The sequence below is a fragment of the Mustela lutreola genome, chromosome 2 (assembly GCF_030435805.1).
Source record: "Mustela lutreola isolate mMusLut2 chromosome 2, mMusLut2.pri, whole genome shotgun sequence".
NCBI classification, from domain to species: domain Eukaryota; kingdom Metazoa; phylum Chordata; class Mammalia; order Carnivora; family Mustelidae; genus Mustela; species Mustela lutreola.
The window spans coordinates 218357866-218500420 of record NC_081291.1 but is presented as its reverse complement, the minus strand read 5'-3'; the positions used below and the strand labels follow the sequence as shown (position 1 = coordinate 218500420).

The following is a 142555-nucleotide window of genomic DNA, read 5'->3' as shown; positions in this document are numbered from 1 at the left end:
TGTGTGTGTGTTGTGGGCTGCGGTCCCAGAGCTCTGACGCCCTGGAACTACATGTGTGTGTGCGTGTGTGTGTGTGTGTGTGTGTTGTGGGCTGCCGTCCCAGAGCTCTGACGCCCTGGAACTACATGTGTGTGTGCGTGTATGTGTGTGTGTGTGTGTGTGTGTTGTGGGCTGCAGTCCCAGAGCTCTGACGCCCTGGAACTACATGTGTGTGTGCGTGTATGTGTGTGTGTGTGTGTGTGTTGTGGGCTGCAGTCCCAGAGCTCTGACGCCCTGGAACTATCTTCTCAGTTTAGATTGATGGGGAGAATTTGGAGCAGGTCTCTCTGCGGTAGAGAAGAGCCAGCGCTGGGAGCTTTGGGTCAGCCGACTCCCGATGGCCCCTGGTGTTTGGGAATATCAGGCATGGGAACCAGGAGCCTCCTGTGGACCTTGCTCTGGCCGTGACTTCAGGACACAGGCGTGGTCCCTTGTGGATCTGCGTGTGAGCTCTGTGTTCTCCTGCATCACGGGGTGGAGGTGTTGGGTGCCAAGAAGAGCCCTGGGTTATCAGCTGAGGGCTGCAGTCATGGTCACGTTTCCCAAGAAAGAACAGAGAAGGGTCTTCCTTGTATATCTTGGGTGAGAATAGGCAGGTGTTGTCCCCTGCTGTAACTGCCCCAGCTGCCCCTCAGGCGCGCATTAGGAATCTGGCACCAGCACACTCCGTGAAGGGTAGTTTTCTCCCCTGTCCCGCAGTCAGATGTCCTTCAGTTTAAAGAACAAGTCCACGTGTGGTGGTTGATGCAACAGGGGGACATGCCTTTGTTGTAAAACATCATGAAATTCAGAGCCAGAATCCCCACCACCCTTGCCAATAACCCGTCCATAGATTCGTGTTGTGAAAGACCCATTTATTATTTCATCTCCTTTTCAGACAGAGTTCGTGAGGACGGCTCAGCTCTCACACGGAAAATGTATGCCCATGTGTTCTTAATGGAGTCAAAAGGAGAGGAGAGTGCTCAGTTGCCCAGTTGCCCTGAAATGTCCTGTTGTTTTAACATAATGACCAGTCCATCTGGCATTCGTTCATTCAAAAACCATTTCTTAAAGGAGATGGAGGAGGAAACCAATGTGAACCAAGCACTTCCTTCCAGGGGACCTGGTGCTCCCTCTGTGCAGGTGTTGGGAGGCTGGAACGATAGGGCAGGCCCTGCCCCGGGGGGCTTCCAGGGGGAACAGCCACTGGAGGCTGTGGACCTCCAGTATCGAAATCACCGAGTCCATGTGTTAACAATGTCCGTGTGTTAACAATATCCGTGTGTTAACCATAAAATTCCCGAGTGTGGCCCTAATCTAATTTTATGGCATGCTCCACAGAAACACTGGACTGGTGGTGACCCAATAAATCGAATGAAATCATGTCCCCTCTTGCTAAGTGCCGCAGGAGAGGACAGCCACTGAAAACCATTGATGGTGTATGCATGCAGCTCTCCATCCACCACGGACCTTCTCTAAGTGGTTTACCTATTAACTCCCCTAATGCTACAACAAGATTTTGGGGGGCTTTCTGCCAGCAGCTTGTTTTCAGGTCAGGAAACGGAGGCACAGAGAGGTTAAGTAACTTGCCCAAGGTCACACAGCAGGAGAGGAACCATGACATAGGCAGCCCGGCAGCCAAGTCCAGGATCCTAACTGCTATGTTCCATGCCCCTGCTAAGATGCAAGAAGGAGAGCCCTTTGGGTTACAGGGCCAACTGTAGTCCTCTTAGAGAGCTAGTCTATGATGCTTTGGACTGAGTTATAACTTTAGAAATCAGGACGGAAACTTGGAGATACTAATTGAAGACCCAGTGAACCTAGAGAGAAGGAAAAGTCTGGCTGGAAGGGAGGGGAACAAAGACCCTTATATAGTTAAGAATGAAGGAGCCCTGGGGTTCTCGGTTGGAAGCGCAGGTGAGAGGCTCAGAGAAAGCAGCAGAACCAAGTCAGTGTGACTCTCCTCCAAGAGATGGCGCTGTGTTTCCTAAAAGGGAGGTTCCCCAGGGCTGCCCCACGTCCAGGCCCGCTGAAGTGCTTAGTCTCCTGTTTACTGCGTGTTGTTGCTTTAGAGCAGGAAAACCTTTCCTGGGATTCCCCTCGGCCCCCCAGAGGGGAAACCCCCTCCTGCAGGTGTCAGCTGGACAGGGGCAGGGGGAGGGCCATCACCAAAACTCTCTCAGCAGAACCAAGGTCTCAGGCCTTGGGGCCAGCCCAGGGTGCGCTTCACCCCCTGCAAAGACAGTGATGTGGGAAACAAAGATAGAAGAAAAATTAAATTTCCTTACTTCCTATAGCCCACTGATAAGTCCTTGGAACAGGCAGAGTGACCTGTGTCTAGGAACTCTGCTGCCTTGATGTTAATACATTGCTAAGGGCAAAAGGCAGTCTTAGCCTGACTTTCAGGATCCTGTAAGTCTACTTTAACATATAAAAATTCCTTTGGAGGGGCACCTGCGTGGCTCAGTCAGTTAAGTGTCTCCTTCGGCTGGGTTATGATGCCAGGGTCCCGGAAGGGAGCCCCGGCACATCAGTCTCCTTGCTCAGCGGGGAGTCTGATTCTCCTTCTTCCTCTACCACCCCCCTTGCTTGTGCTGGCTCTCGCTCTCTCTCAAATAAATAAAATCTTTAAGAAAATATAATTTGTTAAAACAAAACAAAACAAATCCTTTGGAAACATTCGTTGCCTCTTCTCTCCAAGATTCATGTTGGCAATCATCCTCCAAGCATATGACCCACCGATAGACATCTGAAGGTTCCCATAGCTCAAGTTGTCTTAGACAGTAGTAAATGACCTTTTCCCAGCAACAGCCAACCCTCAGGATCCTGGAAACCTTGCTTCCAAAATTCCTCAGGCACTCACGCTCTCCCTGGCCCCTCTCAACTTGAAAGTATATAATCAGTCACTCCTCACGACCCCAGTGCAGCTCTTTCTGCCCACGGGTCCTGTCCCGGTGCTTTACAAAAACCACCCACATGCACCAAAGACATCTCAAGAATTCTTTCTTGGCCATGGGCTCTGAACCCTGACATCTTCGCTACCTCAACAAGTGTACCCAGGAGTTGGGAAGGTACTCGTTCCCATGGAGTGTCTACCAGGTAGCAGCCCCACAAAGCCTTCATCTTCCCAACAATGGCTCTACTGAATAGGTTATTATGTTTTTAATCCCCAGTGCATGGGCCAAGAAATCAAGACTGGGAGGGAAGCAGCTGCCAAGCTGACAGGGCCCGTGTGTGTGTGTGGCCGCTCAGGATGGAAACCCGGACCCTGATGCCAAGTCCTTTCCCGCCACCCCACCCTGCCTCAGAGCACTGGGGTGCAGATGACTGTGCCCCTGCGCCCAGCCCCCAGGGCACTCTGCATGTTACAAAAAGAGGATAAATCCCAGGTGCTAATTTGTTTTCTCAGTGTTTGCTTTTCCCTGAAAGGTGGAAGCCGATCCGATTAATTGAGGGTTTCAGTTAGCCGCGTGCAGACTCACTCTAGGGTCTGATGTACTTCCTGCTCCGCATGGCTGGGTGACGAGTCACCCTAATCCCCACAGCTTCATGTCTCTTACAGGAACGGTGAATAAGGCCTTCCTTTTCAGGGAAGTGGAAGGCAAACACAGAAGAGGTCATTTGCTTCAAATTTCTTTAAATTCCCCACCCTCTGGTCCTAGTTTGCATCATCAAAGCCTATATGGGGGGAAAAGAGAAAGAAGGAGAAACAGTGTGTCATGCGATTTGCACATAAGCCAGGAGGTCTGCACCTCGGGATGGCTCCCTCTCCTCCTGCCTCCAGCCCCGCCCTCCTCCCCGCCCACCAGCTTCCTCCCTCCCTTCCTTCCTCTTTCCTACCCTCCCCCCCCCGCCCCCCGCCCCCCGCCCCGCCCCTGCCCTCCCTCCCTTTACCCTGGGCTAGGGGAGGGTGGGCGAGCGCCATCTACAGCCAGCCCAGGAGGCAAAGACCAGAGCTTCTCCAGTTTCAATGCGCTCACAAATACATCCCTTCAGGTTCTTGTTCAAGTCTGGGGTGAGCCTGAAGTTCTCATCTCCAGCAAGCCCCTAGCCCCTGCGGTTGCTGTGTGATGTTTCGGGCAAAAAGGCAGGAGGAGGCATCAGGGATCAAGTGATGCCCGTGGCCAGCCATCTTGCTCTGGTGAGGGCCCGAACAGGGGCTGTTGACTGACTCTGGTGAAGCCTGGCCAGCTAGGACTGCTGGTGGCACCAGGACAGCTGGCTTCGTGCCCCTCAGGCCAGCTACTCTGAAAGCTACAGCTTTGCATCTTGGCTCTTGGGGATCTTGGGAGCTGAACAGGCTCTCACCAGGTTCTGGAAGAAGGGCTGAGACGAGTGGAAAGGGGGGCAGGAAGGCTGATGTCCATCCGCTGAGAGACCCTCATTAGATGGGGTGTGAGAAGGCGGGAGGTGCCCCTCTCAGGCTGGACACCAACCCGGACCTGCCAGGCTTCAAACTCCTCAGATCTGAGGAGGATGAACAACACTCGGGATGGGCGATGAGGGTTCCACCACGTGTTGTGCAGGGAGAAAGGCAGCCGCAGACTGCACCTAAACCTCCAGGGGTGGGTCCCGGCCGCCCCATCTCTTGTGATTCTGCCCAGGTGATTCGGACCTATGCCTGCCTCTGAGAGCCTCCTCCTCTGAGGTCATGTCCAGCTCTGCAAGTGTCTCTTTCCAAACTAGGCAAGCTATCTTGCGTACAGTGTCTCAGGAAGCTTGCTGAAGGAGCTACTGCTCCTCCCCTAACTTCCCATGGTGCCTTAGATCCTGCCCTGTGGCTGGAAAGCGCTCTGTATCCAGGGTAGGGGTTGGACACACCTTGCCAGGCCCAAAGTCTAGCCCAGCGCCAGGCGTCCTGCGAGTATAGAATGCAGAAAGACTGGCGAATGACTGTGTTAGTGAGGAAGTACCGTGTCGTGAATGAACCATCCTGACCACTGGAGCTTCAAGATCTCCGGAGATTTAGGATTTTCCCCTGATTAGGGAAGAGAGGTAAAATTTTTGAGTCTTTAACCCAAAATATAAAAGCAAATGTACCATGCTGTCTGTTTCCCCCCCGCCCCCTCCAAATTGATAGAAGGAAAGAGACACAGAACATCACACAGGTAACCACAACAATCCACCAGAGGAGGGGGGGGGACAATAAAAACCTAACTCTAATGATCAAGCAACTAACATTATCCACATTTTCCAGTCATTTTGATTACTCCGTGGGTTGATCCAGAGCGACAGAAACCGTTCATGCCTTTATGCTACATGCTGTAGCTACCTAGAACCATCTTCAAGTCTAACAGTCTGGTTGACGTGTAGTAGGTTAACCTTATTAAAAGAGCAGGATATTAGGTCCTCTGAGGTTCATGGTGGGTAGACATCAGAGACCTGAGCTACGTTCTTCTCTAGGGAATGCGGGCAGCAAGTCAGAAGAAGTCGACTGTCTCCTTTCATTTCAAAGTCTAGCCAGGCTCCAGAAACCAGAACCTTCCCACCTCCCACTTAAGAGTAACTAACCACATGCTCCGGCTGCGGAATTACCCTGACCTCTGACACAGAATGATGTTTCCTTGGCTCTGGTCTTCTCACTCGGTTGTTCCCCCTGCCTGCGTTCCCCAGGTAATTTGAAAACACTGTTCCACTTTGCTTCCTGTAACTCAAGCCAGAGACATGCAGGGCAGTGAAGAGAGTCATTATTTCCATCACTGTCCACGAGCAATTTTCTTACTTAAACCACATCTCTGACCCTCCCCTCAGAAAACAACCCAAACGGAGACTATGTTTTCTTAGCAAACCTCAGTCAAATAGCTTGGCCGGTTTGCCATTTTCTTTTAGCAGATTCCAGGAAACAGGGATGCAGGGGTGCCTTGTGAAGCCCCAGCTTGCGAGGTTGCGGACATGAGCCTCCCGTCCTGAGGAGGGGCGCAAGGGGCCGGGTGCGCGGGTCCTGTCTTTGTTCCCCCCGTTTTCCTCTCGTTCGCAGAAAAGTAGACGTTCTGTCTCCCCTCCCCCTTTCCCTTGAGAAAAATCATTGTTTAAAAAAAAAAAAAAGAAAGAAAGAAAGAAACTATTAACAACTGCACTCACATGAGTTCTTGCTCCCTCTTCGGTGCAGATGGTGAGAATCACTGGAAAACTTAGCTGCTTGCTTCTAATGCAGACAGTGGTGGAATCTTGAGGCATCTCAGCAGACATGAGAGGCTTCCCTGCGAGTTGCTGGTGCCGTGGGCTGCAGGGGAGGGGAGGGCCTGCCTGTCTTCCCTTCCCTATGATTTCTTGTCCCCAAATCACACATGGTCGTGCTCCCCATGGTTCCCTAAGCAGGGACATTTTCTCTCCCAGGATCTGGGGTAGCTAGGAATCCCTCTTTCATTCAGACCATTGGACTGTGAAACCAGGGTCCAAGGGTCTGAGCTGTCTCATTTCCTAGCCTACCACCCAAGTGAGAGATCTCCTGTGTCCTGGGTGACAAGAAAATGGGTGACTCACTTGCCTGTTTTGTCATCACCCCCCAATGAGGGGCCACTGCCCATGGGACCCACCACCTTCTCAGAGCAGATATATTTGGGGGCCTCAGCAAAGGAAACTCTGAACAGAAACAAGACAGCATTGCTGCCTCTTTCCCAAGGAAAGACTCATCATGGGTCACAGACAGTACAGCCATCTTCCCCTGGGAGCCTGCTGTGAGGAAAGAGGGAGTCCCTACACAGGGGATTGCTCTACGCATAATTCACGTCAGTTTGGGGATGCTTTTCAAGTAAATTCCGTCCCCCTCTGCCCTAAACTCTCACTGAGCACACGGCCTAGGTGGGGCTTGTGTTCATGCAAGGCAGCAAATGCCACACAGGGCTGTGCCTAAACAGGGACAAACCATCTTTGCAATGATGAGCAGTCCTGGCAGGGAAGATACCTCAGGACTGTCCTCACAGCACACGGTCACTATTAAAAGAATAAGGACAAGAGGTCATTGAAGGGGATTGCTGTGGTCCAGGAATCTAAGCTCTGAAACGCAAAACAATCAGAGAGTGACGTCCGCTAGAGAAAATAATTTCCATCAGTGATTGACTACTGCCTGCCAGGCTCCGGGCTACCTGCGTCTTATGTGTATTATCTCACTGTGTCTTCTCAGTAGCTACACTTACAGATAGAAAAACTGAGATTTAGAAAGATAAATACATTGTACAAGGATGTAATTTCACAAGTCGTAAGTGAGTGGCTTAGAATCTGTTATGGACTGAACTGTGTCCCTCCTCCCAAATTTGTATGTTGAGGTCCAAACCCCCATTGTGATCGTACCCAGACACAGAGACTTTAAGGAGGTAATTAAAATTAAATGAAGCCATAGGGTGGGAAGTGGCCTAATCCAATATGACTGGTATCCTTTCTTACTTAAGACTTTATTTAATTATTTGAGAGAGAGAGAACGTGCGAGTGCACTAGTGAAGGGGAGGGCAGAGGGACCAGCAGACTCCGCACTGAGCTGAGCAGGGAACCTGATGTGGAGCTCTATCGCAGGACCCCCTCAGGACCCCGGGGTCATGACCTGTCCAAAGGCAAATACTTAACTGACCACCCAGGCCACCCAGGCGCCCCAGGACTGGTATCCTTTGATGAGGAAGAGATACCAGGGAACCTTCTCTTTTCCAAACACAAGGGGGAATCCGTGTGAGGACATATTAAGAAGGCAGGCAGCCATCTACAAGCCCCAAAGAGACAGTTACCAGAAATAAACCATGAAGACACTTTGGTCTTGTACTTCCAGGCTTCAGAGCTGTGAGAAAACAAATGCCTCATGTTTAAGCCAACCTGTCTGTGGTATTTGTTACGGCAGCCTGAGCAGACTAGCACAGAGCCTGACTCTCTACTCTTAACCATCCCCGTGTTCAGCTGTCCCCTCGTTGCATCATAGGGACTTTTGTGCTTGATGGGATAACTTAGCTCTGATATCCGATGTCGACAGGAGTTCTCTTGCCCCAAGAATGAAGCTTGAAGGCTGACAGTGAGCACACTAGTTACATTATATTAACAAATGCACGTGCCAGATCAAATGGATCATGAGCTAGCAGAAAGGGCTGGAATCCTGGGAGAGGACAGGACCATGTCTCCTTTGAGAATTCAGTTCTATCAGATACGTCCACAAGGCACCTCAGTGCTCTGCAGGTCCGAGGGGACTCTTGCTGTCCCCTACCTCCTTCCCTTGTGCCAAAACAGCACAACCCTGGTTCTCTCCCCATGCGCCACATCTCAGTGAGTGGCACCGTCCAATTCCACCTTAGCCGTAACCTTGAGACCGTCTTCCTGTCTCTCTGACCCATCTGTAACTGAATTCTGATCTCTTTCTTTTTTTCTCTCTCTTCCTTTAAGTTTTTGTTAAAGTATAAACAACAGACAGTGTTATATTCATTGCAGGTGGATAATATAATGATTTGACAATTCTTATTTTTTTTTAAAGATTTTATTTATTTATTTGACAGAGAAAGAGAGAGCACAAGCAGGCAGAGCAGCAGGCAGAGGGAGAGGGAGACCCAGGCTCCCCTCTGAGCAGAGAGCCTGCTGGGGACTTGATCCCAGGACTCTGGGATCATGACCTGAGCTGAAGGCAGGCACTTAACTGACTGAGCCACCCAGGCATTCCTTTTTTTTTTTTTTTTTTTTTAATTTATTTATTTATTCATGAGAGAGAGAGGCAGAGGGACTGAGCAGGGAGCAGGGAGCCTGATGCAGGACTCGATCTTAGGACACTGGGATCATGACCTGAGCTGAAGGCTGAAGCCACCCAGGCATCCCTGATTTGACAATTCTATACATTGCTCTCTGCTCATCACAAGTATACTCTTAATACCTCTGTGGTTTTTTTTTTTTTCTTTTAATGTCCTACATATCTTCAGAATATATCTACTTCTCCCCAGCTACAATGCTCCACCCAACTTAGATGACTGAAAGCCATCCATCTGGTCTACCCATAGCATAGTGCTGTGTAGTTGTTAAGTGTGTGACTTTGCAGCCAGATAGCCTGGTTGGAATACTGGCTATTTATTCTCTGTGTTTTACTTTCTTCACAACTAAAATAAGGTTCATAATAGTACTGCTTCATCAGGCACCTCATTTAAACACTTATGAGTGTGCCAGATGCGAACTAAATCAATTAGCACTAGTTGTCATTAATACTATCCACTCTGGCCTCTCATCTGTCCTTCCCTGTGTACCCAGAAAACTTACTCGAATGCTCCATGTAAAGCCATTGTATGGCTTCTCTTTGCACTTAGGATACAGATAAAAGTCTTCAACCTACCTACCAGGGGTTGTTCCATGTGGTTCTCACCTACTTCTCGGGTCCTGCCCCACAACTCACTCCCCTACTACTTCTTCTCCAGGCTTCACCCTCCTGCTTCCAGATCTTGGGCTCACTGCTCTCTTCGTCATGGAAATTCCTTTGCACTTGCATTTTCTCAGATTGGGAATCACCTTCCCTCCCTTCTTTGTCAACGTAACTCCTGCCCATCATTTTTTTCTTAGTTCTTCAGGGAGATCTTCTGTGACTTCTGGTACTTGGCTCATTTCCATGCAGGAGGTTTTTATTTGTGTGTTAGATTCTTAATGTCATGACCCCCCATATGCAGAGTATGAGGGACTGGCCTGATGCCTGGTGGGTAGCAGGGACTCAAGCTTACCTTATTGTGTGAGAGTTTAATGAGACAACAATGCCCCCCACTTCCCATCACTTCCAGCCTCCAACTGTTCCTGTAATCACCTTGCCAGCTTAGGAATTGAAGGGCAGAGTAAAAACACTTCCTTTTAGGTGATTGTTTTCAAGTTCCTACTGGCTTTCCAAGCTTTGGCTGGAGGGGAGAGAAGTGATCACTAGTAGGTGGAGCGTGATGGTTCCCTGTACTCATTCTCATCACTACCCTACTAGACCCTCACAAAGACTCAACTGGCAGGTGGGATCATGAGTCTCCCAACTTGCCAGTGGGTAAACAGAGGCCCCAAGAGGTTGATCTGTCCAGGATTATACAGCTAGTGAGTGACAGAGCTAGGGGGATATAGACACCCTAGGAGACCAGACAAGGACAGGTGACAACGGTACAACGGAAGGAGGTCTGTCCCTTGTCCTCCTCATTCTCCTCTTTGTCTTGGAGAAATCTATCCTTTTTATTTCCTAGTTGTCACAAGTTGGGTTACCTGGGGGCACACTCTGAGATGGGGTTTAGGGTAGAAGATGTTTGTGAAAGCATGAACTTGGGATGGACACCTGAGGAAGGGAAAGGAAGGAAATCATGGATGGGCTGGAGGAGAAGCTGAGTGCTGGTGCAGGACAGGCAGCTCCAGCTGACCCTGTGGGGAGCTTGGGAGCTAAAAGAGCCAAATGCTGGGCCTTTATACCCCCTCCTCCATCTGTCATTGGTTGTGGACCATCGCTCTGTGATTGAGGCTATGCAGGGAGGGCTTGTAACCATCCTGGCAGCTGGGGCATATATCTTCCAGTGAAGAGGAACCTGGGCACGACATCATCATGTCTACTTAGCTAGTCCCTACTTCCTGGGTTTTTTTTTTTCTGCTTGATTTGTGGTTTTGCCTGTTCTCCTACTCTTTCCCTACGTTCAGTCAGTCATCAGTCTTGAAGGAATTTTCCTGCATGAGTCTTTAGTGATACGAGCCTACGATCCTGGGGTAGCTATGTGTCTGAGTGTGTGGGATTTTGATCTATGGTACCTGACACTGGAATTATTGCTGAGCCTAAGGAATTAAAACCAAAGAAAGAACAAAAGGAAAAGGAACTTACTTGTCCTTTTCCATTTGAGGCTTTATATTCCAGCCATAATTCATACGCTTACGAGGGTAATTTCCACAAAGCTGAATAATTACATAATGCGTATCCTTGCAAAAAGCCCAGCTGTGAGAGGACCCATGCCCCTTGGACCTTGCTACTATTTGGCCCCTTGCCCTTCTCAGAGGGCTTCCGTGTGTGCTCGATTTCTCATATCAAGGCAAGCGCAGAAAATGTCAAACCCTCCCTGAACTTGAGAGGACATACAGAAGCCGGTACCATGCTCAAGACCATGGCTCCAACTCACAACAGAGACAGGAGGAAAACAGTGGGTTTCTCAACACTCAGAGCTTTTCACTCTTCTGCTTTTTAGGGAGAGCGAGGTCAGTCACAGGGGGAATATCCTTTTGTGTGATAGTCTACTTTTTGTGCGAATATCTAGATTTCTTTTATTGTCCGATTAGATTACTCAGGCTTTAAACTTGCAAGAATTTTTTTTCTTCTGGTGTTCAGAAGGGCCCCGTTTTTGGCACATCGCACCAGTGAATCTCAAGGAAGCCAGAAAATGTAGATACCAGCAGAAGTGAGCAAACAGCTCAGTGGATGTTTATTAATGTATGATCATTAAATCATTATAATAATAACAATAATTATAGTAATACTAGTAATCATGATTTTTTTTTTCTTTTTGCCTTTCTGGAAAGACGGGCTCTAGTTTAGCTGAGTAAAGCATTAAGTTGGCTCTTATTTTCTTATTTTGTCTCACTTACTCTCTACTCTTCTACACTCCCGATCTGAAAAGATGTCTATAAATTCATTCCCTGGTCTATGTTTTCAGACAGTCTGACGATTACTTCAACTGGGCTAAAGACTGATTTTAATTTTCCACAAGTACATACAAGCTCACAACAGCTTAGCAAGCTGGCAGCTCCTGTGACTTGGGACTGCTCTTTTTGTCCCTCCCTGTTCTTTCCTGCCAGCAGGCTCCTAATCTCGCTTGGCATAGGACTCGGTCTCTGGCTAGGGGACCTGCACCCGTGGACACTCAGCTAGAGTGACCCTGAGACGGACTCAGCATAAACACGGCCCCTCCTGAGACAAGTTTCTGGGGTAAGTGAACAAACATGGGCTGGAAACCCGGAACTGGGCATTGTTTAAGGACTATCACCTGCTCCGTGGCTCTCTTTGTACCCTGGGGCTGGCTGGGTTGTGGAGTGCATGCCTCGTCCAGAACCACACAAAGGCCAACATTTTATCAACACTCAACAGCCAAGTAAACACTTGATTCACTTACTTTTTCCTGGCTTTTCTCTACTTGATAACAGAGGAAGTGTCCTGGGGAGAGAGAGTGATGGCAGCGTCAGCAGAAATAACTGTTCTGGGATCACTTATGGCAGGCGTAGATCTCACCAGAGCTTCCACGCACTGTGGAGCCGTTTTCACAGGTGGGAAAGGGCATTTCTCACCCTGGTCAACTCTGGCCTCTTTCACTGTGTACAGCTGTTGCGTTTGAACTCACTGAGGTTGAGGAAGGAGCTATGAAGCGGGAAAGAGTGAACAGGAGGACTGTTTCACAGTCTAAGCTACCAACACTGTCACATTAAAGGGGTTGATTCTTGACTCTTCATACAATTCCAGCCATTCTTGAAAAACCTTCTATAATGGTTTGGGGAGATTTATGAGGTCAGCATCTCTCCAGAAAATGCAAGGCCGGTACTCTATAGTTATAAGTGTGATTATAAATAATGCTGATGACAATGTATCATGGTAGATGGCATGGTGCTTCACAGAGACCTTTTATAGATTTTATTTTTATTTATTTATTTGACAGAGATCAGAGGTAGGCAGAGACACAGGCAGAGAGGAGGAAGTAGGCCCCCTGCCGAGCAGAGAGCCCGATGCGGGGCTCGATCCCAGGACCCTGAGATCATGACCTGAGCCGAAGGCAGAGGATTAACACTGAGCCACCCAGGCACCCCCACAGAGACCTTTTAATCCTAAATTCTATTTCATGATCATTTTGGGGAAATGAGGATTCTGAGGTGGGAGAATGAAAATGAACTTGAGAAGATGGATGTGGAGGGACTGTTCCTTCCCTGCCAGCTCAGGAACTCCTGAGCTAAACCTCTTTATATATTCCTGATGGCATTTGGAGATCAACTGGTTGAGCAAGGTAATGGGAGAGCTTCAACCCATGTCACACCAATGGGTAAGAATTAATGAGGTGGTCGTTGAGTAGCATATTTGGAGACACAACCCTAGTAATAAGGAACTGAAATTTTCTCCCGGGTCCAAGGACTAATATCTGCTTTGAGAGATGTTCTGAGGCTGGCCTTTCAGAAAGCGGAGAGCAAATCAGAGTGAAAAACAGGGTGTATACTACTTCATACTTTCATGATCCTACTAGAATCAAGTCCACCTAAAGAATCTGCAACATTCTTTTCTTTTTAAGATTTTATTTATTTATTTATTTATTTGTCAGAGAGAGACACACAGAGAGAGGGAGGGAGGGAACACAACAGGGGGAATGGGAGTGGGAGAAGCAGGCTTCCTGCCAAGCAGGGAGCCGGATGCGGACCTCCATCCCAGGACCCTGGGATCCTGACCCCAGCTGAAGGCAGATGCTTAACGACTGAGCCACTCAGGCACCCAAGAATCTGGAAATTTCTGATCCTGCTGGTCTACCTGGTTCTGATTAGAAGAGGGTCTTTTGAAGATGCATTGACAAGCCCGGATGCTCAGGATCAAAGGTAACATAGGTGAGTGATTCCCGTATCTTATTGGGGATAGTGATCAAGCTTTTCCAAGAAATCTTTGCAAACTCTGAAGCAATAACCAATGGTCTCCTATGTTTGTTGTAGTTAGGAGCTTGATAAATACCTTTTCAAATCACAGTGGTTCTTCGTTCTGTCAATATTTGCTTAGCACTTAGTGGTGCCAGGCATGATCTAGGCATTAGGGGTAAAGCAGTGGTGAGAGAAATGTCCATGTCCTACCAGGCTTCAAAACTTTTGGTGGAGAATGTAAGAGATCTGAGTGTGAGACTTCTCATGCTTAACTACTTGTACAACATCAAGTGTCAAGATGCAACAATAGAGACTCAACATCAGCTGTGTCCGTTTAAGCCTACTGACCTCTTTAAGGCTAAGACTCTTGACTCAAGGGAATGGGAACTCTTGGTAACTCCAGGGACTCCTCAGGCACTACCATGGTTGTGTTTGGAGCAGCAGTGACTCTTGATGACTTCATGTCTCTATTCTTGGCTGGGGCTTGTTGCTTTTGGCCCTTGGTCTAGGCTCTGCCCACATGCATCCTCTGACTAAAGTTCTGATGATCACATGAGGCACCTTTCCTCAGAGACAAAAACAGAGCTGTTGGTTAGTTAGCAAAGTGGACTGGTGGCCCACTAGCAAAGATGCTGGCTGTGACTTAAAACACCAGGAGTGGGCAAGAAAAATCCTCCCTTATGAAAACCGATGATGATCCTTGGGGAAAAAGAATGGAGACATATGGTAAGGAATCTGCAGCTCTGGGCAAAGGTATACCTGGAAGCAAAACATGGGCTTGGCTGACAGCAGCCAGATCTGCTGGGAATTGCCAGAGAAATGGCCAGCCAGGAGCACCTGGTCAGGAAGCCAAGGACAGGAAGCCTCTGTGTGTCAAGGTTCTGTAAGCTGGAAAGGAAGGAGCATGGCTCCTACAAGGACTGTATGTTCCATACCCCTTTCCCAAAAAGGACAATTTATCTGATTGCTCTGGATGCTCTTCTAAGGGTAATCAATCAAAAAAGTAGAATTTGGGGTGTATCCAGAAAATCTAGAAGACGAGGCTATCATGTTGTGGGTGAGGTGGTGCTTCTTCCCCACACCATGTGGAGGGATGTCTGTTATGTACTTTGGCCCCTCATTTGTCTTCCTCTCTTTTCTTATTTACCAATTGTTTGAAAACATGGCAAGTATTGGTGGTATTATTTTTCCTATTTGTAGTTATACTTCACACTGTTCACATATACCTTAAAAGAAAGATGAAAAATCTATCCACTCCTGTGTATATTTGTAAGTTAGAACCTAAATGTTTTCATCATAAGTCTGAAAAAGTCTTTTTCTTGGCAATAAATGAGACAAGTACACAGTATTCTATAAGGTGAAATAAGGTGATGATTGATGAAATAAGTTTTTAGCTATTTTATTGAAGAAAACCCACTAACTATAGATAAATCTCATATTTTTTTTTCTCTGCCCAGTTTATATAATTTATCTTGAAGAATTTCCTCATTCCATGAAGTATTCTGCTCACATACAAGAACAAATGACAATGACCTGAATTGCTTTGGCTGTTCTACATTCAGAGTATCACAACATAGGTAAACAGGCCATTTCTAATACCAGGCTTCCCCACGAACAGAAATATCTATCTATTAGACAGGGAAGGACTGGAAGCCCTATATATAGCTCAATGGTCTAATGTTTAATCATCAAAATAGTCTTTTTGTATGATGCCATAGCTGTATTGCAGCCAAGGGCAATGAACCACAGTAATATTTGAAGTGGGTGAGGGACACCAACTTTTATAGTGGAAAAGGGCTATCCTGAATGAAGGTTCACTCTCAGATGGATACATCTTAGGTAAGGGTACCATCTTAGCATAGGTCCTTTGAGAACAGACGCAAAGAACTGGATGGAGAAGTTTACTGGGAGGTGTTCTGGGGAGATCTACATCTGAAGAAGTGAGGGACACAAGAGTGAACAGCAGGAGGGGCTAATACTGAACAGCTACAATTGAACTGATGCTTATTGTCCTTCTTATCCACTTCTCAGTCTAGATTCCCTCCTCCTCAGCTATACCTCTGCTGGTGTAGACAGATCACCTGGTAAGATGATCCAGACTCTCTGATGAACCTAAGTCCCTGGGAACCATTTGGGCCATGGCTGCTGTAATTTTAGCGTTGAAACTGAGCATAAGAGTATCAAGAGAAGTTCTAGTTTGTTATCTAAGTGCCCAACACATTTTTTTTTCCCTGTGCCCACTGTGTAGCAGCAGCACTGTCATCTCCTGAAGACCAGGACATACCACTGGCAGTGTGGCATCTCCTTTCTTCACCTGCTATCCCCTTGGCATAAGGAAGTCACTGGATGGCAGCCATAGCCTAAGTTTCAGTGAGGTTCTTCATATCGCCTGGAGGAAGCATTTCAGTGGTTGGAAATAGGTCCTCTAGACCCAGAAATCCTCAAACCACAGGGACATCAAAGCACAAGTTCCTTACATTGGTCATTAGTAGTGATGGTGGGAGCAGGTCCATTCTACTCCCAACCTCTGGTTCTCAGACTCAGATACTGGGCCTGTTCTGGACAGAGGACAATGTGATGGTCATTGGTTAGGGTGTACCATATCCTGCATGATGGCACCCTAGCTCTGAAGCATATCCTCTGTAAGTCTGTGCCTCAATCTCAGGAGACCATTCCATTATCTTTCAGGCCAGTAGCTTCTGGTTGGGTGCTGTATAGGATAGATAGTACTGTCTTTGTTTGAAATCCCTGCTTGATGGATCAAGCATTCTATAAACCCTCAGATAGTGGGGCTGCTGGTGCCATGGGGGCAAGAAAGATGAACCCATACTTACAACATATGTGTATGCCTGAAAATGAAATGATTGCTTATGTGCAAATATCTCCTGAAAAATTTGCCCTCAAGTTGGTTTTACCTTCTATGCACCTTGTTTAAGTTCAAGCCTCTGGCTGCCTGTGGTTTTCCTAAGCATGAGCCAGAGAAGGTTCTGGAATAATCAGTGAGTTAATGTCTTATATTAACTTGCTTTCAAACTGGGGCATTGTTACTCCCAGGGCATATAGGCCTCAGTGAAACAACATGAAACCACAGGGCACAGCTTCTTGGAGCATCAATTTTGGGGGTTTTTGGCAATCACTAATATTATATTTAATATAGAACAGACATTAGTATATGGAGTGGGACATAAAATTATCATGAAATATTAAGGTAAATATAAGACTTCAATGACATCCCATGCTCATTATGGGAAACTCCAAGCTATCCTTCCAGACCCTGGGTGTCTATCCACCCTCCTTTATAGTGGGAGGTACACAGTAGACAATTCTTAGAAATGCTGTCCCATATACACCAAAGCCCTTGCGTAACTTGGCCTACTATCAGTGATCCCTTGTTTACCTAAGTCACAGGAAGCTAAACTTATGATAAAGCAGGCACTTGGGGTACTGTGGAGATTCAGTTCAAAGTGGGCTGCAGAGTCACAGATTTCAGAACTCCTGGGGCTTCCTGGGGGGACTTGGTCTCCAGAACCATCTATGTTACGTGGGAGAGCACTCCAGCCCAAACCCCTGGTATGGACTTGCCTCTGAGGGAGATCTGGGGGATGAGCCTAGTCTCCTGTCTGCCTGGCATCTGCCTGTGGCCATCCACATAGTATGGGCACATGAGTTGGGCCTTCACTTTTGGCACTTGTTATTCTAGCCAAGTCCTGAGCTCAAGCATGTTCTACGCTAAAAACATCACCTAAAACACATTCTCAATTGCATACCTAAAATGCAGGCTTAGGAGATTATACCACACGAGATTTACATACGTAGATATCTCGAAGTGTTAGTCGTGACTCCCTGACGGATGAGTGTTCCCTAATAGGGATATTTGATATCCTGGGCCCATGGAAGGCTGATATTGGCTCATGGATCCTGCAGTGCAAACCCATAGATTGGCAGAGGGAAGGGAGAGGGAGGCTGAGATCAGACATTCAGTAATCCACTCCCCTTTCAATCAGGAACCCCCACTTTCACACAATCTGTCTGCCAGTGAAATTGAGAAGGCAGCAAAGAATCAAGTTTGGGCTGGCATTTCCTGGAGCTCTCTTTCTGGGCTGCTGGCTTCACAGTTTCCTGGCTGTGCAATCTTGGGCAATATTCCCATATTCCCATCACCCACCCTGAGACTTCTTTCCTGCATCTGTAAGGTGGGAAATCATGCATGCAAATAGTAATAACAGCCCCCACCCCAGAATTAAGAAGATGGGTGCATGTAAATCCTTAGCAGCATGCTCAGCACTTTAGAATTGATCAATAAATCTGAGATTTATTGAGATTTATTTATTATCCCACTTTTTATTTGATCACATCACAGCTTCTGGCCGCCGGGATCAGAAGGTTGGCCGACACAAAGAGACGAGTAAGAACAAGTATATCACCTCGGTGTGTGCCTGTGCCTGCTGGCCTCTGAGGTTCTTCGGGTGCCTGGCAAGGCTGTTGGACTGGGTGGGGCTCCAGAAAAGGTTGGGTGGGAGCAAGGATTCAAAGATGAACAGGAGTTCCTGCCCTCAAGGAGCTCAAGTACTGAGAAGTAAGAAACCCGTTCTAAAGGAGGAAAGGCTGTAGCATTGGGCATATTCTAGACTGGAGGCTTGTAGAAGGCATTAAGAGAGGCGGGGGGGAGGGTGTGGGAGGTGGTGGGGAAGAGAGGCAGGGAGAGGAATTCACTGCACAGCCTGGGAGGCAGAAGGTGGACTTGAGTGCGAGGAAAGCAAAAGCTCAGGCTTGAGGAGCGGGTTGGGAGAAGGGCAGGCGAGAGAGGAGGGGAGGAGAGTCACAAGAGATGCCTGACGGGTGAGGCTGCTATCTGAAGGGAATAGAGTCTCAGCAGGCACAAGCCTTCTCCATGGGTAGGACGGATGGGATTGGAGTGGCTGGCCCAGGCAGGAGACAGGTGTACAGGCAGCCTGGTGAGCTGGGTCAGGGCAGGCTTTGAATGGGTGACAGGGCTAGGGCACAGTGCTGGATGGAGTCTGCCCTAGGTGTTGACTTAACATCACAGAGATGATCTAGGACCAAGGTCCTTCTAAAAGGCCCCCAGTGGCTCCAGAAATCCTGGAGTGCATGGATCCTGCTACCCTACTTTGAACTAATCTCCATAGAGCCTACATTGCCTTCAAATACTTCTCTTTTTGTAAGTCAAGCTCCCTGGGGCTTGACTAAAGCCTGAAAGATTGAAGGTGACATTGTGATTGATAATGATAATTCCTGGACCTGGAGAAGCAGAGTATAAGGCATGGGCTTGGTACAGGAGTTGAAGTTTGATGGTAATGCTGCCGGGATGTCAGGACAGTCTGACGCCAGAAATGATAACTCATGAGTACAGTGATGTCTGGGCATGACGTTAGAGAAGATCCACCAGCTAGAAGCCTTAACAAGCAGGGAACAGACCATGAGGGCCTTAGAGCCTCACTCCCCAAAGTGTAGTCTGAGCACCAGTAGTATGAGCATGCCCTGGGAGTTTCCAGAGACGCAGTCTCAGGCCAAGTTGCTGCATAGCATCTCGGAGATTCTCCTCATGGTTGAAAGACACGTTCTTTGGCTTCAAGCATCATGTCTGTTACAGAAATCAGGGAATAGGGGCTGGGGTATAGCGCTATAGGGTTGCCATGGCCAAGTACCACAGACTTGGGGGCTTCAGCAAAAGAAACTTATTGACTCACAGCTCTGGAGGCTGGAGGTTCGAAGTCAAGGGATCAGCAGGCAGGGTGGGTTTCTGCTGAGGCTTCTCTCCTTGGCTCCTAGATGTTCCCTTTTCCATGTGTCCTCATGTCATCTTCTCTCTGTGTGTATCTGAGACCTAATCTCCTCTTTTTTTTAAGAGATTTTATTTATTTGACAGAGAGAGAGAGAGAGATCACAAGTAGGCAGAGAGGCAGGCAGAGAGAGAGGAGGATGCACGCTCCCCACTGAGCAGAGAGCCCAACATGGGGCTTGATCTCAGGACCCTGAGGTCATGACCTGAGCCGAAGGCAGAGGCTTAACCCTCTGAGCTACCCAGATGCCCCTAATCTCCTCTTATTAAAATAGCAGCCCTATTAGCCTAGGGCCACTCTAATGACCTCATTTTAACTTAATTACTTCTTTAAAGACAGTGCCTCCAGGGACGCCTGGGTGGCTCAGTTGGTTAAGCAGCTGCCTTCGGCTCAGGTCATGATTCCAGCGTCCTGGGATCAAGTCCCACATCGGGCTCCTAGCTCGTCAGGGAGCCTGCTTCTCCCTCTGCCTCTGTCTGCCATTCTGTCTGCCTGTGCTCTCTCTCTCTCTCTGATAAACAAATAAAATCTTTAAAAAAAAAAAAAAAAAAGACAGTGCCTCCAGATGCTGTCACATTCCAAATACTAGGGGTTAGGATTTCAGCATCAGAATTTGGGGGTGGTAGAGTTCAGCCCTAGACAGGTGGCCAGGGAACAAAGAACTCTCTTTGTTTGGCTCTTTTCTTCTGTCAGGGAGGAAAAGTCTCTCTCAGATTCTGTCCAGCAGATTTGCTCATGGCCAGTCTGGAACTGAGTCATGCAGTCACTTGAGCTGTGAAGGCCTGTGAAAAAGAGAGCAACTACCTCCTTTGACCTTTCTAGTGTGAGGGCTCACTGAGGGAGCGGGTTGGTGAAAGGTCTAAGAATGGGACTTAAGCAGGTTCTGCCCTAATTAGCTTTGTGACCTTGAGGATATGGCTTAAGCTTAGTTTTGTTTGTTTGTTTGTTTGTTTTGGTTTGGTTTTGTGGTAAAATGAAGGGGTTGGATTGGATGAGATTTAAGGTCTCTTTTAGTGCAGAGGAATTTATTCTAGAAACCCAAGCCCATTGGCATGCCCAACATGCCTGTGCAAAAGGGCAACTAATTCAGGGCAGCCCTTAGCTTGGGGGTTTGAAGTACTTAGGAGCTGGTTGGTCTGCTTGGATGGTTTCTCTTCCCCTGGGACTGTGCAATCAGAAGTGTGTCTGGAGCAGTTGGGCTTGTAGGCATTTCAGGGGCCACTGATTAAAGTACCAGGTTGGACATCTGAAGTAGAACCTGGCTGTTAATGGTCAATGGAGCTGTGTTATTAACCCAGCTGCCTTTGGGAAGGTTGTGTGGGACTGAAAAAGTCGAACGATGGTGGGCAGAGAAAGAGCCTGTGTTTAAATGGAGGTTCATAGGTCCTGGGGGAAGACGGTGTGTGGTGTATTTGCTGTTTTCCTTCCTGTCTTTCTCTTCCCCATCTCAATCCACTTCTGGGGTGAACTGTTACTACTGTTCTAGGGCGAACCCTGGAAGCAATGGTTTATGTGGCCAGGCTCCAGTGTTAACAAACAGATTTGAATATCACCTCAGCCACTTACCAGCTGGCCAAAGTCGGATAGTTTGCTAAGCTCCAGATTTAAGCTTCAGATCCAGCATCTGTAAAACGGTGCAATGATATTTCATACGAGTGTTCATAGATGAAGTTACTTGTGTGTGTGTGTGTGTGTGTGTGTGTGTGTGAGATCAGGCCTAAAACTGAGGCTTAGTATTATGTACTGACTTAAATCTGTTCAAATCAGGGGAGCCTCAAATGATCTAACCTCTAGTCCCTCCCATTCTGTTCCCACAGTTAAGGTCCTCCTGAGAAGCAACACTTCTTATCAAGTGGACCAGGTGCACTTCTTGCCTCCCTCTGAGTAGCGGGTTCATTCAGTTCTCTGCCCCTTCACAGGACTCTTTGAGCCAGGCAGTCATGTCCTGATGCCTATCTACCGATGTCAGTGGGGTATTAAAGTCCCCCACTATTATTGGATTGCTGTCAATTCCTTCCTTTAGGTCTGTTAATACTTGCTTACATGTAAACCTCATGGTAACCACAAAGCCAAAATCTATAGTAAATATAAAAAGATAGAGAAAAAGGAACATAATTATACCACAAACGTATGTCATCAAACCACAAAGGAAGAGAGCAAGAGAAGAAAGGAACAGAGAGGAACTATTAAAAAAAGATCAGAATCTTCTTTATTGTCTTTTTAGTTTCTATTTCATTTTTTCTGCTTTTATCTTTGTTCTTTATTTCTTTCTACTAACCTTAAGCTTTGTTTGTTCTTTTTCTAGTTCCTTGAGGTATAAAATTAGGTTAGTTGGGGTGCCTGGGTGGTTCAGTGGGTTAAAGTCTCTACCTTCAGCTCAGGTTATGATCTCAGGGTCCTGGGATTGAGCCCTGCATCAGGCTCTCTGCTCAGTGGGGAGCCTGCTTCCCCCTCTCTCTCTGCCTGCTTCTCTGCCTACTTGTGATCTCCATCTGTCAAATAAATAGATAAAATCTTAAAAAAAAATCCTCCTGGGATCATCAGCGAGTTCCATGAGAGTGAAGTCAATGGAAACTTTTTGGTCTTCATTTTCTTGGCTTTTCAGTGGCATTTGAGACTGTTAACAGTGACCTTGGCTTCTGTGACATCATGCCTTATATTTTTCTTCTCTTGATATTCGAACAAAGTCCTTTTAAAGCTAAAATAAAACTGTAACTCAAACCATGATGTTTTACTTCATTAGTCTGTTGTCTCAAACTTTAGCAGTGAGGACTGCATATGCCCAGATGAGAAGGATGTCCATTTTTCACTGGCCTCTTATCTGTTTCTGGACAGAGGAGACCAAACTCAGCTATGCTCCCTTGAGGCTGGAAGACTTTACAATCTGGCTATTGGAGGCTCAGAATGAGGGCTTCTGTACTGTTGATATGCCCCTAGAGTTTGATGTTGATGTCCCATCTGGGGTGGAGGCAGAGGAGGCAGATCTAAAGAAATATCCCCCTTTCATGACTACCAGTAGTTCCTAAGGCTTGGCAGGCTAGTGGAACATAGCCAGCTTGACCACACTCAACAGCTGTCTCCAGTGGCTGCTTTCCATGGGTGCTGAGGCAAAGTATGGTACCTGGCTTGCAAAGACACCACCAGCCTGAAAATGTGTGGCTTGACTGAGCTTTCATCTCTGGCCTTTGTCCTGCCTTTCAGAGCAGATCCCACAGTGAGCTTAGCCCAGGATGAGCCATAACAGAATTGGATTAAATCCCAGTGTAATTCCTATATAGGCACACACACAACAATGTCCCCCATCACCAATATGTCCAGGGTGATGACATTTGTGACACCAGCAACCTAATGTAGAACTTGAATCTTACTACCTTCTCCATGAAGAGTGCTATCTCTTTCAATGAATTAAAAAAAAAATCAACACAGTGCTTATGATGTAGAGTATGCTCTCGAAGACACCATATAGGAGGAAAAGATATAGGAGGAAAGAAGGAAAACCCCAATCCTATGGAGCTAGTATGTTCAGTGTTAGTGCTGTTTCCTGCCATTGAGCTTAAGTCAAGACCAGCTTCATCTGCCTGCCATGTTTTATACAAAAGGAAGCATTTCTTTCTATCTATCCTATCCTATTCTATTTCATTTTATCCTATCTTCTCATGCAAACTGCCAGAATCTGTACCTGTAAGCAGCATGTTCTATCACACTGGAGAAACTGGGAAGTTGGGACATTGTGTGTAGAGAGAAGCTGCATCGCCACTTGCCCACACAACCAGAGTCCCTGTTTCATGAGAATCCATGTCCTCAGCATCATGTCAAAGGTAGCTTGTTTCACCGGTAAAGGACCAGCAAGTCTTCTATGCTCCCCATGGCATCTCGGTATGCAGCTTCATGTCAGGGGTTCAGTCTATCTAGTCTCAGTAGAATGGCTTGAACTTCTTTCTTAGCTCACGAGACCAGGGAATGTAATAAGAAAAGAGTAGTCATGTAATTAAACTCCATTAGCCTGATCTATGGTGGATCACTGAACCCCCTCCCCTGCAGCCTTAGGTATGGCCCATTGTTCCATTCTCCTCAGCTACCTACAAACCTGTTCTGAAGTGATAGGATGTGTGTTGTCTAAAATATGGCCACAAATTCTTTGACACTCTCTTGGAAAGGTGGAGCATATTCCCCTCCTCTTGAGCATGGGCTGAACTTAGTGGCTCACTGCTCATAAACAGGGAAACAAAGCACAAGTGACAGAGGACAACATCAGGGGCAGGGCAGTTGAAGGCACGGTGTCTTCTTATTTGCTTTCTCTCTTGGATCACTCTCTCTGGAAGATGTTAGCTTTCATGTCATGGGAATCACTATGCAGAGGCCCATCTGGTGAAGAAGTGAGAACTCTAGCCAATAGCAAGTGAAAACTTGAGTTCTCCCATCAATGACATCTTCTTCAGCCCTCAGATGACTGCAACTCCCACCTAAAAACTCACCAGGTACTTGGAGTCAGAGCCACCTAAGTCACTCCTACATTCTTGACCATCAAAAACATTGAGGTAATAAATGCTTGTTGCTATAAAGCACCACCTTTCAAAGTAATGTGCTATCTAACACAAGGCCCTGTTACATTTTCAAAAACTTTTAAGAATCTAGCATAAAATCACCAGTTTTATTAATGTCAGGGCATCATCATGATGTCTTAAGTCAGAAACTCCAAGTTTACAGCTTGTGTTAGTTAGGCTAGTTGTTACCAGCTACAAGCTGGTATCCCCCAAGCATCCCTTACCCACAAATCCCAGTGACTTACCAGAATAAAGACTGTGTTCTCCTTTGCAAGAAGTCCAACATAGCTAAACCATCTGCACAGACATCTGCAGTCCTAGATCACAGAGTGAAGGGGAGGAAGCAATGGAAGAATTCACTGCCTTGGTCAGAAAAAAATACACGCCATTCATACTGGTGCTCTGTTGGCTAGAACCAATCACATGTTCTCAACCCAGCTACAAAGGAGACTATGAAATGTTGGCAAGTCTAAGAGTATTGATGACTGCTATTTGCTACTGCCACATGGCCCCATTAGGGTCTTCTAATTTCAAAGCTGGAGAAAACGTGGTTTTAAAGAGGTATGTAATCTGAGGTGTGTTCTTTCTACACAGCCTGGGGATTAACATGGGGGATATATTAACCATAATACAGCTCATTATCTTATCCTTTGGATTTTGTCAGTAAATTTTATTGTTCCTGCATAAAGTCCCCACTACAAATTGTTTTTCTGAGACTCCCTGGGCCCTTGAGACAGACTTTATCCGATAACCAAGGAGTCTGACATTTCCTTCCTTTCTCCTGCTGGGCCGCATCCAGCGCGCCATCATCTGCCCATGCCACTTTGAACAGAAATAGATCTGTTAGGGCTTAGTGAATACTGTTTCCAACAGAAGGGAAACAGACTGTTCCATGAAAGGGGAGATAACGGCCTCTCTCCCCTTTGTATATTACCTGGTCTCTTGGAATCTCAAGTTGAGCTTTAGATGAAAACAGCTCTTTAGGACTAGTGCGTCTTTGGTTGGAGCCACATCTCTGAAACAAAGATGGTGCTGGCATTCCCCCAGCCCTCCTCCTCCTCTACAGCCACCACCTGTAACTCATTTCTCCCACCATCTCTGGTCATGCATCACGCCTAAGCAGCCCATAAGCAACTCTTTATTACAGGTCATAAAACAAAGAGATTCCTGGAGACTGGTGAAGATCCATGCTGGTGGGTGATGTTAAGATGTCATAGTTCTGCTCCATCCTATTATGGCTGCTCGGGATACACAGCCGGGCAGATAGAGATGAGGGAATCTGGAGTGATCTGCCACCACACTTTCCAGTCTCTTTCAAGCTTGTCCTTTTCGAACTTATGTGCATGTTTTCCTGCACTTTCCAAGAGGTTTTTGAATATTTTCCTTTAGCACATTATGACTGTGCACCTAATGGGTATGTAGTTCTGGGTCCTAGAACTACCTGAAAGTGTGAACTTTAACCCCAACCCACATTTTCTGGTATGCAATTACCCCCAAACTCCCCCCATTGTTTCCTTTTCCAAAGCTAGGTGTTTGAAAATAAAAGTTATAAAGTATTTCTCAGACTTCCAAGAAATTTTATTAAACATCTTGATAAGTGGAGTATAAAGAAGTTGAAATATGCAGATCAAATTCTCTTTAAAATACGTGAAGTTTCATATAAATGAAGAGATACATGCTTTACAGATCCGTGGTGTTGGTTTTTCTGAACCAAAAGCATTTGAACAAAATAGTTTGAGACATTCAGTAATTCCACACTGTGGCTGGGCTCACCCATCCCTAATTTTAAGGGAAATTAAATCCATGTGTTTCTCATTCATTTACACTCAACTCACCAAAATACTGTTCTGTAAGAGCAACAGGACTACCAGGAAGCTGCCCAGGCTGTTTTCAAGCCATGTCCTCAGCTGGGAAGTAGGTCTGGCCAACGTCCCCTTGGATCAGCTTCTCTGTCGGCTGATATTCCACTTTGTGGAACCCACAAAGTCCTAACAGACTCAAAACTCTCTGAGGTAGACTCATAGAAATGTGAGGGCTTGGAGAGGTCAACAGACCAGGCCCCTGCCTCGGGAAAGATCTATGGTTAGAGCCCTTGTTACTCCAGGTTGGTTCTGTCTTCCTTGCTGATGCATTCTTATCAGCAACAACCTGGCCCTTCAGGAAATTACTCCTTCCCGCTGCCCTGAGAGGTCCCTGTGCTGTACTGGATGCTGTCAGTGCTTCACTCAGATGTCCTTGGACACCTTCCCCAGTACCCAACTTCTATAAGCTTTGCTGCTAGAGGCTCACCCTGGGAACCTGAGGTCTCTTACCCTCAGTCCAGGCAGGAGAGGAACCATGTAGTCTAAGGAATAACCATGTTACTTAAAATGGGTTTCTTTGGTGACTGCTCTGGGGGGACGCAGAATAACACAGCAGAGAGGCACATAAAAGCAAAAAGGATTGATTATACTTGCAGGTCCTGGAGGAGAGAGGCATGGTGTGGCACAGCCTGTAGGGGCCACACGGGGAAAACACCCAGGAAGTGAGCTCAACCAGGCAGGTAGGGATCCCAGAGGGAATGACGCCCATGGACAAGTGCCTTTAGTGCAGTCAGGTGGGGCACCCCAGCAAAAGCTGTGAGGGGGTTTTACTGCTGCGTTTGAATGTCATGGGGTCACAGTCAAGGAGGGCAAAGAAGGGAACTTGGGGCAGGGGCCAGCCTTATCACCCTGGTGCACCTGGTTTCCTGGGTGGGGTTCTCACAGCCTATTTGTGGGTATATTGAGACAACAGGAAAAGAGGAAGTTTTAACAATTTATAATCAGGAGACTTCTTGTAGGATGGATGATGAGCCCAGGGTGTGAGATCTGTCCCTGGGTACTATCTGGATGGACATGTTTGATGGGCCTTTAGGAAGAAAAGCCAGAGTTTTCCCTGACTTCTATCAGGAGACCCAGCAGTCTCTTCCTGATATCTGATCAACAAACACTCCATTCCCTGGATAGCACGGTTCGAAAGGGCAACCCGAGTTCCCAGAAGCTCACATCATGGCTCTCCTACAGCCTGGGCTCTGGTCTGAGGAGACACTGGGGAAAAGTGTGGTGGTGCTGATTCTGCACCGACACAGCACCAGAACTAGGAGAATGGGAAAGGGGCGAGGAATGCCAGTGAGAATTCTGAGCAAACTGCTCAAAAAATAAACTGCCAATGGATGCCATACTTTCAGGGGACCACGCCAGGACCACCACCAACTTGTGCATAAAGCCTGACACATGGCAAGTGCTCAAGAAATACTTGATGTTTATATAGTAAACTCTCCATAAAGAATGGCGAAGTGGGAAGACTCTTGGCACAAATCAGCAGCTCTGACTTTGAGGCCAGAACCTGCCACTCTTGGAAGATGATAATTCTTTTGAGAAGCCATAATACACAATGATTATGTGAGCAGTGCCTGGGGCTGAGTCTGCCTCCTCTGGGTATGAGCAGGGTGATCTTGAACAAGTACTTTAAACTCTGTGTGCTTTGGTCTTGACATTGGTTGTTACAAGATAATAATAGCACCTGCCTTTGTGCGGAGATTAAATGAGTAAATTCCTGTGCAGCTGTGAGAACAGTATCTAACACTTAGTATGTGCTTAGTTAATGTCAGATATGATTGTTATTTCTATTAGAGTCTCACAGATTGATTCGACTATATAGGAGAAGTTGTGGGACATGTGATAGCTCTATAAGAATGGAACAGGTGATGCTAATCACATGGGGAAAGAATTCATAAAATAATCCTTGGTGGTATCTTATGTAGATTTAGTCATGTAGTCTCAGGGTCCCTTAAGTGTAGAATTGGACTACCAGTGTCCGTATCACCTGGAGGCTTGTTACAAATGAGAAACCTCAGGACCCATTCCAAGTCCAGTGAATCAGAATCTTCATTTCAACTAGCTCGCTAGTGGTTAACATGCACACTAATTCTTTAATCCTATTTATTGTGGAAAATTAAGATATAATAACTTCATTCATTTAAATTGTCCTGGGATGCCTGGGTGGCTCAGTTGGTTAAGCAGCTGCCTTCGGCTCAGGTCATGATCCCAGCGTCCTGGGATCGAGTCCCACATCGGGCTCCTTGCTCAGCAGGGAGCCTGCTTCTCCCTCTGCCTCTGCCTCTGCCTGCCATTCTGTCTGCCTGTGCTCGCTCTCCCCCCCCCACCTCTGATAAATAAATAAAATCTTAAAAAAAAAAAAAATTGTCCTGGTTGGGGTATGTGTGTGTGTGTATGTGTGTGTATTTAGTTTATTGAGGTATAATTGACATACAAAACAGCACACATTTAATGCATACATCTTCACGAGTTTGGACATGTGCACACACATGATACCATCACCACAGCAGAAGTTCTAACGAATCCATTATTTCAAAAAGTTTCCTTATGTCCTATTTTATAGAGATTTTTTGTAAGACCACTTAACATGAGATCTATCCTCTTCACCTATTATAAATTTCAGAATAGTGTATTGTTAATTACAGGTACTATGTCATATAGCAGACCTCCAAGACTTAGTTTTGAGGTAAAGACTATGAACCATCATCACAACAAAAATTCCTTAAAAAAAAAAAAAGATTTTATTTATTTATTTGTCAGAGGGAGAGAGCACAAGCAGGGGGAGCAACAGGAAGAAAAGGCAGAACAGGCAGAGGGAGAAGCAGGCTCCCTGCTGAATAAGGAATCTGACATGGGATTTGATCCCAGGACCCTGGGATCATGACCTGAGCCGAAGGCAGACACTGAACCACTGAGCCACCCAGGAGTCCCATACAACAAAAATTCTGAATATTTCCATCACCCCCAAGAGTTTTCTCACGCCCTTTTGCTCTATGTCTCTTTCTCCACTTTCGACCCCAGGCAGCATCTGATTACCTTTCTGTTACTATATTATTTGGGATATTTTAGAATTTTATTGGAATAAACAGTATGTATTCTCTTTATCTGGCTTCTTTTGCTCATCATAACGACTTTGAGATCCATCTGTATTGTTGTCTTCATCAGTAGAGCACTAATTTTTTATTATATTCTGTTGTACAGGTAGATCACATTTTGTTAACACACTCACCTATTGATGAACATTTAAGCTGTTCACAGATTTTGTGGCTATTATAAATAAAGATTCTATGAACAATGATGTATACATCTTTGCATGGATGTAGGTTTTCATTTCACTTAGGTAATGCCTAAATATGGGATGACTGGGTCTCTGCTTGCCTCTACAGTAGGCATTTAACTTAATCCCACAGGTCCCTGGGCTCTGTTACTTTTGAAAAAGTCTGTTGTCTTTCTTTTCTTTAGTTTGGATAATTGTGATATGTCCAAGTTTACCTATCCTTTTTGTTTTCACTTCCATTCTGCTATTCAGGCCATTGTAAATCTGTTATTTTAGATATTTTATTTTTTTTAGTTCCAAAATTTCAGCTTGGTTCTTATTTATATATTCTATGTCACTAGTGAGGTTTCTTATTTTTTTCATTCATCACCATTGTATTTTCTCTACCTCATTGAGCAGTTTTAACATTTTGAGTCATCTCAGGGTCAACCTCTGTTAATTATCTTTTCTCTTGAGTCAGGTCACATTTTTCTGGTTCTTCATATGTCATTTAATTTTGGACTGTATCCTGAACATTGTCAAGGACATGTCGTAGAGACTCTGAATTCTGTTCTTAAAAAGTGTGCTGATGCTCTTCTTTTAACAGGCAACAGCTTGGCTAAGATTACACTTCAAACTTGATCTCACCTGTAGTTATGTGGTGCCTATGTTCTCTGTCTGGACTTTGCTATCTGCCCCATGTGTGAATGGTTCAGTGGTCTTCCACAGACTTTTCTAGATTTTATGCACACAGTTAAGGATTCCCATTCCATGCTCCCTCCTTTATCAGATTTTTGCCACCCTCCAGTAACCCTGGTTCCCCTGGGCAACTACTCTTCTCTCCTGAGCCAGAATAATGGTTATTTTTTGTAGAAATTTTAGTTGACCTATGATACACCACAACTGCAATTGCCTTAGGGCAATGCAGAAAAGATGGGAACTTCCCCCATGTTTGTTGCTTCCTGTGAATTTCAACTCTCTTCAAGAGTTCATGTGCTTCCGTTCACTTTGTAGGCTCCTTGGATAATTGATTTTATGTATTTTTTCCCCAGCACATATAGCTGTTATCTGTGGGAGGTTGAATTTGTTACCTCAAATAAAACTATTGTTTGTGTATTTTTTTTATTTCATTGATTTCTGTCTTGTTTTTGATATTTCCTTCCTTCCATTTACTTTGGGTTCAATTTACTATTCTTTTTCTAACTTCTTGAGGCTAGAGTTTAAATAATTGATTTTAGGCCTTCCTTCTCTAGGATAAAGACCTAAAGTTACAGAATTTTCTTTGAGCACTCTTTTTTTTTTTTTTTTTTTTTTTTTTTTTATTTTTTATAAACATATATTTTTTATATACATATATTTTTATCCCCAGGTCTGTGAATCACCAGGTTTACACACTTCACAGCACTCACCAAATCACATACCCTCCCCAATGTCCATAATCCCACCCCCTTCTCCCCAACCCCCTCCCCCCGGCAACCCTCAGTTTGTTTTGTGAGATTAAGAGTCACTTATGGTTTGTCTCCCTCCCAATCCCATCTTGTTTCATTTAATCTTCTACCCACTTAAGCCTCCATGTTGCATCACCACTTCCTCATATCAGGGAGATCATATGATAGTTGTCTTTCTCTGCTTGACTTATTTCGCTAAGCATGATACGCTCTAGTTCCATCCATGTTGTTGCAAATGGCAAGATTTCATTTCTTTTGATGGCTGCATAGTATTCCATTGTGTATATATACCACATCTTCTTGATCCATTCATCTGTTGATGGACATCTAGGTTCTTTCCATAGTTTGGCTATTGTGGACATTGCTGCTATAAACATTCGGGTGCATGTGTCCCTTTGGATCACTACATTTGTATCTTTAGGGTAAATACCCAATAGTGCAATTGCTGGGTCATAGGGCAGTTCTATTTTCAACATTTTGAGGAACCTCCATGCTGTTTTCCAGAGTGGCTGCACCAGCTTGCATTCCCACCAACAGTGTAGGAGGGTTCCCCTTTCTCCGCATCCTCGCCAGCATCTGTCATTTCCTGACTTGTTGATTTTAGCCATTCTGACTGGTGTGAGGTGATATCTCATTGTGGTTTTGATTTGTATTTCCCTGATGCCAAGTGATATGGAGCACTTTTTCATGTGTCTGTTGGCCATCTGGATGTCTTCTTTGCAGAAATGTCTGTTCATGTCTTCTGCCCATTTCTTGATTGGATTATTTGTTCTTTGGGTGTTGAGTTTGCTAAGTTCTTTATAGATTCTGGACACTAGTCCTTTATCTGATATGTCGTTTGCAAATATCTTCTCCCATTCTGTCAGTTGTCTTTTGATTTTGTTAACTGTTTCCTTTGCTGTGCAAAAGCTTTTGATCTTGATGAAATCCCAGTAGTTCATTTTTTCCCTTGCTTCCCTTGCCTTTTGCGTTGTTCCTAGGAAGATGTTGCTGCGGCAGAGGTCGAAGAGGTTGCTGCCCGTGTTCTCCTCAAGGATTTTGATGGATTCCTTTCGTACATTGAGGTCCTTCATCCATTTTGAGTCTATTTTTGTGTGTGGTGTAAGGAAATGGTCCAATTTCATTTTTCTGCATGTGGCTGTCCAATTTTCCCAGCACCATTTATTGAAAAGGCTGTCTTTTTTCCATTGGACATTCTTTCCTGCTTTGTCGAAGATTAGTTGACCATAGAGTTGAGGGTCTATTTCTGGGCTCTCTATTCTGTTCCATTGATCTATGTGTCTGTTTTTGTGCCAGTACCATGCTGTCTTGATGATGACAGCTTTGTAATAGAGCTTGAAGTCCGGAATTGTGATGCCACCAACGTTGGCTTTCTTTTTCAATATCCCTTTGGCTATTCGAGGTCTTTTCTGGTTCCATATAAATTTTAGAATTATTTGTTCCATTTCTTTGAAAAAGATGGATGGTACTTTGATAGGAATTGCATTAAATGTGTAGATTGCTTTAGGTAGCATAGACATTTTCACAATATTTATTCTTCCAATCCAGGAGCATGGAACATTTTTCCATTTCTTTGTGTCTTCCTCAATTTCTTTCATGAGTACTTTATAGTTTTCTGGGTATAGATTCTGTGTCTCTTTGGTTAGGTTTATTCCTAGGTATCTTATGGTTTTGGATGCAATTGTAAATGGGATTGACTCCTTAATATCTCTTTCTTCTGTCTTGCTGTTGGTGTAGAGAAATGCAACTGATTTCTGTGCATTGATTTTATATCCTGACACTTTACTGAATTCCTGTATAAGTTCTAGCAGTTTTGGAGTGGAGTCTTTTGGGTTTTCCACATATAGTATCATATCATCTGCGAAGAGTGATAATTTGACTTCTTCTTTGCCGATTTGGATGCCTTTAATTTCCTTTTGTTGTCTGATTGCTGAGGCTAGGACCTCTAGTACGATGTTGAATAGCAGTGGTGATAATGGACATCCCTGCCGTGTTCCTGACCTTAGCGGAAAAGCTTTCAGTTTTTCTCCATTGAGAATGATATTTGCGGTGGGTTTTTCATAGATGGCTTTGATGATATTGAGGTATGTGCCCTCTATCCCTACACTTTGAAGAGTTTTGATCAGGAAGGGATGTTGTACTTTGTCAAATGCTTTTTCAGCATCTATTGAGAGTATCATATGGTTCTTGTTCTTACTTTTATTGATGTGTTGTATCACATTGACTGATTTGCGGATGTTGAACCAACCTTGCAGCCCTGGAATAAATCCCACTTGGTCGTGGTGAATAATCTTTTTAATGTACTGTTGAATCCGATTGGCTAGTATTTTGTTGAGTATTTTCGCATCTGTGTAATAAGAGATGAGGAAGGACACTATATCATACTCAAAGGGTCTGTCCAACAAGAAGATTTAACAATTTTAAATATCTATGCCCCCAACGTGGGAGCAGCCAACTATATAAACCAATTAATAACAAAATCAAAGAAACACATAAACAACAATACAATAATAGTAGGGGACTTTAATATTCCCCTCACTGAAATGGACAGGTCATCCAAGCAAAAGATCAGCAAGGAAATAAAGGCCTTAAATGACACACTGGACCAGATGGACATCACAGATATATTCAGAATATTTCATCCCAAAGCAACAGAATACACATTCTTCTCTAGTGCACATGGTACATTCTCCAGAATAGATCACATCCTCGGTCCTAAATCAGGACTCAACCGGTATCAAAAGATTGGGATCATTCCCTGCATATTTTCAGACCACAATGCTCTAAAGCTAGAACTCAACCACAAAAGGAAGTTTGGAAAGAACCCAAATACATGGAGACTAAACAGTATCCTTCTAAAGAATGAATGGGTCAACCGGGAAATTAAAGAAGAATTGAAAAAAATCATGGAAACAAATGATAATGAAAATACAACGGTTCAAAATCTGTGGGACACAACAAAGGCAGTCCTGAGAGGAAAATATATAGCGGTACAAGCCTTTCTCAAGAAACAAGAAAGGTCTCAGGTACACAACCTAACCCTACACCTAAAGGAGCTGGAGAAGGAACAAGAAAGAAACCCTAAGCCCAGCAGGAGAAGAGAAATCATAAAGATCAGAGCAGAAATCAATGAAATAGAAACCAAAAAAACAATAGAACAAATCAACGAAACTAGGAGCTGGTTCTTTGAAAGAATTAATAAAATTGATAAACCCCTGGCCCGACTTATCAAAAAGAAAAGAGAAAGGACCCAAATAAATAAAATCATGAATGAAAGAGGAGAGATCACAACTAACACCAAGGAAATACAAACTATTATAAGAACATACTATGAGCAACTCTACGGCAATAAATTTGACAATCTGGAAGAAATGGATGCATTCCTAGAAACATATAAACTACCACAACTGAACCATGAAGAAATAGAAAGCCTGAACAGACCCATAACCAGTAAGGAGATTGAAACAGTCATTAAAAATCTCCAAACAAACAAAAGCCCAGGGCCAGACGGCTTCCCGGGGGAATTCTACCAAACATTTAAAGAAGAACTAATTCCTATTCTCCTGAAACTGTTCCAAAAAATAGAAATGGAAGGAAAACTTCCAAACTCATTTTATGAGGCCAGCATCACCTTGATCCCAAAACCAGACAAGGATCCCACCAAAAAAGAGAGCTATAGACCGATATCCTTGATGAACACAGATGCGAAAATACTCTTTGAGCACTCTTATTGATACTATCTTTATTTAAATTTTTGATAGTTTGTCTATCATAGATTTTTTGTATTAATTTTAATTTTAAAAAACATTACTTCAAAATATTTGTCTGGATTACTTAGCTTTTCAGCACCCCTTACATTTAGCACACAAGGCAAATGTCTCATTATCTTAATTACACCCCACCCTAATTTTATCAGAAGAACCCATGTTGAGTCACTTATCTAGTGACCCAAGGACTGGGAACAGCCCAGTTGCAAGGCCTGGCTCTGGAGATACAGCTGAGCAGTTGTGGACTGTTATCTAGAGCATGGTAAGTTTAGTCACTTGTCAGGAAAGCCTTCTGAGAGGTAGGAGCTATGCATTATGGGGAGTCAGTAGAGTGGCCTGGAGCCCTTATTAAGGATATCATAGACATTGTCAATAAAGTTGTTCATACAAGGCAGTGAGCAGACCTAGCAGGACTTGGCCAAGGACATCCCAGACAGAGGGAGAAGCATAACCAAAAGCCTAGAGGCTGGAAAGAGGAGGAAGCATGCAGGGAATTGTGCATGGTTCAGGAAGTTTGAAGACAGAGTTCAAAGCAAAGGAATGACAATGGGGGAGGTTATGAAGAGCCAGACCTCAGAAAGCCATCAATCCCATTTTAGGAAACATGATCTTTATTTTGAAGAGTCAGGTTTGGTGTAAGGATGTAATATGATCAGATTTTACTGTCATCCATTCTAGAACAACCACCCTGAGTACAGCGTGGTGGGTGGATTACAAAAAGGAAAAAGGCTAGAGACAGTACAGCCGCTGCAAAACTTTTCAGAAAAATCAGACGAGGGAAAATGGTGGACTGAATGAAGGGTGGAGTAATAGAATGAGAGCCATGTCAGGGGTGCCATGGGCAGGGACTGGCAATGGATTAGATGCTGGTGGAGAGAGATGGGAGAAGCAAGGTGGGTCTCAGGTTTCCAACACTGGGGGAAGAGATGGTTTGGGAATGAAAGCATGTGTAAGATCATCATTCTCAGAATGTGCGATGTCACTTGATTCAGCAGAATGATGCAAGTGCAAGAACCTATCAGGCGTCCTTTAGCTTCTATACTGTTGGTCCCTGTAGAGCTGCCTCCACTAAGTATGCCTTAATTGAAAGGAAGGTTTTTCCTAGCCTTTGTAGTAGGATACACAAAGAGCCAAAAAATTGCAGACACAGAATTATGAAATGCATCTAAAAATCAAGTACTTTCAAGTCTTGGGAAATCAGCAAGCTCTTTGTGATAGCAGTTGGGGTGGTGGAGAGCCCAGTGTATGATGAACTTGTAGAGGCTATAGCTAGTCTCTGACTATTTGAAAACCAGTGTCAAAAAGTCTTCCTGTGTATGAAGCAGCGGAAAGGATTCCCAGGAGGAAGACTTTTTGTTGTCTACAAACCCAAGAGCCAGAAACCCTCTTGGAAGGAGAGTCTTAAGAGTGTCTCCTGCCATAGCTTGCACACAGCTATGATCAAATCACCACAGAACATCTGCTAGAGGTCTGCTTGGTCTGTCTGTTACACAGCACCATGAGAGTCAGGACAGTCAGTATAACTGAGGGGAGCCTTTATCTCATCCAAAGAGGAGAATAAGAGGAAGGTTGAGTATAGACAAGATGGTGATGAAATCGGTAGGAAAGAAGAATGCTATAGGTTGAATTTTCCCTTCAAAACGATATGTGGAAATGACAGTCTAAATTAACCCAAGGCTTACATTCCATAATGCATGATTTCCATGAGCTTTCTCCAAATAAGTAAAGTACTTTTGAAAGAAAAAAAAATATATATATATATATGTGGAAGTCCTAATTCTTGGTACCTCAGAATGTGACTTTATTTGGAAATAAGGTCTTTACAATGGTAATCAAATCAAAATGAACTCAATAAGTGATCCCTAATTCAATATAACTTGTGCCATTAAAGAAAAGGGAAAGACACACATTGAGAAGAGAAGATATGAAGATACAGGGAGGGGCATGTGAAGACAGGGCAGAGGTTGGAGAGGTGCAACACAAACAAAGGAATTTCTGGGGTTCCCCAAAACTGGAAGAGGTTAGGAAGAAAGCTGTCCTACAGGTTACAGGGTGAGCTCTGATGACTGATTTCAGACTCATGCCTCCAGAACCAAGACAACAAATTTCTGTTGCTCTAAACCACCAACTCTGTGGCAGTTTGTTACTACAGCTCTAGGAAAAGAATATGAAAAGCTTGGCTCTTTCAGGAATCTGCTTTTAACTCCTTAGTGCAAGGAACGTTGTTAAATCAATACTAATGTGGAGGTCATAACACTCCAAGGACGTGGCTTTGTTATCAGGTGATTATTAGGGTGTTTGGCTTGGCTGAGCAAATATTTAGTGAAGCAAGGAACCACTTTTTCTGTCAGTGAATTACACAGCATATCTGGAAGGGTGTGGCTTGCCTCCTGGCCTCCCAGCTTTGCCTTAGGAGCTCTGAAGCATGAGCTCTGGTTTCCAGCTCTGACTTTTACTCAGGAGAAGTGAAGATATGATGGGCTATTGGGTCCTCACCAAGTCTACATTGACCCAGGTCCTGCTCACTTTGAACCATTCTTTCTAGGGAGGAAGCCACAATATTTTACCCAGCTTCATTCCTATCTTGGGCTGCCTCTTTGTTCTGGAGTTCCAGCCTCAGGTTTTTTGTTCCAGAAATAAGATTTGCCTTGTTTTTCTTCTTCATTGGCTCCTGCTAGGACACGGTTCTGCTCCTGATTTGGAGACCCTGGGACTGGGGGCCTGCATCTGAAACTTCACTCCCTTGATCTCATCCTCTGTTGTGGATTCATACCACCCTTTCCTCCCATTTGCTCATGAAATGGTGAGATTTGCCTACCTGTCTTCCCTGGTGTCAGGACCCATCCATCAGAACTTCCTTCCACAGACCACTCCTAGGGACTGCCCTGTGATCTTGTATTTCTAGCTTTTCTTGGTGTCTGGGTCCTGCTCACTCCCATCCCAACCCTGGTCATTTTTACAGTGGTGATGGCATTTGCTGCGGCCGGTCACTTGTCCCCGACAGGCCCCATTTACTCAGTATCAGGTTCCAGAGAGTTCTGCTGATTCTGTAGTTTTTGCTGATACCTACAAAACTGTCTTTGTCTCTTGCTCCATCAGCCAAGATCTTGAAGTGATTATACACCTTAGAGTTTCAGGGGCATATGAAGTTACTGAAGATCCCAGTATCAATTCTTACAACTCGGGTCTTTAGAACTCAGCAAAAAAACTGGTTGGATATATACCGCCCCATCCACAGTAGTCAACTCTTGAGAAAAATCCCTGATGATTTGAGTTGCTGTTCTTCAGCATCAATTTGGCACTCATAGGCCAGGGCTGTGGTGACACAGCAGCTCAACCATGCGTTTGATTTCACTTGGCAAAAACACCTGAGGGCCAAGCAAATCCTGCTTTGCTCCAAAAACATCAACCGCTAAATTCCTCAGGCTCCTTCAGATGTCTCATGAAAGGACCCACCCAGGATGCAGGATAGAGCCTGGGGAAGAAGACAGGCTTTCACTGAGGTCAATTCTGGGTTTTACTCCTGGCTCTATCACTTACTAGCTATATAACTTTGGGCAAGTTACTTAATTTCTCAGAGCCTCAGTTTTATCTTCTGTAAAATGGGGATCCTAACAATGCTTACCTATGTTAGGGAGAGATGATGAAATTATTCATTACAACGGTGAATATAAAGAACTTTGAATCAAACAAGGTACATTTGCTTGGTCACCATGACCTTCCTTCAGGATTTTTTAATCCTGGCCACTGCCCACAATTCTTTAGCTGTTTGTCCCTACTTGGATGAGCAGCAGGGCTGTGGATTCTGTTTCAGTCTTGGTGAGTGGCACTCATACCCCTCTGTCCTTTCCTTCCAGGATGATTGTGGGATGTCCTTTCTGTCTCCCAGATCCTTATCCTGTGTGCTCAACTCCTGAATAATGGGCCACTTGCCACATGCTAAGAGTTCAACCAGAGTTCAACCAGACTCCCAGCCTTATGCTTTCCTGAAGTGATCCATTCTGCCCAATTTTGACCCATACCATTTGGAAATCAGCTCCATAATGACACTCTATGTTGTAAATCCAGAGGAATGTACATGAAAGCGGGAAGCAAAGCTATAGATGGCTGAACTGTCTTCCTAGGTCACACTGGATGAGCAGTGGGGTCCTTCTCCAATAAATTAGAGGTGACCAGACATGTCCATCACCGGGTATATAGTGGACTAGTAAATGTTCAAAGTTGTTGAAGTGTTCAGAACCCTACAAGCATAGTATGGTTTATCCTTTGCAAAAGGATTTTAGGCATTTAGGCATTTATGCAAAAGGAAGAAAGGAGTCAGGGTTAGCATTAGGATTATTTTCTTTTCTTTAAAAAGGAAGGAAAATACATTCTTTCAGGCCCTGACAGATAACCCCATCTTCACAAGGTTTTAGGACCTACTCAGTCCCAAATTATTGTAGTTGCTATCATTGGAAACAGCCTCTGAGATGTCCAGGGAAATACTAGGTCTCTCTCCACCAGAATGTCACTGTGACACCATTACCATTCAAGGGGTGGCCAGAAGTCATGAAGCATGTGTGTGTGTGTGTGTGTGTGTGTGTGTGTGTGTGCACGTGCACACACACGTACATGTGTGTGTTGTGTGAGCCAAAGAAGCATACTGACAATAGAACATGCTACAACATGCTTCACATGTGGCAGGTCAGTCAGATGCACTGGGTGGAGGGGTAAGGAAAAGCACTCAATGTTCTGTGTTGGTGTAAAACTTGAGTCTGTTGTTGGTAGCAGACTTGTGGTAGATCTTTAAATCCTATGTCGAGGGAGTTTATAGGAAGGTGCGCTGTCAAAAGCAAGAGTTTCTGACAGACTCAGAAAGGCCAACTAAGAAATACAGAAAGTGGTCTTCAGGTGAAAATAACATTTGGGACACTTAGATATACTACAGGCTAAGCACTATAAGGGATATGTTAAATTCAAGTAAAGATATAGAAAACTTGGCAAAACAACTCAAATGAATAAGAATTTCCAGGAAGAATATGGACTTTTACATGAAACACTAAACCATTAAACTTGTTTGTCTGACATTTTTGAAGGCAGGTTACCAAAACCCAGGATTTCTGAGAAGAGAAATGACAGCTGCCAGGATGCCTTGTGTCCAGCCCAGAAGCAAAGTTTCCCATGCTGCTGTGACAAATGCCTGTACTCACTGCCCCAGGGGTCTGCTGTGGTAAAGGCAAAGCTATCTGATGTCTTGGACACGGAGAGCTCAATTCTTTGACCTCACAAGGGCAAGAAGATTCTTGAGATAATGAGGTAGAAAAAATATGGGTCTGAGAAATTCAGTGCAAATTGAAATTAATAAAACATTTCCTGCTTCTGAATCTCATTACTGTGTTCCAAATTACTGTGCACTTTCTGGAAAACATTTGGTTTTCTTGTCCAGACAGCATCCTCAAATTTGACTTCTTACTATATACACCCGTCTTCTTTATTTCTAACCATCACATTCTCGCTCAAAGAACAGTCTTGCCACCACTGAGAACATGGAGTGGATGGGCCAAGATTCCAAAGGAGAAAGTTCCCAAGAGACATCTGTTGCAGATTTGTAGCCATGGATGCTACTCTGCTGTTTGTGTGTGTATGTTTTCCCTGCATGGTGCTTCCAGGACAATAGCTGTCCCCAGTGCCTATCTCTGCCGTGTGGCTTTTAAGTCGTTGTGTTGTTCCACAGTTACATCCAGACTGATGTCTCTAGTTACATAACCATGCGTTTTCTTTCTTTTAATCCATCAAAATAAAAAAGCAATGGAACATGAGGGACTTTGTTAAGGGGTGAGGTGCTGAAAGGATGTTGTTCAATAGTTACTCAATCTTTAATCAGTGACAAAAGTGAAACTACTAGAGCATTTAGGCAAAAGGAAGAAAGGAGTCAGGGTTAGCATTAGGATTCTTTTCTTTTCTTTAAAAAGGAAGGAAAATACATTCTTTCAGGCCCTGACAGATAACCCCATCTTCACAAGGTTTTAGGACCTACTCAGTCCCAAATTATTGTAGTTGCTGTCATTGGAAACAGCCTCTGAGATGTCCAGGGAAATAGTAGGTCTCCCTCCACCAGAATGCCACAGTGACACCATTACCATTCCAATGCAATGAAAAGAAACTCCAGACCATAAAATGAGCTTTATTGTACTTGCATTGTTTCACAAACTAGTGAGATTCCATATATAAACAGGAAAGGGAGGAGATACCTATGAAAACAAGAAATGCCTTGACGAATAGAGGTGTGGGTTTGGAGAATATGAAAGTACATATTTCAAGCTGATTGGTCATAGTCCGATTGGGCTTGATGGTGACATAGCGTACATATCCGTTCGTGTGAAATTTCCAACGTCCACCCGCATTAACTCAATCCTGAGAAATGTAAGTCATGATTCTGCTTAAGCAAATCCAAGTGTAAGACTGGTTCAAAAGTCAGAGGGAAGCAAGACACTCATCCTGTGGCATGGTATAGCAATCAGACGTCATGCTGTATGTAGCAAGAGATTGAGGCGTGATCAAGATTTTGCTATGCATATACTGCCAGGGTTTATAAGTGGTGGGACTGTTTGCTTGTAAAATCTGCATGTCGTTTGGAATTTTGACCTCCATAATATTCTCGTGAATTTGATTGAGTGGTATTTTGGAGTGGGTCCTTTTGGAATGGAGATGTCTGTTTACCAAAGCATACTTTTTGTAACTTACAATTCCATGACACCCTACAGAAATAATTCTTCCAAAATAGACCCAAGTTGGCTGTTATCCTGCCTTCCTGTCCTGCCTGCTATTTAATACTCTGTCAGCACACAAACACAGCTTCCTCTGGTGATCTGGAAGTTTGTTTTTGTAAAAAGTCCCTGATATAGTCATGCTTCCTGTAATGATTTGATTTAATACAACATCCTTAATCTTAAGATTTGATTGCAGATGAAAGAATAGAGTTAAATTATGGTGAATGAAAAAGAAATCACTCTTTTGAATTCCCCTCCAATCACCTTCTTGGAAGCTTTTTACTTTTTTCCATAATATTAAGGACATTTGCAGTAATAACAATAATAGTAATGATAAGCTAAGAGGTTATATTTCCTAGCTCAGAGTCAACAACTTCTGTTACTTTATTATTATTATTATTATTATTATTATTATTTTAGGGAAATGTACTCTATAATCAATTGTGGTAGCTCCCTTGGAGTCTAATTTTGAGTGGATTCTGCCTTTACTTGAGTATTTTTGAGGGGTGAAACTGGGTATCTTAAGGGGGTAGGGAGGCCTGGATTCTAGATATGGTTTGGCCTTGAATGAAGCGGAGCCCTTGTGAAGTGAAGTTAACTATCATGAAGTGGGAACTGCTAAGCAAACCTTGGAGATGGACTTTTCAGCTGACTTCCCCAATTTTGGTGAAGGTCATTAGGAATCCACCCTAACCATGGGCCTGGTTCTCCAGCGGGGGTTGGGAGCCAGGACTTCAGTATACCCTGTGGCTGAGGACTTTGAACCCATCATTCCAGGCCCTTCTTTGATAGACAGCCTTGAGGAACATGCTGTTTCACACTGCACAGGATGTATCGGGGCCCTCCGTGTTCTGCTGAAATTTACCTTTACGAATGGGGCAAGCCAGCAGAGTATTTTTCTAGAATACTCCCCTTCTTTATTACCACTTGTGTGAAAACTGTAGCTTCCAAAGGAAGGGGCCTCTGTTTGTTGTTCTTCTAGAGATGGGCATAGCTTGGGACTATGTGAGTACTCTCTGCAGGGCTGTCAGATTTAGCAAATAAAAATACAAGACATTTGGTTAAATTAGAAGTATTTTACTAATTGGCTGTGCAATTTTGTCATTTTTGTGGGGAGGGAGATGAATACAGAACATTTACGGCTTCTTAATAAAGTCCATACAGGATGCAGGACAAAAATCATTAAATACAAGACATATCCTGTAGACACAGCATGCCTGGCGTTCTTCACTCTGGTATTATCATTGCTATGCAAAGTTACATGGCTTTCCCTACACACATGACGTCTTTGGCTTTTGTACTCCTGTATCAGCCTGTCCTTTGACTTCCACAATCAATTATTGTAATTTAATTAGGAATTAACTGTCAACTGCAATTACTGGCTGTTTTTTGGTTTTCTATTTCTTCTACACCAGCTACATACCAACTGAAACATAAAAATCTCTGTCCCCAAATTTTGGCTATCTAAAAGTTCCCAAATCACTAATTTGACTTAATTCTTTTTAACCCACAAGATAATTTGACTTGATAGGGCAGATAACAAAGATGAAGAAAAGCCAGGGAAGTACACATTAAATAGAAAGGAAATTGAGCTCGGCAGAACCAACAGAGGATGAAAGTGAAGTGAATGGGCTGAAGCCTTATTTCTGACTCCTGTTTCTTTCTCAGTAAGTATTCAGAGGAAAACTTTGGGGGAAAAATCGGATTTAAGCCAACAGTGTTTCTTTTTCTTTCTTTCTTTTTTTTATTTACTTATTTGAGAGAGAGACAGTGAGAGACAGCATGAGCGAGGAGAAGGTCAGAGGGAAAAAAGACTCCCCATGGAGTTGGGATCCCAATGCGGGACTCAATCCCAGGACTCCAGGATCATGACCTGAGCCGAAGGCAGTCGTCCAACCAACTGAGCCACCCAGGCGCCCCAAGCCAACAGTGTTTCTTAAAGGCTAAGAAAATTGCTATCCAGAAGCCCAAGGAGGGGTGGGGAGCCCATTCTGATTAAAGATGAACTGAAGTTCACAGAGGGTTAAATGTAGGCAGTTAATCAATTAGGAGAGGAATGAAATGTTAACTTTAGACTTTCAGTATATCTTCCCGGAGGAAGAAAACTAGGTGCATCTTGGATTTATCCAGAATCAAATGCTGGGATTCAAGTGCGACCGCAGAACATGGAAATCAGGACTTGAAATGCTAACATTTCATTTTAAAGAATACCATCCCAGAAAGCTTGAATAAAATAACCTACATTCAAAATGACTCGCTTCAAATGTTTATCAGGCAAAGAGAAGTCGAGAGAGAATGAAAAACCAAGACTGAGGGATTATCAGTCTTCATCATGCCCATGGTCAAGTGCCTGACCCTTTGACTGCAGTGACAAAATACAGAATCAAGCCCGAAAGGTAGGATGATAGTTTACGGAGCTCCCAGTGCAGAGGCCTCATGCCTTCCCTGCTTTTTGCATCTCTTTCCTTCTTTCTCCAGATACGAGTGCTGAGGATCCAAGGGAGAGAGAGAATCATGCAGGAGTAGAAGTGTCACTTCTTCAGATCTTAATTTACTTTTAATGGTATCAAAATCACCATCAATTTAAAAAGAAAATTCAATTAAAAAAAATCTAATGAATCGTCATTTAAAGTCTTCTCAAAATCTGGTCCACTTGTTCAGGGTATTTTTCACTTTTCACCAGTTATTTTACATATCTGGAGTCTTGTCTGGTACTGTAATTACCTGCTGCGTGAGAAAGAGAACAATATGTGACTGCACCCAGACTCCAAAGGTGGCTTCTTGGGAGGATCAGTGAGTGAATATTGACTATGCTGTCTGGGACCATTGGCTACCAGGTACCATGCACGTATAATACATTTTCTTATTGAAATAAGACACAGCTTGCAGACTACACTGATGTGCTGCTATTTACCTTGTGGTTTTTCAAATGGAACATGACATTTTTGAATGGTATCCCTGAGAATGCATTGGAGATGTTTCAAAATGCAAAAGCCTTTTTGGGTCAACAATATTCCATTAGTTTGATTACTTCTTAGTTAGGTGTTGAGCAAGCATCTGTTTCAGTCAAAAGACTTCCAAATGTAATCAAATGTTTGCCATCTAATATCTTTTGTTAGTATGTTAACACAAGAGTATTGTGTATAAAGAAATAATAAGTAAGGAAATGCTCACTTTCAAACCAGATGCAGGTTTAGGACTATTTACAGAATATAATATTACAATATGATTTATTGACTGGTACAAGTATTGGCTTTTAAAATACTGCATATTTGTTTTGTGTATAGTGCAAAAGATCAAATGATCAAGTCCTCCAGATTTGGCTGAAGTAGATCTGCTAAATGAATAAACCAAAGCTTTCTACATCTCACAGTACATCAGTGTGCCAAATGCAATATAAGTATGCAAGATTCCTAATCTTGATCACATTCAAATTAGCACTGATGTAAATCCTGTGTAAGGAATTTAATAGCACAACAGAAAGCCTGTAAACATGCCTGTGGCACTATTTTCCTGTTGATTATAGCACAAGAGACAATAAAAAAACCACATATAATAACTAAAAGAGCTAATGTCTAACTAAACTAACATAATTTTTTTAAGAAATTGAAACAATCTGCCATTAAATTATCAACAGAAAGAGAGAAAAAAAATCCTGAATAATAAAAGAAAAAGCTTCTCGTGCTTTGAAATGGCCCCTTAAGCCTCTAGAACTAACTCTACTCCTGTTGTTCTGACATTTGTGTTAGACATTTGGCTCCAGGTCAGAGGTTCCAGCCACACCTTCTCTTCCATGGAAGGACATTTGAAACTGCGGTAGCCTAAATATATGACCACGTTAGCTATAATCCGTAGTATCCTTTCACTGAGAACCTGCAGTCAAATGTTCTACCACTGAGCTAAACCCTCTTTTTTCACTGATAACCTGAATCCAGATTAATTTCCCCTTTTTCTCAGAGCTCCAGCATCCCCATTTTTATAGAATAAAACATATGTGAGTATATTTGTTGAGGACTCGCTCTCTTAATTGCAAAATTCTTCCAACTTCCACAATTATGCTTGAAAAGCCAGGATGTGCCTGCATGTCTGTGTGTGTGCCTGTGTGTACATGTATGTGGGCTCCCGAGTACGCCTGTGCAGTGCCTACCCACCTACAGTCACATTCTTTGTGAGTGAATATGCAAGTCTGTCCTGGTCTGAATGAAATGAGAATTCGCCCCATTCAGCCAATCCCCACCCATGCATATTCTTTGCCCTAAAGAAATGTGGCACCTGGCCCCTAAGTTCTGCCAAGAGCAAAATGTTACCCTGTTCCAATCGGTTGCATGAGATTTATTTAGATACTGAGGGCGTTCTTTACATATCATCAGATTACCAAACTTCGTTCACGCTTCAAGGAGTCATCAGTACATGAATTCCTCAGCTCTTCTTGGTCCTTATGGCCCTGTTCAACCTTGTGGACCTCAACATCTGAGCAAATTTCCAGTTGTAATGCGACTTCATTTTTCTTTTGTGCTCACTAGAGTCAACAAACATGTGCTTAGCATGAGTGAGACAACCATGACTCTCAAGAAATTGTTTTCAATCCTGGGGTATCGGGGGCAGTTCTTTGGCAAACAAGGCATTTTAACAGACAAAGAATGGAGTGGCTGACAACAATATTGGCCCATAATAATAAGCTGAAGAAAGAAGGACAGGTCTGGAGGCCATGTGGGTTTGGGACCCAGAGGGTGCTGTGGCTTCAGAAAGTTCCCTTGAAAACCTTCCAGAGTGGACACTCTCCAAACTTTCATTTGTGTACAAATGACTAGGAGGTCTCGTGAACGTGCAGACTCTGGTTCTCTAAGTCTGGGTGGGGCCTGAGAGTCGATACTGCTAATTAGCTCCCGGATGATGCTGAGGCTGCCGGGTTGTACACCACGTTTTGAATAGTAAACAGAAAATTACTGGGAACAAAAAAGTCCACTCCATTCGTATATATTTTCAGAACTATTAACTCCTGATTTGTTCAGTTTCACTCTGTACAATTAAATCTGATGAAAAACCGGTAAGAATGGAAATATTTTTTTTTGTGAGTACAGAGTCCCCTTGACTCTGTTACCAGATAGCCTCCATTAAATAAAGATAGCATTTTCCTGCTTGAAAAGAGGGTACTGTAAAGAAATGACATAAAAGGATATGAACTTTCAACATTTCACATTTCACAACATTTTAACTTCCAGCCATAACGTCTTTGAAAATTGTTTTGAATAAATACCTTAAGTTATAGCTGATATGCTGCATAGAAATGCATATCCTTTCAACACCAGCATGGCTAAATGTCTGTCCACTGGACATGACATTATTTTAATTGCCCTACACCAAATTTTTGAAACTATAGCCCCATTTTAGAAAGTAGGAATTTTGAGAGTTTGCTTCAGACAAAGCCTTTTAAAAAGGAACCTTCTCAAAACTGGAAATGCTTGCTTAAGTGCCAGGTCAAAGGGAAAAAATGGATTTTGTATGTCTGTATAGTTTTTTAGAAAGAATCCACACATTCTCATTTGCACAGTGACTTGTGCCTTCAAAGGGAGCTCCGACATGGAAAGAGCTCACAGAGTTAAACCCGGGGCGACCACCGCCATCAGACATTGCTCTGTTGTAACAGAAGAGTTCTTAGTTCTCTTTCCCTCAGATCTTCCTGCCTGTACTTCTCCTCAAGCTTCTGCTTCTCAGAATCCGCACAGTAGAAGGTGCAATCCGGGCTCTTTCGGATCTGTTCAAACTGACTGAAATCAGCCACGTACTTTCCATTTTTTGAGAGAGAAACCACAGGCACAAACTCAAAGCCCCAGTAGATCTCCTCTGGAATATAAGATGTGCGGCTCTGGCAGACTGCACTGGTGGATTCCACAGTGGCATTGAGGAGGACCACGAGTTCAAACTCCTTCTCCTTCAGGTTTTGGGGTGTGAGATCTCTCAGGGGGCTTGTCTCATCCAGTACGTGGTAGAATGTCATTGGCAAAATGAGGAAGGGGCTCTCTGAAGAGGAGTCCACGTGAAATTTGACAGTGGCTTGGTTGAGAAGAATCCGTTCCCCCTCCTTAGTGACATGGGTCTGGAGGAGCTTGCCGGAGAGCTGGCACTGAATCAGAAGGCTCTTCCTCATGTTGGCCACCTGAATCACCAAGCAGAGCTTCCCATTCTGCTTGGTGATGACGGCACAGTGGCTGAACTTGATGGTCTCTGCCCGCTTTTTGGGTCTGGCAATCTTGGCCAGAAAGGTGCCCGTGATGAAGATCTCAATCAAGGTTGTGATGACCAACTGAGCAACCAACAGGAAAATAGCATGAGGGCATTCCTCCGTGATGGAACGGACTCCATAGCCAATGGTTGTCTGGGATTCCAGGGAGAAAAGAAACGCTCCAGTGAGAGAGTCCACTTTCATGATGCAGGGAGTGTGATTTGAAACGTCCTCCCTTGGTTCTAAATCACCATGAATAAATGCAATGGCATAGTAGATCACTCCAAAAAGGAACCAGGTCATCACAAATGTGGCGGCAAACAGGGTGAGCTTGTATCTCCACTTCATGTCAATGACAGTTGTCCACAAGTCTTGAAGATAGAGTAAGTATATGCCATCCACTTTGTCGATTCTCACGTTGCTGTGCCCACTCTTGGACATGACCCGGGGTCTGTTGGTCTTGAGTCCGGCTCCTGCCGTGTGCTTTGCCAGGGGAGCACTGGACATGCTGATGTGAATGGCATCCATTGTCAGGCTATTGGGACCACCTAAGGAAATGGCAAAGAAAGATGTTCCTTACTGTCACATGTAGCAGAACATCCAGAAAACAGAAATAGGATAATCCCGTGAAATATGTAGGAATGTATATAGACTTATATAAGAAAGGAGAATTTGGAAGGCAAGACTAGTCTACTAGTATATGAGGAAGACAGTAGGAGTGACTAGCATGGACTTCAATTTATTTGCTGTGTGCCCTGGGGGAAGCTATTTAACTTCTCTGGATCTCAGGCCCCTAATCTGTAAAATGGAAATACAACATATTCCTCAAGTTTTTGTGATGGTTGAATGAGATAATAGCTAGAAAGTGCTGAAACAAAGTGTTATGATCAAAAAATGATGCCAGCCTTCTCGTTGCGAGATCACATTCACACGCATCTACCCCAGTGAGGATTATGAATATTTATGTATAGCTAGATAGCACAGATTTCCAGTTTCAGAAAATTTAAAAATAAGTTGTCTGAGCATAGGGTTGGTACTGATATAACTAAAATGTACCATCTATAAGATGGTTTTGATATCACAATAGAGAATATTAATACATATTTTTAGAAGATTTTATTTGACAGAGAGAGAGAGAGAGAGAGAGAGAGATCACAAGTAGGCAGAATGGCAGGCAGAGGAAGAGGGAGAAGCAGGCTCCCCTCCGAAAAGAGAGCCTGATGTGGACCTCAATCTATGACCCCGAGATCATGACCTGAGCCGAAGGCAGTTGCTCAACCAATTGAGCCACCTAGGCGCCCTGAATATTAATACATATTTTTAAAACTTTGGTAATATTATATAACTTTTAAATACTTACATTCTCTGTAACAAAAATTCATTTCCTCCCCAAACCCATGAATAATTTAGAATCCATAACCTCCCTTAGTTCTTGATGACATTGGAAAAGACTAAGTTATCAACCAACCAACACAACAAACACATAGTAAATAATTACACATTATTAATACCTTGGCTGATATGTTGGTTATCAAAATGTCATATTAGGTATGACATTTAGGTGTGTCACAAAATTTCTGCCTCACTGCTTTAGAACTGACTAGAACTAACATAGGAATCTCTTGTAAAAATCTAAAGAACAGGCACCCGACATTGTGGCAGAACAGACCCACCTAGAAGCTGGGCTTGCATGCTGAGTCCCAGGGAATGTTCCCTCCTGCATCAACAGATAGGAACAAGATGGGCGTGAGGCTGTACATTCCCTTATACTACCTGCCTGGTGACTGAAATCAGTCACCCTACATTCTTTGAAAAAGATAATGTGAGTGATTACAGGGTAACTCTACCTGGTTGGCATTTTTTTCATCTCTTTGGTATTTTAAGGATAAAGGAAAAATCCCCCATTTAAAAAGGCATGTGATTTGGTGAGTGCTGTGAAGTGTGTAAACCTGGTGATTCACAGACCTGTACCCCTGGGGATAAAAATATATGTTTATAAAAAATAAAAAAATTAAAAAAAAAAAAGAAAAAGAAAACACTTAACAAAAAAAAAAAAAAAAAGGAACTGGATACAGTGGTCTGTGATTCATGCAATAATCTTTGCTGTTAGAGCAGCATTACCTCAATAGGAGTTTTGGAAGTAATCCTCTGGGCAAACCCTTTCAAGGAAACTGAAACCATCCATCAGAGGCTAACACTTCTTGGGGATGCAGGAGTTGTTGCACTTTTTTATTTTCCTGTTATATCAAGAGCGTGTCATTTACTGAATGGCCTTTGAAATGATTTTTTTTTTTTCTTGGAAAGGAAAGTTACCTTTTCATTTTCATTGCAAAGAAGGACCTTAAGCTCTTCACAATTTGTTTTTCTTGTTGAAGCCTAACCACTTATTTGGAGGTCAATTTAGAAGAAAAATCCAGGATATACCTGATGAGCATAGGCTTTTATCAGCTCCTCGGCAGCAATTCTCAGTAACTAAGAGGAAAGTGCCCACCACGAAAGCTTGGGAACAAAACGCCATGCCGCCATGCCCAAACGCCTAGTCAAGCTCAGAACAGGAGCAACGCCAAAAACAAATGCAGCTTATGTACAAGTAAACACATGCACTTTACAAAGACAGAGAGAAACTGCTAGGGGAAAGTGCATGCCATTCAATACATGGAAATAAAAACAGAGGCTTAACTTTTCAAGTGTGAGTGACACATGAGTGTCCTGCGGCATGAGAGCAAAGCTCCAAGCTCAGCTGTCTGCCAGATTCTGGAAAACTTGGCCCTGTTTACACGAAAGCAATGCTATGAAGCTTCTGTTCTAACCTCTCTTTAAAAGGGACAATGTGCCAGGCTGGGGATGAGCTGGATCTTTTCCCTCTTTTTGCTGAAAGCTCTTTTGTTGCATTTCTGCATGTCTGGTGTTGGAGGTTAAGGACGCCAATAGCTACCCAAGATTGGAGGTCTTAAAGGGGGAACAAGACCTCGAGCCTCTGGAGCGGAGGTCTCGGTGTTAGCAATCCGTCTGCGGAAAAGAGTGGCTGGTGGACCACATTAAAGGGTAGACACCTTTTCCCTCCCTCTCAACACCCTGTGCCCTCAGACTCTTTACTACCTTGTCACTCCCTCAGCAGGTCAGAAGGCGTCTTCTTCAAGGCAGGTGGGACGTCCTTGCTCTCCTTCTCCCACCTGGCTACCATGGGATTCTGCTTCTGCCTGAAAGAAAGAGGGACGTGTGGAGTTCCCAGGTGTTTACGAAGAGACTGACCCGGTGAAACTGACCCTTAGCCGTCCCCCCGCACCCCCAGTGCTAGGGCCCCAGCATTCACCTTCCAATCCCTGATAATCTGGCATGGTGCCCAGAATAGACTAATGGCTCAAGAATTGTTTTAAGAATTAAATCGAAGTCCCAGCCATAGCCCTCCCTATAGAATTCCCACCCTCTGGAGGGAGCTCGATAGTAAAACACCCTGGAAAGAGTGGGTTAACTCACCCCCATTGAGGCCCACTATCAACTGACCGGCAAACAGGGAGGCAGGAAGGGGAAGTGCAGAGGAAGTAAACAGTGAGCATTGGAAGGGAAGAGTCTAGAATATTTTTACCGCCTGTGGAAATGCATTATTACTGTTGAGTCACAGAACATCAGAGCTGAAACGATTGTCAAACCCGAGGCATCTGACACACAGTTTTCAAACAAAGAGATAGACCTGCGAAGTTGGACCGATTGGTTTGCATCACAAAGATGGTTCAAGGCAGGAAGAATAAGGTCCAGTCTTTAAAAGCTAGACCAGCACGCCAGAGTTCTTGTCAGTACACCACAACTGCCTCTTTAGCCTCCAGGGTTTAATGTAATCTGTTCTCAATTCAAAAGATTGTTTCGCCTTCTGTTTTTCTGGAGTACTTCTTCCTAAGACAGATATCTGTAGATCTCCACACATTTTTGTCTGTCTTAGACCCAGGGGTATACATAGCCTCCACACTTGCTTTCTGATCCACCAGTTATTGTAAATATTTTACAATAAGTGCTCTCTGATTGTGCCAAGAGCGCCTGTTATCAACCTGGGTAGCCTCTCACACACTTGATTCCCACAGTGTGTTCACCATGTTTGGCTAATGATTTCTTAATCATTTGCTTCTGCATCTATTATCACGGTAACCACCATCTGTGAAGGCCCAGCATGGCCTTCTTTGCACGCATCAATCTTACCTGTATGTGTTATCATTTACATTTCATCATACGCTCTGAAGGTACAGAATTGTGTTCTGCAGCAGAATTCCTTCATGAAGTCTATTTCATTGTTCATACCCACACTCATTTCATATAATTTTATGTTGCTGCCTTGGATTTTTTCCTTAGTGATTCTGCAATCTACCTGGGTTCACTTCTAAAATGTTAAGAAATAAGAGCAGCTTTCAAAAGTGAGGGATGGAAAGAAACTGAAAGATATGCTCCTCTTAATTCCCCTGTCCTAATCCCACAAATAAGCACTATTCCATACAAGCCAGTGTAGTTTTCTTTAGCCTCTGGATATTGTATTTATTTCTCCAGTTTTCACTATATTGTTCCAAACTGTGGGTGGGATTGTAACCTTAGAACGGTGATATCTGTATTACAGTGAAGTTCTTGAAACTACTGAATGGAGAGGTCAACATTCCTCTCCTACTTCAAGCCAATAACACACACACACACACACACACACACACGGAATGAAGTCATTTATTGCCTGTGCTGTGGAGCATTTGTTTTCTGGAGATAAAGGAAAGGAAAACATAGTTTTGAAACAGATCTAAACAGTAGGTACATTGAAAAGGGTATTTAGCTATATGAAGAATTACACTTCCAGTCTTGGGGACAAAACAGTGAGAAGAGAAAAATGAAAGGGAGTCCCCATCATTTCCTCAGAGAGGAAAATTTCTATCAAAGAAGAGGGTCCTATGAGAATGGATGATCAAAGAAATCAGCCACACTGACCTGGGACATTCTGTCCTATCAGGCAGAAATCAATCTACAAATGACCCAGAAAGCCACTGACCAACTAGAAGCAATATGCATGCAAATAGTCAGCATGAATAGAGTCAGAATAGAGGTGGAAGTGGTCCGATGTGGGAAAGATGCAGATGAATAATAACAATTACAATAACAAAATAAAGATGGAGAAATTATAATTATCATCATGATCATCAATAGATAAGCCTACAACACGGGGTGCAGCCATTGAATGCAGTGCCCTCCATGCACGAACTTAATTAACCCTCATGACAACTCTAAGAGGCAAATGCCATCACTAACCCCATGATGAAAACACAGGCACCAAGAGGTTAAGAGACTCACCCAGGCGATTAATCGCTGGCATGTGGTAGCAGTGCCCCTGTGAAGCTCCCATGCCTGCACTCTCTGCCCCCTTGAGAAAATGCTGAAGCTTCAGAATCACTGGGAAGGGTCAGAGTTTCTCATTTCAGTAAGTTTGGGACAGATCCCAAGAACTTGCACATCTAACAGCTTGCAGGTGATGCTGCTGCTCCAGGAACACACACATTGAAAACTACCACACTGTGATATACAATTCAAATAATATCAAGAGATTTTCCCCTCTTGAGAAGAACCCTTGTCCCCTCATTGTCCCCGAGCATTCTAAAATAACACTGTTGCACATAGGTACTGAAAACGTCTGTTCACTTTCAGGAATGTCCTGTCTCTACCATCCTCATAGGTGAATGCCAACTATCTAGTGGGCCAGTGGTAAGAATTGATTTTTTTAAAGCATTAAAGAATGATTTCCCCCCCTCCTAGTTAGTACAACCCACTGATTTCCTTCTAAACACTTAGTGCTCTGTTGAGTCAAATTTTGGGAGTTTTTAACTTGCCCATCATGATAAAAAAAATCATTCTGTGTTCCCTGGTAGGCAAAAAAATAATTAACTCCCATCTACAGAAAAATTGCTAATAAGAAAATAGGGAGGCAGCAGAGCTTGTCAGCCAAAGTTCAAGTGACGTTATCCTACCTACTTGCAAAGGGGTAGGGAGGCATGAAGTAATGAAATCCAAATCAAACTCTAACTTTGGTTTTCCAGAATTGCAATTTGAGGGGACCTGACTTTAAAGCTCTACCAAAACAGCTTTTTGTTTGTAAGAAAAGTTGCTTCAAAAGTTTTCTTGGACATCAAATATTTCTAACAAAACAGTTTTTGCATGATCTGTCTCTTGGCTATGAATCTAAAATACCTGGATTAAATTTCACTTTAAGGAACCATGGGTTTAACTAGTAAGTAGAAAAAAGAAATGCTCGACAAGAATGTACTTGGGGTTCACTGAACTCAAAAGGTTTAAAAATAATTGAAAATAAAATCCATGAGGCTTGGCTCTCCTTTCTTTGGATCCTGTGACTGTGACCACACAAATACATGTGCTGGGACCTTTGGCTCTGGCCTCATGCCATACTCTTCCCTGCCCTTCAAAGCAGTCGACAACTCTCTTCAGTGGCTGGTCTGACTGTTCCTAATGCAGTCATCAACTCCATCCAAGTCAGCTGAGGACATGGTTGACTTTGCCCAGGTGGCCTCAGAAATGGGCATGTCTACCGAAAAACAAGAATGTGGACAAAGTTGACGCTCAGCAGATTCCGAAGGGTGGCTCTTTGGTTCTTCTCTGTCGAGGAAATGGCTCTTTTCTTCTGCAAACCCGTTTTCCCCATCAGGCCATTGAGGACTGAGGTGGCTGAGAGGAATGACAGCTTCCGGGAAGCCGTGGAATTGTTCCTTCTTGTCCACAAGAATCTTAATGATCTGAAGGGAAGCACCCGCTGAGATGATGGGAAATTTGTTACTGAGTTTCTTCTATCTCGCTCTGTGTTTTGATGTTAAGAATGTGGATCCTAACTGACAAAGCTAGAATCATTGTTGGTTGTTGTAGCCGATTGTGGCTTTCAGGTGTTTGTGCTTTCCTCTGCTGGGTCCATCTACAAGGAACAGTTCCCTGATCCTAGGAGTGAAGGGGTGGACAATCTGTTTTCATCCCTTTTTGTCAGATGTAGTCATGTGACTGTGTTGGCTAATAGGGTGTGAGCTGAAGTGACTCACGCCACACCTGAACAGAGGTGTCAAACTTGTGGCAGGGTCTCAGGTGGCTTCAGATGGGCTGTTCCTTCTTCTGGGGAATGGGGAGTGGGAGGCACCTGCAGGTGAGCTGTAGCTAAGCTAAAGCTGACTTGCAATGACAAAAAGACTGGTTGTCACTGAATTCTTGGAAGTGATTGTTACTGAGGAAAAATCTAGTGAAAGCCTGACCACAGGGACACCCTTACTGCATGTTTTTGTGTCTTGGGGTTATATGCCTGATCTAAAAGTTACTGTATTTTAAAGGAAATATGGAAAATTTTGAAATACCCTAATGTAAACTTTAAATATTGGTCTATGGCTAAGCACTAAATAGAAAAAGAAACCCAAATCTACAAGATTCAAGTAGGGAGAAAGATCTGCCTGACCTCTAAGACAACATAGAAAAGGCAAATAAATTATCTTTAAATTGCTTCTAAATCAACATTTGTATTTATATTGACAAGACAACTTTTCAGGGCGAGATAGAGGGGCCATAGATGTCATCACTCTAATATTCTGTTGAACAAGAGGCTTTTAGTTAAGGTGATGAGAGACACACATTATCATTATATGAGTGAAAGCTTTCATTCGGGAAGGGGATACTTAAAAGGAACTTCCCAAAGCAGTTACAGACAATATGGTATTTCATTCTTTCTACCTTGTGAAGAAAGTATTTTCTCAATTTTCTAAATGAGGAAATGAAGCCTAGAGAGATGAGATAATTCACACATATTCATAGAGTTAGTCCACGGAAGACCTTGTTGGCAAGACAAATCTGTCTGTCTCTATAGCTGTGTTCCTATCTAGCCACTGTTCCCCTTGGTCATCAAATTCAACTAACAAAAATCATCTCTACTCATGATGAGCTTTGATGCAGGATAAGGTAAGTTCCTGTTCACTCCATGTGAGTACCCATTACAGAATAAAAAGTTATATTTGCTTTATTGTTGATACTATGCCAGACCTTATAGAGGTATCATCTATTAATTCTCACATCGATTCTGAAAGAGATACTGCTAATTTTGGATTCCAGGTTAGGAAACTATGATACAGCACAAAGATTGTTTGAGCCTGTACTCTATGTCTCTAATCTCTAAACCATGACTTCTCTAACTTCAAAGGGCATCAGAATCTCCCAGAGGTCTTGGACATGAGTGGGCCCCACCCAGAGTTTCTGATTTGGTAGGTCTTGAGTAGAGTATGAGAATCTGCATTTCTAATGTGTTTCCAAGAGATGCTGACCCTGCTGTTATTAGGAACACTCTTTGAGGGCACGATATGCACTATGCATCACTTAATGAATTATAAAAATACGTAGAAATTCACAAGCACATAAATTGGGTTGTCTCCAAGTTCAGTCTCATTTCTTTCAAAGAAATGGACCCTTTGATGTAAGAAAAAAGAGAAAGTCAGTGGGGTTAAATATACAAGTAGGATAGATGCCTGGTAGGGTTTTCGATTGCCAGAAGTGTCCTAGGAGATAGAAGTTCAGGCACATTAGTGAGGGGAGAAAATGAGAAATTTGGGGGAAAAGGAAAATTTTCTTCCCTGGATGGTGGGTATCATCCTAGAGGGGATTTTAGGGTTCCTTGGCCAAGAACATCAGAGGCCTAGGGAGTGAACCTGGACTCTCTCGCCAAGGGAGTTGGAGGGTCTTAGGTGTCCTTTACTGAGTCTCCCCCCAGGTGTGTGGTACAGGCATTCCACAAATAAAGGGATTTGTACTCTGGTGATTTGGGGACACTGTGCCTGTGAAACATCCTAACAGCTCACAGTCCGCACCCACTAGAGATGGACACCTCCTGGTTGCATACTGCAGGGTCTGAGAAGTCCTGCACAACAATACCCGGCAATTACATAACATTGGAGAACACTTTGGGAAGTGCCAATCCAGTCTAAACTCCGCACTTCGAACCTGGAAGAAAAGAGGACCAAAAAGTTGTGTGACTTGTTCAAGGTCACTGTAATTGTGGCAGGATTGGGGGAGGAAGCAAGGCTCTGTGCTTCTCAGTCCGTTTGACAGGCAGGTATCTGTGTTTGTTGTCATGAAATACCTTGAGATGAGCTCTCCATCTCACTGGATACTGATGACAGGGTATCATAGAGAGGGTGAACCTTTCCCCCCAACAACTGCAGCATCAGCACCACTTAGAAGCTCATTTAAAATGCCAATTCTTAAGTTTCACACTTCAGCTATTGAATTAGAAGCTTTGCAGATGCTGCCCAAAACCTGTCTTAAAAAGAACCCAACTGCCCAAAGGATTATGTGGCCAGAGTTTGTCAGTGATGCTTTGGTGGCTTGGCGAGGTCTTCCTTTTGGAAACCAAGGAGTATTCCTTTAAAGACAAATCCCACATTTTGCATTGCATGTGAGTGTCTGATGATCCAATTTGCCTCTGTGGTCAAATATTTAGACTTTTCTCTATGTTTCCATTCCATTATTATTGTTTCAAATTCCATAAGTACTAAAAAAAATCCGTTTCCATCTCTAAATGTGGTTTTCATCGTTATACCCTTTCTTCCTCAATGCAGATTCTTTTTTTAATTTTTTTTTTTTTTTAATTCTGTAGAACATCAACCTTTTTCTACTCGGCAAAAACAAGTTTAAACAGACACAGGGTTCAACAGGAGACTCATTTTCCATTTTCCATGGCAAAGAATCTGAGCCCTGGAATAAGGCAGAGGTATCATTTGCAGAATATTTTTGTAAAGACAGTTTAATTTCAAGCCCTTTATTTGTGAAAGAGCTGGCTAACCTAAATGAAACATTGTACATCTGTCTGTTGTTACAAGTGACCAACTTCAGCTGAACGTTATTACTTAATAACAGCTAACTTTCCTATAGAGTAAGAATGTGCAGCAGCTAAACAGCAAATGGAAATTTCCTTTGGTTTACCACCCTTGATCTCTCCGTGCTCCAACATGTGAAGAACTTGGGTAATAAGCATACTCTCCCCTCTAATCACAGCATGGCTTGGACATGCATTGTTGTGGAATGACTGGTAAAACAGGAAAATTTATGTCTGAGGGGGGGAAAAAAAACCCAAAGCGAATTGTGTTGCATTAGCTTCTCTGACAACATTGCCCCCGATTTTCTCATCAGGGAAGAGATTTCTTTAACTAGCTCATGGACACTCACTATTCTTGTCTGGGTTAGTTCAAATGTAACACAGAGATGGTGGCTCAGCGTTGTCCCCTTCAGAGTTTAGATAAGGAGAAGAAAAGGCAGAGCGTTTGGGTTTGTTTGAATGTAACCTGGAATGAATCAGAACGGAAGGCATCTGTTTTTGCAGACAGTGCTTGTAGAGAAACAAGTATTTTGTTTGGTGTTTTCTGTTTAATAAAACTCAAATTGAGCATAGTTGGAGCATTAAAGGAGGAAGAGAAAAACGGGAAGCAAACCAGGATGTTCGTTTTCCCAAACCTTCATCTCCCTGCTTGAAAAGTCGCTTGAGACTAGAGCACTGTGCCGTTACAATGTATCATTATATAATTTGCAAAATTTCAAGTTGATCTTCCCCTTAACAAATCTCTCAGTCACCAAGACATTGGATCGGCCACCTTTAACCTCTCACGTCTTGCTTTGCCTCACATTTATATTTTTACTCTAATAAAGGCATAGAAATATAGAAAGAGTATCACATTATAAATATACATACCAATTTCAGGCTGGCTTGTGTTTCCGGCTGAAAGCTGACTACTTTTTCTTCTGCTTAGAATTAATTTGGAATTGTTGGTCTCTATCAATTGATGATTAACGGACTTTGTTGTGATTCACCTGGACACAAGAGTGGAATTCTTGTCCTTGGTGATCTCCATGCTTATTATTACCATGATTGGAATCTCATCTCAGAAAAAGGAAATTCGGACTTTTGCTTGATTTGGAACCAGGTTATTTAACAATGGGACGAGTGTCAAAAGGTTTTGAAATTCAGTTTCACTGTCGATCTAAACTTGGACCTCATTCTATGATAGAGAAACTGGATATTGCAGTATCGCAAGGGGACACAGTTTATACCCAGATTCTTAGATTTGTGGTCAGTTACTTAAAGAGCTGGTCATATTTCTGAGTTGCCTGGTGGCCCCAAAGTTGAAAACATAGATGCTTATGATCACTGAGTGATAATAAGAAAATCTTAAGCTTCAAAATCCAGCCCAATTTTCATGTTTTTAGGGTTGCTAGATAAAATATGAGATGCCCAGTCAAAACTGAATTTCAGATGGACAATCAATAATTTTCTGGCATAACTATGCCCCATGCAATATTTGATATGTACTTATACTAAAAATTATTCATTTTTATCTGAAGTTCATTTATATGAACTATATAGATATAGTATAAAGGAGACCTATGTATTTTTAAAGACTTTATTTATTTATTTATCGGAGAGAGAGAGAGAGAGAATGAATGCAAAGCAGGGAGCCTGATGCAAAACTTCATCCCAGGACCCTGGGATCAAGACCTGAGCCAAAGGCAGACACTTAACCCACTAAGCCACCCAGGGGTCCCAAGGAGAATCATATTTTTATTTACTGAATCTGGCATCCCTAGGGAGGAGCAAATGATGCTCTCAAAAGGAGCTCAGGAGGTCAAAAACTTTAAAGACAAGGTTTCATATACTGATAACATTCTCAGGAGAGCAGCCACCCAGACTCTCCCAGTACCAGGAACCCTGAAGACAAATGTAGTCTTTGTGGGATGAGAGTGTGGCCATTTCATGCATGGCTCACCAGAGCAGTAGGAAAGTCTAGCTAACTAGTCTCATTTTTAGTCTTTCAGTTCTGAGGTCCTTGACCATTTTTGTGTTGTGGTCCTTCAGGTCAGACCGCCTTCTCCGAATGGGTTTAAATACACAAAAATAAGGTAAAGAGGATTATAGAAGACACCAGGAATGTTAAAACACACTCATTAAAACATTTTAAAAAACTGAGCTTCTTTTCTAAGCATTAATTAATAAGCACTGATATTTTGAAGGTGTACTGAAGTGAAACTTTACTTCAACGTATCTGAAACAAATGCATTGTGAAGTGAAAAACCATGATTCCTGCTCTGACCAAGTCACAGTTGGGACTGGTAGGATTATGGTGTGTCCCCCATTCATATATATATATATATATATATATATACACACATACACATATATTTGTTGTTGTTGTTGTAGGTGATTGACAACAAACTGATCCTCCCCTCTGCCCCAGTCTAGGTCATGGATACCCCTGAATTCTGCCCCTAATCTCTTCAGGCTCCATGGACCTGGGTTTAAACCCTGTTGTGAATGAGGTTCTGAAAAGCAGTGCTTTTGATTCTGTCACAGAAGTAAGGCCAACATCTTGAATCCCTCTTGCCTGATTTTCCCATAGATACTCAACATGTTTAGTAATCCTTGTCTCTTTTAGAAGAATAGTTGGGATCCCTAACAATTAGAACCACAGTTCATTCTTTTCCAGCATGCTGTCACTGCACAGTTAGTGTTGGCAGCGACCACGCATGGGTGCACAGGGACTGGAACGACAGTACCCATGCGGAGACACCTACTTGGAAGCGATGGTACAGTTTCTTCTTACACTGGAAACAAAGGAGGAAAAGACAGCTCAGATGCACACACAGCCCTCTGTCTTCAGAGCCTGACATATTGCACTTCTCAGAATTGTGAAGCTGGATTTTTACAACAAGTATGCTGTTCAGACGCACCCAGCTTTATCTTACCATGATTTCCTCCTCATTCTTACCAGGAAGAAAGAAAACTCATCTACGGAGTAGTCACCCCGAGAACACTCCCCTTTGTAAATCCTCCAGCGGCCCTCACTGCTGACAGGACCAGTCCTGCACACCTCTGCAAAGCTAAAGGCTCGATTTAAGCCTGGGCTCTTGTTCCCCTCAGGATGTTGTCTGGGTGCATACTTGCTTATTCCCTGTGTGCTTAATGCCCTCTGAGCTCCTTGTCTTGGACAAGCCATTCCTTCCTAAAGGTTCTCCTTCCCCCTTCTCCGTTAACTTCCACCTCTACTTTAAAAGTGAGGTTGAATATTACTTCCTCTGTACTTGGGGGGAAAAAAAGCCTTTCTTCAGAAGCACCATAAAGTTTAAGAGTACAGAGTCCCGCTTCTGTTAGTAGTAGCTGTGGGACATTAGACAACTTACTTAACCCCGTGGCGCCTCAGTTTCTCACCTGCAGAAACTGACAAGAACTCTTACCCATGAAAGGGTAGTGTGAGTTATAATACATAAGGCACCACAATGTTCTGCCTGCTCACACTAATTATTGTATAAAAGCTATTATCATTATGTGTTTGCAAGGAATAAAACATACAAAATATGATTTAACAAAAGGAATTATGTTTAACAAAGATAACAGCAGAAGGTTAACATTTTGGTTATAGAAATTTCTTGTGAGCTATTAAAAAAACACTGCCCACCATACAGCAACCTTTATAAACATACACCTTAAAAAGGTTAAAAAGCTGAAAACTCTAAAGATATTTCAGTGTTTGTTCATTTGCACATCAAGCAATTATCGAGAACCTGTTATGTGCTAAGCCCTTGATGGGGTGATGGAGATCCAGCAGTGAATAAGACCAACATGGTCCTTGCTTTTGTGTAGTTTATAGTAGAGCAGGAAAGGGAGGTATTAAAGAAATCATTAGGTGAATTTTTAAAGGTATTCGTGGGAAGAATTATGGAGAGATTCAAGCATGGATGAGAGAATCGAACATGGGGTGTATGATACATATCAGTCTGGGGTCCCAGGAAGAGACTGAGGTGGAGACAGAAAGAATGTGGAGCACTAGGCAGGGAAGGAGGTGGGCTGGAAGTGAGACGAGTATTCTGGACAGAGGGACACACGGCGTTTGCGAAGGCCCCACAGAGTTCCCACCTTCTAAGAAGTAGGGAAGGACGTCGCATAGGGAGAGTAGAGGAGGATCCAGCAGGAGCTTGGGGCAAAGCCATGCCATGTAGGGCTTGGGGAACTCCTTGAGGACCATCACCCCTGTCCTAGGGGAACTAGAAGCATCTCAGGATTTTAATCAAGGAAGAGAGGATCAGACTTGTTTTTAAGTCATCATTTCTGGGGCACCTGGGAGGCTCAGCCAGATTAAGCATCTGCCTTCAACTCAGGTCATGATCTCAGGATCCTGGGATCAAGACCCACGTTGGACTCCCTGCTCAGCTGGGGAGCCTGCTTCTCCCTCTGTCTACTATTCCCTCTGCCTGCTGCTCTTTCTCTGCCTTATGCTCTTTCTCTCTCTGACAAACAAATAAACAAAATCTTTAAAAAATAAATTCATCGTTTCTGACACAATATGCCGAATGAAGCGGAAGGAGGCGAGCATCGATGCTGGCAGTCTGGTTGGCCGGTGCTTCGCAATCCAAAAGGGAGGCCCCGATGCACGGACAAGGACAGCGTCCGTGGACTGAGAGGAGCCAGGGGCTCTGAGTCACCTGTTCCAGATAGTAAATAGACGCCTTTAACAGGTGGGGTGGGGGGGCAGGTGAGGTCTCCAAAATGGCTTCTGATGTCCTGGCATGAAAATGAGGTGGATGAGATCGGGGTGGGGAGGGGGTTAAAGTAAACATATGGTCTCATAGAACACTGGATCTAACTCTGGAATTTAAAAATCATTATGTCCTCAGGTCCCCATGCTGTTGCAACCCTTTGCATTTATATGTGTGCGGAGCTCACTCTGGCACACAATCTCAAGACAGAAGGAGGATCCAGAAGCTCCAGGAGTGAGGTCTGAGGGAGAGCTCTGGGGGATGCGAAGGACAGGTCTAAGCAGAGGTAAGACCTGGGGTCTGGGCTGATATTCAAAAGACAGAGCGGGGCAGGACGACTGCCTTTATGTTGAAGATGGCAAAGGAAATTTGAAACAGGTAAGAGTTGTGGGAGAAGCGGTCCCAGCCTGAGCCTTGGGCAGCCCCGGTGCCTGGCAAAGTAGGCGACCTGGGAGCCCTGGGTCTAAGAAACACAGCTGTTCACTGGTCAGGTCATCAAAGATTTTTAAAGATGTGTCAAGGGTCTATACTGACAAACATGCAGAGATGAATGGCTTCCTGAGCAGCTTCTGAGGCCGTCATTTGCCAGAGAGTCTTCTGGTGCCAACTGACAGAATGTTCAAGGTTTAAACTTATTTCTTTAGGCTGTTTGACCCAGCGACTTTACTTCAGAGTTAAGAAGAAGTGTGCACTGGGATTATGTACAAGCACGCCTTCCACGCTAGTGGTAATATTGAAACATTCAAATCAACCTGCATCGCCAATAAGGTAGAAATGATTTTAAATTTATAAAATAGTTATAAGCCAAAATATTGTACAGTCTTTAAAAACCCCTCAAAGTGCTTAATGTGTTCAGTTAAAAACAGGTATTTGATCAAGCCGGACACACAGTGTTCTTGCTCCACGTTTCCCTCTCTGGGGAAGATTAAGATAAAATGCCTCTAAAATGTTAATAGCAGTTATCTCTTGAAGGGGAAACAAAATTAGGAAGGTTTTTCAACCACACTTTCCATTTTTATGGAGTTAATCTGAAAATTCAATTTCCCTAGTACAGACCATTCCCAAACATTCCAGATTTTACTGTAATGGAGAAGTACTTACTGTGCCCTACTGAGAAACTTTCCACACACTGCTGTGGCCAAACAGTATGAAATAACTTACTTTCAGAGACATTTAGAACTTCCACTCTAAGAACCTAGTGTTCATTAAGTGTTCAGGGTTATTATCTCATGTCAACTTAAGGCTTCCTTTAATTGAGTGGATTAGAAGAGTTTGCATCTCACTCAGAAGGTGTGTTGATAAGGCAGGTTTCCTCCCCATTGCCTTTGTTCAGGCAGGTCCCTTTACCCCAAATTCCTTTTTTTGCGCCCTGTGCCTGGCAACCTCCTATTCATCCCTCAAGGCCCAGCTCAAACATCACCTCCTTCAGCTTCTGGGGAGAGTTAGTCTTTCTCCAGAAGAAACTGCCTTTTGCCATTGTTCCCACTTCACGATAACATTTAAGTGTTGCTGTAGTGATGTGTTTGTGACCTCTGTTTCTCCTTAAACCAGGCTCAGTGTTAACTCATCACACACACACACACACACACACACACACACACAGATACATATATATGTCTTTATGTATATATATATACACACACACATACATATACATATACATATACATATATATATGTATGTATATCTATATCTATATATGTTTGAGAGAGAGTGAGAGCTAGAGAGAGAGAACACACACAGAAAGAGAGGGAGAGAGATAAGCAGGCTCCCCACTAAGCAAGGAACCCGATGTGGGATTCGATCTCGGCCCCCAGGATCATGACCTGAGCCAAAGGCAGACACTTAACCAGCTGAGCCACCCAGGCGTCCTGTTAATTCATCTTTTAAACCTAAGGCCAACACAAGTTCTGCCACACGGTTAGGGACTTCATGTCTGAGGGAAGAACGGGGCGGACAAAGATGTCAAGCAAGGGCACTCCCAGCTGTCCAGGTTTAGTACCCAATGACTCATTTAAAGATACGTGAACCGATGTTGTAGGTCGGAGGGGAGGCCAGTACAGAGCGAGATGCCTCAGAAAGGAGAGGGGTACAAACACGCCACTGACTTGGATCACAACCAGAAATGAAGGTTGAGGCTTTCTATTTTGAGTCCTAGCTCAAAGACTATCCTACACGACCCTGCCTAGAAGAGAAAATGTGGTGTATATTTCTGCCACTGATGAAATTGACAAGCATGAGAGGCATCAATATATTTGATTAAGCCTAACGAACTACTGTCTATGGTCCCATGTTCCATGAGGCCCCAAGCACACTGGCTTTCACACACAGAAGACTCTAAGTTCCCTTTCAGCAATAGCTCTATGTTTGTTTCCTTAGAACAGGAGACTCTGGTATTTTGGGTCTCAGGAAACCAAGAGCAAGGAAGAAATAGAAGGATTCAAACTGAGTTTCCACTTCGGCTTTTCAGTGGTCATATGTTGTGTATATTTTAAAATGTATGTAATATATTACTACAGGACAAGAAGTGTATGTATCATGCCTATAGGTCCCAAAATGTCCGTGTGTGTGTGTGTGTGTGTGTGTGTGTGTGTGTGTGTGTGTTCAATCCTTTGCTTTAGGGCAGTGCTTATTAGACTTTGATGTGCAGACAGATTCCCTGGGGCTCCTGTTAAAATGCAGATTCTGATTTAGAAGTTCTGGGTGTGGAGCATAACAAATAACATGGAGGGTATGGGGAGTTAGAGAGGAGAAGGGAGTTGGAGGAAATTGGAAGGGGAGGTAAATCAAGAGAGACTATGGACTCTGAAAAACAATCTGAGGGGTTTGAAGTGGTGGGGGGGGTGGGAGGTTGGGGTACCAGGTGGTGGGTATTATAGAGGGCACGGATTGCATGGAGCACTGGGTGTGGTGAAAAAATAATGAATACTGTTATGCTGAAAATAAATAAATTTATTTAAAAAAATAAATAAAATAAAATAAAAATTAAAAAAAAAAAAAAAGAAGTTCTGGGTGGAGGTCCGAGAATTTGCATTTCTAACAAGCTCCCCAGCCAAGAGGCAGCTGCTACACTTGGGGTTGCAATCAGCATTTTGCAACCACAGTTCCTCATCTGAATGACACAACACAGAACACAGAAAATGATTTCAGGGACTCTGTTCTCTCTCATGGATGGCCATCACCAGCTGTGGGGCCCAGGAAGGCTGATTTCTCTCACATAACTGTGTTGCGAAAGGAGCTTTACCTACGGGAAAGTTCAAGGTCCCCAGCTGACTCCGTTTTTTTAAAAAAGAGAACATTAAAAAGTATCGTAAGCCAGTCCTGTAGTCAGCAATTCTTTTCCCGTGTTGGCTTATAACTGGGAAACTCCTTTACAAGAAGCATAGCTAGAAACCAACGTCTTGACCACTTCTAACATCAAAGATCCAGCGGTGCTAGCGGTCAGCCGAAGAAAGTTAAGTCATATACCTGCACCCTGATGAGACCCTCATGCTGAGAGTCAGTGGATTGCAAATACTATTTGTCCAGAGGAAGAGGAGAAAAATATGTATAGTGCTCAATGAATATTTGTGAGTGAAAACACACGTAGACTCGTTATTGACAGACAAAATGATTTTCTTAATTCACAGAATGTACCTGGCCACTCTCGTTGGTGTCTCCCAGTACAACTTTCAAAAGACTACTTTGGTCTAATTTGAACCACAGGACTTAGCTTAATTTCTGAGCCCCGTTGTCCTCTGCAAGAGCAGTTGTGAACCCATTTTCAACTATCTGCATCTTCTATAACTGTGCAGCTGGTATCAGGGAAAAGTGACATGTCATTGAGTTAGGACGATGCTTCCTCTGAATCTAGGCCCACATCCCACAAACATAAGGTAGCCCAATGGGACTCAGATTGGAACACCCCCCGCCCCATGCCTGGGAGCACATGTTTTGGATTAATAGAGACCGTGGAAAGGATGAAAGAGGAAGTTCTAAGGGGCAATGACATCGGCCACTTGACATGAACTGGCCCCTGAATTAGTTGGCCAATTCTTTATGTTCTACCTTGGATCTGGCTTCAGCCCTGTTTTCCAAGAGAGATGCTATTCTCAGAAGGTGGAACTGGGAATGGGACTCTGGTTGCAAAGCCCGGGCAATGCGTCCTTGTGTTCTCTGTGCGCCATCTCTCATTTCCTCAGGATCACTGGTAAACAACCCTCATGGAAGGAGAAGGGCCAAATTGCTGTCTTTGGGTTGTGGGAGGGACAAAACCTTTGGCTAAGGAGAATGACTTGTATCATGCAGCCAAGCTTGGAATACCCCGAGTTTGTCTCAGCGTCCTTAAAGCTGCCCCTCTCCCTTCTCACCACCACCACCTTGGTTTGGAGGCACATTCTTTCTTTGGTGACCACAGCAGGCTCAGAATCAGGCCCCTGCCCCCAGCAGCCATCCCTTTAAGGCATTCCCCATGGTACACCCTTGATGATCTCCCAAAAGCGCTCCTCCACTGCCCAGCTCAGGGCCCTGAGCTACAAACCAAGGCCTGAGCTCCTGACTGTCTGCATGTGGCATGCCTGCCCAGCTGTGCCACTGACCTCTGCCTTGACACCAGCTCCTCTGCAGCCTGCTCAAGCAGGCTGAATGACTCACAGTTGCCCCAGGGGGTTGGTCCTCTATTGATTGATTTGATGCTCCCAAACATGCCAGGCCATCTGCTAAAAAGATCTCTCCCTTTCGTCGCCTGCTTTCTCTTGTCTACCTTTAAGACACTGTTCATTCTAGGCAGGTGCTTCCCCTGTTCTCACAGTTTGGTGATTTCCCTACATGTTCCCCAGTCAGTCCCTGTGCTTCTGTCTCTTGGAATATTTACCTCAGTAGGGGGGAACTGTGTGCCTCCTTATGTATATCTCATTGCAGTAACACTTATTAAATTACCAGAAACCATGAGCTGAGAACACAGAGGTGACCAGCACTGTGTTGGTAGTTCCTATTCCTTAACTCTAAATGGTGGAGTAACTTTGGAAGAACTCTAGTAAAAATAAGGGGCTCCAATGGTGATGGTATGTGCTATGGTGAGTGCTGTGAATTGTGTAAGACTGATGAATCACAGACCTGTACACCTGAAACAAATAATGCATTACATGTTAATAAAAAATAAATAAATTTTTTTAAAAGTGGTCAAAAAAATTAGGGGCTCAGGTGAGTTAGAAAGTTTACCCAAGGTCACATGACTAGTCAGTAGTGGTGATAGTATTTAAATCATGGTCTGTCTGACTCAAAATCTGACTCATTATGCATCAGACTCCATCGTCCCTCATTGGAATATAAGCTGTGGTACCTTATATCGATTGTTCTTATGCCAAGGTTCCAGCAGGGGCTTAATGTGGATGGATGGATGGATGGATGGATGGATGGATGGATGGATGGATCATGGAAGCAAAAGCAGCTTAGAGTCTAGCAGTGCTAGAAGGAGCAGCCTTGGGTCTCAAAATGAAGGCTCTTATGTATTGGTGAATTGAGTGGAGAAGTTACTTTGCCTTGGTCCCCTGTAACACATGCCCCTGCTACTGGAGGAAGACTCAGGAGGGATCCTGCGTAGGAAGTCAGCCTTCCCTGGAAGGGCACCATTCTGAGGTCAGCACCCCCACCTGGAAGCTGCTGCTGCCCTTGTGTCCTTTCTGTGAGTGGCTCCATAGTCCCCGACGCCTGATGCCAGCCTGCCTCCCTTCCTCCATTCCTTTGTAACCACAACCTAATTGTCTTCCGTTCTACCTCCAGAATAATCCGTTTCCATCCACAGCTCCTCTCACCTTGTAAGCCTTCACTGTCCTCACTGTGTCCCTGCCTCTTTTTTTGCCCGCCCCCTTCACTCTGGCTCCCTCTTAGAGCAGATCTCCCTTTCAAAAATGAGAACATGTCTGTATCATTTCCCTATGTGGGCCCTCAAACTGTTTTTCATTTCTTACATGATAAAGTCTAAGCTTTTTACCCCATGTTTGAGTTTTCCAAGTGAGACTGCATGGCTACCATTTTGGTGACATCTCTGGATGTTCTCGCCTTTGTCCGTGCTTCAGGGATGATGCACTGCTGTCACTTCTCTGCATGCTGCATGCTGTCCCACACCTTTCTACCTGCCGTGTCTTCACAGTGTCTCAGCTGCCTGAGAAGCCCAACCTAGTGAGAGATTCCTCAGCTGAGCCCCCATGGTTCACCCAACTAACTCCTCTCACTGAGGGTTCATTTAAGACCCTGCCTGTCCTTCACCCCTGTAACACATGCTAGCAGTACCTCACCCCAGCATCATGACTTTTCCTTAATGTGTCCATCTCCCCTTATGGATGGTGAGTTCTCCTAGAGCAGGGATTGGGCCGTGTTCATCTTTGTACCCATAGTAACACAATCCCTGACATACAGTGGGAGCTCACAAAATTGTTTTTGATCACTTATACTCATATCTCTATAAATGAGTCAACAAATGAATCAATAAATGGATTAATAACCAACCTATAAATTAAAGAATGAACAAAGGCCAAATATATGACCCAAAACAGGTGAGCAGTTTCAACCCATTTATCAGTACATGTGATGTTTTCTGAATTCCTTCTTTGAAGTGACTTGTAGTTACATACTGTTTCCCTTCTGCGAGAAGTGAGTTCCCACCATGCTACAATTCCCTTTGTCTGTCCTGACTCAGATGTTCCCGGAAGCTGATCTGACTATTTCAGCTTCCTCTGCCAATGAAATAGTGAATAATCACCCTTAATGCTGTGATTCACAGGCATCCTCAAAGAGTACCTGATATGCCTGTTCTCCCCAAGGATGTCCTCTTTTTAGGGAATGATTAATCGTTCCTGTAGTTACTCAAGGGATGAGAGGTTTCCACTAAAGAAATGTAATTCCTTCCACATGTGCTTTGGTTCCTCCCTTATTTCCCCTGCCCAACCCTACACACATGCACACACAAGCACACCACATACACACACATTCATACATACACACATATACACACATATACAACATTAGCCTGGAAATTGCTGCAGAACCCTCTTTGTATTCATTAGCTTGGCGGCCATTGTAGCAGATTTCTCAACAATATCTTTAAGAGGCTTAACTTAAAGACTGTCATAAGGACAAAGGAAGGGTAGACTGCCACAGGGTAGGCAGCTGTTTCTTCTAATCTCTTCCAGTTCTTCCCTTTAACCATCAAAACCATCATATCTGATCTCTAGGATTTACTTATAAAAACCAAAGGAGCTAAGTATTATTTTGCGCAGACCATTACCCGCTCCTCAGTCATGAGACATGGGACCTAGTTTCTAATGTTATTCTTATCACTATTTCAAATAAACCCTGGAAAGGATGATTGAGGAAAACTATAAAACTCACACATAGCCTAGGATTAAAAATGATGACAAGGGTTTTAAACTCCAGCACTATTTCCTGGAAGCTGTTACTACTTCCCAATGAGGCTTAATTGCCAGCATGTCATTCACTCACTCACTGACTCACTCACTCAGTCAGTCACTTATTCAGCAAACATTTAACACTATTATAAGAAAATGCAGTCTTATGTCTTGTCCTCGTTCTCAAATCACACCACCTAATGGAGGAGATGACATGAACATGAATTATTATAACAACACACGAAATAGAATCCTTTATGGCTAGATGCTATCTTGTGGACACTTACAGACTTCCATCATAAAACTTATGTTACTTACTTGCTCATGTGTTTCTCCTATCCTACAAGACTGTGAGTTGTGTGAAGACGGGGACTTTGTCTTACTCCAATATTGTATGTTCTTATCTAACTCAGTCTCTTTCCAGTTGACATGAATGAATGTAACATGTAGAAAGATACAAAAATGTCCAGGAAAGGATTGATTCTTTACAACTGAAAGAATCACAGAAGTCTTCATGCATTTTTTATAGGAAAAGGAAGTAGACAAAAGAGAATGGTCTTTGAGGGGAATTGCCCAGGCTAAAGAATGATGTGGTGGCGAAGTACTTTACTGAGTACGTTCTTTCGATTGGATCATAGGATATATCAATAATTCTCAACCGCGGCTGCATATAAGAAACTTCTGGGGAAATCTTTAAGTGCCCTGATACCTTGGCTTCCCCACATACCTGCGGAATCAGAATCTCTCATTAGGAGGAGGGAAAAGAGGGACATATTACTTGGAGCCTGAGTTTTGGTACTTTTTCCAAAATTCTCTATTTGCTTCTATGGGTATTGAGGGTTGAGAATCACTGTGGTACCTCAAGAAAGTTAGTATGAGGATAGATTAAAAGCTATCCTGGCAGTAGATTTTGAAAGGCCTTGAAGATCAAATTGAAGAGTTTCAGCAGGTAAAAAGAAGCCAGGTTCATGTAGGAAGACATGTGGAGATGGGGAAAGCAACTGTAGAGAGATTATTCAGGATGCTGTTAAATTCACCAAGCAATGCATGAACTCAAGGGCATCACCACTTTGGCTTACTAACAGGTGAAACCAACATAGACATTAGACGTGAGTGGTGGCAGGGGAACCGGAGCTGACAGGTCTATGTGGTTTGGTCTCTGGAGGAAGGGGAAGACTTACATGAGAAGCAGAGAGCATTGAAAGCAACATCATGAGGTTGGCTCACATCATGTTTGCACTGAGGTGCTCCTCTCTAGGAAATAAATTTGGGACTGGTGATGAAGACTTGTAAATCACTGCACAAGGAGCAGAAGTTAACCACATGGGTCAATGAGATCTATATAAAAGAAAAATACCAAAAGCAGAAGGCAGATGAGGACAGAATCTTGGAGACTGACTACATTGAGGAGAAGGAGAGGGGACTTTCCAGCAAAGCAGCTGGAGAAAAGGCAGCCCGATGGTTGGACAGCCATGTATGTTCACCAGAGTGGACAACTAAGAAAATAAGATTTCAGGAAAGAGAACATGATCTAGAGGTCAAGGATTTGAGGGTGCACAGGAGACACTGACCCTCTGAGAGGTTAAGTCCTAGAAAGGAGGGGAACACCTGTTTCCCAAAGACAGGGCCGAAAGAGGAAATGTCATACCCACTACACATGTATTTATTGAGCACCTACTATTTTCTAGACTATTCCAGACACACAGGATACCAGTGTACCAACAAAACACTTATTCTCATGAAGCTTCTGTTCCAGTTGAGGGGAAGGGGAAGAGAAATAGGAAAAGCTGTAGGAAAATATTAAGCAATAGAGGATGAAACTTGATGAACTCTGCTCTTAGTCCAGCGAATGATAGTATGGTCCTTTGGAGTAAGATGAGCAGGGATGAAGATGTGGAAGGATCTGGGCTGCTTCCCGAGAAGCCAGGAGAAGAGAAAAGAGATGAAGAAAGAATTCAACCAGCCACAGGGTCATGAACCCCTCACACAGGACCTGGTCTCTCGGCTGCACCTGCTGTGACTTTGCAGACGCTGTGCAGCCTGGGAGCCCTGACTGAGTACGGAAGAGGGGAGGTGCCCAGAACCAGGGACTGGCAAGGCCTCCACGGTAAAAGGTTACCGGGCCTTGGGATTACAAATACCACGTTAGAAACATAAACATCTGAAAACCACAGAATGTAAATGCTCAAGGTCACAGCACACTCATCAGCTCGTGGGATCCATACGGTAATTGAGCACATTAAGAAGCCTACTAGCTCTGCTATTGAGTTTTAGAAGGGCTGTAATTTAGTATCGCCAGCTATCAATTAGGCCTGTTTTCCTCATCTGTAAAATGAGAGGGTTGGATGAAATGGTCTCCAAGCTCTCTTCAGCATGGGCAGCGGTGAATATCAGAGCACACGCGAAATTCTGAAACTCATTTACTTCTTTAGCATGTACACTGGATGTGTGACTCTCGGTGCTCAACAGTGCAACTGCAGGGCTAACCCAGCCATGGGCTAACTGAGCCCTTGGTCTTATGGGCCATCCTGGTTTTACAAACAAATTGCCCCATGAAAATACACAACCTAAATTCTGGTGGGAGAGATCTCAGGTGTTATGGGTAATGGATAAGTTATTGACAGGACATTGGAATAGACCGACAAGAAAACTATTAGGGATGAATAGGTTCTCATATTTGCAAGCTGGGGGAATAATTTTGTTAATATTGGGGGGAAGGGGGAGACACGGTTTAAAGGACACCAAGAAAGAAAGGAAGAGAGGAGGGAAGAAAGAAAGGAGAGGGATGAAGGGAGGCGGAAGGAAGGAAAGAAAGAAAAGGAGCTTTTCAAGTATTAGAATGAATAGCCAAGGATATCAAATAAAGTTATATACATGCGAGAGCATGTGTTATCTCAGAGATAAGATGAATTTATAGCAATGTAGGTAGGCTCTTTCTCACTTCCAAAAATTATGAAGAGCTATTCAGGCCTTAAGTAGGTCCTAAAAACCCAACATAAAATGTAATCACCCGTACAATCAGTAAGGCTAACTAGGATACTAGTAATATTAGATGATTAGATAATCTAATTTAATATTAGATAATATTAAATGACAGTGGCTAACTAGGATACTAAGATATTTTGAATATCTTATCACTTTTCACACGCAATGCCATTGGTGGATAATATGATACATGATATTGAAAGAGATAAACCTAAGGATGTATGCCTGTTCACACAGCTGCATTCTTCGTATACTGTGTTACTAAGATCAAGAGCTTTAGGGCTCAAAACCCAGCACTGATTCTGCAAGTTATTTATTTGCAAATTTAATCTGAATTAAGAGCTAATTGCTATTTTTAGTAGTGTGCTTGATGCATTACTAACAGTTCTATAGCTTTTGTTTAAGCAAATAAATTGGGATTTCAATCTTTACAGTATAGGGTACAAGTATTATTCACTCTTTTTCCCAACAAATTTAATGCTGTATTTTATTTGCAATGTCATAGAGTCGTGCTAATACATAGTCAAGCACCAGATATTTCAAAAGTGGAAGTTTTCTTCAAATCAGTAAGATTCATACTAGTGGAAATGAAATAGAATAGAGAGTAGGGAAAAAATCATGCCTGAGGTCAAGCTGAATCATTTTGGTTGGACCTTCCAGAAATTCCCTGGTCTTTTGAGGTTTGGGTGTTTTATTTTTCCCTTCCTCTGTACCACCCTGAGTGAGCAGCAGGAAGCACTCTGGGGGTCTTACCTCGAGCCCAGGTGCTGGAGCCCAGCTCAGCTGAAGGTCCCAGGAATCCACGGTGGTCATGCCGGGACCTGGCTCTGCAGGAAATAATGCTGGGCTTCTGGGAGAGTGTGTACAGTCCAAACCTTGGGCTCCATGCTCATGTGATAGCTGAGAGAATGGGTGGGAACCTGCCCTCTACCCCAGGAGGCAGACGCTGGGCGTTTGAGCAGTCCTCACCCATTTCCATGGTGGATGAACAGCAGGGCTCTGGGGCCACCAGGACTCCCAGCACAGGACTTTGGTTCTTATGAGTAAATGATGGTACCTTTGTCAAAAAAGGTATCTATATCTGATTTTTTAAATTTATTTTTTATTTTCAGCATAACAGTATTCATTATTTTTGCACCACACCCAGTGCTCCATGCAATCTGATTTTTTTTTTTTTTTTTTTTTTTAGTTATTTGGCAACAGAACTGTTAAATAGAACTACCATGTGAAAGGCAGTATGGCATTTTCTCATTCTTCATAGGTGCTGGGTGGGTGGTGGGAGACACTGGAAATTCTTTCTCTCTCTTGAATTCTCTCCAGAGTGCTCTGGAACCTTGGAAAATGATCTGACCAAGTATCACATTTTAGGGGGCGCCTGGGTGGCTCAGTCAGTTAAGTGTCTGCCTTCGTCTCAGGTCGTGATCTCGGGATCCTGGGATCGAGCTCAGTGGGGAGCCTGCTTCTCCCCCACCTCTGCCCCTACTCCCCCCACTTGTGCTCTTTCTCTCTCTCTCTCTCTCAAAAAATAAATACAATTTAAAACAAACCAAAACAAAAATAATTATAATTTAGTAGCTCTCATAGCTGTCACGGGCCTCCCACTCTGTCAGGAGCCTGATCCTGGGGCTAGGTCACAGGTTTTGTGGTTTGTTTTTAAAACACCAGGCTAAGATTTATCTCCAAAATATTTTTTATGTTTATGTTATTATAAATGGTATTGCTTTTTCAATTTTAATTTATGATTGCTGCTGGAATATAGAAATAAAAATGATTTCTTAAAAATATTTTATTTATTTGAGAGAGAAAGAGTGCATACAGACTCCCCACTGAGAGGGGAGCCTGATGCGGGGGCTCGATCCCAGGATCCCGGGATCATCACCTGAGCCAGAGACAAACACTTAATGGACTGTGCCACTCAGGTGCCCCTAAAAGTGATTTTTTTCTATGTCAATCTTATATCCACAACCTTGCCAAACTTACTTATTAATTTTAATAGCCTTTTTTTGTTCCATAGGACTTTCTACATAAATGATTGACATTTCTGAATAAAGATAGTTTTTTTTTCCAATAAAAAACAAAAACAAATAAAAGGCAAACAAACAAATACCAGGCTACCATGGGCCTCTTTTGGTGAGTAATTATCTTAAACAAATGGGAACACACTCCCCGACATTGGATGGACCTCATGCACCTTCCTTTTCCGTGACTTCCACATGTGTTTCCACAGAGGTTTCTTCCCTGCCAGTCTGCTCCTATAGCGACCTCTGGACAGGATGTGGACTATCTGCACGGAATAATAATGACCGGGCCTGCAGCGGGGGTGTGGATGACTATATAGTGCGAGCAGTGCGGCACACAGGCTCCCTGCTTTCTGACTAGAAGAGATGGAGTTCAGCTCAGTCCTCAGGGGTTTTCCTTATAGGACCGCCCTTAAGAATGACAGTTCAGGGAAGGGGCTGCTGACAGATGTCAACAGTTGAGGGACAGTAGGAATGGTTCACCTGTGTTAAACCTGTTCTCTCTCTCTGTACACACACATACACACACGCTCTGGTCCAATTTATAGATTTTTGTCATCTTCCCTTGATTTTGACAAAACTGGATGAATCACCACATATTCATTGAATGTTATTCCATCGTCAGCTTTGTCCTGTGCACTTTGGTGATAGGGAACAACATGATATCATGGAAAGGTACAAAGTTGGAGCCAGACAGACTTGGGTTCACATCTCAGGTCTTCCGCCACAGCAGTGAGGGGCAAGTCTGCAAAGTCTAAAAGCCGACTGCCGGGTGCATCCATAGGACAAGGGAAAACGCCCCGTGGGGTGTACTTGGGCTGGTGGCTTCGGACAAGGATCCAGCCTCTCTGATTCCTTTCAGAAAAGGGAGAAGAAAAAGCTGGCCTGTAATAGACTAGGATCACCCAAATGCAGGGTGCAAAGCAGGACTCTGAGGAGGGTAGCTGGTTGCCACTTGGTCAAATGTGACAGACCCTGCTTAAGGGACCTGCCATCTGATTGGGGTGAGGGGTGATGCCTGCACTAAACCCATACACACTCAGGGACCCAATATATGAAAAGGTCTTGGTGTCACAGACATAGTCTAGGTCTGGTTCTGCCCAGAGTAAAGGAACTTCAGGGAGTCCAGGGGTGGGGAGACTCCGTGGAAGGGAAAGCCAAGCTGAATGGGTCTTGAAGGAAGGGGGTCGGAGGTGCATAACGAGGCTGGGAGAATAAGGAAAGATGAGCACCTTTGAGGAAAGAGACCACGCGGGCAAAGGCAGTAAGGTGAGGACGAATCCAGAGCAACTGGACAGGGAACTTGGTGAGGAGAGGGGAGAGGAGTGTGCAAACTGAGCTCAGTGACAGAGAGTGCTGGCTCACAGGCACCCGTTCAACGCTTAGGACAGTCAGGTTCCACGCCAGCAAGCAAGACCGCTCCTAGCTGCAAAAGTCCCCGACTCTCAGGGACACCTGGTGTTTTGGTGCCCAACTTCCTCTCTGTCTCCTTTTCCCTGATTTTAGAGAGCACCGTGGTTTCTTTCCATACCAGCCGGTGCAGTATGTACTCAATTTATAGTTTACAGGGATTTCTCACACACCCATGTATGTTTTCCACTGAAGTCTGTACTTTTTCCTAGACCCACCCAAATTCCAGAGCATGGTTCATTCGTATGCCAAGTTCGTCGTATTTCTCTTTGTCACTCTCCTCTCCTCCTAAAACCTAGCAGAAAGTTACCTTTTTAATGTTTCTATGTGTTTTTGATATCAAAAAAAGAAGGATGTCAAAAAATAATTACAAGGGTAATTTCTGATTGAATATGCATTGAGAACAACCCAGTAAATCAGCTTCTGCCAATTCGAAATCTTGTTCATCCAAGTTTGAGTAGCTATAGGAGTATAATCCCTTTTATAAGTAAAAGAATAATAAAAAAAATCTGTTTGAAGATTTTGTAAGGGTGGTGACCTGGACTTTGGATTCTAAGTCTGGAATCCAGTCTTCTGGATTCTGAGTTCCTTTATAAAGTCAGTTTTTAAAAAAACAGGATTGTATAAACAGGGAATTAAGTCCCTGGGGAGGAAAGTAAGCTTGTTCTGGTCATTTGGAGAATGCTTGTTATCTATTGATTCCTAGAAGACAGAAGAGACTTCCCAACATTTTCACAAAAAGCATCTCATTTAACTCCCCCAAGAATTGCTCCAAGTCTACAGATGAGAGATTGAGAAGTTATGTAACTGGTGGAGGACCACACAGCTCTCCAATCTAGGACTTCTGCCTCCAAATCTACACTTTTCCTCTCTGGCCACCTTAAGGAAAAGCCTGTGTTTACCTTAGACTAGGGCGGGGGGCGGTAGGGATGCTGAGGAGTCCACATGGGGGGTGGGAACCTTGAACAGAAGAAGAAAGAAACAGCATGCTCAATTCAAGTCTTCCCATGTGCCCCCAACTATGCAAAGACGTGGAGGTTCTGAACATCAGTGTGCCTTACCCAAGGGCTCCATGGCTGGGAGTCTGCATGCCCAGAATTCACATCTAGGAATGTCGGCTTCCAAAGTCCAAAGTCTCTTGTCATGAGATCGGCCTGCCTCTCTTAACAACTACCTGCCAGGAGCTTGTTCTCACTCCTCTCCTGTTTCTGTTAGGGCTTTCAGAACTCTTGTCACATGTATATGTTCTCCTATCCAGAAGTTTCCGAAATATTACCCACCGGATTTTTGCTAAGAAAATGAAATTCTCCTATATATATATGTTTAATTCTCCTATATATTTTAATTCTCCTATATATTTTTTTAAAATGACTCTCATAAGCTCTTTATGTTTTTTTTTTTTTTTTCAACATAACAGTATTCATTGTTTTTGCACCACACTCAGTGCTCCATGCAATCCATGCCATCTCCAATACCCACCACCTGGTACCCCGACCTCCCACCCCCTGTCCATTTAAACCCCTCAGATTGTTTATCAGAGTCCATAGTTTTGCTGAACTTTTGTTTAATCACAGCACAGCACCAAGAAACCAGAAGGTAGTCCCAGCAAAACAAACTTTAAGCTATAGGTCCAATGCCAACAGCAGCTAATTGTTCTGAGAGAACTGGCATTGCTTACTCATTCTTTTTCCCTCGTTAGGACTGTCTTTGTCAGATCCTGCTTGTGTTCAAAAGGTCACTGATCTTATGAAAGAATAAACTTGAAAAGTCTTGCTTTAATCACTGCAGTAATTAGCAAATTTGGACACTGCATTATCTTTCCCTTTTTACTGGAAACACAGTCAAGAATGGGCTTGTCATTTATCCAGAGTGTCTGAGGAGAACTGAAGCTTGTAACTTGCAAAAAGCAGGTATCCACCCAGGTGTGAAAGGGCCTGAGTTTCTAGAACCTTCCTTCAGGAGCACATGTAAGCTCCCCTCTGCACTAAGCCTATACTTTTAAATCAAGATAGAGGTGAATTTATTGACTCACTTATTTGAGTTTCAGGAGGAAAGGGAATGGGCTAGCCACCCTTAGAATGGGGCACGGAGGGAAAGAAACTCACTATCAATGGGCTCTGAAGGAGCCATCCTTCAGGCTTCCAAGGACTCTGATTTGCCAACCAAATGAAAATCTCTGTCCTCTAATTTTTTATCTGCAGTGTGCATTGGGAAGAAGCCATCAAGCCCTCTTCACCATCTTTTCTTTCTGGCACCATCAGACCACCAGAAGCTTCCTTCCCTCAACTTCCAAACCTGCTTCTCACCTGCTATGATAAATGAGTCAAGAGGATGTCAACAAGAGCCTCTCTAGAAAGCTCCTGCTGTCGGTTGCTCCTTTAGTCCTCTAACTGCTTCTCTGATGATTCATTCTCTTTGTGCATGGTAGACTTTCCCTCTTCTCTATCCCAGGCCCCCACCAGTTTTGTTCCCCAAGGTCCTATGCTCATCCACCTTTATTTCTCTTTATTCTGTCTCTTGTGTCCACCACCTAGCCCTCTGGACCATGCCTGGTTCCATCACGTTAACTGCTGCTGACCAACAGCACTTATTCTGAGATCTACTCTGTGTTTCCAACATCCCCTGGGATACCTTTCCTAGAGAACTGACCAGAACTGACTTGTCCCAAACATAAATCATATTTTTCATTCTCCTCGAATTAAGTTACTTCTCCTGATTTTTGGTTCCAAACAATGGCATCCCCATTCCACCACCTGTCTGTAAAATCCTTCTCTCCTGCCTAATCTTGTACAAGCCAGGACGTTCTGCCTTCTAATGTAACTTACAAGCACCTTCCTGTCCCTTTCTGCTGTCGCTCTGGGCTCCAGGTCTTCATGTCTTTTACTGGCCTCTCAAAACCACCTGGCAAGTCATGTGGCCTTCACTGCCAGACTGGTGTTCCTAAAGTGTAGCTCAGAGCCCTAAAACCAAAGCTTTCATTGACTCCTCACTGCTTACCAAACTGAACCCCAAACAGTGCTTGGCATCCAGCCTGCCCTTGAGTCTCATCTCTGGAGGCTCACCTTCAAGGGCGCGGTCTCTTGAGGCCAATGACCTTGCTTCAAAGATGGCTTCACCTCTTCTGAAGCAAGTTACATAACCTCTGAGCCCTGCTTTCCTCTTGAAAACAATGTTCATAATAAAGTCTACTGGATAAGATGGACAGTTGTTAAAATTAAAGCAGTTCTATAATCAAGTAGCCTTCAGTGAGCACTCAGCATCATCACCTTGGCTACTGCCAGCACTGAGCCTCCTTCTCTCCCTGGTGCACCTGCCATTCTCTGACTAATGGCTTCCCCTCCCATCCTGACTATCAAAGTCCTCTTCATTCTCCAGTGCTCTCTGGAATGCCCCAGGGCTTTCCTGACTCTCCCAAACTATCTGGTCTTATCTCTTGATTATCTCCAGCTGTTCGGAATCGCTCCTCCAGCAGTTCTCATGTTCTGCCTGGCACCACAGATGTTCTGCTCTTAGAGTGGTTTTTATTATTCCTCCACCTCTTTCCCACCCACACATCCTCACAGCAGCAGACTGGGGCTCCTTGAGACCAAGGACTGAGTCTTCTCTCCCCAGATCTAGCCTCCTGCTGAGCAAGTTGCCCGCACACACATGGTGGGTGAAGGGGACTAGGGCTTGAGCTAACTATGCAAAATCCTGGTCAGATTTGATTAAAAACTCATTAAATATGCATTTCTACCCACTTTAGGGCTAGTATGTCACAGACCATTTCTTTAGCTATTGAAAACTAAATGAAATGTTCTACAAAAAGCATAGTTTATAGAACATCCCCAGTAGACTGGACTAGACAAGCTAATATATCCATCATTAAAAAATTTATTTTTGACTATAGATACACTCACACAGCCTTCGACTCTGAAACACTGTGTGTCGGCGTAGACTGCTCCCGGTCAGAGAGAGATGCGTTTGATGATGATCCCAGAAAGGTGGTTTTTGTAAATTTTAGTCCTAGAATGTTTCATCCCTAAAATGGATAATCTTAGGAAACTCTCAACTTAAAATTTAAAACACATTCAGAGCCAAATACCTGTATTGCCCTAGCTAGGCTAATACAAGCCCCGGATCAAACAGCCCTTGAGGGCGACTTGAATGATGTGACGTTAGGGCCTGGTGCCCTGGATTGGCCAAACTGGGGATAAAGATCACTGTCTTTTTCCCCAGCAAATTCCTCCTCTTCTTTCTTTCCCTTGTTTTCATCCTTCAGGTCAGACTTTCGGTCCTCACTCCCACGCCGAAACTATGGAGTTTTATTTCAATTTCCTTCTTTCCTAAATATTTTCCATGGCGCCTATTTTCCATGTATGGGTTTACTCGACTACTTTGTTGTAGGCTCAGTTTGCCCTGTAGAAACGCCTAAAAATGTGTCTCCCTTCCATAACAACCTCACTTAAGCAACTCTAGCAGTCAATCTATCACTGTGTAATGTTCACCAAGGGGGAAAAAAAGTGCACCAGTTTGTAGTTTTCAGATATATGTATCTGGGTAAAAGTTTTCTGTTGGCATAAATGCAGGTCACGGTTCAACTGAAGATGTAATTATAGCAAAACCCCATCTGCATGCCAATGCGTGTTGATTCAACAGCGTCACCTGAGGGACTGTTTGGGCCAAGCTCTGGGAGTGCCGTGGAAGAATCAGGGAAAATCTCCATTGCCGTGGACTCCCACTTCAGTAGGCGAAAGGGACACATTGATGGGCTCTTGTAATGTGGTGCCAAGTGGGATGAACCAGCTAGTGCGGGGAGGGGAGGGACACCTACACAGGGCCCCTAGCCTAGGTGTCGTGGGTCGTAGATGACTTTCTGGTGCTCGAGCCAGACCTGCCTCTAAGCAGTGGAGGACCTTCGTCCCCTTGCTTACAGACAATTAATTTATAGACATAGTGAAGAAAACAAAATCCCAAGAGGGAGAATAGACATGATCTTTCAAAGGAATTATAAAATGTGGTGCATGGTAAGACTAGACAGAGCAATGGCCTCACTGATTCCCCGGTTCAAATAAGAAGTGTATTTACAACTCACGTTTAATTCTGAGCCACAAACAAGATTCTGTGGCTGTGGGCTGCGTACATGTAGTTTTTTTGTTTTTTTTTTTGTTTTTTTTTAATACATCAAACCCATAAAAAGCAAGCAGATGATTTAATCAAATACCTCTTCGAGGCTTACCTGTATTTTTCATTCTCATCTGCCTTTACGTCATGCTGTATTTGTGTGAGGGTATGTGGATGTGCCTTTGAAAAGCCATGTAAATCCCGAGGGAGTCAGATGGAGGTAGAGTAACAAAGAAGAGAAGAGTCAGTTCATTCTTAGAGGCTAACTACCTGTGGTCATGTTGCAGTCCCGAAAGCAGGCCAGTCACCCGTGGGGACAGCTCAGGTCCCAAAGGTATAACTCGCAGCCAAGGAGCACATGAACATCACAACATGTTCTTTCTTGGAACACATGACACCTTGCCCACTCCATACCAATCATAGCCCAGGAAGGTGTCTCCAGTGGGGGTCCACGAGATATTAGTCAGAGGAGCGAAGAGTGGTAGGAAGGAAGCAGGAGGAGGTGGGAGGCAGTTCCGTAGCCCAACATGGTTGCATGACTTGGGACTCAAAGTTAAAGGATGCGTCTGCTGCGACATTTGGCGGAGTTTTCACACACTGATGAGGACTGCAAAGGCCGAGTGGGAGCCACAGACTATGATAGATTCCTATCTGAGTACAAGCTGCTGTGTTTTTTGGCAGGGCGAGAGCGACATAGAACCCCTTTCAGGTCTCTTTGTTTGCCGGCGGAACTTCCCAGGGTAGACGATGCTTCAGGAGACCTCCTCCAGCTTTTTGGGTAGGGGAACCACTCCTGCCCCCAGACCCCTGAGCCAGGAAGAAGAGGACCAGCACCTACCAGGTCTCTCCCAGTCCCTAGAAACGGAATCATGGAGGTGCTGAAGGGGCGACCTCAACTCCCCTTACCTCCCAAGGCAGCTTTGGCTGCCTTCGAGAAGCCACGTATCCTGCTCATACAGGCCAGGTGGGTTGAGGTGTCAGAAACTGGACGCTGAGTATCTCTTGGTCGGATTATCCCAGTGTTCTCATGGACAAAATCGAGCCGCATGACGTAAAACCCAGCTCCTTTCCTAAGGAATGTTGTTAAGACCAACATCATGGGCACCTGGGCGGCTCAGTCAGTTAAGCATCTGTCTTCCACTCGGGTTCATGATCCCGGGGTCCTGGCACCCCGTGTCGGGCTGTCTGCTCAGTCGGGAGCGTACGTCTCCCATTGCCTCTCCTCCTGCCACTTGTGTTCTCTCTCTCCCCAATGAACAGATAAAATTAAAAAACTAACAAACAAACAACACACATTACCATGACAGCATTTTTTTTTTTTTTCTGGACACTGCTTAGATAGCAAAGTGGGGTATGTTTCATCTTTAATATGGACCTCAGGTAGAAATTACAGATTTGAAATTCATTAAAAAAGACAATATGTTGGAAATAAGGCACCACAGTATTGGGATGTTGTGAACACCGGTCTATACACAAACAGTCTCAATATCAGTGTCTAGGCTAAAGGCACAGCCTTGCTGCATTTGTCACTTGCATATATTTATCTGTCTGTGGTGTGGCTCACTATCTGTTTATATGTAAATTCTTTCCATGGACTTTTGCAAACATAAAGACAGGGCGGGGTCTCATTCCTTAGTATTTGAAGAATTCTAGACAAAGGAACCAAGTGCTCTAGGGTCACATATTTCTCTTCAGTCTCTAGCAGGTATGTGGGGCTGGGGTTTTTAGGAAGAGTACAGATGACATCAAGTTTTGTGATGTTTCAAAGCAAAGGATAAACTTCTCCAATGTGTTCTCAAAGGCAGGAGGAAAGGGAAACTCAGGAAGTAAGAAAGCCAGACTCGGGGAGCTGACCTTTGACAGAGTAGCGTAGGATGGAGCAAGATATCCATCCCACCATATTTGAAGACATAAACATCGCTAAGTGAGAGCGTTCTCTGGCCTGGTGGGCATGGATTCTGCAAACATTCGTATGGAGAAATGGTGCAGTTACCCTGCTGCCTGACCTGGAAACACCGTTAACAGAAATGGAGGGAAGAGGCTGTCCCTTGCCAGACACATGGATGTTTCATGGACATTCGATGGGGGCAAACTCTCCAGTCTCTTAGAAGAGAAGCACATTCTCGCTGCCTTTAATATCATGCTCGGTTCTAGGCTCACGACTAGCGCGAGGTTCTGGTTTTAACTGGAGTTAAGGCTTTTCAAATGGAAAAGGTGCACCATTAATTCCCATACCCACACAGTCTGCTGAAGGAAAAACAGAACTTTGATAGCATCTTGCCCTTGGGCCTAATTATGGCCTAAAGGTTTGGCCACAGCACAAGGATCTACATTTCACGGCAACCTGCCAGTGAAATGAGAAACATTCTACATATCGCCCAGATCAATTTTCCATATATCACCGATCATTAGATATGTATAAGCACGATGGTATTTTCGCTTATCACTTTCCAGTTACTCAGAGGCCAGCCAGCAGTTAAAATTTACATAAGTGAATACAACCATTCCTTCAAAAGGCAAGTACTGGGCCTTTATTATGTATGACACAGAGTGGATTTATCATGAAGGTAATGAAACCAAGCTTCAGGGAGCCTCACTTATACTCATACAAGCCCTCTCCAAAACCTTGTACCTAATTTTCTAGTCATGCTTTTGCATTCATTTTCCTTAAAGAGCCCCCCAACCCCCAGCTGTATATTTTTCAAGCCCCATATGATCTTGATCAGACTTTGGCGAGGTCCTGGAGAAAACACAAGAATCTCAGTTATCAGCCTGAGACTAGGGCAACTTCGACAGAAATAGGATGTAGATTCAAACCCAAACCTGACTACCGGGTCCTCAAATCAGCTGAGAATTTGATCCATGCTGCTGGAGTCCCCTTCTGAGCCCCCTGTGTAGTCCCATGGCCCCACAATGATCTGTAACCCCAGGGACGTGGTCAGGGGGAGAAGCCAGAAATGCGGATGGGAGGATGAGTGTCCGGTGGAGCCTGGTGGCTCTTAACCAGCCGATTCCCTGGTGAGCAGAGAGCTTGATGCGGGGCTCGATCCCAAGACCCTGGGATCATGACCTGTGCTGAAGGCAGACGCTTATCCGACGGAGCCACCCAGGTGCCCCACGGATTTGCTTATTTTCCCTCTTTCATCTGAACCAAGTAACACTTACAAAATAAAACTTTTAGATTATACATTATTTTCTCTCATTCTGTGCCCTCATGTCTCCCTTTAAAGGAAGGGAAGGAGGCTACCCTTTTCTCCTTTGGTTGAGGGAAGGTTTGGCATTCCTAGGGCTGCTGGTTTCTGGCTCCACAGTTCCCTTTCCCTGTCTGTGAAACGAGCACAGGGAAGCTGCTGGAAGGACAGCAAGGAGCCAGGGGGTAGGGTCAGATCTGTCCCCTGCCAGGGCTCTGCCTTCTTGAGGGGCACAGAGCACGGCCCAGTTTGGTTTGCTTTGCTCCTCTGCTACCCACTTCCCAGCTCGGTCACTCTCCATTCTCCAGCTGGACCCACAACCCCACAGCCCAGGGCTCCATGAGACAGAAGTACAGGGCAGGGGAGAGGGAAGGATGGATGATAACCGCTGCCTGATACGCCTCCTGCATTTACCCACTAACATGCAACAACCTCTTCTCTGCAAGCCTATAAGCTAACATTAACTCTGGCCAGAGCTCCCAGACTATTTTTGGAATAAACTTACTCTGACTTGAAAGATGAATTAGAACGCATTTGGAGACACCCCCATTTCCTCCAGCGTGAGGTGCTTTAATTGTTGCCGGTGGAGAGACGGTGGCTGAAGTACTCATATATTAATGACTGCGGGAAATGATTAGGGAGGTGGATATGTCCTGAGCAGGGGCTCGCCATCTGTGCCCATCATGCCTACGGCTCCATCTGTGGACTGCTGTGCTGGCTGTAAGATTCCGATGCAGCCAACAGGCAAATAGAGTCCACAAACGACTCTGGACTCTGATGTGGGGCATGTGAGGAAGTCAAGAGGATTGCTCAGTCTCTAACCGAGGAGGGGGTGAGGCAGGAAAGGGTATTTCAAGTGCTTGACATTCACCGATTACTTCTGAAAATGTTTGCCTCTACACAGTCAGTACCACACATTGGTGCTTTTTCTTGTACTGACCATGTTGCTGTCTTTCAGGTATATAATTACACACACACACACACACACACACACACACATCTCAAAAAAAGAAAGCGCAGCCCTTCCCAGACTTCCTCCACACACGGGCAGAGCAGGCGTGCACTGAGCCCTGTGTCAAGGAGCCAACAGACCTGCTTTTGTTGGCTTTCATGACGGCTGGTGTGGGAAGCCTAGGGTCTCTCTCTCTCTCTTCCCCCCCCAAAAACAAGCTGTCTGCACTGGGTTTAAGCGTGAGGCGAGGAAATTGGGGAAAGAGCACTTTCCGTAAAATGACCACAACTGTTGGTGGAGGAAGGAGTGGTGAGAGGGTGCATGGGCTTTTTACTAAAAATGTGTTTTCCTTAAGCGACCAGAATCACAACATTCAACCACGTCTATTCCTAACAAACCCCCAAAGTACGTAGGCGTCTCCTTAGCTCAGTGAAGACGTGTCAGCTCCGTTATTTGATTAGCATTTCTGAGATGTGATTACCTGATCTGGTTGAACTCTTCTACTTTCTAGCCTTTTCTGAAGACTTGACATGTGACCTCTGGGTGGCTCCCTGAATGGTCATTAATTCTATTCTCAGCTAGAAAAGTAGGAAAACTGCTAAAAAATCAAAACCAAACCAAACAAACAAACAAACAAAAAAACAATCCCCCCAAACCCAGGGAAGGAACAGCGGAGGGAGCTGAGCCCGAGGTGAAGTCCTCACTCCGTTCCCCTCTGAGCCTCCCAACCCGGTCCACAGAGAGATGATGTTTCAACTCGCGGTAGTGGAGGCAGTTGACTCTTTTCTTGGGATTCTTGGGACAACTTTAAATTGAGAGAATTCTTCACCTAAGGCTGTTGTTGATCGTTACATGGCTGTTTAAACATTGACAAGAGAGGACAAAATGGGGTAAGATCTGGGATAACAGTCGATGGTGCTTCTGTGTGTGTGTGTGTGTGTGAGAGAGAGAGAGAGAGAAAGAGAGAGAGAGAGAGAGAGATTTGGGGGTTTCAAAGAAAGGATTTTACAAATCAGTTGTCATTTTTCTTTTCAAAATTATTCCTTCAGGTAAAAAAAAAAAAAAAAAAAAAGAATGAAAATATTTTCCATTCACAAGACATAAACCTACATGTGTGAATGGAGTGGGACGAATCATTTTGCTCTTTAATTTTCCTGAGTTGAACATTGCATTCGTTGTCAGGGTCCTAACCTGTGACTGTCAGAAGTTGGGAGATCAAGAAACACCTCATTGAAAGACAAATTCTTGTTTCCTTCAGGCGACTAAATGCGGAAGTGCAGACAGGAGATAAAAAAAAAAAAAAAACCTAGCTTCATGGAGGCAGCGTGGAAATTCCACCCAGAGGAACACTTCTTAGCTGAGAGCCATCTAAACTCACAGGAAATCATGCGCAGGTTCTAAGACACATTATCCACAGGTTGTGAACAAAGGTTCATAATGTTTCCAAAGTCCGAATTGTTTACCTTCCTTCCACCTACCGCGGAAAACTTACGTAACTTTTTTTTTTTTTTTTTTTTTTCCTCGTAAGGATAGGTAACAGATTTTAAAATATTCCGGTGAGGTTTCGCCTTAAGGCAACCTACACTGACTTCTCCCCGGACAAAGGAAACTGACTGCCAGAAAAAGACCCCAGAACTCTATAATCACTGAAAATCAGTAACAAACTTGCTCTGACAGACACTGTGAGAGAAAAACACTTGCAAGGAGAAGTCGGAGTCATTCCTTCCCTCCACCTAGATCACTTACACCCACAGCAAACAAGACAACATCTGGATATTGTTTCACAGGCAAGAATAAAGCACTTTCCCCCCCCATCATTAAGTAAAAAACCCGTTTTCCACATGCAAACAGCACTTGTAAATTTCCCCCAGATAAGCTTGGAAGTTTTGAATGATTTAAGTGAGTTTTAAGAGAATCACCGCTCGCTCATTGCCTGGGAGTAAAGTTTTTCAGAAATCTCTCCAGCCGGCTGAGTGCTCCGGTGTTGACCGAGGCGCATACCTCCTACCTGCAGGGACAGATGCACTGGACTCCTGCCTCGATGGCGAGCTATGCCCCGGCGAGGGAATGACCGGTCGATGCAGGTTGTCTTGGGGAAGATAGGTGTTCAGGTTCTCTCAAAGTGAAGAAAAGTCTCTCGCTGCTCGCTGTCAGTCAAAAACAAGTTGGTACAAGTTTGAGTAGGATTTACCTGAAGGAACTGAAGAGAGGAAGAAGGAGATTGGAAGAGATTGAGCCGAGGGAGGAGGGACAAGGAGGGAGGAGGGAGGGGGAGAAGCAGAGGGAGAAAGGGAGAGGGAAAGAGGGCTCCGTGATGTCGGCAGTATGCCTTAAGGAGATCTACAGACCAGCAAGAGATTCGAGTGGACCCCCAGTCCTGAGCCCTCTGAACACCTGTAGGAAAGAAAACGAACGTCCTTTTAAAGAAAAGAGCCAGTTAATCTTTGAAGAAACTTTGGCTACTCTTATCAAGCCCTTTTTAAAGGCCCCTTTGCCTAAATAAACCGTAAATAAATAACCAGATGATCTCTTCTAACCAGCTCTCCTATACCCCATGTTCCCTCCTCCTCTTCCCTCTCCCCACTGCAAATGAATGGTGACAAAAATCCCTGCTTCTTGAGAGAAGCAAAGCAAACTCATGCAGATGACACACATATGAAATATATAGGAGCAAAATGTCACAGACAAAAACTCTGCGTTTTTAGCTCAATCTCCCTATAGCCTCTCTTTTCCCTGACCAAAAAAGCTTAAAGAAGTCGGATAGATACGGGTAAAATTGGGTTCTTTAGGATCATGGAAGTTGGAATGGAAGCCGGTTTCCAGCATTTGTGCCCAGTGTCCACGCTTTTATGAGAAATGGTCAAGTTTTCATCTTTGAAGCAGAAGTCTAAGGGGAGGTCTCCATCTCTGGAAATGGAGGCAGAGTTTCTTTCTGGAATACAGCTGTATGTCCTCCCTACACTGAGCCATTGCTTATGGCCATCGCGCCAAAGCCCGGGTAGGTTGCCAGGCTTCCTGTGGCCAGATTGCACGCGGACCCTGGCAAGCCCCCGAAGGAAGGACGGCTCTCCCACAGGCGCCTTCCCGGCGAGATCCCCTGCACTGGTCCAAAGGCAGCACCAGGGGAAACCAAGGGTCTCTGTCACAAGGATGATGATGACACATTCATGCGTCCCCCACACAGGCTCCCAGGCAGGGTTAGGGCTCTGCAGCCGCTTTAGGCTGGAGAGGAAAGGGGGTAACTCATTCCGTTTGTTGGAAGCAAATGATAGTTTCCCTCCCCTGAGTGCTGGTTCTACACCCCTGTGCGCTCTCTCCACTTCACCCTGGGAGCAGCTGGTGCTTTCCAGGGGCTTGATCTAAATGGGGGAGAGAAGGGGGGAAGGGGTATTCTTTTTTTTTTTTTTTTTTTTTTTTAGGAGGAAAGTGTGAAACTGCCTACTTTATCCTACCCCCTCCCTTGACTCCAAGTCTTGGCATGAATCATGCCCTTTTCTCTGATTCCCAGTGGGCACAGTGTGAACGGAGCATCAGCCTTTGTCCTTCTCCTTCCCAGGGAGCAGGGGCCTCCTCTTCAGCCTGTGAGAGTGGGGCGACCCCTCGGAGAAGATGCGAGGCTCCCTGGGGACTCGGGGCTGGAGACAAGGAAGAAGACATGCCAGGTGCAGAGGTCTTCAAGCTGCAGCTCTTACTCCAGATCATGGAATCGGATGCACATCAGAGGAGGACGTGATGAAAGCCCCATATAGAACAGGGAAACACAGGGGTCCAAAACAACAGGAAGGGGAAAAGCCAGCTTCAAGGCCTGACCACATCCTAGCCCAGGTGGTTTGCACAGGCTGTCCCATCGCCTGGAACATTCTCCCTCAGATCTTCATTCCCCCAGAAAATCCCAGTCAGGACTTTGCTCAGTGACCCCTCTTCAGGGGGTCCAAGTACCCATCTCATACGGCCCCAACCCACCTGGTTACCTGGGTCCCCCTCTTACTCCATGTGCCACTTCGCACTGTATAAATTGCTGTGACTCTTTATCATTGGCTGTCGGTGTCATTTAGCATGTGACTCTAACTGTCCTTTCACTACGTGTCCCTTGAGGGACACGGGGCACATCACAGTTCCTAAAACAGTTAATTTTCAAGTAGATTGATAAAAGATTATAAAAGGACAGTATGACTTGTTACAATTGAAATTTAATTCTTATTTTCTTACTTTTTTAAAATGTTTATTTATTTTTTATTTTTTTATTTATTACTTTGACAGAGAGAGGAATCACAAGTAGGCAGAAGTAGGCAGAGAGGCAGGCAGATAGAGAGGGAGAAGCAGGCTCCCCACTGAGCAGGGCTCGATCCCAGGACCCTGGGATCATGACCCTAGCCGAAGGCAGAGGCTTAACCCACTGAGCCACCCAGGCGCCCCTTCTTTTCTTACTTTTAATGAATTCTTCCCATCTCAGCTTTAATTAGTCAATTAACATTTGAATAGTTTTTCTCAATTTATAAAGTTCGTTCAGAAATGTTATTTCATCTGATGCTCAGACCAAAAAGGCACGATTAGTTTAAGGGTGAGGAAGTGAAGCCAGAGAGGTTAAGTGATGTGTTCAGAGTCACAGAGCTGGACGGCGTGAGGGGTGAGGCTCAAAACAGTTCTCTCTCTCAGTCCATGCATTTTTCATTAGGCTACATTTTTCTCAAATTAGTCTATTGTGGGCATACATATGCATGTGTCAGTTCCTTTGAATATCAAGCCACACGCTACGTGAATGATAATCACAGGCTAATACTTTGGCGAGGTTTAGTTCTCACAGGACCGTACACAGCAGAGCTCACAACCCTCCACAAAACACTCTTAAAAATGAATGAAGAAAATGAGTTCAAAATAGTGTAGATGCAGGAAAACCATTCATAGGTTAAGACACTATGCTTCATGTGGTTGATGTTTACCTGTTTTCATTTTTCGTGTGGGGCTACATCAACAGTCAGACATTGACACTGTAGATATGACCGAATTCATGACAGGAGGCGAGGCATTATATATGCATGAGAAAGTGTAGAGTCCTGAGTGGGAAAGCTCTAGAAAAATATGTATGAGATTTGTTTGTTGTTGTTACAGGGGACAGATTTTCCTTGGCATGTTTTAATAACTGAATGATTTCAGGATTTCCAATGCTACATGAGAGAGGGAAATGGGGCGAGTTATTAATGTTGACGAAAACCACTTTGTGTCACCGAATCTCCCTCCCACCCAGTGACTAAAACCTGCTTTACAACCCACTTCTGAGGAGAAGGGTCCAGAAGCTACAATCCGGTTACTTAAAAAAACACAACTAATCATCTTATAACTGAAGATGATCAATGTTACTGATCTTTTAGCCTAAAATAAAAAATAAGGATGAATGAATATACGGTAAGTCTTCCTTCCTTCTCTCCCTCCTCCCTCCCTTCCTTCCTGTGTCAAATTTTAAGCATACAACTAAAGTCTGAATTTTTATCCAAAGTTCTAAAGTGATGTCTGAAAACTGGACAGAAAAGAGCACAAGAACTAGCTCTTTCAAGAGAGCCATTTCCCAAGAATAATTAAAAAAAAAAAAAAATGCTGCAGTGCCTCCAGTTCTCATCTTGGCTTAAATGGAGACATAAGCAAATAATACATTATATGTTAATAAAAATTAAAAAAAAAAGTTGAGAAAAAAAATAAGAGGAAAAGAGTACATTTTTACTTTTTTTTAAAAGATTTTATTTATTTATTTGACAGAGAGAGAGATCACAAGTAGGCAGAGAGGCAGGCAGAGAGAGAGGGGGAAGAAGGCTCCCTGCTGAGCAGAGAGCCCGATGCGGGGCTCGATCCCAGGACCCTGGGATCATGACCTGAGCCAAAGGCAGAGGCTTAACCCACTGAGCCACCCAAGCGCCCCACATTTTTACCTTTGACTAGATTTATTTAAGTTGCATTAGATATGGGACTACTTACGGAGAATTATGCCAGTTTTTAAAACTTCTTAGAAGCTGTGGATGGCCCCACTGGCTTCAAGTGTCCCCCATGGGCCAGGCAGGACAAGGTTGGGGTGGGCGGTGGGGGGTGGTCATGCCTCATTTGTTCCCATAGCCCCTGGCCCAGAGATACTTAAAACATCCTATCGGAATGCAGATGAGCCTTGGAGAATGAAGAATGACCATCTCAGTCATTTCAAGACTTTGCAGACCAGAGCTAGAGGCCTGTTTGCCTTTGACCTTGCCAATGGGAGGCTTATCTCAGGAAGACCCAAAGTTGAAATCTTGTCTTGGAGTGGCTCTCTAGAAGCAGCTAACTCAATAAGGATGCATGTGCCATTTATTAAAGTGCTCCTGGGAAAAATCTGAGGATAGGATGGAGGCCAGCAGGGGAGGGATGAAGCTAAGTAAAGCGGCAGTTTTGGGCTCAGGCCATTTCCCTGCCTAAATCTGGTGAGGGTTTTGGAGTGAAAGTGGCACCTTTGACAAGGGAGCTGGACTTCTCTGCTCTTGCCCAGCCAGCTTTGCTAAGAGTAGAAGGGCTAAAGGGGTATCCCACTGCCTCTGGCTTTCTGTATCTGCAAGGGAGTGGGACTGGTAGCCCAAGGACAGCCTTATGAAGAGGGTTGGGGGGCAGCTGCAGGACATCAGAAGCAGTATGCATGGAAGCCTGCGAGTGTGCACCCAGAAGCGGGGGAAGAGGTCCGAGGGGATCTGCGCAGACCACCAGTTCTCCCTCCCTCTAGTATAGGTCCTCCCTCTACTGTGAACTCTCACTCCCTTAGCACCCCCTACTCTCCTCCTCCACTACATCAGTTTCCTGCTCAAAATGGAATTGGGTAGGGGCGACAGGGTGGCACAGTCAGTTCAGTGTCAGACTCTTGGTTTCAGCTCATGTCATGATCTTGTTTTTGTTCATTTTCATCTGTTTCACCCCCACTGGGCTCCACGCTCAGCATGGTGTCTGCTTGTGATTTTCTTCCTCTCTCTCCCTCTCTACTCACCAACTCACGTGCCTGTGCATGCACACACACTGTCTCCCAAATAAAAAAAATAAATATTTAAAAAAGAAAAAAATTAAAAATAATAAAATTGGGGATCTTGGCACTAAAATTTGGACTTTGACTTGAGATGCATATGGTCATTTTATGCACATGGGCAGTACCTCAGAGTGCCAGGAGGATCTCAGCAGGGCCTTCTAGCACCAACAGAGGACTCTGTTATTGATATCCCATCAATCTAATTGGATTCATAACTAAACTGGGTGTCTCCTCTTTGCTGGGTTATTAAGACCCCACAGTCGCAAGACTGGAGTGAAGGGCAGTTCAGCAGAAAGACTGGGAAAGAGCGGACCATAAACAGTGTGGTAAGTACTCTGTGATGGAAATATTCTAGAAGCCCACAGGAAGGGTAGTAGACTCTGCCCGGAGTTGGAAGGTAGGCTTCCAGAGGAGGGGACAACGGAGTTCAACTAACAAGGTTTTCATAGGCAGGAACAAAGACGGGCTGTAGGCATGACAGAAAGGAGGAACAGAACGAATAATGGTGCAGATGAAACAAGCCATGTGAGCTCGCCCTGGGGCCCCTCAGCAGTGTAGCTTGAACCTTAGCCTCATGGAATTTTGTCCAGACGGCAAGAACCACAAAAACAAAAATGGATTCCGTTATTGAGTCATTAGGGTGTCTCATTGAGTGTGAAAGTATATCGGTCAAGTTGGCCTTAGTATGACCTCATGAGCCTGAAATTTATCCTTCTTTTAATAAATTGATAGAATAAAGGCCACATTTTTATTTATTATTAATATTTGGTTGATATTACTTTCTTTTAGCTTAAGTGATCTGAGCTCACATTTGTCCTCTACCATTTCTACCTTCCATTCAGACATTTTAGTCACCAAGCAGAAATGAGCTTGCCCAGAGCTAACCCCATAAATCCCATTTTATCCGGGCAACTCACCAGCTCTCCAAGCCATCCTGTACTTAAATACCTCCTCTCCCCACTTTGTAGTCCTGCCTCTCTCACTGAACATCTCTTCATGGTGTGGCTTTAAGGGAGAGGGAAGATTTTATTAGCAGTTATGTTCCAAAAAGCAAGCAAGTAGAAGAATCAGAGAAGCTTAATTATAGCTCGAAGGTACTTACAGCCATCCCAACCAGTCTCTTAATATTTCAAGTTTGACTCAGAAGACCAGAGAGTGACCTTCACAGGGTCCACAGAGCCTGAAACCCAGGATCTACACCAACATCTCATTGAAGGTTCTCATATACTGTGCTATACTAGATTGGTCCCTACTTTAACACATGTTTGTACACATATAATTCATTCAAGTGGCAGAAACCCACATCAAAGCTTGTATTGGTGTAAAAAGAGAGTGGGTATCGGTTTGACGTGGTCAGGATGTGAGAATGTGCCCTTTGACTTATTCCCTCCCCGGATTTCACTGATGGGCTTGGAGAATGTGCCCTTTGACTTATTCCCTCCCCGGATTTCACTGATGGGCTTGGAGGCTCAAGCTGATTGAATGTTAGTAGAACAGTAAGAATAATTACTCCGAAGTTGCAGGTGTTAGAAACTACACCAGGTTAGGCTAGAAACAAAATAGTGTCCCCAGGCATTTAATGCAGAATGGAAGCAGGTGGCAGCCCTTATCCCAAAGCTCACCCTTTGCTTTTGGTGCTTTAACAGCTGATGATTGATGACATATACAACATCTTTGAAGAATACAAAGATTCAGAATAGTTCTGTTTTCCTTTCAAGGATCGTTCCCAGTTCTAGCATTCTCTCTCTTTGTTCCTTCCTCCCATAACAGCCATATGGCCCAGACAAGGTTCCTGTGGCATCAACTTTCTGCTTCCCACTTGCTTCAACCTAGAACTCAGAGTCACTCATTTTTTTTTTCTTCGTTGAGGCTGAGACAGATAGGGAAGTAGATAAACATACATTTGGCCCTCTTCTGTTGAATACAATCATGACCAAACATGCCAAGTTTTAGGGCATCATTTAGAGAAATGTGGCTGTTCTGTGTTCCATGAAGGACCTGTGAGATTTTGAAATTATCAACAATAACAACAAATTCTGAAAAGTTGCTAAATAAGCCAAATACTTAAGTCGTAGGGGCTTACCAACTGAAGAGTAAGACAAAATAACTGTCTTTCTGTAAACCTAATGGAAAAGCTTGCCTTGTAGGTACACTGGCTTTAAAAGTTTTCCCAGATCCTGTGACAAGGCCACTTACTCCTGTCTGATAGAAGAAAGACCTCTTGCATAGAACAGGTGAATTGCCCTTATAAGTTACTTATAAGGTCATATGTTTTTGAACTTGATATCATGTACTGGTTTTTAAATGAGGTTCCATAGGACACAGTCCCTCCAACTAATAGATCACTTTCCCTATTCACTCTTCTAGCAGATTTCCAAAATCACCTCTCTTTGTCCTTTGGGTTCCTAGGGGAGAAGCAGAGGGGACTGAGAATAACCTCCAGTGACCAAGAAGATTTCTCCATCTTCCCACCCCCATTCTCAACACAAAAGAATTCCTCCTCAGGAAAGCACAGAGACTTTCTCACATGCTTCTTTAATGGGATGGCACAGAAAGTATCCCAAAACACAAAAGTTCCTTCACAGAAATATAATCTCCATGTTATTCCTCTGGAGGGTGAGCAAACGCCCTGGTTTTCCCATGACTCCCTGAGTTTTAAGTTTGAAAGTCTCATATCCTGGAAAATCCCTCAGTCCCAGAAAAACTGCTGTGGCTGGTCACCCTATTCCCATGTGTGTCCTTAGTTCTTTTGTAGTCAAGCACTAAATGTTTAAAACTTGATTTGAAAATGAAAGTGTCATATAGGCATGATCCTAATTTATTAGCTCCAATCTGACCGTTGCTGGGGCATGTATAAAATCCAATTCTGTCACACAGGAATATGTGTGCATAAAAAGTCAGACACAGAAATGCTCACTATTCTGTATAGAGGCTGAACACTTTCTTTTAAACCTCCACCAGAGTGAATTGGTGATTTAGGTTCCCCCCCCCAGTTACCGAACACCGCTGACATGAACCCAACCATGACCCAGTTTCCCCCTGCCTCATTCAAGCTGGCCATTGTGGCTTTTGCTGTTGCTGATGCAAACTTACACCTCATTTTAGATATGTGCAATTTGTTTCTGGTTCACCTCAGACCCATTTTTACCAAATGAACCGTGACACTTCCCATCAGTGAAAGGTATATTGCAGGGTCTGATTTTCAGTGTTGACAGTATGGGCAGGTAAACAGAAATGCAACATCTAGAGGGTAGATTCGCCCTTCCAGGTCATTGCAACTAATACGATGCCACCTTCCTTTCAAAGCCTAACCGTATCACTGATCTGGCAATGTGTTACACGCATTATTTAACTTCTTCTGTTGCTCTCTTATTGTTGTTTAATCCTGAACCAACTATACAGGTAATCTGCTAGGCCAGACAGTGAGACATGCGTGGCCATGGACCCTTTCTCCACCAGATGGCTAAAGACAGTATTTTACACATGGTAGGTTGAATCTGTGTCGGAGACCCCTCGAGCTACATTTAGAATATTTAAAATAGAATGATACAGAAAAGGTTAGTAGCATCCTGAATAGTTTTAACAATCCAGTGGGGAAGGCAGAAGCAGTGAATTACTCTCCTCTAGCCCGGTTTTCGTATTTCAGTGATTGCTCCTAGGTTAGTGCTAAACTATACACTTCAGCTTTAAAAAAAAAACATCACCGAGTTGATTGATGGTGCCTCTTTCTTTTGGGGATGGAGACACCAAAGGACAAGCAAGGTGTGCAACTTCTTCTGCTGCTGTGGATGCTACCCTTCCTCACCACACTGCACTAGACTATCCCCTCTCTACAGGCCTCATTGTACTGACACTTCTTGCCCTGAGTTTTGGGTTCCTGAGCACGCACAGAGCTTTTTCCACTTCTCCCACACTCAGTCACTGGCTTCTGGCTCAGCCAATGGGTGCTCATTGCATGTTCTCTCGCCCTTTATTTGGATTAGCAGTTAGGGATATCATTATGCTGTAACTCTTCAATTTGAAATTCACAACACACAAGAATGTCATAAAGTGTTCTGTTTCTGCCTCAATACCGCTATTTCTACATGACATAAAGGTAGGAGGGCTGAGGAGAATTCTCAGGACTCATTTGAGGTATTTATTATTAGCAGAGCTGGGTAAACAACTCAGGTTTTTACTTTGGGATCTTTCCCATTGTAGAATTATACCTTTTGACAAATATTCTAGTTTTGGTGGAAAAAGTGAGTGATGTAAATTGGCTAAATTATACTACGTGCCAGATCCCAGCTGAGGTTGTCACGATCTCCGAAGGACTTCACACCAGAGATGTAATATGAGTGTAGAAAGAGGGTGTTGGGCACTCAAAGTAACAGCTGTAAAGCCCATCTGTTCCCTGTCAACCTCAAGAGAGGGTCCATGCTGCTCAGGGAAACGCGGCCTGGAGAAGGTACAGCTCTACTCAAAGCATACACATGTGTTAGACAAAAAAATGGACTCAAAGGGCAGTGTCCCTGGTCACTCGTGTCCTTGCATGGCACCTCATCTTATCCAGTGCCCTTGTAGACACAGCTGAGTCACCAGCAGAACAAAGAGATGATAAAGAAGGCAAAAACAAGGAAGCTTTTTTTTTTTCCTCCTTCTGTTCTCCTCCTTGATGGTCCGAGCCTGAATCAAAGAGTCTGGAGAATTCTGAGGCAAGCCTGGGCTCCTGAAGGCCAAGTTGTGCCACCACCAACTTCCTTGGTGGTTGCTAGCACCTATCCAGGCTGGAAATGACATGACTGGATTTGCTTTAACCCCCCATGAAGAAATATTCCTTGGGTTATTTGTCCTTTGTGCATTTATTTTTGGCCATGGGCTGGAGGACATTTCTGTCCCCATCATCTGTTCTGTCCCACGAGCTTGGGTTCATCACTGCGGTCCCCCTCGTCCAACGTCAGCGTTGACTGATAACTCCCTCATCACACTATTCCTGTTGTCGACTTCCTGCTACTCACTGAAAACTTGCCTGAGCTCACTTCCCTCCTGGAATCTGTGTGTGCTTACGAGGCAGCGGTGATGCCAAAGGCCCAGCGTTCTGGTCTATCAGTCAGTAAAGAGCACGTATCGTATCGCTCAGTGAAGCCTGCACACCAGTGGGAGTGCTTGGATTATCAGCTCAGACTCACGCTGATCTCTTGGGCAAACACCGTCATGTATTGTTTTTCAAATTGCCTAATGGTATATCTTATCCAACTCGTCAGTTCTCACTTTACAGTGCAAGATTTAACAGAAGAATTGAAGGCAAAATGTCATCCTGGCCTTAGAATGCTGACGTGTTTCATTATTTCTTTCTGGCGAGCAGTACAACAATATAATGGGAAAAAGTGTAGATTTAGTCTCAGACAGGTGTGGGTTTCATTCTAGAATGGCTACATACTGACAGCATGACCAGGGGTAAGTTAACTCACTTCTCTGAGCGGGTTTTTCACTAAGGAATGGAGGGAAACAAATTTACCTCGTGGGCTCCTATGCCTTTAGGTGGGAGAGGGGGTGATAAGGGTCTGACTCCAGAGCACTCTGTCAGGGGACACTGGGAAGGCGGCTGGTATCAAGACACTCTTCCTGCCCATTACACTTGGCCACTATGACAGGATACTCTTTTGTTTTGCCGGAACTCACACCCACTAATGGTCCTATGCGTATTTCTGTCCTAATACCTAGATTATCCTTTCTTCTTCTGTGTCTGAGCTGTGAGACAGTTAAACAGGATACTCCAATTCCTTTAGGATCTCCTGTGTTTTCACCAGTCCTTCTGCAGAGACCCTAAGCTGGCTTAAAATACCTTCCATGATTTGCATTCCCTCAAGGGTGACAGTGTAGGTCTGAGAGTTTTCTGAGAATTACTTTTATTTATTTATTTATTTATTTATTTATTTATCAAAAAAACACTTGAGTAGTCAAATAGTTAGATTACTTGAATAAATAAAACTTAATTAGCTCATTCCTAGGAACCTTGTGTTTTATCAACTAATTTTCCTGATGTGACTTGCATTGCAATGATAAGCTATCAGGTTTATGCTACTTAGTTAAACATTGTTTTTTGACTTTTATGGGACATCAGTGTTCCCAGGAATCAAGTCTGGGAATCTATCTCCTATCTTGGTTACAGAACCTAGGATAATATTTGATGTGGCCCAGACACCCCTTCTGTTCCTTGTTTGCTGCTGAAGTGCTTACTCCACCTGATGCTGAATCAAATACGACTAACTTGTTGATGTGTGTAAGCAAGGGGGGGGGGCGGAGATTAAGAGGTGGGGAGTGTAGAAATGGTGTTCTTTCTTCTTATGATGCAAGGTGCTCTTACCAGCAATGTACACAGGGAAAAGTTGGATTGTAGAAATCATGTGGGCAGGGTCAGCAGAGGCCAAATTTGGAAACAGTGATGCTTCTCAGTTCACTGAGTCCTACCGATGGAATTTCAGCTAAGAGGGAAGCCTGCATTAGCAAGGTCCTCTCTGGTGTTTGTTGGGTGTTGGGTTCCCTCTTCAGAGTGCAGTGAGAGGGTGGCAGATAATGGAAAGCTTCTTTTATAGTTGTACAAGCAAAACCATGTGTGTGTGTTCCTGATGCACCTGGGGAAACAGCACAAGATGGAATAACAGCAGCAACAGTGACGTTGTCCTAACACTGAGAGGGTGACGTTGTCCTAACACTGAGAGGCTAAGTGTACCAGTGGCCTTAAGAGCGTGGTGTACACAGTAACAGGGATTTCTTTTAACTCCAGTGTCTTATTAAGTCTGTCTATCATCTGTCTATCTATCTGCCCATCCATCCACTCAGCTGTCCTGCATTTTCAAGTTTTATGATGGAATTTACTCTTTTTCTTTAAACTGAAGCTCAGGATAACTTCCCACTTTAAATGTCTCCTGTCAAAAGGACTAAGTTCAAGTTTGGTTTTCAAACATGCATTTACACTCTTATGAATAGCAAATCCCAGATGTGAAATTTGTGGAGTAGAACTGGTTCTACTAGTCTAGTAGAGAAGTAGGTAAATACATGCCCCTTCAACACACACACACACACACACACACACGCACCATATTGGCCAGGTAGCAAGTGTTGTGGTCATAAGGTAGGGCTACATGAAACACAATTTTTCTCCTAAAGATTACATTGGAACTCTACTTGCTTTGTAACTTATTTCTACTTTATTTTTTTAATAATTGAAAACACAGGGTTCATACTTCGCCTTAAATGATTAATGTTTATTTTAACCAAGATTTTAGAAACATGCCTTTCTGGTTCCTGTAACTCATCTCTTAACCCCCAGCAGATAGTAGGGAATATGGAAATATCTTCATCCTTCATATGAGTTTCTGTGAATTCAAAGAAAATCAAAAGGCAGCCCTGAAGTTTTTATTTTTGGCTAGCAATCTGCAGAGAGTTCCCTCCAAATGTTTGTCTTCATTGTATGGCTTCAGTAACCAATACTCCTGGATCTGATTGAAGTTGGCAGCACAAGAAAACTCTAGTGAGCTCACTGCTCAAGAAAAATCAAGACTTCATTAGTGGGCATGATTCTTATTCTGGAGCCATTATCCCATATGACAAGAAATTGTGTGTCTGGCTCAGACACACAACTCATATTAGTTTTAATCCTAAGAACTACCATTTGTGGAACTCTCACCATGAACTGGGAATTGGATTTAGGTGTTTTACAGCCACTATCTTATTTAATTAACTATTAACTATTAACTATGAAGTTATTTATCCTATAGTACATCTACTACCATAGTTAGCAAATCAGTGTCTGTAGGATAAAGATTATTCTTTCTACTTTATAGATGAGAAAACTAAGCCTTCGATTAAGTCACTTGCCCAAGACCAAATAGCTAGTAATGTGAGGCACAGAGATTCAGATCTTGGCCTCACTTCAAAGCTCATTCTCTGAATCACTGTATTTTACAGTCACCCATGAGCTCACAACCCATGTGGGTCATAACAGGGTTAACTGAGCTCAGTAATGGGTCACACCATGAAGAAGTCAGAAATGCCTAAAAATGAACACATGACATCAGGCACGAGTCCTGTTTGATTTCTAGCTATATACATCCTTCATCTTTTTAAAAGAACATATAAGTGGACTCATTCACAGTTTAGTTTCAGATGAGAGGGTTCTCAAGCGAAGCGACTACGGGGCAAACTGTAGCCTTTGGTAACTTCCTTCCAGTAGTGTTTTTAGCATCATGATGGTCATGAACTAGAATGGTGGTCCTCAATCCCGACTACACGTTAGAATCACCAAATGAGACTTTTTAAATGGCCAGAGGATTCTGATTTAATTGGCCGGGGGTGAGGTTTGGACATCAATGCTGTGCTTATGATTGTGGGATGAGGAGAATAAAACCAGGGTTGAGAAACAGGGAGGCAAACAGAGAAAAGATGCTGAGCACAGACCCAGCATAAGGTGAATTCAGATTTCCAGTCCAGGTGTTCGGGCTTCTATCTCTTCCCACTGAGCTTCCCTCTGCGACTTCCTCCTGTTTTCAGACCTTCCTTGTGATCGTGCTGCCTGTAGAGCCTTCCATGGCCACTGAAAGGCTTTCCCTGAACCTTTCCATGCACGGTTCCCAACCTTGAAAAGAGCATCTTAGACCCACAATGTCTATGTGGTCATCTGCCTCCAGATGTGTCCAAGTCCCTTAGTTGGCCCGTTGGTCTGCTCCCAGTCCACTACTCTGGTTACTTTGATGACCTCTTCTTAAGAATGGAGGCTGTTCTTAGTCTGGAGTCCCTACTGGTTCCCATTAGTTCTGCAGAATAATTACCTTAAAAATTACAAGACAGGGGCACCTGGGTGGCTCAGTTGGTTGAGTGTCCAAGGTCTGGCTTCAGCTCAGGTCATGATCTCAGCGTTACGGGAATGAGCCCTGCCTCTGGCTCCATCCACAACAGTCTGCTTAAAGATTCTTGCCCTCTGTCCCTCCCCCCATCTCTAAAATTAAATAAATCTTTAAAAAAAAAGGTACAAGACAAATGCCCGCTCTCTCATTAGCTACCTGTGCCATTGTCCCTAGGGCCTGGATGAGACATAGCTTTTCCAGGGGTCAAAGGAAAATGTTCCTCTTTCCCCACTTCCCTAAGTCATTTTGAACTCTGAGCTGTGCAGAGGTGGGTGGAGACAAAGGTGAAGATCTTGTTGGTTGGTCTTAGATCCGTTTAGAGGAGGCAGTTGGAGACTGGGCAGCTCTGTTTCCCCCACCCAGGGAAATCAGAAGTTCTACAGACAAACTCCAAGCCACTCCAGATGGGACAGATGCAGTGTGTTTGGATGAAGTGGAAGGCACAGCTATGCAGAGGATGGTCTGGTAACCACTAGATGAGAAAGGTCAATGGTCTATGGTCAGGTCCCAAGATTCAGTTTAGGTTGAGTTTCTGTGCCATGTCCAGAAAGTGGGTTCATCTCTGCTTTCCTGGTATTTTTAGGATCTCAACTAAGGGACCGAAGTCCATCCATTTGTCCTTGCTTGTATACAAGGTGCATATGAGAACTAGTTGTTGCTAGGCTCAGGGAGAATTAGGAGGTGCAGTCTGGTTTATATTACATATCGATCCCTCCTCAGAATACATCTAATCTGGTACAGTCCTTTCTTTCTCCCTGTCGGACTCTGGTGGGTGAGAAACCAGTTTAACCACAAAGAGCTTAGCGAGCCAGCGCCAGGAGCTTTGTCTCAGGTTTGGTTTGTGTAAACAAGGTAGTCACAGAGATGGGGTATTATTTAAGAGAAAAGGGAGGAAAAAAGAAAAGGCATTGCCTGGGTGCATTTCTTAAGTAGGTCAAGCTCCATACCATCTAAAAATGAAATGAATAAGGGTTCAGGCTTGGGAGTCACTGAGCAAGTCTTTATTCAAGTAACAAATGGGCAACAATAGGAATGCAATGGAAATGATCTCACATAGTTTACGTCCGATTCAACACAGTAACTCCAAACTGTCTGCTTTACTAATGGTCACTTTATGGTAAGTACAGTCTAGCACAGAGACTAGCAAGCCACCGTCCGGAAGGTCAAACAGGGCCCGCCACCTGTTTTTATAAATAAAGATGTAGAGCAGTGCAGCCGTGCCCATTTGCCGACAGATTGTTTATGGCTGCTTTCATGCTGAAGCGGCAGTGCCACAAAATTGTGACTAGGAAGTGTGGCCCACAGAACAGAAGATATTTACTATCTGGTCTTTTTGAAAAAAAAAAAAAAAAATTGCCAACCCTTGATCTGGCAGATCAAACAGTATAAAATGAATCATTGGAAACAATTTCCTGGTCACAGTAAGTACAGAAAGTCTCCAGAAAAAAAAAGGGGGGATTCTTTCCAAAAGTAATTATTGAGCACCAGGAGCACAGTCTGTGCTGGGCATATAAGAGAACAAAAAGATGCTCACTTTATAATCCTGCCTTACAGCCCTGGAGAAAATGTCCAAAAGAAGATAAATGGTCCTAAAATGTTGTTGTATGAAAAACACCCCAAATTGTTACTTTCTAAAAATTCAGCCCAAATCTCGCAAATGGTGCAGACAAGGACAAGAGGCTTTCAATGTTTCTGAATTACACTTCAGTTATGTCAGATGGTTTTAGCCGCATTTCCATTGCTGGCCGTTCATTCCTTGAATGAAGACTTGCTACATGACTCTGAAGCTTGAGTCCTTCTTTATTTCATTTTCAGGCTGTGCTGAGGTCACAGAGCCAGGGGGAGAGGCAGGGAATCGAATCTCAACTATTTGTTTCCTCCTCATACACTGCGCCATTTGACTTCACAATCTGGTTTGTTCAACATTCACCAAGTTTAATGCAGCCTGGTATGCACCAGGCTCTCTCCTACCAGCTACGAAGACAGCAATACATAGAGCAGAGGTTGGATTTTCTTTCCTCTTTCCCTGGAGCTTCTAAGTGAGCACACAGATGCCTCATTGGTCAGGAGGAAAAGAAGACAGAGAAGGCGAGTGGAGGTCCTGGGGTCGATGAGGTGGCTGGGAGGCTGGGAAAGGGACCCTGAAGAGGCTGGGTGCAGGCGGAGAGCTTTGGGGATGGAGGAGTCGGCCGAGCAGATAGAGAGCGTGCTGGAGGGGGAGGCAGGGAAGCGAAGGTTTGGGTGTGTGTTTTGGACTCAAAGGGTGCATGTTTGCATGTGTGTGCCTGTGTGTGTGTGTGTGTGTGTGTGTGTGTGCACGTGCGTGTATGGGAGGGGTCTTTTTCCCCACACAGCCTCATGTACCCCAGGTCGCTGCCCATGTGGCAGAAACAAGCACCAGAGAGGCAGCAGTGGGACAACATGTATTTCGGAGCAACTATGGGTGGGTCTGGGAGCACATGAGCGCGATAGTGCTGGCGTCCTGATTACGTTTTCTGTTTGGGTAAAAAATCAAGAAAGATCATAGAAAATGAACCGTTTGGGTGTTGCCTGAACAAAGCAAAATGACCCATGCACACAGGGGGAGGGTAGAGGCGGCCACAGGTCCAGGCGCGTGTGTGCGCCTGTTGAGGAACATCCCTCCCTGGACGGTAGAAAGGGTTTTACACCCAACTCTAGGACCAAGCAAGAAGAGAGAGTACATTTTTCTTGAAAAGTTTAGACTAAAAAGGTGGGGTAATCCATGGAAGTTGAAAGTCCCATATTGCTCTGCCCAAATTTATCCAGGCAGTTGCATCCACTGTACACATTGTCACAAATTTGTTGTTTATAGTAGAGAGTCTGGATCTGGAGAGCGAGTTCATTTGTACAAGATGAAATTCCATGGGCTGCTCCTGTCCTCGCCATCCAGAGAGACGGGAGGTATCCCGCCGGCCTCATTGCAAAGGCCACGGGCTCATGCTGCCCACTGGGGAGCTGGGCTCCAACATCCGGCCTTCGATGAGACACCGGGAACTAAAGCCATGCCCCACTGCATAGGAAGGTGACCTGGCTGCCTTGCATCTGGGGAAATTGCAAACCTGAAAATTTTCAGCAAGAAAAACATGTCTTACCAAAGCACAAACCAGACACTTGGCACCCACTCTCTGTGACGCAGGGCTCCCCGGCTGGCAGGAAAACCACAGTAAAGAACTGATTAGGCTGCTAGAACACATGCCATGGGCTGTCCAAGGCTATTTTTATTTTACAATAAGGTACAATATGTTCCATGATGCTGTCTCTCCTGGACTTTTCTTTTCATTGCGTTTGCCATACTCATCGATCCTGGCACATCACAGAGAATCTGCCAATCATTTGAACAAATTAACTAGTTTGGGTGTGTTGATTTAATTCAATAGCAACAATAGTACACACAGGTAACCTCTGCTGTGAGCAATCCACAGACGGCTGGTACCGGTACCACCTGCTGACCATGGAAATCTCTGGGGGAGATGGTCCTTTATAGAAACTGAGCCCCGGGAAATCTTTTGAGTTTACAGACCAAATACTTGCATTTTTAAATCTTTTTTTTTTTTCTTTCTTCTTTTAAGAGAAGTCAATTGTGAAAACAATGTTTGGTCAAGTGTTATTTGGTTAAGAAATGTACTAACTCCTTGTAATGGAGCATTCCAAGAACTTTACCCATAAGAAAACAAATGTGCCTGTTTTCACTTAGACTCCATAAAAATTACAGTTGTTTTGGAAGAAGGAATAGCTCCCCTGTAACATAATGGATATTCAACAGCTCAGATGCATTTGGGGAATGACTTCCCACCCACCTCTGAAAGGAAAACAGACAACTGGTGTAAGATTACTGGTAAAGCCCAGACCATGCATTAAGACTCACGCTCAAGAAAAACTTCCTTGCTAATGCTTAACTTGTTATTGTAACCACTTCTGATTTTTCAGAACTTCCTAGCTACTTTTTAACCGTTTCAATCAGGAAAACTGGATAGAGTGCACCCAATCCAGTACTCAGGCCCTCTGAAGAAGGTCTAGCTTCTATGACCTTTGAGAAATCCCCATTATTTTAACTTTTTGTGACCTTGAAAAACCCAGAGGTCATGAGTTTAGCCATCTGCCACGCCATGGTGGGAGTCTACATTTCTTGATGGCTGTTTAAAAAGAGTGTGAGACACAACAATCCCTGTGATAAAACACATTTTCAGACAGTAGTCCTTGGAGATATAAGAGTGAGGGGAAGTAAAATGACTAGAGAGTTTATTCATAACAGGGAGAAAAAATAGGGAATATACCCCAGAACTAGAAGCTCTGCAAGGGGCTGCAGTAAAAATAATGTTCATATGAGCAAATTTACACCTCATAAGGAAACACACATAAACCAAGAGTCTTATTCTAATGTCTTAGCATCGATTTTGCTGACAAGATCAGGACGCATGAGCCAAACATCTGCATGGAATGACAAAGTCACAGCAACAATGTCCTTTTTCCATTCCCAGGCCATCACAGTGAAGCAGACACACAGAATGTTTGCTGCTTTCACCTCAAGTTGAGAGGAGAGCCCAAGGGAATCTCCCGTGCTATGAGCACCGGTGCTGGGGCTTCCTTTGTAGCTCTAATTTGTATTTTGAGATAAGGTTGGAGGAGTGGACTTCTTTTGTGCCTTTGGTTTGCTCATTAGTCTGCAAAGATCTTGCACATTTATGCAGTACCTCGTGCATTGTTTAACTATTATTTTTTTATTTGGCTTTTATAGGGTACCAAAAATGTGGTTGGAGTTAAGTACCTTTTCTGCTTTTCCAGCTACAGTGGAAATTATTTTTGTTTGAAGCTCTTAAAATTAAAAAAAAAAAAAAAAAGTGGCAGGAGGGAGGAAAAACATAAAAATATATCAGGACCCAGAAAAGGTTTTTCAGAACTCATATGTTCATATTCACTGCCAAGGGAGTCTTGTGGGTTGCCCATGGGTTCTCTGGGAAAGTGGGATGCCTTCACTGAGTGCCCTAGGTGGCTATTAAATTTGGTGTACTTTCTAGCTTGGTGGCTTTGTGACCTTGGGTTGGTCAGATAACAATCTCGTGGGAGCTAAGCAATGGCTACAAATATCAAAGTTGTAAAGTAAATGTCAAATCAAAGATATTTCTAGTTGAATGCTTAGTAGTAAGTGTGAACATACCTCCAGGAACATCTGGCTCCCTGAAATACTGAAAACAAAAACAAAAAGAAAACTAGTTCTGAATTCTTCTCCATCCATGCCAAGTGGAAAGGTCTTTTCTTCCTCCTGTAATATCAAGCCAGGAACCACAGCTTCTATGGTTCAGTGGGAAGTGGCTCATTACCTTTATTCAGCAATACCCTAGATGTGTCCATGGTCACAGTTGTGAACCTACTGTTAAGGTCTGAACTTACAGAACTTCCCAAGGGACTTGCCCTCCAGTTTCAGCCTTGTCTTTAACCAGCGTGTCACCTCTGAGTACAAAAATGCTTTGTAAGGGAAAGACAGGTAAAGAGATTTAGAGAGCCAAAGGGAAATGTTTTTCTCCTACACTCCTGTTTTTCCACACCAAACCCCAGACAATATAATATTGGAAAACACTTTAAACTAATTATGCTATTACTTTCCTCTTTTCTTTCCACTGGAGAAACTGTTTTCCTTCTACGAATAATCTTTCAGAGGATTTCTTCCTCGGGTTTAAAGCATTACAACTTTCAACCCAGAAGCTATAATTAGGCTGGCTTTTAAATAACATGTGTTGATTTTGTCTTTGCAATTAGAAAAAATGAGGTATCGCTGTGATCAAGCTTTAAAGTGGGTAGAAGAATAAATGAAACAAGATGGGATTGGGAGGGAGACAAACCATAAATGACTCTTAATCTCACAAAACAAACTGAGGGTTGCCGGGGGGAGAGGGTTGGGGAGAAGGGGGTGGGATTATGGACATTGGGGAGGGTATGTGATTTGGTGAGTGCTGTGAAGTGTGTAAACCTGGTGATTCACAGACCTGGGGATAAAAATATATGTATATAAAAAATATATGTTTATAAAAAATAAAAAATTAAAAAAAAAAAAAGATGCCTATATTCATATGCTTGTATTTATAACAGAACACACACTGTGGGTCTGGCTATGGCCCAAAGGGTAGCTATCAGCCCTATTCTCAGAGTTGCCCTGTTGCTCCTCTGAGCCTTGGGAAAGCCCAAATTGCTATAGTTCACTGGACCTGGTCATCTACCAAAAATGGTGTTCAAGCACACCATTGGTATTGATGGACAACCAAGATCACTTTTCATGTCCAGATGAAGAACAGCAGGAAGAACTATTTCAATAGTTGTTTAATGAAGACAATAGGAGGGAAGAGACTGCTGATTGCCTAGGTCACCAGCATCTTCAAATCTTTATGCATGAAGAATCAGACTTCCATTATAGAAGCTAAAACACTACACTTCTCAGGTACCTATGAGAAATAAGCAGAAGATTCCTGGATGGTAGAATAAGAGTCTGACTCCATTTCTGATATCTGACTGCTTTTGAGTCTCACCTGCCTTCCTCTTCTGCCTCACATTTAGGAAGCTAGTAAGGAAGCCTGGATGCTCCCTCCTATGATGTGGTGGAAAGTTTCAATCCCACATGCAGGAACTTCACTCTGGCTTCATCTCCTACCCTAAGTAAAAGATAAGGCAGTCTCCTTTCTCTGCTGTCTTAAGCTGTTTTGGGATCACCTTGGGGGCCTGCCTTGCTCAGCCCAGAAGGCCTCATTATGTTATAGTTAACATTTCCGTCCCCTCCTGGTGGACACATGTACGGTTTCACCTGTTTCAACATCTGAGTCAAATTTCAGGTAAGGTGTCCATTCACCTCTGGAAGACCTCTTTACAAGAATTTACTTAACTGTGTATATCACCTTTACCTTTTGCCCTTTCCCTATTCCTGCTGGTGGTATAACAGCCAGCTCTCTTTCAATGTGGAGAAGCAAACCTATGCTAAGTATAGCTGAGTGGAAAGAAAGAGGGAACCTAGATCCCTTGTGACATTATGAGCTATTCTCCTATCCCTACACTGCCTGCTTCTGAGTCCCTCAAGTCATGAAAGGACAAATGTGTTCAGCTGCTTGTAGCTGAAGACAGTTACAAGTATAGGACTATGACTGAGTTGTGTCTTGACCTCATGAGCGGAAATTAGTACTTTTGCCAGGATATGAACATGTGAATTTCAAGATATTTGAAACATCTAGGACCAAGTCATTCTTAATGGAGCGTCCCTGTAAACAATGACATTCACTGGATATTTTCTGGGCCGGATTTCTTTGGGGAGAAACAAGCCTACATGGGCTTACAGAGAGAACCTGTTTTCATAGCTGGGAAATGGTCTGGAAATCGGTCTACAGTAGAATTTGGAGAAAAGTTCAGAACGAAGCATTTTGATTGTGAGGCCACCCATATCTCCCACTCTTACTGTGAACGTACCTAAGAGAACCAAAGTGTCAGGAAGAATGGGGACTGCTTATTGAGTGCCCTTTCTCTGGTAATGTGTTAGATGTGCAAAGAGAAGAGAATGTGGGCTTCCTATAGAAGAATTAGTGCAAGCATGCTAAAAGGTCATGAAGGGAATGACAACAGTCTTCTTCAAATATAATCAGAATGTGATTTGGATAAATTGACGTAAGAGGCCAGTGCAAGGGATGATGAAGAAAACCACGTGAGCCAGATACAGGAAACTGACTAAAGCTAGATCCACACCACCGCCCTCAGTAAACTATACAGTAGGTCCCATCCTGACCTGGCAGATAATGCAGAAAAGGAGAGAGCTGGAAGCATGCCTCCTGATGGTGTGGCTTTCTGTACAAGCACTGTGATGAAACAACACAGCATTTATTTTTTGAGGAAATGAGTAAATACTAAGTTTATAGGCAAAAGGAAGTAACAACAGAATTGCAAAATAGAAATGTTAACAGAGTCTAAATCACTTATCTTTACAAAAATGACATAGTTATTCTAGAGATAATCATCTCTGACTGGAGCTCATCAAAGTTCCAAGTATTTTATCTTCACATTTCTCTTTGTTTTTGGTCAAAGTTAATAGACAACTTCCAGAATGCATCACAGACCAATAGCTGCTGACGTGAAGCACTTTTTAAAAATAGGTTTAAGTACTCACTATCTCAGTGTTTTTGATAGTCCATATGTCAAAGACAAAATGCTAAACATTCATGTTGTCGCTAGAGTGAACACACATCAAAGAAAACAAGAAGGAAAAATTCCCCTCACAAGGCTCCCATCACAGTCCTGCTTGGGGTAGCAGTGGGAGTGTCTATACCTTCTTTTCCAGGACTAACAAATAAGCTCAAATTCCAGCTTAACTCTTTGGGCAAAAGAAGAGAGAGTTTAGTCAAAACCTGAAGCAGTTTGTTGACAGATTTTTCTAACAAATGAAGGCAAAAGGAAAAGGGAGGAAACTTCCTGAACTACTTCAAGAAACGTCCCAAGCTAGAGTCTCTGTGTCCAAAAACCTGTTCAATCTACTGAAACCATTTGCTGACCATAATGTTTCTTTCTGGAAAGTAAAGTTCTCAGTTAAACCCCCAGGATTTCTTGATTTTAGCAGGAAGCTACCTTACGTGGGTGTCTGGACATCACCCTCTGCTGAAGCATGGAGAAAGTGATCTAGCAACACACCCAACCTGCCTGACAGGTACTGCCTCTACCTGGATGGCTTATTCATGAGTCAGAAAACACCTCTGTTGCCAGTCTTGCATTTCATTTCATTCTTAAACCTGTCACACTTGGGATGCTGAACAAATTTAAAAATCCAGAAATATGGACCATTGTAAAAACCACTCAGTCCTCAGCTTTCCAAAATAGCAGAGGTCTTCATGCATAAACTCCTATTTATTGAAATATTTATATAGGCAAGAAGGAACTCTATAATGATACTAATGACAGCACTTAAGCTGGGTCTCTATAACCACAGGGATATCAGACATTGAAGCATCAGTTGTGATGATCTCAGGCCCCTGTTGACCCGTACAAGAAACATTCCCAGCTGTGAAGCACTCTTCCATGAATTGGAGATCTTTACACCCAAACTTAGTCTGTCCTTCAAAGAGATCACAAGGTCATGAAGTTCCTTAATGGCCATCCCTATATCTTGCTGGAAAGAAATTTCGTTTTGGTGTTTCTTTTTCATCTACATGCATCCCAGGACAGCAGTAACTAATCACTTTGCCATATTGTGTAGAACTTTTATTCAAAGTATGATTCAAGGCTTATAACATATATTAATGTAATATGTCTGACTATGACAGCATAGAGAAAGTGGAAAGGAGAAAAGCTGTGTTGCAGTGAGATGACACAGATGGTAACTTGAGTCTACAGGAACAAATGAAAAGAATGAGAAATGAAAAATACAAGGATCAATATAACAGTCATTAGATACATATTTATAGAGATATAATATGTATAACAGTAATATTACCAAAAAAGGGGGGAAGAAGAGTTGTGTAAGAGAAAAGATTCTAGGTCTCACTAGTATTAAGTTAGCATAAGTCTAAAGTCAATATCATAAGTTAAGACATAAACCATAAACCTTAGAAAATAACTTACTCTAAGTCACTAAGAAAATAACTAAAAAATTTAGTTGAAAAGTCACTGGGGGAATTAAAATATTACACTAAAATATGCATTTAATACAAAAGAGAGTATTAAAGGAAGAATAGAGAACAAAATGTGACAAGAGCCTTAACAGAAAGCAAAAAGTAAAATGGAAGATGTAAATCCAACCTTATGAATAACAAGATTAAATGGTAATGGATTAAACAGTCTAATCAAAGGCAGAAATTGTTAGATTGGGTAAGAAAATGTTATTCAACTATACACTATCCACAGGATGCAAACCTTGGATTCAATAATACAAGTAGGTTGAAAATAAAAAGGATGGAAAAAGATACACTATGCAAACAGCAACCATAGAAGAACTACTAATACCAGAGAAAGCAGATTTAAAGACCAAAAAATATATACAGATTACTAGAGATAAATAACGACATTTTATAATGATGAAAGTGTCAATTGATCAGAAAAATAAAATAATTGAAAACATACATGCAACTAGCAATAGTGCCCCAAAACACATGAAGCAAAAAGTGACAGAATCAAAGAAGAAATAGACAATTCAACAATAATAGTTGATGGCTCCTCTATCCCACTTTCAATAATGTATAGAACAACTAGGAAGTGGGTCTAAAGGATATGGACTTAAATGGTACCAAAAACAAATAAGAACTAACAAACTTAAAGACCATTTTACTTGACAATATAATATATATATTTTCTCAAGTGCACAGGGAACATTTTCCCAGATAGACCATATGTTAGGCTCAGTAAATTTCAAAGGCTGGAAATCATGTAAAGTATGTTCTCTGAACCACAGTGGAGTGAAACGAAAAATCTATATTAAAAAGTAATTTGAGAAATTAACAAATATGTGGAAATTAAGTATACACCCCTAAATAACCAATCAAAGAATAAATTACAAAGGAAACTAGGAAATACTTTGAGACAAATTAAAACTAAACACAACATATCAAAACATATAGGATGCATATAAAGCAATGCTTATCAAGAAATGTATTGCCATAAACATCTACATTAAAAAGGAAGAAACATGTCAAATCAGTAACCCAAACTTCACCTTAAGACACTGGAAAAATAAGATAAAACTGAAGCTGAGTAAACATAGGGAATACATAGTAAAAATTAGAGTGGAAATTAGTGAAATAGAGATTAGAAAAAAAATGTAAAATATAATTAAGCCAAAAGTTGGTTCCCTGAAAAGACCAACAAAATTGACAAAGCTTTGACTATACTGACTAAGAAAAAGAATTAAAAACTCAAATATTAAAATCAAGAATGAGAAAGGAGACTAGTTCTCATTACCAATCTTATAGAAATAAAAATGATTTTAAGGGACTAGTATGAACTGCTCTGTGCCATGGACATATATGACATGAATAAGTTCTTAGAAAGATACAAACTACTACAATGGACTCAAGAAGAAAGAAAATCAGAATACACATATAACAAGTAAAAAGATTAAATTTCTAACTTAAAATCTTCTTGCAAAGAAATACCCAGGCCAAGATGACTTGACCAGTACATTTTACCAAACATTTAAACAAAAATTAATAGCAGCTCTTCAAGGGGCACCTAGGTGGCTCAGTTGGTTAAGCTTCCGACTCTTGATCTCAGCTCAGGCCATGTTCTGAAGGTCATGTGATCCAGCCTTACGTCATCATGCTATGCACTGGGTGTGGGGCCTGCTTAAGAATCTCTCTCTCCCTCTATCTTTCCACCTCCCCCAAATAAAAAAGAATAAATAGCAACTATTCAAAAATTACTTGAGCAAATAGAAAAGGAGGGAATAATTTTCAACTCATTCTATGAAACCAAGTATTACAACAGATACAAACATCAAACAAATCCATCATAAGAAAACTCTTAAACCTACAGGCCAATGTCTTTTATGAATACAGACCAAAAAAATCTTCAGCAAAATACTAACAAACTGAATCCAGCAATATATAAAAAGGATTATCCACTACAACCAAGTTGAATAGATCTCCAAAATGTAAGACTGGTTTAACATCCAACAATCAGTCAATGTAATACACAGTATCAATAAAATAAAGGACAAAACCACATGATCATTTCAAAAGAACAGGAAAAGCATTTGACAAAATGTAACACCCATTCGTGATGGAAAAAAAAAAAAAGCTCAAAAGACTAGGAAGAGAATAAACTCAACACAATAAAAAAGCATCTACAGAAAATGCACAAATATCATTACACTTAATGATGAAAGATTGAATGCTCTTTCCCCAAGATTGAGAATAATATCAACATGTCCATTCTCAGCATGTATATTTGACAGTATACTAGAGGGTCTAGCTTGGGAAATTACGCAAACAAAAGGAAGAAAACCCATCTAGATTGTAAAGGAAGAAGGAAAATTATCTCTATTTGCATATGGCATCATTTTGTATGTATAAAATTCCAAGGAATCCAGTAAAAAGTCATGAGCTCAGCGAGATTGCAGGACACAAGAACAATTTAAATACATCAGTTGCATTGCTATATGTTAGCAATGAACAATCTGAAAATGACATTAAGAAAACAATTCCATTTTAATAGTGTCAAAAAATATTTAGGAATAAACTTAACAAAATAGTATAAGACTTATACACTGAAAACTATGAAAACTTGTTGAAAGTAATTAAAGTAAAGCAAATAAATGAGAAAGTATGTCATGTTCACGGACTGAAAGATTTCATATTGTTAAAATGGCTGCAGTGTTCCTCAAACCGATCTACGGATTCAAGGTAAAGCCTATCAAAATTGCAGCTGGATTTGTTTCAGAAATTGACAATTTACACAAAAATTCAAAGGACACAGAATAGCTCAAATGATACTGAAAAGGACCAAAGTTGTAAATGGCAAGATGTCATTCTTTTGATGGCTGAGTCAGTCAGAGAAAAACAAATGGCATATGATTTCACTCATATGTGGAATTTCAGGAACAAAACAGATGAAGGTAGGGAAAGGAAGAGAAGGAAAAATAAAGTAAGATAAAAACAGAGAGGGAGGCAAACCGTAAGAGTCTCTGGACTACAGAGAACAAACCGAGGCTTACTGGAGGGAAAGTGGGTGAGGGGCTGGGCTAATGCGTGATGGGCATTAGGGAGGGCACTTGTGATGAGCACTAGTATAATATGAAAGTGATAAATCACTAAGTTCTACTCTACTCTAATACTACAATATACGTTCACTAACTTGAATTTAAATAAAATCTTCAAAGAAATAAAAATTAAAAAAAAAAAAAAAAGACCAAAGTTGAGGAATTCACACTTCCTGATTTCAAAACTTGTTACAAAATTACAATAAGACAGTCTAGTACAGGCAAAAGGACAGGCAGGTCAACAAAACAGAATAGAGGTTCCAAATAAAGTCTCACATTTAGTTTCAATAAAGGGCCAATATAGTTCGATGCGGCCAGGAAAGTCTTTTTGACAAATGGTGCTGACAGTCCCGGATGCCCACTTCCAAAAGAACGAAGTTGGATGCTCTCATTACACTACACACAAAGAAGTAAACTCAAGGGGCACCTGGGTGGCTCAGTGGGTTAAGCCTCTGCCTTTGGCTCAGGTCATGATCCCAGGATCCTGGGATCAAGTCCCGCATTGGGCTGTCTGCTCAGCGGGAAGCCTGCTTTCTCCTCTCTCTCTGCCTGCCTCTCTGCCTACTTGTGATCTGTCTCTCTGTCAAATAAATAAATAAAATCTTTAAAAAAAAAAAAAAAGAAGTGAACTCAAAATAAACTATAGAGTTAAATGCAAAAGCTAACATTATATGATTCTTGAGAGGAAACATGAAAGTAAGTCTCTAAATATGATGTTAAAAACCTGTAAGTAACAAAAGGAAAAAGTAGATAAATTGGAATTTAGCAAAATCGGAAGCTTGTATGTTGCAAATCACACCAAGAAAGTGCAAAGACAACCCACAGAGTGAAAGAAAATATTTGCAAACCACATATCTGATAAGGGACTTGTGTCTATATCTTGAGCCACTCAATAATAAAAAACAAGTAACAGAATTAAAAAGTGGGTGATTGGTCTGAACCACATTTCTCCAAAGATAAGTAGCTGGTCATTAAGCACATGAAAAACGTTCAGCATCATTAGTTATTAGGGAGATGCACATCAGAAGTGCAGTGAGATACCACTTGGCACGCACTAGGATAAGGATCATGACAAAGACATGGGGTGTGGAGACATTGAACCTCCTGTGTTCCTGGTGGAGATGCGGAGTGGCTGCACTAGTTTGTAGAACAGCTTGGCAGTTGCTCAAAATGGGAAACATGGACTGCTGTGATCTAGTAATTCTATTCCTGGGTACGGGCCCAAGAGAAATGAAAACACACATTCACCCAAGAATTTTTGCATCAATGTTCACGCACAAAATCACCAAAGAGTAGAAATAACCCAAATGCCATCAATGGATGAGGCATAATTAAGATATAGTTTATTTATATACCATGTTATTCATCAGTAAAAAGGGATGAATTCCTGACATCTGCCATCATATGGATGAACCTTGAAAACGTGATGCTAAGTGACAGAAAGCAGACACAAAAGGTCACATATTGATGTGTGAATATACATTGATATGAAATATACAGAGTAGGAAAATCTGTAGAGCTAGCAAGCAGATCAGTAGCTGTTGAGGGCTTGGGGAGGGGGGGATGGCACGTGATATAACATGATGTGACGTGATGACAAAAGTGGATGAAAACGTAACTTTTGGGCCACGATCAAAATATAAAATTGTAGTGGTTGCATAAGTCTGTGAGAAAATTGAACAACATTGAATGACATACTTCAAATGCCTGCAATTTGTGGTATGTGAATGATATCTCAACAAAGGTATTAAAAATTCTAATCCTTATAGATCAGTCATGTAGTATGAGTTTTGGTTTCTTTGGAAAAATTATTACGGGAGCAGTTTTCAATGTATTGTCACTGTTGACATTTGGGGCTAAATCATTATTTGTTATTGGGGAGCATCCCTTTGGTCTGCGCATTGTAGGATGCTTGGCTGTATCCTTGGCCTCACCCGCTGGGAGCCAGGAGCCCCCCCCCCATCCCCTAGGTATGGCAACCAAAACTGTCTCTGACATTGACAAATGTCCCTGGGGTGGGGGGATGGTGCAATGATTGTGTGGCATGCTTAACAGCAGTAATTGTACAAAATTCACATGTCAGCTCTTATTAACACTTTCGGCTGCTAGAAACTTAAACATTTGCCCCTTATTTCTCACAACGAAACTAAGGAATAGATTGTTTTCATTACTTTCAGCTTTGGTCCTGGAGTTCAAGGGGAAGGCAGTGAGGAAAATTGTCCAGGTGCAATTGCAACTTTCCACAGATTGATGTCTGTGCCGTCTCTCTGTTTAACTGCTGCACTCAGGGTTGTAATTTAGCCTGTGCCTAATGAAATGTTAAATTTGCTTGCCACACGTTTAGTAGACGGTCCTTCTAAATACAAAACTATTTAGAGAAGTAAAAATGCATTTATCTTTTATTCTATTATTGGTTATAGAGTAAATATTATGAATATCTATGCAAGGTAAGAAAAAATAATAAGCAGGATTCCATGGAGATTTAAATAAAAATGTTTCACTTGAATTTAATTGTTTTTGGCAACTTAGCCAAGTGAACTTCTCAGTCTGTATTCAAGGAGTCCCACTAAAACTGCAGTGATCGGAAAACACGACAGTTGATTTCCAAGTAAAGCAAGAAGGCATGTGATTGATTCTACCACTGCTTAACACAAAGCTGAAAAGGAACGAATGAGAAAGATTAATCATCTTGAAACCCCGGGAGAGGCCAGAATCAGAACTGTGAGTCCCAGGGAAGAAAAAAAAAAAAAATGGGAAAAATGTGACAAATGTGACAAGAGGGTGTTGAATCAGTCACTGATAAAAGGGAGGGGGTGGCTCCCTCACCGAGTTGCAGCAATAGAAACAAACAAGGAAAGCCAAGGCCGATGCAATGGGAAAACGTGTCAGATTTATGCACACGTCCTCCCAAACACATTACTCACCACGGAGCAGTAATGCTCATCATCATGTACTCATTTCATGCTATGAAAATTGGATATCTCACATTGACTGTCTTTCCCCCATAGCAAAATCAGGCAGTCTTCCCATTACTGACCTCTTTGCAATACCCCACCGTGTCCTCCTGGACATCTAGAAAAGACATCAGGACGGCGATGGATGGGTGGGAAGTGGTCTGACGCGTGCACTCTGGCTTTCCACATTGCCCCGGATCAGCCGGAGATCAAAGCCAGTGTTTTACAGCTCATTTGCGTTAGCGATTTCTTGCCTTACCCTGCACTTACTTCTTTTTCCAGTCTATCTGATTCAAAGAAAAGGACAGCATCAAAGTCATGCCCCCATCCTACCTTTTACACTCGCACCCTAACCTGAACACCTGGCATCACCTTTTTTCTTCTTCTTGTGACTAAATCTTATCTTGGACTTTTTCATCTTAAAGTTCTGCCCACTCCCTCATGCTGAGCTTCCAGTTCCAAAAGCCTGAATGACTGTGGCTACAAGCTAGGAGAACAGGGGGCCTCTAGCCATCGAGCTCTCCGTTGTGCAAAGCCATTTTGTCACCCTCTTGGCTTTAACACTTACCACTCGGACTGGTCCTGTCTTGTTCCTCTGGAAAGTTCCGGGCTCCTGTGATGAGAGCAGGAGAGGACGAGGAAGCCCTCCACATAGAGTGTGTGCTAACGCTGGGTATGTGCGCCCTCACCTGCGTGTGTCTCTCTGTGGCTCTGTGTGCAGAGTGCGAGGTAGAATGAGAACTTGAAGTCCTCTAAAGGAAGGCATCGGGGCCGTGATTGTTACAGCTCTTCTCCGCAGGCTTTCTAGTTTCACAAGGAATTTCTTCCACGTCTTGGAGTTGACAGGAATTGGACAAGCCTTGGTCTTACCACAACCCAGCGCATTGGGCAATCTAAGGGCGGGACTCTCCCTCAACGTTGGGGTTGCCAGTTCAGTAGGGCCTGAAGTTCCTTTTCTGAAAAGGAAAGTCCATGCTGTGGCAAATCGACTAAACTTGGTTTTTTGTTTGTTTTGTATTTGTGTGTGTGTGAGGGGGAGTTCCACTTTTAAATCAACCCGAGTAAGCCATAAATAAATAAATAAATAAATAAATAAATAAAAATAAAGGTGTGTTACTATCAAAGGAAGAATCAGCTGGTGAAAATGCTCCATTAAATGCAGACTTTCTCCCACTTTCGATATTTTCCCCTCCTTGTCCTCCTGCTCTGCTGTTGGGACAACCACTCTTCTTTTTTTTTTTTTTTTTCTTGAGAAAATTGAACAAAATTTAGAGTTGTGCTGGCAGAAGATATTTTCCTATGTTGTTTGGGAGAGATTAAAATACATCAACTTCCCCAACTGCCTCAAGCTTCCTACAACCCCAGCCCTCCACCAAAACTCTCCTTTTCATGATAAATGGTGCTCTTAGGATTCTGAACCTCCTGGAGGCCTTTCCCTAGAAGCTGCTTATATTTATGCCATCTACTGGGTGTGGGTGGAACTGCATTTGTTGCTGCAAGCCACAATACCTTATTCTGTGCCCAAGGCTTTCAAGAAAATAGAGGTCTCAGAAATGATGAAAAATTTAGGAAACACAAATATATATCACTTAGAACATAAATAGGGACACCTGAGATGTTAATTTTATGTTTAGAAGTATTTTTTTTTTTCAGAGGAGAATATTTTAACCCTTCATTTCTTTTTTGTGTTGAATCTAAGGAAACATCCCTGAGATCGGGTTGGAGAATAATATAGGTCTTGTTGTAAGCCTTGTGCTCTAAATATTTAAAAATACTACATATTGTTTTTTTTTTAAAAAAGAAAAAAAGCTCAAAAGAGGTGCTCGAATGGATCTTGGTTTAGGAAATGCAGGAGCCAAAATCTTCAATACACATACAGGGACAAAAGTTGAGGTCTTAGACCAGGAATTGAGATTACCCCATTAGGACTGGACTGTGACAGCTGGACCGGAAAATCAGCTCTTGTTAGCACAGGGCTACAACAAGGATAACTACCTCTTTCTGTCTGGATTTAGGTGCAAAGATTTTTAAGGATATTCCTACCTTTGCACCTAAATCCAGACAGAAAGAGGTAGTCATCCTTGTTGTGTGTTTAAGATGACTGAAGATAAAAGTTTAAAAACATGCTAGTAAAAAGGAATAAACAGATTATGAAAAACCAAGCTATATCTTTGTGAAATAAAACATAGTTGCTGAAATTAAAATCTCAATTGGCAGGCTACGTTAACAAGAGATATAGCTGGAGAGATTATTAGTGAACTGGAAGACACATATAAGAAAAGTACTAACAATGCAGCAGAAAGCGAGAAAGAAATGAGAAATATGAGAGGATAAATAACTCTAACATATGTTTTATAGATGTTCCAGAAAGAAAATGGAAAAAGTAAGGAAGATGCAAAATTCAAGGAAATAATTGCTGAGAATTCTCTAAAGCAGACAGTGGAAGACAAAGACCATATGATTTCACTTATATATGGTATCCAAGAAACCAACCAACCAACCACACAAGCGCAAATTCAAAGATAGAGAACAGAGTGATGGTTACCAGAGGGGAGGTCAGTGGTGGGGAGGGGGGCAAAATAGGTAAAGAGAAGTAAGAGGTACACAGTTTCAGTTACAAAATATGGAGATGAAAAGTACAGTATTGGAAATAAAGTCAATAATATTGTAATAAAGTATGGTGATAGACATCAGGGTGAGCACTGAATAATGTACAGAATCATCAGATCACTATGTTGTACACGAACTAATACCACATTGCATGTCAATTACACCTCAATAACTTAAAATATCAGTTAAAGTCTTTTAAAAAAGAAAAAATGAGAGAGGACAGTCAGACTCAAGAAACACACTGAGTTTGGAGCAGGAAGATACGAATTTAAATCCACCCCAGGACCCATTGTAACAAAGATAGAATATTAAAAAGTAGCAGAGAGAAAAGCAGACCAACTACAAGGGAACAAAACTAGTGTAGTGTGAATCAGAGTTCCTGAAAGCAGTAAGAGAGATCAGAAGATAGTGACATAATAGAGTGAAGAGATAAGCAGAGACTTTTATATACAACTAAGCTATTCTTGAGGAGTAAGGATGGAATAACATTTTCATTTATTTATTCTTTAAGATTTTATTTATTTATTTATTTATTTATTTATTGGAGAGAGAGCAAAAACATGAGTAGGGGGAGGGGCAGAGAGAGGAAGAGAAATTCAAGCAGACTGTGTGCTCAGGGTGGAGCCCCATGCATGGCTGGATCTCGAGACTCTGAGACCATGACCTGAGCTGAAGTCAAGAGTCAGGACACTCCACTGACTGAGCCACCCAGGTGCCCCAATTATATTTTTATTTTTAACTTTTTTTATTTATATAAATATAGGCATATAATATATATATTCTTACTTGTATAAAACCTGAGTATGAACCACAAACATAATTGAATATGCAAATAACTATAAGTGATTTAGGGACCATTAAAAGATTTGCAGCTGAACACAAGCAGAATGAAGAGGCTCAACTACACCAGGCAATGAACGCTGCATACAATGTGGGAGGGGGAGCGCTGGACTGAGGTTGAGTCCCTGTGGTTCTACAGCTCATGAGAACAGCTGAGACAATCATTAACATTAGAACCCAGTTAAGCATGCATGCTGAACATTTAAGTGTTACCAGTGAAAGTCCAGAAGTACAATATATAACTTTTAAAAGTAGACAAGAGGGAATTTAAAAAAAAATAAAACAGAACTTAATTTTTAAAAGAAAGGGAAGCAGGACAAGAGAAGCAAAAAATCATGGCATGTATAAAACTTAAAAGAACATGGTAAAAATTAATTTTTTAAAATTTTTAATTGACTAATATGGTCTGGGTTTATGAATTAAAAGATACGGGTTTTCAGTTTTGATTTAAAAAATCCAACTATGCTGTTTAAAGTAAACAAAAAGTAAAGATATAAAGGAGATGGAAGAAAACTAATGTAGCTGTTCATAGCAGACAAAATAGGCTTTAAGGTAAAAAATGAGAAGAATAAATGAAAGAAGATGGGATTGGGAGGGAGACAAACCATAAGTGACTCTTAATCTCACAAAACAAACTGAGGGTTGCTGGGGGGAGGGGGTTTGGGAGAAGGGGGTGGGATTATGGACATTGGGGAGGGTATGTGTTTTGGTGAGTGCTGTGAAGTGTGTAAACCTGGTGATTCACAGACCTGTACCCCTGGGGATAAAAATATATGTTTATAAAAAATAAAAAATTATATTAAAAAAAAATGAAAAAACAAAAAACACAAGAAACATGATTTGAAATCATGAGGGTCACCGCATCATGAAAAAGGAATAATTCAAGAAAAAATATGTAAGAATTCTGATATTATGTTTATCACACTAGGTAGCCTGAAAATAAAATGTTAAGGTGAGGAAATTATCAGGTTGAAATTGAAACATCAGCAAGAAGAACGGAAAATGTTAACACATCCATCTTGGAAAAAATAGGTGAGAAAAAATAAATTGTTAGGTATAAAAAGAATTTTGAAGTGGGCAAATTAACAACTTGACGTGGTTATCATCCATGGAACCCCTATATCGTAATGAGAGAATGTAACGCTTTTATGCATCTGTGAACACGTGGAGGTTGACCTCATAAGAAGTCACAAAGCAGATCTTTAAAATACCAAAGAACTTCTATAATGGAACCATGATCTTTAGGCACAATATTTTTTTTAAATAGGAAATAATTATTGGTATTAACTTAAAACATATGTTTTAAACATTTGCAAGTTTAAAAACACACTTCTTAATAAACCTGGCTCAAAGAACGGGTCAAAGTAGATGATGGTTAAAAATGCATAAACTGGGTGTTATACTGAACTAATGAGTCATTGAACATCATATCAAAAACTACTGATGTACTGTAACTTGGCTAATTGCATTTAAATAAAAAAATTACATTAAATTACAAAATATAAATGTATGAAAATACAACAGTACACCCCAAAAATGGAGCAGTATTTTGAAGGAAATATATCGACTTCAGTAGGAATGTGTATCACAGTCATTAGGGAAAAAAGGAGCAAATCTTAAAATTAATGAGCTATGTCGTCAGTGTGAGAAGTTAGAAAAAGGACAGATGTAACCATAAAGGAAGTAGCTCAAGAAAACAAAATAAAAGCCCCAAACAATGCAATGACAGATAAAGAAAAAGTAGGTAACATCAACTATGTTGAAAGAATATTGTTAACACCAAAAAATATATATTTTTAACACCAGAAAATACGTCTCAGAGAGACAGAGAGGACATGAAGTCAGAATAAAAGATAAGTTACATAAATTGAAAAAATGTCTTTATGAAAAATGATTATATTTTTCTTCCCTCTTACGATCTGCCCTCAACCCTTGAACACTTCTTTATAGACTGGCCTGAAGTTTTGAGCTGCTTTTTAGAAATGATTGTATCACATCCTGAGTTTCCTGTTTTGATAGCATATGCTCAATATACTTCTACAAGCCAAGAGATTTTTATATAAAATAACATTTTTAGGACATGAACATAATCGAGTTAAAAGCTGTGTTTCATTTATCTTTGAAATATCCATGAGTTTAAAAATTAACAGGAGAAACTGTTTAGCTCAATACACCAAGTCTTTGGAATTCTCTGATGTGTTTAGTGACCCCTTACATGAGGCCCAACAAGAACTAAATCCCCCTCTCTCTTCTCTGACCACCTTCTGACATATGCTCCCAGCGGCATGTTAAAGAACTACTCTTATTCTACGATTTTTGTGGCACAGGCACAGTTGAGGTGACCACAATAGGCAAACTGTATTTTATTCTTACACCAACAAGGCACTTTAATGGTCAATCTTCTCTTGCTATTGTTCTAGATTCCTTTTGCAATATTATCAATAGTTTCATTTGAAACTCACAAACCCTAGTAGGGCCAGAAAAGCATTTCTGACACCACATATTTTGAATTAGTAAATGAAAGGCATGGACAAACTCCTCAACTCAAATTATGCTCATGTGGAATCTTCTGGACGCACAGGTTAGTTGGAAGAGATATCAAAATAACCTGTGTTCATAGTTCTATTTCTTACCAGTTAATGAGTTACTCTACAAGTCAGTTTTCTCAACTGTGAAAGCAAAATAATAATGATACCTTCCCCTGAGGATTGCTGTGGGTGAAATTATGGGACACAATATTCTCAGGTCGCTGTTGGTGCTTTTTACATATTATATGCACTCCCTTACTTCCATAGATGTTGTAGCAGCATCGGTAAAAGTAACAAAGATTTATAATGAAATAACAAGTATTATTATTAAAAATTATTAAAAGTTAAAAATAGAAATAATAACAGAAACAATAGTAGTTATTATTGTATTTAAGGAATATTATGTGGCAGGCACTTGGCTCAACAGTGCGTATGCATTAACTCAGCCTTCAAACAGTTCTTTGGGGTAGGTACTATTGTCATCATGCCCATTTTACAGATGAAGAAACTGGGGACTTCAGAGGTTAAATCAGAGTTGGGTGAACCGCAGCCTGCAGGCAGATCAGGCCACACCTATTTGCTTACCATTTGGTGGCTTTTGTGCTATGCTGGCAGAGCTGAGTACTTGCCACAGGGGTGCAAATGGCCCACAAGCCTAAATAACCTACTTTCTGATTGATCCTTTACAGAAAAATCGTGTGGGCTCCTGAGTTAGATAATTTTCCAAGTTCACACTATGATGCCAGTCTTTAGAGCTCAATAGTACCTTCAGATTGTGGGGCTTTTTCCTGGCCATGGTTTTATGACTTAACAAACGTATTGCCTTTCTCCATTTTCTAACTGTTACATTCCCACTATTGACAGCCTCTGTCACAAGTGAACTTCGGAATCTTGTAACTTACAGTGACAGAAGTGTATCTCACAAAGAGTCCACAGACGGTCAGTAGGGAGTAGCTGGCTGGGAATGGGAAGGAAGAACTCCAACCCCTTGCAGTCATTCTAGGGTTGTGGCTGCCACAGTTGCAAGGCCCCCTTGAAGATCGACATCCAAGGCAAAGAGAGAGTGGGGGGTAGCCTGGGAGGTGTTTTGGAGCCGACCCAGCAGCTGTGTGCATCACTGCCATCCCTATCTCCTTGGCTGTAACTCAGAAATATGGCCTTATTTATGCAAAGGATGTTAAGAAATACAGCCTCTCAGGAAAGGAAAATGGCATTAGCATACGATGGGCCGGTTCCTGCTAAAGGATGATTTGAGAACTTCTTTTTTCACTGACCGTGTATTACACCTTCCATCTTTTATCCATGTAGATGGGTGTAGATGGAGTTCTCTCATTTTCCCTTCTATGTAGTATTCTGTTGTGTGGCTTTCCCACAATTTATGTGTGCATTCTACTGTCGACAGGCCTCTGGATGGCTTCCCGTTTGGGGTTATTGCTAAGAATGCTGCAAAGAACGCATCTGAACTGGTCTTCTTGGACATATAGACAGGACCTCTATTGTATACACAAACAAGGAGAATGGCTGGGCCCATGGTCCATTGACTTAGAGGTTTACCAGATAGCACAAAACTGCTCTGCAGTGTACGTGAAACAATTTACACGCCCAGCAGGAATCAGGACTAGTTTCTCATTTATTCTCATGTGTTTTAAATTTTGTCCATTGGATGGGTATAAATAGCTCATTATTATTTCGATTTTTTCAAGAAATTTTGAAAAAGTTGACTTGTATCCAGACTTTATAAAGAATTTTTCCAATTCAACACTGAAAAGATAAATAATTCGATTGAGAAATGGAGAAAATATGTCAATAGACATTTCTCCCAAGAAGGCATGGAAATGGCCAAAAAGCACATGAAGATAGGCACGTCTTTCTTAATTACTGGGGAAATCAAGTAGAAACCTTGACAAAATGTCAATTGTCCTCTAGGATACTTCATTGTCCAAAGGCAGGCAATGACCTGGGCTGGTGGGGTTTTGAAGAAATTGGAACCCTCATGCATTGCTGGTGTGATTGCAAAACGGTGAAGCTGCTTTGGAAAACACTCTGGCAGATTTGGAAATTGTTAACAAGCAGTTACTATATTACCCAGCAATTTTAGTTCTAGGTAGATACCCTTGAGAAACAAAAATATATGTTCACCCAAAAATGTGTACATAAATGTTCACAGCAGCATTGTTCATAAGAGTCAAAAAGTAGAAACAACCCCAATGTCTATCAACAGATGAATGGGTCCATAAAACGTGGTCTATCCATGCTATGCAATATTATTCAGGCTTAGAAATGAATGAAGTATCAATAATACAGCACAGCATGGATGAAATTTGAAAACATGACCCTAAATGGGAGAAGCCAGTCACAAAAAGCTCTGTACTGTATGATTCCATTTACATGAAATGTCCAGAATAGGCAAATTCATAAGGACAGAAAGCAGGTTCATTTTTCCTAGGGGGTGAGAGCAGGGAGGAAGAGGGGGTGACTGCTAGTGGAGACAGACTTTTGAGGGGGAGAGATGAAAGTATCCTAAAATTAAATAGTGCAACAGATGAATGTAACAAAATCCACTGAGCTGTATGCTTTAAAAGGGTGGATTTGATGCTATGTGATTAAAGTTCAATAAAGCTATCATTTCAAGTAACCTAGAAGGGTAGATAGTATTTCCCTATGTCACTCAGCCTTTCAAGCTGCTCACATGTGATTCACCTACAAGTATTGGCCAGGTTTTATCAGCTATGTGTCCGCTTTTATGTGATTTTAGGTGTTTACTTAACATCTGGTGGCATAAATATCAACTCCCTTTCTGTTTTGACCTCCTTCCTTTTCAAAACTGTCTTGATGATTCCTGAACTCACCCAGAGAAACATAGAGATCAGCCTGTCGTTTTCCACAAAAAAACTACTGGTTGGACTTTGTCTGAAATTAGATTAAATTCAGAGATAACAGGGAATTCTCAGAATTGAGAAATGAAGTTTTCTCATTAGTGACCGTGGCGTATTTCTCTGCTTTGAATGCCTCTGTATGTCTTCTGGTTGGTTTTTGTTTTGTTTTTACTTTTTCCACAAGCACCTCTGTGTTCCAGTGGCTTCTATTACACAGAGGTATTATCTCGTGTATATTATAGATATGATGTGTGTATACATATGTGTGTATATACATACACATAATTGGTTCTCACTGTTCACAGATTCTAGATTTGTAAATTTGCCAACTTTCTTTTTTTTAATATTTTATTTATTTATTGACAGAGAGATTTGACAGAGAGATCACAAGTAGGCAGAGAGGCAGCAGAGAGAGAGGAAGAGAAGCAGGCCCCTGCAGAGCAGAGAGCCCAATGTGGGGCCTGATCCCAGGACCCTGGGATCATGACCTGAGCTGAAGAATTTGTCAACTTTCTAAACTGTATCTCTAACTCCCAGATCTAGACTCACATCACCCTTACTGTCATTTACAGACATGCATGCACAAGTCAGTGACAGCTCAGAGATGTCTAGTTTTGATCTTCTCAGCAGAAGTTAAGTGAGGCAACGCCCTCCCTTTCAGCTTCACACTAGTCCTGTAAGCAAGTGTCCTTCTTGCAGTCTATTTAGTGTGACATTTTTGTGCTTTCTGTGAGTGATTTCACAGTTTAAAATGCCTCCCACGCCCAGCATGGTGCTGAAATGCTGGCTGGTTGGTGTTCCTATGTGCAGGAAGGCTATAAGGTGCCTTACAGAGAGAATGTGTGAATTAGATAAACTTCACTCAGGTAAGAGTTACAGAGCCAATGGGCGTGAGCTCAATACTTTTTGTTGTTTTTGTTTGTTTGTTTGTTTTGTTTTTTTGTTTGTTTTTGTAAGATTTATTTATTTGAGAGAGAGAGCATGAGTGGGTAAAGGGGCTGAGAGAAAGAATATCCAAGCAGACTCGCGCAGAGTGTGGAGTCCAGGGTGAAGCTGGATCCCATGACCCACAGGATCAGGACCTGAGCCGAAACCAAGAGTCAGACGCTTCACCGACTGAGCCAGAAACGCTTCACCGACTGAGCCATCCAGGTGGCCCCCAGGAGTTCAATGTTAATGAAATAATATCTATTAAATAAATATCAAATTATGTATTTTTAAACAGAAACACACACAAAATAAGTTTACGCATCTATCTATTGATAAGGACATTGTGACCAGAGGCTTGAGGGGACCTAACTTGTATTACAGGAGCAATGGCTCAGGACAGACTAATTCAGTGTTCATGGTGACTTCATAGAAAGCAAGTACCTTGAATAACCAGCATGAACTGTGTGTGAAAATGTGTTTAAATATATATATGTGTATAATTCTAAATGTATGTAATAAAACATTTATGGAATCTTATAGTTTTGTAAAAGGAATATTTTGATAAAATTAAATGAAATATTTTCAATATTTCATATGATGTTTATTTCCTATGTAAAGGAATGCGATTTCCTTTTTTGTACTATTCTTCTTCCTGGCAAGGTTGCTAAAATGTATTTTCTCTAAATTCTTCCATACAGTATTGAACAGAAAAGAGTAGGCACTCTTTCTGGTTTTATAGGAAATGTTTATAAACTGAAACCAAGAGTCAGACACAACCGATTGAGCCATCCAGGTGTCCCCCATGAATTCAATGTTAATGAAATAATATCTAGTAAATATCATATTTGCTTATGATCAATACCAGAATTCTGTTAGAGACATTCTATCATTTTAAATTCATTAATAGATTTTTTTTAGTAATGAGTCCTAGATTGTTTGTTGAATTAATTTTCTACATTTATTGAGATGACCGTGTTTACCTCCCTTAAATCTAATAATATGATGAATCAGAAAATAGATTATTGAAGTTAAACCATTAATAAACTCCTGGGATAAATCCCATTCCATTATGATGTATTTATATATAAGTTCTATTTGATTTGCTATCTTTTTTTTTCTGATTTTTTTCCGATTTTTTTCTTCTTTTTTCCCCACTTTATTTTATTTTATTTCTTTTCAATGTACCAGAATTCATTGTTTATGCATCACACCCCGTGCTCCATGCAATCCGTGCCCTCCTTAATACCCACCACCAGGCTCCCCCAACTCCCTACCTTCCTCCCCTCCAAAACCCTCAGTTTGTTTCTCAGAGTCCACAGTCTCTCATGGTTCATCTCCCCCTCCGGTTTTCCCTGCTAATACCTTTTTAAAAGATTTTATTTATCTGACAGAGAGAGACACAGCAGGAGAGGGAACACAAGCAGGGCGAGTGGGAGAGGGAAAAGCAGGCTTCCCACTAGCAGGGAGACTGATGTGGGGCTCAATCCTAGGACCCTGAGAACACGACCTGAGCCCAAGTTAAGCCCAGATGCTTAACAACTGAGCCACCCAGGCACCCTGGTTTGCTAATATATTATTTAGATTTTCATACGTAATGTTGTTTGTTTCTATTAGTGATACGGGTCTTATAATTTCCTTCCATGTATTGTGCTTGTCTGGCTTTGTTATCCGGGTGTTTTGTTTTGTTTTTGGTGTCTTACGGTATGTTGTCCAACTTCCTCTGTCCATTGCTCGTCTGGAAATGTGATGTGGAATAAGAATATCTATTTCCTGAAAAATTGATTCACGTTGAACCATGTGATAATATGCCTTTTTCGTGTGGAGACAATCTCACTATTGATTTTATTTCTTTAATTGTTCTAGATCTATTGACATTTTCTTTTCAGTCAATTTTGGTAATTTATTTATAAAGCTATTACTATGTGACTTCCTTATGATCAGTCATAAAAAAAACACCATTGTGGCTTCCCTCTTACTTACCCTTGGGTCCCTCGTTCTGGGTGAAGCCACCTTGAGTATCATGAGGACACACAAGCAAACTTATGTCTGAAGAGGTCTACGTGGTGAACTGAGACCTCCTGCCAACCGCCGATCTGGGGACCCTCCAGCTCCAGTTAAGCCTTCAGCTCCCTGCCACGCCAGCCAGCACCCTGACTGCAGCTCTGCAGAGATCTGATCTAGAACCCAACAGCCATGCTGCTCTGGAATTTCTGACCCACAGAAATTGTGAAATAATAAATGTTTCTTGTTCTATGTCCTGATGTTTTGGGGTAATTTGTTATGAAATAATAGATAACTAGTATAATCATATATTTTTTAAAGGCTGGAGTACTTATATTATATATGACAAATACAGTTATAGTATCATCGAGAGCTTATATAAACACTAAGAAAAGCACTAAAACTTGAATAGAAAAATAAGAACTATACATGAAAAAATAATTTAGGAAAAAATGTGTCAATGACCAAAATGCATATACATTCAACTTTCCTAAAAACTCAAAGAAGTGTAAATAAGAAAAGCTATGTTACAATTTTTACCTATCAAATTAGCAAATATTTAAATAATGTATTTAATGAGAAGGAAAAATGATAAGACTTGAACTCTCCCTCAGTGATCATAGGTTTATGAATCAGCACAATATTTCTAAAGAGAAAGTTAACTATAGCCCAAAGACTTAAAACCACTCTTTAATATCTACAGGAAGCCCCCTTAGTATATTATTAAATCAATCAATCAATTGATTAATTTATTAACAATAAATTAAATATACATTGAAAGGAAATACATCTCAACATAAATAGTGATTTTCACAAGCTGATTTGTGGGATGTTTCTTTAGAAATTTCTGTATTTTCCCACAGTTTTTCTCTAATATTATTTTATAAACAGAAAAATAAGCAAGTGTTGATTTTCAGGGCAAACAGAAAATTGTGTATGAAATATGAAGTTGTTGGGGTGTTACGAAGTCAAGAAACAGTCAAGACACGCACACATGCAGTGTCCCCTTTCAAAGGGACATCTTTCTAGGCCACTTCAAGTCTCCACAAATAAAAGTTAAATTCACTTCAGGAAAGATGAATTATGTGCTTCACATGTGCCAGCCATGCACTTCCAATGGGGGAGATTTTACTTTCCCAAGTTTCAGATTAGGAAACAGTCATGTGCTTAACTCACAATCAGGTAGGCTGAGAACAGCAGAGCTGGGGCTGACATTGAAATCACTAAATACAAGGGTAGAGCACTTTCCAAGACCCACAGACCCACTCAGGCCCTACATCCTGCAGGAATGACCTCCATTCATAACCACTGGGGGCCAGGGGCTAGACATTTTGCTGCAGGACAAGGGGAAAGCTTGAACTAACCGGGCATGAGGCCTGTTCTTGGCAACAGCCAGGTGTCTCCTGCTTTACCACCGCTCAACTTCATGTGCCAACATCATGGGCTTCTAATTCTGTTGAGTGAAGATTCCCCATTTCTGACCCCAGACTTGTTGCTCAGATTTGTGGAACATACATGTCTTTTCTTATTTAAATTCAATTTAAGTTAACATATCCTGTATTATTAGTTCCAGAGGTGGAATTCAGAGACTCGTCGGTCGTACATAACACCCAGAGCTCCTCCGTCCTGTGCGCTCCTTGATGCCCAGCCCCCAATTACTCCACTCCCCATCCCCCTCCCCTCTAGCAACCTTTGGTTTGTCTCCTAGCATTAAGAGTCTCTTAACTTTGCCTCCTTCTCTGTTTCCGTCCTATCTTATTTTCCCTTCCCTTCTCCTCTGCCCATCTGTTTTGTTTCTTAAACTCCACATATGACTAAAATCATATGGTATTTGTCATTCTCTGATTGACTTATTTTGCTCAGCATAATACCCTCTGGTTCCATCCGTGTTGTTGCAAATGGCAAGATCTCATTCTTTTTGATGGCTGAGTAAGACATGAACAGACATTTCTCCAAAGAAGACATACACATGGCCAACAGACACATGAAAAAATCCTGAACATGTATTTTTTAATTTAAATTTTATTTATTTATTTATTTATTTATTTATTTATTTATTTTGAGAGCGAGAGAGCATGCACAGGTGGAAAGGGATAAGAGGAGAGGGCAAGCAAGTCTCAAGCAGACTCCACAGTGAATGCAGATGCAGGGCTCAATCCCACAACCCTGAGATCATGACCTGAGCTGAAATCAAGAGTTAGAAGCTTAACTAATTGAGCTACCCAGGTGCCCTAGAACGTATTTTGCCTCCCTGTCTTGATTCTGAGCATGTCATTGGGTAGAGCCAGCACACACAGTGATTCTTCACACCTTGGTCCCTTTGGGCTGCCTGCCCAGCTCAGGTCCCTCTCCCTGAGCCATCACACAAGGGAGCTCAGGGCTTACTTTCTAATTCTCCTTGAGGTTTGGATTGTTTCCAAAACTTGGGTGGTCTGGAGGAATAATAACTAAGCTTTGTTTTCAGATATATTCTGGTTGTACGCAGGGCTGTCTCCTCCCATCAGTGTACCTGCATATCCACACACGCACGCACGCACACACACACACACACTCGCACACGCGCATACACAGTCTGGATAAGAAGCCTCACGTTACTGGGCAAGTGAAATAAATGGATGTAACTTCTTCGAAGTGAGTCTTTCCAGTAAACTGAGTGTTTCAAATGAAGAGAGCTCACCTAGAGTGGAGACCATCACGTTTCAGTTTGTGCCCTGGAGAACCTATCGAATGCCTCTGATTCTGAGCCATGTTTCCTACTGTTCAGGCAATAGTAAGCACATGTCCCATATTAGAATCCTAAGCCTAAGGTCTTTTGCTTTAATCCCTTGCTGCCAAATCTGTTCCAGCATTGCCCTGGAGAAGTGAGAACACCCACCCTTTCCCACACTACCAGGAATTGAGCTGTGGTCATGCAGTGCCAGAGGAGGTCCGTCATGGTGCCAGTACTGACCTGATGCTGAAGGAGCTGACGGTTTCATCAACTGTCCCCCAGTTGATGACTTCAAAGGAAGGATGCTCAGTATTCCTGGACATGAAGAGTATTACTCACAGAAGGTAAAGCAAATACCTTATGATAAGTGGGAAATTGCACCTTCCAGTGAGGGCTAAGAATCATATTCCTTTTGATTTCCTCTGAGGCGACAAATGGATAATTCTTTTTTTTTCCAATGTAAACAAAATTTTTAAAATTTAAATCATGGCATCTTAAGGATGATTTTTGCTGTCACTATTATCATCTTAGGTAAACTTGGTTCTATGGGGAAAGCGAATTCTTCAGTCATTGGGTATTTGAATTTTAACCTTTTATTGAGCAAGACCTGGAAGCAAGATCTAAATATCCTTCCAGAGGTATGAGTATAATTTGTTTCTAAGATCATACATAATAATAATAATTATTATTATTATTTAATAAAAATCGCATTAAGGAGAAATCTGGTGAAATTAGACTCTGAAAGACCATTTGGGGTTTACTTGGCAATTTCCTAGCTTGTTGCAAACATCCAGTTTGAGCTCTAATTTTTTTGTGTCCCTGCTGCAATTAACTGCCTTTACTGGATTCCCATAAATCACTGAGGAGTTACCAGGATCCTTCGCGGTGCTGTGGGAATACTGGTGAGAGGTGTTTGCTCAGCTGCTCAGAACAAAGTAGAGAACCAGGCACAGGACCAGCTGTTATTGGCAGCCACCAAGGACACAGAGAAGCATGGCTGAGACAGACCCAGGGGAGAAAAGGATTATAGGCTGAATTGTACCCCCCAAAGATGTTAAAGTTCCCAGTACCTGTGAACATGACCTGATTTGGATGTAGAGTCATTTGGTCACAGTTGATCAAGTTAAGATGTGGTCATTAGGGTGTCCCTAATCCAACAGGACTGATGTCCTTGTAAAAAGGGGAAATTTGGACACAGAGAAAGGGACACACAGAGGGACACACAGTGTGAAGATTCAAGGAGAAGCTGGCCATCAAGCCAAGGAATGTCCAAGGCCACCAGAAGCTCTCCAGGGAGAGGCCTGGAACAGATCACTCCTCAGGGCCTTCAGAAGCAACCAACCCCGCTGACCCCCTTCATCACCGACTAACTCCCAGAACTTGTTGATCAAGTCAACTAGTTTGTGGGTATTTTGTTATGGCAGCACCACAAAATTAACAGAGGAGACAAGTAGCTCCTCCCATCATCAGTCTCTGACCTGCTAGGTGAGGTCAGCGGCAGAGCCCTCGGAATCTGCTTAAAAACAGCTGGTCCTGGGCCAGTGTGCTGGGGCTCATGCTTGAGTGAAAGACGGAACTTCAGGGTGGGTGGGAAGGCTTAATTTGTGCCTTGTAACCCCTTCCTAGGTGAATGGATGGAGACACAAAGCCCCAAATACTTGTTTTTGTCTTTTACAGTGCATTTATTCAAAGTACACAATTATTATATCCTTTCTGAGAAAGCATTTAATAGATGACCACTCCAGGAAAAATCAGGCTTATTCAGTGCCCTGTCCAGACTCCTCTTTGTCCCTTAGTGATGATCACTGAATCAGCTCCAGAGATCAGTACTCTGAAAAAGGATTCCTATTGCAGTCATAATTATTGGTCCTCAAATACTAATGCTTATAGAAATCTCCTGGGGGGCTAAAGTTCAGATTCCAAGCATCCTCCACAGAGCTACAGAATCAAAATCTTTGGGGGTGGGCTTAGCAATCTCTAATTAACCATGCTCCCTTCCCCCACGCCCCTCCCCTCGGTCGCTGATCCAGGCAATTTCATCACCCCTCCTTGAGAAACACTATGGCAAATGACTGATACATGTGTGTGGCTTTCACTCTGTGACACCTGCATTTTTGTAAGTAATACAACTTCAGCAGTCTAAAGACAAAGGTATGAAGATCTAACTGTGGAATGTCAGGCTTGGGTGAGTTGGATGGTGGGGCTATCTCCTCCAACAGCTCCTCCCTCAGCTGGGTTGGGCTCATTTGTAAATCACTGGATAGGGAGTTGTTTCTCCATACATCTTTCTGTCCCCCAAATATATGGGTGGCCCCTACAATGGTGACTATCAGTCTAGATCAGGTGACACAATGGGGAGTTACGACCTTCTGTGAAATGAGTCATGAAACACTGACACGTTTAATTCCATCTTTGAAGCGCCATGGCTGTGTCTGTTGAGAATGTGACTTCATGTGCTATTAATATAGTGGAACAGCCTGAAGAATGTGAGGGCAGCAAGCAAGCTCGACATGAGGACATGCCAAGCACGAGTGACGCGTTCATGGCTTATCTTTTGTCATACAGTGATTCACTTCTTCGTAGGCCAGCAGGTAACCAAAGAAGCCCCAAATGCATGACATTTAGTGGAGAAAATTGTTAAGTAAAAAGTTGGGACCCGTTGGTTTCAGCTTTTGTTTTTTTTTTCTGGAAATCAATACATTTATGTGTAGTGAAGGGACACCTCAGACCAACTTAAGAGTTCGGTGACAGATTCATTTTTCTTGAGGGAATCCACTTCTGCCAAGCCTTGAAGTTACAGGCAAGGAGTCCCCAAATGGATATTAGGTCTCCCATGTGTATATGTTGGCAGGGTGGGCAGAGTTACATACAAAAATTACCAGTGGGTTTTTCCCAGGGACCAATGGGCATTTTAAAGATGCTTTCTAAAATCAAGCAAAAATAAATAAATAAATAAATAAAATAAAAATTCTTAAGTGTGTGGCAAGTATAAGTGTTTGTTTATTAACTTATTATTTTAGGGTTAAAATGGCATAACTGAAGTGTCAAAGAGCATAGGGAAATAGCGGCTTTCCTTTACATAGAGCAAACAATATTTTATTTTTATATTTTTTATATATTATATATTTTACAAAATATTTTATATTATGTGTATTGTGTTTTTATTTTCCTATAGTAAATTTTACATTTCATATTTATATACTGCATACTTTATATTAAAACAAATACAGATAAGTTTTAGAGTAGACTATAAAGTTCAAATAAGTGTTTTAGAAAAAACTCTAAAACTCTAAATTTCAAAGAGATATTACATTTGCAATGGGCATCCTAGCAATTCAGCCTCTCAGATACCAACACATAAAAATATAATTAAGTGAAAAGGCACAAGACAAATATGTATAGTGCCTGAACACAATCTTGTAGAAAAAGGGAAAAAGTATGTATCTCAGAAAATGGTTATCTTTCATGATAGAATTTGGTAATTTGGGTGATTTTTATTTTCTTCTATATGCAATATTTTTATTTTGTGTATTTTCCACTAAAAATGTATATTACTTACATAATCAGAAAAATATATAATTCCCTGCCAAATTTCCCATGCAGTTTTGTATTTCCTTAATTATATTTGTAGGTTTCTTTTCTACCTGGTGTTGCAAGCTCCCAGTAAAACCGTGAGGAGAGTTCTTCAGGATTCAGCAACACTGACTCCTGGGGAACACCACTACCCATCTCCAGAACTGCTATTTTGCTCCCACTTATGATCTGGCTCTCAAGTTCTGTTTCCCTGATTCCCAACAAACACTCCTCTAGCTAAAAGAACATTCATGCATGCATGGCTTTTTCATCATACAGTAAATAATTGATGTTAATTCCAAGGAACTTTGTGAGGCAGTCTTGGAAATATTTGCTCTAGCGTTTCAAAATGACAGGGTTGGATCTCTTGTAAGCTTTCCACACTATTGGGTGGACTGCAGAGTTCAAGGGTATGTTTCTCTTTGGCAAGGTGTAAAATGTGAGCTCACTCAAAGAGTGAAGACAAGTGAGTTAGTTGGAACTCCCCAAATTCTGGTGCCTGTTCGTCATGCCAGCTTCCATGTCCTGATTCTCTGCACTGAGAGAATTTGTTAGAAGTTGTATCAGTGGCCATATTTGACTGAAGCATTACAAGGAAGGTAACACCACAGACAGCCTTCTATTTTGGAAAAGATGGTTAAAATTGGCTGGAAAAGCAATTTCCTTTTTACCTCCTGTTAAGACATTCATTAAGAGTGTTTATTCTTGCATGATGGAGATTAAGGGAAAAGGTATTTCAGATGTTGGTGTGGGACTCGATGCAGATATGCTGGCTTTCAGCTTGTGACATAATTATATCATGCACACTTTTGTAAGAGCTGCTTAATCCCTCCTAGTTAGGGGGCTTGCTAACTAAAAACAGACTTCCTTATTGATATTTATGACTAATGTCTTGGTAGTCACTACTTAACTTTTTTTGTCTTAATTTTTTTTTTTTTTTTAGAACTACTGTTTTCAACAATTCTTTACAGCGGTGTGATGAGAGAGATGATTTCCTTCCATTTGGAAGGCATGAATCCAAGCACAAAAAGAGGAGGAAGTTTCTGGGAGGCAGGGCATGGTCAGGCTTGACAGCTTAGAGAACAGCCCACCCGCTCTCTCCACAGGCACTCATTTGTACTGCTGCACACCTGTACCCCACCCCAGCACAGCTGAGCAGAGTGCTTGTACACTGGCCTGAAGTTTACTATCATCTCACCAGAGCTGGTGCCAACCCTGTTTCCAGATCAGAGCCTCCCAAGACGGGAGAGAAAACCTGCTAGCTCTGCGGCCCTCTGTTCTGTGAGAAGCTTCAAGCCTGCTCCATGATGTACATCATTTCTTCAATCCCCAACTTGACTTTGAGGTTGACATTACAGGTGAGTAAGCTGAGGCTCAAGAAACTAAGGGAAGAGCCTGACATCCTGTTTGTAGATGACAGAAGTGGATTCAAAGAGGGGTTTTTCTGGAGCCTGAGATACTCTTTACATAACATGCTATCTTGTTGTTTTTAATTTGTCTTTAAATATAAATAAAAGGAGAACAGAAAAGGACCAAGGCAAGAGAGGAGTTAACTGGGCAAGACAATTGGTTTTCTTTCACAGAAAGATTAAATTCTGAGGATTCTTCTTTGTCCTTTGGAGAGCCTTAAAGCAAGAGTATGAGCAAATTATTCATATCTGTGCCCAGATTAGGCATATATAGGACCTGTGCAAGAAACAAAGGAGCAGGGCTCTTTGCTCATCTGTACACAAAGCTGGACCCTCCATATCTCATGGTGTATAGTTTCCCCAAGACCAAGTCTGGAACAGACTTTTGATTACCAAGCACCAGAGTTACTACCGTCACTATTGTTTGGACAAACTCTGGCCTTTGCGAAGATACAACAAGAAAGGCAACGGGAATTTCTTCTACACAACTTGAACGTGATAACCATTAATTTGGTTCCTCTGGGCAAATAGTCCTCATTGATCAAGACTCAAAATATACAGTCTAGAATTTTTTTTCAGTTAATATGCAAGTAATTAACGTTTCTTTAGCGTAGAGCCAAAACAACTAGAATGAGGTTGAACAGAAAAATGCAGTGATTCTGAATAACTCAGCAAGGCCTAGTCCTCTGTGAGGAACAGAGGCCTGGGAACAAGCAACCCGACATGCCACCATGGCCATATTGTAACCCCCAAAACAGGGCCGCACAAATCTTTCATTTTTCAGGATCCTGTGTAGAAGCAACACATGGAACGTGCACTGTGTTTAATGGGCCCAGGCTGCGGGAGCCAGTGTTGGGTAGGGGAGGGGCATATCTGTCACTGGGGTTTGTGGGATATGGAAAGGAGAAGCTGAAAGAGGAATGGGGAGTTTCCTAGGGTAGGGGAGACTCTGAGAGGTAGGTGGGGGGGGAGGAGCCCTATGCTTGCTTCTTGAGGAAGGCCAATATTGCTCTATACTGCCCTCTTTGGACTGTCTTTGCTGTGTCCCAGAGGTGTTGGACTGTCGTGTTTTCATTTTCCTTTGTTTCCATGTATTTTTTTAATCCTTGAATTTCCTGGCTGACCCATTCCTCCCTTAGTAGGACGCTCTTTAACCTCCACGTATGTGTGGTCTTCCCAAATCTTTTCTTGTGAATCACTTTGTGTTTCATGCCGTTGTGGTCTGAAGCTATGAATGGTATGCTCTCAGTCTTGGTGGAGGCCTGATTTCTGGTCAAAGTGGCAGCTGCACCCCAATGTTTATAGCAGCAGTGTCCACAATAGACAAACTGTGGAAAGAGCCCAGATGTCCATGAACTGATGAATGGATAAAGAAGATGTCATATATATATATATGTGTGTGTGTGTGTGTGTGTGTGTTTATACTGCAATATTATATAATATATACTGGAATATAATATATACTGGAATATTACTCAGCCGTCAAAAACCTTGCCGTTTGCCATGACATGGATGGAACCAGAAGGTATAATTCTACATGAAATAAGTCCGACAAAGACAAATGCCATATGATTTTAGTCATAGGTGGGGGATGGGGTGACTGGGGGATGGGCATGAGGGAGAACACGTGATGTCATGACCACGGGGTGTTCTATGCAATGGATGAGTCACTAACTTCAACTCCTGAAACTAATAATAAAATATATGCTAACCAACTTGAATCAAAATAAACTAAAAAAAGAAAAGAAAGAAAGGCAGGCAGCACCCTACACGGAGCTGAGGAATGCTGTGAGCTCCTGAGCACAGGAGACCTGAGAGGACATACAGGCTGTACACCGAGTGCAGCAAGTAAGGGTTTGAGGTGAGGGAAGGGGTGCTTCTGTCTGGGGTCCCAGAGAACAGTTCACATGCAAGGGACAGTGGGGATAGACTGCAGGGGACACTGTATGATCAGGGTGATCAACCCACACTGGAAATGTGTAAACTGTGACGAGGTTAGAGATTATACACGTTAAATGTATAATTTACTTAAAAAATAAAAATTTAATAAATACATTTTAAAAACCACAAAAAAAAAAAAAAAGAAAGGAAACAACAAGACAGAACAGCAGGAAAGGAGACAGGACAGGAGAGGCACAGAACACAACACAGAGAGGAGAGAAGAGAAAAGATTCCTCCCGGCTTCTTTAAATTCCACTTCACAGAAAGCTACTGTGGAAGGAGTACCAGTCCAGAACATTCCCTGAGTCCTCTCGCTCTATATTTTCTTGCACCTGCTTACGTAAGTCCAGAAAATCCCCTGGAATTCCTCATGGATCAAAGGTTTCATGTTATTTCACATTTCCAGGGCTGCTATTTAGAAGACTACTGTCATTTTTTAACCCATTTTCATTCCTTTTAAAAGACCAACCACTTCTGGTTACAGATTTGGCTCTTACTGCCCTGAAAGGAACTTCAGGGGGAGGCATCACTGTCCCCCGCAACCATGTCCACTGACCTACTTTTGTGGACCCTCCCAGGACACTGCCATGACCATGCCTGCCTCCCTCTCCAATACCGCTGTGACAGAGAACCTGAGTAGCAGAGTCAGGAGATGGACAAAGCGCTCTGAGCGAAGAGCTGTCGCAGAGACCCTAGCACAGGCACCAGCAGTTTAACGAGATAAAGGGTGACGAGCTAGACATAAACAAGAGTCCCCTACCAGGAGGCAGAAAAGTGGGGATGACTGGGAGCACTGGGAATGATCCCGAGGGAAAAGTCTGGAGTGAGAGGCTATGGATGGGGGGACCCATGGGGCAAACAGCCTGGTTCACTGGGTTACCCTAGAGCAGAGTCAGCCCCTGCCAGCCACCCCTGGACTGAACAAGGACAGGCTGGCTCCACAGAGCTCCTGAACCTGTCAGACCCCGCCAGTTCCCACAGCTTTCTCCCCAGTGGTTCGCTTTGCAATGGTGGTTTCTGAGTTCATACTCTTGAGGACAGCTTTGCCCTCAGACCCACAGTCACCTGCCTGCCCACAGAGACCACATAGACGGGGTAAACCTGGGACCTTTGCAGACAGGACCAGAGTGGCTGCTGCAGAAGCAAGAGGCAGATCAGGAGAACGGGCCTCGGCCGGGGAGGAGTCCTTCACACTCTGTCTGCTCTGACTTGTCTGGTGGGCACGGAGCAGAGGGACCCAGCCCTGCCTCGAGCCCATAGGTTGGCTGGGTGGCCAGGTGGACCTGGAGGGGCTGAGCCCAGGCCGGCATGAGCCCTTCCCACGAGCCTGGGGCTTCTGTGATTGACACCACGTGGTCCTGGACAGCAAAGTCAGGAGGAACTCCTGCCTCTAACCTGGCTGGGCTCCCCTCCCCCAAGCCAACTGCTTTGCCTGGTTGCCATGCACAGGTCGACCTCAGAGATGGAACTCTCCACAGGGTTCTGAGCGGTCAGTTGGGGCCCCAGGACGCTGGCACTCGGAGGCGTAGCCATGGAGCCCGACGCAGCCATGGAGGCCCCTCCTTCGGCCTGCGGATCCACGTGCCAGGTGGTCCTGGAGCACGTGTGGGATGCGCTGCTGCTGACGACCAGAAGCTGGACACGTATCCCTGGGTGGTCCTGGGCGGTGCTGCTAGGGACCCTGCTGCTCCTTTTCCTGCGGAGGAGACGACTCCCTCCGAGAAGAGCGAAGGCGCGGGGACAAGGGTGCTCTGCCCGCCCCCAAGTCTGCGGAACCGGCTGCCAAGATACGGGCCTGACCACCCAAGCCCAGGATGCCCTCGGGCCACCTGGGGTGCTGGCCAGTCTTCCCTCCTTACAGACCTTGTGCTTGGCAGCCATGAGTCACCAGCTGAGCCTCCGGGGCCCTGCCGACGTCCTAAAGAAGGACCAGAGGAGCCAGCCCCCTCAACGTCCCCGGGTCCCTGGAGAAAACGCCGTCGTAGGAACAGCAGGCGAGGATGGAGGACAACCTGGGAGGAAAAGCGCGATGGACGGCAGGGACCACACGGCTTTTCCAGAGCCACCGGGACTGCGCAGCCAACAGGCTTCCAGAGGGAGGCAGAGAGGGCAGGAGGAGGAGAGGGAAGAACGGCCGGAGCCGTCGAGGGCACATGCGGAGCCGGTCCTGAAACATCGACCCCTCCAGTCACCGTCCAGGGCAGGACCCGGGCTGCAGACCGGCCCCCCGCTGACCTCCCAGCAGGTGACGCCAGTGCCGGGACCCGCAGAGTCTGGCCAAAGAGTGGAGCCCGGAATGGCGACCACCCCGCCCACCGGGCAGCCCTTGAGCCGCAGGCTGTCACCGAGGACACTGGCTTCCCGGTGTCCCCTCCAAGTCCCGACGCGGGTCTACAGGACAGAGCCACACGCCTGGAGGCAGAAAGGCGAGAGATGGCCGAGCTGGCCCGACACATCCACCGTCTGCACACCCGGGAGGCAGCTCTGCAGCGGGAACATGCCCAGCTGGACCGCGACATTCAGCAGCTGAGGCGGAGCCTGCAGAAGCCACTGGACGAGCGGGACGAACTCGTTCTGCGCCTGCACAAAGCCCTGTTCCGAGGGGCGGCTCAGCGCGAGGCCCTGCAGAACCAACTGGCCGGCCTGCGCGGGGACCTGGAGCTCACCTGCCACTTGAGCAGCCTCCACCAGGAGATGGCCCGAGACGTGCACCGAGAGCTGCAGAGACACCGCTCCCACTGCCGCGAGCTGGTCCTCTTCCAGCACAACAGAGCCACGAGAGCCTGGGAGGCCGCTGTGTCCAGCGAGAGAAAGTTCTGGGAGCTGAGGAGAGAACATGACCGCCTGAGGCAGACGCTGGCCGGCCTGGAGGCCCACCGCCTGCCTTGCCCGCGTGACCCTCTTGCTCCTGCGGCTCTGCCCGAGCCCGCGCAGCTGGGGAATTGTCGGGGGGTCCCTGGGGTCCTCGGGCCCCCGGGGAGCGGGGAGGTCCCCCCGTGAGGGCACCGGGATCCGGGGTCACTTGCGGGTGGGACCAGGCTCAGGGCCGCTGGGCGCTCAACAGCCACAGCCCGGCTCAGCCTCTGCGGGGAGGGCCGGGAAGGATGGCCCCCGGCTCGCTCTCTAGGCAGGCGCCTGGGTCTTCCCTGGGGCCCCAGGGACGCTCAGCCGTGTAGCCCGCTCACCCTGCCGCCGCACATCCGGACAGACCTCCGGGCATATTGTCCTCAGTCCGGACTGTCCCCGTCAGACCCTCTACAACGGTGCACTGGAGGATCGTGTTGGCGTTGAAATCCCCGTCACTAGCACGGAAGACATCCTCTCTTGTGGACGTGGACAGAGACTCCAAACGCGACCATTTCTGTGGGTCAGGACTAGCCTCACGGATAGGCAGAAGGAACTCCGTACTTATGGGAATAACGTGGAATTGCTTGAAAGAAAAAGAGCAGAAAATTTCAACTAGACAACATCCCACACAGCTGTCAAAAATCGTTAGTGTACTTCTAGATTCCACTGTAGTCTGAACTCATAGTCTAGTCCTAAATCCAAATTTTAGTCCTTCATTCAAATCTTAGTCCTCAACTCCAAAGTTAGTCCTCCATGCATAGGTTAGTCCTGACTTCATAGTAGTAGTGCAGTCTTCCATTGATTGCTAGGAAATCGTAAGAATTTGCAGCCATTTCTTCCCTGTTCTGTAATACATTCCCTTCATCCTCGTTAGTTTGTTGAAGATACTGTTTCTGGTTTACCACGTAGGAATTTTAAGCGGTCCAAATACCGAGGGTTCTCTGGACGACAGACACACCGGCCCGTGCACGAGGGCGCGTGCACACGCTTCTCTTCCCACGACAACGACTCCACACGATGGTCGTTGTTTTGTGCGGACCAGAAAAGTGTAAAAATAGAGTTGGAAATTTTAAGAGAGACTCATTTTAAATGTTAAAAGAGTACAAAAAGGTACCTAAAGATCAATAAATGCCTGAAAAGAAACGCCGTGTGTGCGCCGTGTGTAAGGAGAGGAAGGCCTCCGCGCTCCTCCTCCCAGAGAGCAGAGTGCCCTGAGGGAGCAGGGAAGGTGGCAGCGGGGAGCACTGTCCCACGGGGTGCAGAGGAGGAGGTGGCGGGGGACAGTCCCCAGCTGCGGCAGGGAGGAGGGCAGGCCCCGGGAGGGGCTCCCAGGCTCCAGCCCCAGGAGGGAGGGGGGCGGTCCCATCCCTGGGCCCGGAGGGAGGACAGTGACGTGGCATCTGAGCCCCGTGGGGGCTGTCCCAGCAATGGGGCCGAGGGTCCACCTGGGCCATGCAGGCCTCCATGGACTGCTGGTGCTGGGCAGCCGCCCAAAGGCCTGGGAGTGCAGGCAGGGGAGGCGGCCTTGGGCCCAGAGGCGGCAGGAGAGGGTCAAGAAGGAGTTTGGAGAAGGACCCATCCCCGTGAGTCTCTCTGACCCAACGTGGGCCCGGGGTGACTGCCTGCCTTCGCACCCACACAGCGAGTATCTCTGCAGCTTCCCAGGGTCTTGGGCGCCGTTCGGGTGTGTGCGGGGCAGTGATGGAGACAAAAAGCCCCAGAGGCCCAAGGACCCTCAGTGCTTCTGTCCTAGTGAGGGGCAAAGCCAGGAAATCGAGCCAAATGGGGCAGGGTGTATCAGTCATTGCTCTGCAGAGAATTTCAATCGTTCGAGTGCAATGGGGTCAGGGGCTTCTGCTACAG

At 43.3% G+C, this 142555-nt stretch overlaps 1 protein-coding gene and 1 long non-coding RNA gene across 5 annotated transcripts in view; one reads left to right on the top strand and one right to left on the bottom strand.

Annotated features, from left to right (window-relative positions):
- The window catches only part of LOC131825375 (uncharacterized), a 24670-nt gene extending 23298 nt beyond the window's left edge, over positions 1-1372 (top strand). Inside the window, exon 3 of the long non-coding RNA XR_009351238.1 lies at positions 917-1372. This is a non-coding gene — a long non-coding RNA (uncharacterized LOC131825375). The remainder of the gene's footprint in view (positions 1-916) is intronic.
- Positions 1373-40384: 39012 nt separating this feature from the next.
- KCNJ15 (potassium inwardly rectifying channel subfamily J member 15) lies at positions 40385-117223 on the bottom strand. Of its 4 annotated transcripts, XM_059164726.1 has the most exons (4): positions 86840-87161; positions 50313-50413; positions 48887-48930; positions 40385-47761 (listed from the first exon to the last, which is right to left on the bottom strand). In XM_059164726.1, exons 3-4 carry the CDS (start codon positions 48903-48905, stop codon positions 46614-46616), a joined length of 1167 nt encoding a protein of 388 aa, XP_059020709.1. In that variant the 5' UTR covers positions 48906-48930; positions 50313-50413; positions 86840-87161; the 3' UTR covers positions 40385-46613. The 4 variants fall into 4 exon arrangements, with proteins under 4 accessions (XP_059020709.1, XP_059020712.1, XP_059020711.1 ...); XM_059164729.1 differs by lacking the exons at positions 48887-48930; positions 86840-87161 and adding an exon at positions 116996-117223; XM_059164728.1 differs by lacking the exon at positions 48887-48930 and having other exon boundaries at positions 86833-87159.
- Between the last annotated feature and the right edge of the window lie 25332 nt (positions 117224-142555).